This window comes from Drosophila nasuta, chromosome 2R (assembly GCF_023558535.2).
Source record: "Drosophila nasuta strain 15112-1781.00 chromosome 2R, ASM2355853v1, whole genome shotgun sequence".
Classification (NCBI taxonomy): Eukaryota; Metazoa; Arthropoda; class Insecta; order Diptera; family Drosophilidae; genus Drosophila; species Drosophila nasuta.
In genome coordinates this window covers 22075189-22210588 of record NC_083456.1, presented here as the reverse complement: position 1 = coordinate 22210588, position 135400 = coordinate 22075189, and the positions used below count along the sequence as shown (strand labels likewise).

General features: G+C 38.3%; 4 protein-coding genes and 1 long non-coding RNA gene across 5 annotated transcripts; 1 reads left to right on the top strand and 4 right to left on the bottom strand.

Moving 5' to 3' along the window:
* Positions 1 to 2171: 2171 nt before the first annotated feature.
* LOC132785152 (uncharacterized) lies at positions 2172 to 2678 on the bottom strand. The gene is made up of 3 exons (XM_060791145.1): positions 2594 to 2678; positions 2462 to 2519; positions 2172 to 2407 (listed from the first exon to the last, which is right to left on the bottom strand). The coding sequence occupies exons 1-3, from the start codon at positions 2675 to 2677 to the stop codon at positions 2172 to 2174; spliced, it is 378 nt and encodes a 125-aa protein (XP_060647128.1). The 5' UTR covers position 2678.
* Positions 2679 to 8935: 6257 nt separating this feature from the next.
* LOC132784792 (modular serine protease) lies at positions 8936 to 11906 on the bottom strand. Its single transcript, XM_060790647.1, has 5 exons — positions 11682 to 11906; positions 10845 to 11154; positions 10302 to 10789; positions 9686 to 10238; positions 8936 to 9620 (listed from the first exon to the last, which is right to left on the bottom strand). The coding sequence occupies exons 1-5, from the start codon at positions 11773 to 11775 to the stop codon at positions 9116 to 9118; spliced, it is 1950 nt and encodes a 649-aa protein (XP_060646630.1). The 5' UTR covers positions 11776 to 11906; the 3' UTR covers positions 8936 to 9115.
* A 3194-nt stretch (positions 11907 to 15100) lies between these two features.
* On the bottom strand, positions 15101 to 106509 carry LOC132784793 (homeotic protein ultrabithorax). Its single transcript, XM_060790648.1, is given in 5 exon segments — positions 15101 to 15464; positions 15466 to 15707; positions 76123 to 76173; positions 95070 to 95120; positions 104877 to 106509. Coding segments are annotated over 5 exon segments (1185 nt in total). The 5' UTR covers positions 105655 to 106509; the 3' UTR covers positions 15101 to 15401.
* On the top strand, positions 84703 to 85775 carry LOC132784794 (uncharacterized). Its single transcript, XR_009632284.1, has 2 exons — positions 84703 to 85185; positions 85238 to 85775. It is a non-coding gene; the product is annotated as an uncharacterized LOC132784794 (long non-coding RNA).
* Positions 106510 to 126733: 20224 nt separating the features above from the next.
* LOC132785619 (dynein light chain roadblock-type 1) lies at positions 126734 to 127236 on the bottom strand. The gene has a single exon (XM_060791793.1). It carries the CDS (start codon positions 127134 to 127136, stop codon positions 126831 to 126833), a length of 306 nt encoding a protein of 101 aa, XP_060647776.1. The 5' UTR covers positions 127137 to 127236; the 3' UTR covers positions 126734 to 126830.
* Positions 127237 to 135400: the final 8164 nt, after the last annotated feature.

Genomic DNA, 135400 nt, shown 5'->3' with positions numbered 1-135400 from the left:
GCATATTGTCCAAATTTGTTCTCTATAAATTTTATAAACAAAACACAAAAAACAACAACAACATCAGCAAACAACAAAAAATTGTACGTAAAATGAAATTTGCGCTGCTTGTTTACCGGAGAAATAGCATGGAAAAGCGGAAGCGTATCCTGGATATGCAGGATATGGACTTGAAAGTGGCAAGGTTTTTTCGGGAAACAGGACTCAATGCATGGGGTTTCGTTTTTTGGGTTTCGTATGGGTTTTCGGATGGGTATTTTTTGGATGTATGTTGGCGACTGTTGTTGGTGGTGTTTGCTGTTGCTGATGCGGTGGCTGTTGCTGTTGCTGCCACTGCTGCTGCTGCCGAGAGGCAAAAGAACTATGTTTGGCGAGAGATAAAGCAATAAATTGTGTCAGAAATTTAATTTGATAATAAATCTTTGGTTCTAGCGCTACGGAATTTATTTGGCTCGCACTCACGCACACTCTCACACACTCACAGACATACTGTTGTGTGTGTGCGTGTGTGTGTATATACATATATAGAGCATATATAGAAATTCGTGCACATAATAAAACAAAAAGGGCGCAAAAAACGTGCGTGCACGCCAAGGATGAATGAGGATACCGAACATGACACTTATGGATGTTCCAACTCACACACAAACTCACACCCATACAGACACCAACAAACGCACACACACACACACAATGTGTTAGATGGTGACGCTTGTCGGGTGTGTCGGACTTGTTGTCTCCTTATCCCATTTCAAAATATCACCTACACCTAAACAGGACAGTAATATGCGTATGTGTGTATGTGAGAGAGTGTGTGTTACAGACGGTACAGAAAATGGATTCTAATCCGTGAAAGGGCCAAAACCACTCACGCTTTCTACAGCCATTTGGCCTTATCACACAGCAATTGCCGCAAGCGTTGATAAGTTTTTTTTTAAGAAATATTATGCTCCATTTTTACATATATACTCAAATTTACATATGCACTCCGCATACATATAGCGAACTTTTATTTTGTTATAGCAAATTGTAAATTATTATTTACATATTTATTTTTTCGTACGTCTTCAAAACAATTACAAAAAAAACATTGCCTACTTCTCGGCATCTTTTAAAACATTTGGCTTCTCATAAAAGTATGCAACAAATTTTGGTTATGAGCTGATTTCATACAGAACTTGATATTTCCACACAAGACTAGTCATAAATCTTATATTAACAAAAGCATTAAAGTAAATCTGTATTTAATAAGAATTTCGTAAAATGTTCAAGTTTGATACTCCTTGCCTTATTGTAGTATATCTGCAAAATGTCTTGAATGACAATTGGCTTTGTGAATTCGAAAATTTCAAAGTCCAGGCTATAAGCAAATAAATAATTTAATTTTATTTAAACAGTTTTAAAATAGATACTCACGATTTTGGTATTAAATGAGTCAGCTTTGCTCTAGTTATCCATGTCCCATAATAAGGGCAAATCGCATATTTATTATAATCAAAGTTTGCATAAAATTTGAAATATTCCCTTAAGATGTATTCAGTATTTTTCGTGTTGGCTACAAATATTTTTATTTTCAGTTTATCTAAAGGAATAAATTTAACAAAAATTGTTAAACGATGTTAAAGAATATACTGGATAGCCTTGGAAATATATGAATGAAACTTACTTTCCACATTTATCCCATATTCTTCACCCAGTGCCACAACTTGCGGAAGGAGATTTTTGATTTGTAGAAAGTAGACAACCATCAAAGAGTGATGATGACTACGAAGATGCTTCTGAAGTTCAAGACTTTTTGTTCTGCGACGCAAATAGTGAATCATATAACGAGCTGTAACATATATATTTAGTTATTTATTTTTTAAAAACTTTCCAAATGCTTATCTTACCAATAGGCTGTAAGTCAAAGAAATAGTTGAGCAAATCATCATGCGGTGATGAGAATCGATCTGAGAAATTAACATCGACTTCAATGTTTGTGGGTTTGTGAATTAAGCATATAATTGGAATAAGTGTTTTAGTAATTGTGCCTACAGAGACCCAAGTTTCACTAAAATTTCTGTAAAGCACATCGGCTGCCTTATAAATATGTTCGACTGCTATATTGTTTGGTGTTCTCCATGGACTCTTATCTGTTTGAATATGAATTTTAATTATTAGAGAACTACCAGTTAATAATAGTTATTAATCTCACCAAGTTGCACATGAATATCTATATCAGAATTTTCATTCCCAACTCCAGTCATACGTGATCCAAATAAATCAATACCAATTGTGTTTTTTGGAAATGCCGATTTAAGAGCCAATAGCAGATCATTTTTAATTTCCTCCAAATCTGGAGACACTTTCAGCTGCTTGGATATCTCAACTTCTTTTACCAACTGTGGCCAATATTCATTTAATGCATCTAGTGAACACATTTAATATTATTACTGTATGTGCAGCGTTTGACAGTACAAACCTGAATCATTTTTCGAAATCAATTTTTCGGTGTTGTTCTTAAAATGTGAAGTGCAGATCTAGAATATTAAAAGAGTACTTAATAGTTTGTGTATGAAATAGTATTATATTTTGTTCAAATTATTTTATTTACCGCGGTATCTGCACATATAGTAATGGTTACAAATGCCGTTATTAGTATGAAACACCAAACAAACTTGTTATTAGTTAAGCACATTTTACAAAATGTCAAACACGCGCTTTGACTAGTCAACTCACTCTGAAAGTCAAAATCAAACTATGTATACTTTATACTTTGAATATGCCAATCTTATAAAATGAATATAAAACGAAACGAGTCTGACAGTAGGGCAGACAGATCTGGCCTTTGTGAATATATTAATTAAATTTGATCTTTGTATTTATTCTACTTCGAAGAGTTTCTTGAATAAGAACAAATAAAACTTCGTGCGTGTGCTACCTAAGTTGTAAAAGTGTCTATTTAAAAAGTCACTTTTAAATTGAAATTATAGATAACATGCGGCTCAAATTAACATAAAAATCATAAAACTCTAAGCAAAAAAAATTGTAAAATACTGGTCAAAGTCATAAAACTCCGATCTTCAAACTCTTATTTCAATATACAAAATAAGGGAATCAATTAAAATAGTCTTAAATGTGTATTTTAACTTACAAGTTCAAATTAAAACATTAATTGAATATTTTTCTCATTTCAGAAACCAAATTTGTTTTTAATTATTTTATAAGTTGAAAGAAAATTTATCGATCTATATCTACAATCTTCAATGTAGAAAATAGGTTCTTTGCCAAGAATTTGAAAAACAAGATGCTGTTTTTCTATTTTATTTTTAGTTTGGGTTTCTTTTTTGTTTCGCTGAATCAACAAACTCTGAGAGAGCGAAAGCTGAAAAACTATTGGCGTCATCGTGTTGTCGGTGGCACAACATTCATCTTCCTCGCGCCGGAAGCGCCATTGGAAAACTCAGCAGTGGCTCTGGAGTCTTCGACTCTGGTTGTGTTGGGTTCCTGACTCCGTGCTGCCCCTGAATTTAAATAAAAAGAGAATTTTTCATTTCGTTTGCTGCAGCTGCAGTTGGAGCTCGCACAGTCTGGAGTACCGAAGTCGAAGCAGAAGCTGAAGCTGTGTGTTGGAGCTGGAGGTGGAGTTAGTGACTGATGGTTGCTGCTTGTTCGTAGATTGAATGGAGTACTTCCGACATCCGGTTTGGGGTTCAAATGCGAGCGCTGCACTTTCGTCTGGAAAACTGCAATGCACCACAAAAACTTGACAACATTTGCTGTACACCACATGCCACCACAGCATCACAGCACCATAGAGAAGCACAGCATAACATTTCCCACCCACAACTCTCGTTGCAGCAAGTTGTAGGATTGACTTTGACTTAGCCAAGTTTCTCATCTCGGACGGCATCCTGGCAACTTTTTGCTGTTTCTCGCGCCAAAAACTTTCAACTTTACACACACACACACACACTTACACAGTAGTTGTGTGAAGCCTTAAGACTGACCGAACCGCAGACACTTTGTCTGCCATCCAGCCATAAATCTTAATACGCGCATCGTGCGTCCTGCATTTTAAAATAAATATAAAAAATAAATGAAATTCTTTGTCTTGATTAACTATCATCGAGAAGTTTTAAAGGTAAGGGATAGGGAAATGACATTTTTATACATTTTTTTTTAATAATATCAATAGTAATGTTCTTTATAAAATACAATCATTTAAATTGTTTGTTTTCTGCACTTCGGAATATATATAAAATATTTACAAAATTCCTTGTCTTCATTTACTGCCAACGAGAATTTTTGAAAGTAAGGGATAGAGGAATATTAATTTGAAAATATGTTTTAATAGCTAATACATTTTTTTTTGTAGTTATTTAAATTGTTTGTTTTATGCACTATAAAATAAATATAAAATATTTACGTAATTTCTTTATCTTGATTTACTATCATCGGAAAATCTTAAATAAAAGAGAAAGAGATATAATTTTAAAACAATTTTCAGATAATTTTAATACTTAATACAATAATTAATATTATTTGTTTCGTGCACATCAAATCAAATACAGTAGATTCCGGTTATAGCGACTTTCAAGGGACCGTCGTTATATCCGAAACACCTACAAACCAAAAGTTGAAAAATAAAATTTTCTTTATTTTATGGTTGCCATAGGTTCTTAAAATGCAACTAATTAATGTTTTAATCAATTTAATTTGTATGGGGACCCAAGAAGTCATAGAATTTTAGTCTCAAAAATCGTTATAACCGGATTCTACTGTATATAATATTTATGAAATTCTCTGTCTTGTTAAACTATCATCGATAACTTTAAAAGTAAGGCATAGGGGAAAACATTTTTAAAAATTTTAAAATAATATTAAATATGAACTATTAAATTGTTTGTCTTCTGAACTTTAACATAAATATAATATATATATGAAATTCCTTATATTAATTAACTATCAAATTAAGTTTGGTAAAGTAAGAGATAAAAGAATATAGTTTTATTAATATTTGTAATACTAAATACAATCATTTAAATTGCTTTAAAATCAGCTGACAACGGAAGCTAAACAGGATGTGTATTAGATGGCAACGCGGAAACGTATTTACTGATCGCATATCTCTCGTTTGCTGTCCCCAATCTCCTCTCTGTTTCCTCTCTCCAAAACGACTCGGACACGGAATACGGAATACGGAATACGGACAGCATGACAGCAGGCGCCAATGCAGCAGGAAACGCAGCATTGGCTGCCCGCCCGTCTGGGTCCGAAGGCTTGACGCAGGTCCGCAGATGGTAAACCTAAAGCTTCATTGCCATCGTATTTGCCATCTCTCCTGGCCTGGCAAGGATGCGCTTAATTTATGGCATTGAACTTTTATTGGGCGAATTTCTGTTCATTTCCATGCGTGTATTAAGAATAATGGCCGCAGCTGCCGGAAGTGCTTCATTTTAAAAGGCTAACATCTACAGCCCATTTCAACAAGACACATATGAACTGCCCTTAGCATGTACAATATAAATCTAGCTATCGATATTGTTTTATTTATTTACTAAGTAAAATTCTGACCGGTTTACAATGAGCTAAGTAAGTGGTAAAATTATTTTCTAATTAAATTAATATTTGAGTGCAAAGTTCATTATCAAAGTTAATTATTTAAATATGATATTGAAGTTCACTGGCTTTAGCAATTTTTATTATTAAAGTATATGCACATTTTAATTAATTACAAAATACTTTCGCCATATATTTTATCAATTCTGCGACTTCATTAAATTCGCGCATATATCATGAGTGCATTTTTCGAAGCCCAAACAAATGTGCAAACAATGCAATGCTGTGGTCAACAAGGGGTTAAAGCCATACCCAACCATTAAGACAATAGGCATTTATTGAAAAAACCAAAAAAAAAAATTTAATCGTACATAGATAGCAATTACAGCAAATTAGCGTTGACTTTCGGGACTTTAAGAAATTGTTGCACGACAATTAGATAATAATAAATTGTAGAGAATAGAAGTCAGAAAGCTACCATATAGTCGAGTGTGATCGACTGTCAGATACCCGCTACTCATTTTGAATAATAGAAAGACAGATGCGGTATTATTTAAAAAATACAATTATATACTGCAGAAATATATGCTAACCATTTTGAATAATAGTAAAATAGTGCGGCATTATTCTTAAGCACACCAAATTAATATACTAAAAATACTAAAATAAACCGATATACATGTGTGGTATTTTGATACAGTACTACATTTAAAACATGCAATATAATACGAAATATACCAGATTGTCAGCCAAAGCACCTAAGTCCCGTGGTAACTGGGAAACAAAACAATTTCATAAATAAATTCTACAATTTCTAAAAATGTAAAAGAGTCATAAATACTATAGTTGTCATTTTAAAAATCACGGTTCGATTTTATTCAATTTTCGGGTTACAAAAATTAAAAACAAACGATCTAAGAAAAATGAAATCGGTCTATCTTATAGTCTCTGAGATCTAGGTGTTCATACGGACGGACAGACAGACAGACAGATGGAAGATTCCGGATAGGATTAATAGATCTGAAGATCAGAATGAGTGTAAAAATATTATTAATATTATTATTTACATACATTGTTATTATTGTTGGATTATTACTATTTCTTTTCCATCTTCAATCGATCGCTCTTTTAAAGCTTGCCATTTTATGAACTTACCTGGGCGTCATATCAAGCAGTGTTGCCGCTGTCAATGCGAATGGAAATCCTTTAGGTAAATTGAATATACAAAAACATGAAACACAGTTCGGAATGGGAAAACTAAAGGCTGTAGGTCAGGGGAGTGAGCTGGAGTGCATTGCATTTGCAGAGTGACCATGTGACCGCTAGACGTTGCAAGTGCGTTTATGGTTTGATGATTTACAGTCGCAGCCATAAATATTCGCACGGCCAGTGCGCACATTATTCGCGATTTATGCTGCGCCGACCATAATTCATGCAACAGCACATGTAAAATTTATGCAATTATTAATTTAACACTCACGCGTTTTACACTCACTTTCCCTTCCCGTTTCCCGATTCCCGATTCCCCCTTTTTCCTCTTCGAAAGGCTTTTATCAATGAGGAGCAAAGCAGATCTAATCTGACCTAGCTAAGCGTTTTAACCAATTTCGCGCGACAATGCAACAAATGAACTCGCAGTATTTTACTTCCTCTTCCCTTTTCCCGTCTCTCTCTCTCTCTCTCTCTGTCACTCTTTCGAACCTTCTCTCACTCCCGCAACCCGAGTGCAACGCCATAATTTACCCGACGAGCAAAAACACTCACGAAAATAATAAATGTCCAATATGTTAGCCCGGCTGGCAACATGGCCAACTCGGCAAAAGAAAGCAACACCCACACACATACACACACACACACACACACACACACACACACACTCAGACACACAATCGACAGCAACAACAACAACAGCAACAGCAACAATAAAAAAAGCTCATTCATTTGGCATGTGTGAAACAAACAGCAGCAGTTTCAACCGAACCCAAATGGGCAGCTGAGGCAGCAGTTGGGGGGGGGACAGTTGAGGTTGGGATTTTGTTGCCTGGGATTGGCATTGCCCATGGTCCAGTGAAGATTCGAGCTGGGGGAGAACTGGAAGTAACTGTCGGACCTCGCTTAATGCTGGGCCACCTGCTAGGCTAGGCTAGGCTCGAGTGGATGTGGACATCGCATCGCATCGCGGACAGGACGAAGTTCGACTCGGAACATGGTCAGCATGTCGCTCCATTAATTTGCCATAAAACAGAAGTGGACTAAAATTTGCTTGTAGTTCCTCCTGTTGTTTTTCTTGTTGTCGATGTTCTTCGTTGTTGCTGGAGCACAAAAATTACAAATGACTGCAAAGATACTAGTTAGAGAAATGGTCGAGCAGCACAAGTTTCGGTTGGGGGATTTGCTCGAGGGTTTGCTTAATTTATTAACCTAACATTTTTGATGTTCTGTAAAATGTTCACAATGACATATTGAGAGCATCCTCGAAAGAGGTTGAGCAATGCCCAACAGATGGGGCACTTTATAATGCTCCTAACATTAGGATTATGTCAATTTCAATCCAATGAGTGTCTCAAGGTCTATCTGATGTATTCGATTATTGTTCAGTTTATGTGATATAAGAGACTTTACGGTATTAAAGTATATGAGAAAAATGAGCATGATATTATCAATCGACAATAGAGTGTGAACAATATTTTAAACAAGTAAGAAAGCTACAGTCGAGTGTGCTCGACTGTGAGATACCCGCTACCCATTTTGATTAAAAGCAAAATATTGCGGTATTATTTTCAAAATATACCGAAAATACTACAAAATACTTAACATTTCGATATAGTACCACATTCAAAATATACCATAGTCGGCACAATATACAAGATTGTCGGTCAAAGCAACTAAGACCCCTAATAAGTAGGCGTTTTTGTCCATACAAAAGTATTTCTTTAATAACTTCGACAATTTTTATCCTCCTTCTACCTGTTACATACATTTCTTGCTGGCACAAAGTTATAATACCCTTCTTCCCTAGGGGTAGCGGGTATGAAGAGAACAGTTTTGCATAGAAAGTTTTAGGCAAAAAATTATACTATAAGTCTTCATATCAATGCTTGCTTGTGTAGGGCAATTTTACACAACATTTTTAAATGTATACAATTATAAATATACCAAGAAATAAAAAATCTATCAAAATAAAAGGAACATGGGAAGATTTGGTAAAGTTAAATAAAGATTAATTTGAAATCTACAATATATGAAAGGCATTATTTTTGAATGCAATGTGTATTTTCTTAAGTTTACTACAAAATGGAATATGCCATGAAAGTTAACAAATTTTGTGGAGGAATAATGAGGCTTCATTTCAATTCTAGCTAACCTTCATTAATATTAAGAATTGTATAACACAAACTTTCTTGTCAATATGCTTATAAAATTTGTATTTAAATTTATTAAAAGATCTAGAAAATCATTAAATATGTCTTTTGAAAAGCACAGAGTTCTAAATTTATCATAAGTTGTACATTTTGTTTTGTTTTGAGTAGTTTGACTTGTTTAAAGCTAAAAATATGTAGATATATATTTTGGTTTAAGATCGAGTATAGACACTATGATTTATGGCTTTCGTGATGAGTCCCTCAAAGTGTTGAATATTCGTGAGTGTTGTCAAACTCTCGGCACATTGCCCAGCATTTGGTGCACTGCTTATGATGCCATACAAAAAATGCCTTAAAGGATCCCGGGAGAAGGCATCTGTACGCCGCTCCACAGTGAAACCTCCACCACTGTCGCCGTGACAGGCCAACGATTGACCCAAAGTGTACATGCAGAACTTATCGAGGCCAATATCCCTCAATTTGTCTTTACAAACGGAATTCATTTGCGATTGCGCTGGGACAAACTGCAGCTCACGTCGATCCTTGAAGTTCCATCCGGCAAATTTGCCGTGCACATTGTTATTGATGGTCTCCTTCTCAGCATAACCGTAAAAGTGCACACAAACGGGTCGTATAACAGCACTCAGGCGATAGGGCACATCCAGTATTATCATGGCCAAGTCATTGAAGAAATTATCCTCTCTGCCTTTGTAGTTACTGTAATGAGATGGAAAATAATTTAATCAAAACTTGACTTCAAGTACTTGTAAATTTCTTCTTACGATGCCACAACAATCTGATTTACGCGTCGCCTGTTGTCATACTCCGTTTCATCAGTGTAACCTCTGTACAACTTTGCGGCCACCACACGAAAGATCTCCTCGGAGTAAGGTTCCGAGGCCACCTCATTGAAGACGCAATGAGCAGCCGTGATGACAATGTCAGGCGTGAGCAGCGAACCGCCGCAAAGGAAGGTGAAACCACGCTCATTCAACTCGGAGTAGAGACCCACATGCCAGGGAACAACAGCAACGCCAATTGAATGTCCATTCGCTGAGAACTGCTTCACAGGCGTGGCAATCTGTCCACATTCCTGATCGCAGCGCTCACGATAACGATTCCAATAGCCACCACGCATGCACTTCATCTCCGGCAGCGAGGTCTTGAGCGTTTGGAAACCTGTGGCACAAATGAATTTGATCACAGTGCCTGGCGGATGATAGCGTTGATTGCAATCAGCGATTTCGCCGTGCACAGAGCAAGTGGCATTGGTGGAATAGCCATTGATGAGATCCTTGGCATTGCCATATTCATCCCGCTTGGAATCGCAGTATTCTGCAAACAAGATAAAGTAATAGAGAGGGAGTTCTGACAACTGTTTAAGCAATCGATACTTACTTACGCATTTGGGCACCACGGACAAACTCCACTTGCCATTGGCACAGTAACCGGTCTCCTCACCCTCCAGAAAGTAGCCACGATTGCATCTGAACTTCACCGTCTGCCTGATGATGGGCGGTGTCAACACCTGACCCTGACCATTGGTTAATATGGGACGCTCATCGCCATCGGGCAGCGGACATGCCAAGTGATGCGGTTGCGACGCTGGAATCGATGGCAGCTTGGGTGCCGTGGCTGCTGTGGTATTGCAAAGCAACGGCGCCTCATCGGAGCCATCGAAGCAATTAATTTTGCCATCGCAAACAAGCTGATTGGAAATGCAACTGCCCGAGGCGCATTTGAAGGAATAGCCAGGACACTCTTGATGGCCACACATGGTCACAGATTCATCAAAGCCAGTGCCATCGCCACAATCATCGTTGCCATCGCACAGATAGCGAAATTTGTCAATACAAATGCCAGAAGGACATTTTATTTCATCATGCCTGCAATTAAAATGTTTTAAATTCGATAATTTGTAATTTCTACCAAGTTACTTACTGGCAATTGCCTTGGAGCGTGCGATCAAACTCCCGCTTGTCATCCTCGGTGCCACATCGCAGCACTGTTTCATCTGAGCCATCGGCACACTCCTTGACTCCGTTGCAGGCTGCGGTGCCAATCACACATGCTCCATAGCTGCACTGGAAATACGGCTTAGAGCAATGTTGTCTCTGTGAGATGCAGTTCAATGCAGTTTCATCGGTGCCATCTGGACAGTTCTTGACTCCATTGCACACCTCAAATTGTGAGATGCAGCTGCCATTCTCGCATTCGAACTGAGTTTGTGTGCAGGCAGCATCTGCTGATTCTATAATGTGAAAAAATAAATCGAATTTGTGAAGTCATAATCTGCTTATTACATCTTATTTTTATTGGTATTTTTTTATTGTATTTTAATTCGAAATTTACCCAATAAATAACAAAATTACAAACAATAAACACTCTCAATATGCAAATGTTTCAGGTTTTTTTCTTACGCTTATCTGTTGAGGCAGCATCTTCCGAGAGCAAAAACCGCATGGGAAGTGAACTGATAATAACAACAAGAACAAAAACAATAACAGAGAGCCAGCAAGCAGTGTCATAGATAATAAATACTATATCAACACTCTCACTATTCGCTCTTTGCTCTCAAGCGTCAAGACCTTTCAATGCTGGCTCAAATCAAGTTTTTTTTTTCTTAGCGTCTCTTACGAATCGCCTGACTCAGATTGACATTAGCATACTTCGTATAAATTTATCTGTAACTGCACAAGTTTGCGTATACTTTGATACGTATCATTTTTTTTTTATATTTAGACCCAATAATATATTATCATTGTGAACTTTACTCACTCGTATGGATGCTAAATAAAACTAAGAAGATGCACAGAAATCGTGCTGCAAAGTATTTCGACTTCATACTTTTCGATCGTACTAGTTTAAACATCCATGAATATGCGCATCTGCACTTCCACTAGTATTATTTATATGTACGCATACATACATATATATTAACTCCCGATTAAATTGAAATGATTGTGCTATCAGGAAGCAACACGAACGATCCGATCCAGAGCACAAACCGTACTGACTGGGAATTATTCAAGCTTGAATACATTTTAGCATTAAACAGAAGTAATTGATTTCAAGTCGAATGCTTAATACACAGCTTTGTATATAAATTAATTTTGAGCATTCAAAAACCTTAATAAAATGAAGTAAACAATATTAGAATGTACCTAAAGTGATTTTTTTTTGTTATCAATTTTAATCTATCATCTCCACAGCATTTAAATAAAGTGATATACTCTGCGTAAGAGTATTAAAACCGGGCTCGCTAAAGGAAAACACAAAACAAGTTTTAAGAGTGCGAATACAAAGACCAGCATTGTCTTTAAGAGACTTCTAAATCTCTTAATATTTCATTTGGTTTGTTTATTTTATCGCGCGGTTGAAAATCAATTATTACATATCTAGCAAATTAAATGTTAATAATTTAGTAATGCAAAATTAATTTTTGAGTTCCATCAATGAAATTTAAGTTTGCATTTAATTCACTAAAATTTAAGCCCAGTTACTTTACTTAGTTTAAATATTGTCATTCATGTATTGTTTAAAAATATAAACAAACCTCATCCTCCAACGAAACTCAACTAATCCACTTATCGATAATCTCGATCAATGTGACCAGAGCTACCCGATGATTTCGATTTGTTAAATGCAGGCTGACCGTGGCGCTAAAACGTGTGCGTCACAAGTGGCGCGCTCTTGCGGATAAAAAGCAAACTACCACTGCGCATACTCATGGCAGTCAGCTTTCCAACAGCAGCACACAATGTGCACATAGCAAACGCTAGGTGGCGGTAGAGATTAGCGCCCCCTTTGGCTCAAGTATAAAAAAACAGTTTGATTTTTTCGAGTTTTTAGTTCAAATTTTTATTGTTTTTATTTGTTTACCACATTCTCACTGGTTTTTGTTTTTGTAGTTTGTGTTTTTTTTTTGTTTTTGTTGGTTTGTTTTGCTTTTGTAATTATAGTAGGTATATTTAATATTGATAATTTACAACTTACAGAACTAACATAGAATGGCATTAAATTAGAATTACATAGTAATACATACGCGTATAAACGATATCTTCTCTCTTGGCCCCATGTACATTGTATTTGTGTTTTTTTGGGGAGAAGGAGAGGGTTTTTTTTTTTTATCGAATGAAGCATTCGGATGCATCGTTTATACATGGTTGATTTAGGATTAGAGAGAAACATTAGTATTAATGTCAATTAGATGGTGGAGGCGGCTGGTGAGGGTAAAGTAAAAAGCCACAAGAATGTACAATACTCGCAATGCAGCGTTTTATTAATACATATACATATACAAATACATATGTATGATGTACATATTACAGATAAGTAAGTGTAAGTAGTAGGTAAGTTTGTAGAATGTAGAATAAATTCTAACGCTGGCGCGCTCCGTTTCATTTTACGTATATCCGTTGCTACGACAATTCACATTTAAATCGTTTAAGTATTGTATTTTTAGCTTCTTCATCTTCGTCTTCTATTTAAATATTAATTTACTTTTCCTTTTTTTTTGGGGGGGATTTGGGGCGGGGGAGGACTTTTCTCTATCGTTCTCTCTCTTTCTTTTAGCCACATTCTCCTTCCTCACTCTGCGTCATTTTGTAAATTTTACGTATATGTTTCATTTGTTTTCCATTAAAATCTATAACATTTAACTTATCTCATATCTCGCACTTTCTGTTCTTTTTTTTCATTTTGTTTTTATTTGCAATTATTCTCTTATTGTTTGTTGTTCATTTATACTCCGACTTTCATGTAAAATACATAAATATAAATATATATGTATGTATGTCTGTGTGTATATATATATTAATTTATTTTGTTGTTGAACCTTACGCACTAAATTACGTATACATCTTGTGAAGGTTTTTGTGGGTTAACCCTTTAGGTGAATCGAAACAGAAAGTGGATCTAAAGATACTAGTTGTGTGTATCTCAGAGTTTTTAGCGCAGTGAGCACAGCTCGTTGCTTAGCAGTGATACATTTATATATATATATATATCGCATTATCTCTTCTGATAACGTTTAGCATACATCTTACGAACAATTAACGAAACGAGATCAAAAGCAATTTTCCCGCAGTTTTCAAGAACTCTAAGCTCTCCTATATAGTGCTCCTATATAGAAATTAAAACAAATGAAAACCAACAATGTAGTAACTAAACTTGCAAAGAAACTAAAATAATAACACAATTATTTAATTCGTTTTTCTTTGATTTCTTCATTTTTTTTTTGTAGATTTTTTCAAAACCAATAATTTATTCGATTTGCCAAGTTGGCAAGTTTTTTGTTTTTTGCTTTTTGTTTCATATTTGTTTGTTTTTGTTTTATAGATAATCTCATAAACGCTTTTCATTAAACTAAACATAATAAAATTAAGATTTAATTTAGTTTAAAAAACTTTAAAAATTACTTAAAGAAAACAGCTTCACTTTTTGTTTGTTGTTGTTTTTGTTGTTGTGGTTGTTGCGGGCTTAGATGAAAACTAAACAATTTAATTTAAAATTAAACAGAGTTAACTAAAATTGCATTAACTTTAAGCACGAACTATACACATTTTTTTCATTTGAATTATTATTAATTATTATTATCATTATGCTTTTAATAATAATTATTATTATATTCTCTTGTTTGTTTTTTTTTTAGTTTTCTATAATGTTGTTCTTGTAATATACTTTTACTTTGCAAACAAATTCTATTTATATTTAAGTTAAATTTTCAATAGTTTTCATTCGCTTTTTTGTTGTTGTTGTAAATTTTTACGTAATTTTTGTTTAGTTTCAATTAGTTTAAAAACGCGCCTTACAAAAATTCATATCAACAGAATTTAAATATGTTTTTTCTTTTAACATTTTTTTGTATGAGTATTTTTTTTTTGTTGTTTTTATATTTTTCAAAAAATAATTTAGACATAGCAGTAAGCAACAAAGGGTTTCTAAGTGGGGGGTCGAAGAAAAGGAGCAACATTTTAAACAGGGATTTTTTTTGATTTTGGAAAAAAAGAATATACAATAGTTAAAATCTTACGCTGGCAAAACAAAATGTTCGAAATGAATTTTACTTCTATGTTGTTCTTGTTGTGGAATTAAGTTGAAAATGAAATTTGTATTCGTATTGTTATTTTGTATTTGTATTTTTTGTATTCGTATATAATAATGTATGTATGCATCTATATAGGTAAGTAGATCTGTTTTTGTTTTTGTTTTTTTGCTGTTCACTACTTTTTTTTAATCTGTCACTTACTTAGGTCTAGTAAATTTATTTGTAAGTTTTTGTTGCTGTTCGCATTTACGTATTTTCGGTTGCTTTTTCAAACACACACACACATTTTTTTGTTAAATTTAAATTATCATTTTTTGCTGGTATACTCGTATATTATACACGTACAATATTCATACCGTATTTTTTAATTATTACTCGTATGCAATTAAGTTAAGTAAATGTTTTTTTGTTACAATATATTGTTTGTTTTGTTTTTCATTTAATTCATTCTAATTCTGATCTAAATGGCCGCCTTGCACCGCCGCCGCCGCCGCAGCTGCCGCCGCCGCTTTTTTGCGCCTGCGCCTGTTTCTCCTGCTCGTTGAGCTCCTTGATCGCCTGGATTTCCTTTTTCAATTTCATTCGACGATTCTGGAACCAGATCTTGATCTGTCGCTCTGTCAAACACAGCGCATGCGCCATCTCGATTCTCCGTCTGCGGGTCAAATAATGATTCGTGTGGAACTCCTTCTCCAACTCCAGCGTCTGGTAGCGGGTGTATGTCTGTCGGCCGCGTCTCCTCAGACCATTTGTGCCTATGGAAAATAGAGAAGAAAATGTGAGTTAGAAAGATCTTTGATCTCTAGCTTTCAGCTAGTCTCATTGGTTTATCCCAATACATTTGACAAATAAAAAAAAGACAAAGGCAGCAGCGAATGAGTGTGTGTGGGTTCAATTGCCTCATTTGGATCGTTTATAAACATTTCAGCAAGCATATTAAATTGAAAAATCATTTCGCAAAATTTGCAACAACTGTTCATTTATTGTTGCTGTTGTTGTTGCGCATTGGTCGTTGTCAAAACATAAATATAAATTTTTCAACAACGATCAGCCAACATTTTGACGTAGGCAGGCAACAAGCAACAAGCACAAAAAAATAAGGAAAAGCAGCACAAGCAAAGCAAAGAAAAAAAAAACATTTCATTTTTATTGCCATTGGCTGTTGCTTGGATTGTGGCTTCAAGTTACTGGTTGCTGGTTGCTGTTGGCTGTTGGCTGTTTGCAGTTGTATCTTTGGCGAGATCGTTACTTTAAATTGAACATTTGCTGCTGTGCCGCATGTTGCACGTTGCACGCTGCAAGTTGCGAATGCTGAGCTGACTGTCAGAGAGAGATTTCAGTGATGTTGCCGTGTGCCACTTAAAGTGCAGTTATGCCATTGTAATGCAACTTTAATTGGCAACTCACAAACTCGACAACAACTGAGACAAGAACAGCAATTGCCTCTCTCTCTCTCTCTCTCTCTCTCTCTTTCTCTATCTCCTCAGTGTGTGTGCTCTGCTATTGCTGTTGTGTTAATCTCTGATTTTAAATATTTATGAAGTTTAATTTGCCTCAAGTGCAATAACTCAATTTTATGTGTGTGCACACACACACTTACACACTCACACACTCGCACTGCATTATGCACAATCACAAGAGAGCTGAGGAGAGATTTTATCAGCGTATGCAACTTTCCGCCTCTCGTCGAGCTCCAATGGACAATGTTAAGTAACTTTCTGCAATTTTATTGGGGCGGCTCTCGTTCGCCGTTGTCTGGCTCTGTCTCTGGCTCTCTGACTCTGGCCCTGGCAAAATGTTAAGTTAAATATTATGAGCATTTATTATGTTATAAATTTGGCCTAAAGGTATTAACAAATTTATGCCGACACGAAAGTCATAAAGTGAAAACGCATTTATCTTTCACATTTGCCGAGTACTACACAAAAGGGAGTACGAGTGCAACAAATACATATACATACGTACATGTGTGTATGTGTGTGTGTGTGTGCGAACACACGTTGAATAAATGGCGAGAAAATTTTATAGACTATAAAAACGATATGAAAATATAATTTTCACCACGCAACAAAGAAATTATCTACATAGTATACACATGTGTACATATGATTTTATTTGTTTATATTGCATTTATGAAATTGCAAACAAAGCTGAGAATATTTCATTTTTAATGTGCGAGAAAATTGCCAAATTTGTGTCATCTGACTTATCGCCTACTTTACAGCACTTAATCCATCGGATTGATGGCGAGCAGTGGCACATTTTACAACGTATTTGGGCTTTTGTTACAGTTGCTCTGAATTTATTTAGTATTTATTTGAGACTATTACAAGTTTCATGTATTTAGTATATATATAATATATATAGTATATATTTCGAATATGTTTAGTATTTATTTAGTATATAAATTTAGTATTTATTTTATATACTTTGTGTATATTCAGTATATATTTAGTATTTGTTCATTACATATTTTGTATTTATTTGAGATTCATAAGTTGCAGATTTTACAATGTATTTGGGCTTTTGTTAAGATGCTTTGAATTTATTTAGTATTTATTTGAGACTATTATAAATTTGATTTATATAGTGTATATTCAGTATATATTTAATATTTTTTCATTATATGTTTAGTATTTATTTGAGATTGATGGCTATAAGTTGCAGCTTTTCAATTGTTGTTGGCCTTTTTTTGAGTTTTTTGGCAATTATTTAGTATTTATTTGAGACTATTACAAGTTTCATGTACTTAGTATATATATAGTATATATATAATATATATTTCGTATATATATTAAGTATTTATTTGAGATTATTGGCCAGCTACAGTTACAGCTTTATATATTGTTGATTGGCTTTTGTTGAGTTTTTGTGATTTTATTTAGTATTTACTTGAGACTTTCACAAGATTAATATATTCAGTATATATTCAGTACATGTTCAGTATAAATTATGAATATATTTATTATACATTTAGTTATATTCGGCGCGAATTTAGTATTTTTAGAATACTATATTTAGTATTTATTTAAAATCAAATCAAATCAAAATCAAATTGCAGAGCAGAAAACCCTTCTGTTGGTTTTGCTCATTTTATTTGTCGACTCAACCACTAAAATTAGTTTCTTCTTTTCAATTTCAGTCAGTTCCCTACTTCTTAACTCCTTCCACACTTAAAATGCAAATAAAAGAAATAAAGTGAGCATCCGTAAAGGCATAAATAAATTTATTTAGCACTAAACCTGTTTGCTGATTAACTTAAATCTCAACGCGCGTCTTTCGCTCCAATGCTCCAATCCCCACTCACTCTCTCACTCACTCACTCACTTAGCTCCAGCTGAGGATGTCCTGGCGCATGTCCTGTGCCTGTGGAATACATCACGCTGAGGTTGGCAAAAGTTTCATTTTATTTAGGAGGCAAACCGAGCAAAGAAGGCAGCGAGCAGTAAGCAGCAAGTACGTGAGTTTGAGCTCAACAATTTTAAATGGAATTTGTCACGCGCCTTCGCCACGTCTGCCACGCCTCACACCCCTTTCGCCTATCATCCCCTACACTCATATATACTTATATATTCGTATAGTATATGCAAAAATGAACTTTTTACCAAAAGTTTGCTTCTATTTTTTTTCCAGCTTTGGGTTATTCTTTTCTTCCTCATTTTTGTTTTTTTTATACTTTCTGTTGGCTCTGGACAAGTTTTAAATTTATTATGCGAAAAAGTGCGAAATTCATTTTGCTGGCTCACTCTTCTTCTTCTTCTTCATCGTCTTCGTCTCCTGCTGCGTTGCGCCATTTTCTTTTTGTCGACTTTCGGAGCATTTTTGTGTATTTCTAAGTACATAATTTAAATGTTGGTATGCCAGCAAGGGAAAGAGGGAAAGTGGGGGAAGGGGAGACTTCAACTAGACAATAAAACTTTGTATGGCAAGGCGCGAAATTTCTTCTCTTTTTAGATTATTTAGACACAAGAGTGGAACAGTCGTATTTTCTATTTGCCGAGATACATTTTCAAGGTTTCATGTCTACGCCGCTGACGGGCTGATTTTCCTTTTTATTTAAGTGTGGAAATGTGTGTGGAGCGGGGAGTTGGAGTCACTTCTGGGTAGCAGCTGCGCCCGAGCGCAGAGTAGAAGTACGTGTTGTATTTTTTAACTTAAATTCCTGCGGGATTTAAAGTTTTGACAGTTTACGTGTTTGCCTTCTGCAGCGAACTTTGAACCGAGTCGAGGAGCCGTCGGCGGAGAAGTCACTCCCCACGTCCCCACGTCTTTGGCCAACTGCCACACACAGTAGCTCCATCTCTCTCACACTGTGGCTATCTGTCTTGCTTTCTCCATTTGTCTGACTCACCCCTCTTCTGGCCCAGGGCGTTGCCAATAAATCTTCAGGTGACGGTGACTCCATGTTGCATGCGGCGCAACGTGTGATCTATGCTTCTATTATAACTATTTATATACAGACAGAGATACACACAGATACACACACATACACACATGTGCGCATGTGTGTGCTGTGGCTACAACTTATATTTAATTCGATTTCGAGACAACTTCCCAAAATTCGAAACGCTCCCTCTCTCAGCTCTCTCTCTCCCTTTTGACCGTGCTCTAATTTATGTTTTGTTGTTGTCGTCGCCATCGTCATCGCCATACAAAAATTGTCACGCACGCGCTCGAAAGTGAGAAGAATCCATCGTGGAACACGTCGTCCAAAAACAAGAACACTTTTCTTAATCAGACAACAATTTCTCTTTTTTTTTAATTTTTAATTTAAATTCTTTGGAACAGCAAACAGCTTAGCTGGAAAAAGGGGTGTGTTCAGCAGAATGTGGCAAACTAATCGATAGAAATTAGCTGGAATTCAGTTTTGAGTTTTAGAAATTGATTAGAGATCTATATTAAGTAAAGAAATGGCAGTCAATTCTATGGTATTTAGCCAGCTTAATAAAAATTGTACATGCAAAAGTTCTTGCTCGAAATTATTTCAATTATGTGTCTGACAGAATACGCTCTTGAATTTAAGGTCTACAATATGGAATTTTCCATTCTATTCAAAAATTTAAATATTGAAAGACTTTGCTATTGAATTTTAGATCTACATTATAGAACTTTCCATCTATTCGAAAATTTCATATACTGAAGAGTTTAACCGAATTCGCTTTATTTATATTTGTATAACAAAATTTTAGTCAATTCTACAAACATAAAATACCTCAATAAAAATTTTGAAATGCTAAACTACTTGCTAATAAACCTTTTAATTAAAATCTGGAAGATTTCGCTCTTTAATTCCAGATATACATTAAAAACCAAAATATTATTATAAATTATATTATTATAGTTAATTCACTGACAACAAAAATACTTAAACAAAACTTCTTGTTCGGCATCAAACTTCATTCTAAAGATGTCTCTACAAAAAGTGTTGCTAGTAAAAACTTTCACATATTCAATATGGCCAAAGCTCGTAAATTTGTCGGCCATTAAAAATCGTATAAATTTCCAAGTTATTTATTTCAGTTGTGAGCAGACTGCTCAGCTCTTGGTTGTTTATCCTTTTTGTCTTGCTGCTCAGCTGGCAGTTTGACTCAAGGCCAAGTTAGAATGCTGGACGGAAGTCGTTCAACCGGAAATTGTCTTGACAGAAACCCTTTGGCCAAAAAGCCAAGCACACACACACATGCACAGATCAATAGAAAATCGATTAATTGAGTGTATGATATCTTCTTCTATGTTCCCCTTTTGCGTTGTTCAACAAGCTGGCTCGCAGTTTGTTCGCAATTTAATTAAATCTATTTTCGTGCGTGTTGCTCGTGGGCGTGTTTCACCTCACGATATCGAATATATATATATTTCGTGTATATACTTCAATGTTTTAGCTACTCTCGAGTGTGTGTGTGTGGCTATGTGTCGATAAAACAATTAAATGCGCCCGAGACGCACAAAAGCCGCAGAAAGTCAAAGTCGGAGGCTGATTGCGAGACGGAAAACTAATTTTCCGCACTGCCAATCGAGGCGCACTAAATCTGTCAATTAAATTGGCCGCAGGGAGTGCAAATCCCCAGTGCGTACACAGAGATAGTGATAGAGGGGGAGAAAGAGACGAAGCGACTGCCACAGTTTCCTCAGACGTGATTATGGTTTTTGGTCTATGCCTACAATGAGTCGATGCCTCCATTTCTGGTCATGTTGCATATTGATGCTTGCGGTGGCAAATGCGCAATTGAGTTGCAATTGCGAACACGAACGCAATCTTCGAGATACATCTGCAGCAAATGCATGTGTGTGTGTGTGTGGTTTTCGAATTTTGAGCTACACGTTTTGGGTGTGCACAGCTGCAGACAACACACACACACTCACACTAACACACGTGCACTTGCATCTCAGTCGGAATTTCAATTTTTCTTCTAACAGGCGCAGGCAATCAGCTCTTAATTGCACACACATACAAGTTGAGGGAGTTGTTGTTGTTGTTGTTGTCGTTGGCGACACTTTGGTAATTGACTTTGTTTGAATTTGTGATGCGACTGCAACGATTCTTAATTCCCATTCCCTTTCCCATTCCCATGATCGGAGCGTAAGCCAAAATGATGTGCCAAATATGATTAAGCTTCACTTCGTGGCGCGTTCAGCCTACAAAATTGTCTGAATACTTCTCATAATTGCACTCGACGTCGAATTCACTTTGTTCATTCCTCTGGTGAAATTTGGCTGACGCGATAAAAATCAGCTTATCTCAGCTTCTTTCTTTCTTTCAGCCTTTTTTTTGGGGCACGCATTTTATACTTTGTTGTTTTTTTTTTTTTAGGGCAATTTTAAGGTGCAAGCGCGCGGCTCAATGGCCGCCTCTTCAGCTGCAGGGGTTGGAGGCAAACCGGTTTTTGGTCAGTGACTGCGGCATGGCGGCAATTGCAGCTCACGCATGCGCAGGACATTCAACAGACGGACATATTGCTCGTCATTAAAGTAATTCATTGCTCCGCCAAACTGCGGACCTGCGAGCTGCGGTGGCAACAGGTAGCTGCCCATGTGGCTGCATCATAACAACAACTCTGATCACCGATCACTGACCATTGGTGAAGGGCATTTCATTTTGAATTATGCGTTTTCAGTGCTGCAATTAAGCTGATGTGGCAAACTTCAGGGTTGTGATGTAATGCGAGATAGTGAATAAGCAAATATGTGTTTAAAATGTTGGTTTTATTAAGTCCAGCCAGTGGCTATTTTTCAAGGAATATTCCCAAAAAATGTTTTTTAATTTCTGCTTGAATATTTATGTGGAACTCAAACGTCATAACCGTTTGAAACACGTTCTATGCTTTAATTAAGTAGTTAAAAGAACAATATGCCGATGATTTAGCTTTACACAATTCATGCTTGACTGCCTAGTAACATTTTTTTTTTTTTTTTTTTTGGTGGGTTTCACTTTCATGTTACGTTTGAAATGAATTGGCCGCCATGTCACGGCAATTAAAATAACATTTTCAAACAACGAAAACAAAATGAATATATCAGCAAATTTATTGTCTCTGCTTGAATACTTATGCTGCATAATAATTCCATCATTGACTCCGAGGGTCCGATGAATGAGTGACTGACGCCCCACTAGATGACTAGATTGACCCAGTGAAACATTTTGAAAAAAAAAAAACGCGACGAAGCCGAACAAAAAGCGCTGCGGGTTTATCTTAATAGCTCAATTAATGAGCGATGCCGATGCGAAGAACGCCCCAACAACAAAAATTCAACAATATTTTTTGAGCAAGAAACACGCAACACGCCATTTCCATATTCACAGATAGAGCTGAAGCTACAGATGAAGATAGAGAGATAGTGAAACATCAACATATATAGAAATAGATAGAGGGATATGTGTGTGTGTGTGTGAGTGTGTGGAACGCCTTCGTCGCTGTCGTGCCTTCATTTAAATAATCAACGACTCTATTTTGGCTCGATTTCATGTCGAAGCGACAGCTGGCGGAACGCACTGAGAGAGATACAAATACAGCTAGAGATACAGATGGAGATACTTATGCGGATGCGAGATACTGTTAGCAGCTCAAAAGGCAAAGCGAAAAGCATCAAATGAAGTTATTCAGTGGATTCTCAAACTCGATGTCGGACATTATAAATAAATAAATAAGTGGCATCGATGTCAAACTGTTTCCCATATCAAGGGGCAGCATCAGCATCAACAGAGAGCAACAGCAGAAGGAGTCTCATAATGATGCCGATGATGATGATGTTGTCCAGCAAACAGTTTTATATATACATACATATTTTCAATTTCAGAGTTCATTAGACAAAAACTAAAAATTTGCTTCGTCTGACATCATCGACAGCTTTTGATTTCTATCGTCATTTGGGAGTTATGGAGCATGCCTAGGCAAAACGGAAATGTGCAACATTTCCGCAGGCTCTTCTTTTTCCCCGATTGTTTGTTGCTGAGCAGTCGCAAGTGTCAAACATAAATTACGCTGTGCAACACAAAATGGCCGCCAATGGCTTCTGATAAGCGGCACAGATGTGATTATTTATTGTGGAGAGCGGCTCTGAGGGTGAACGCACGCAATCTTCCCAAGATACCAGATACATTTCGCTGTATCTGTATCTTTTAATTGCATTTGGTGAGCGCCCCTCAGATTTGACACGCCCACTCGTTTAACTGGCTGCCACTGCCACAGCAGCATCGTATCTTATCGCTTTGGGGCATCGCATCGAATGCGTTTTTAATTGCTTTTCGTATACAAGTTTTTTTTGTTCTTCTCTTGCTGCCATTTTGAGAACGTGGCAACCGTTTGTCTATCAAAGACTTTTGAGTGCCTCATAAGCCACATAATTAGTGGCAAGTATCAAGTTTAATATGCCAACACCTTTGGCAACTTCATTAAGGGCGCATAAAAGTAAACAAGCCAAAAGTGTCGGAATTTCACACATAATTGGCACTTGAAGTTTTATTTTTATTTCCACTCCCCTCACCCAACAAAAAAACCAAACTAAACGACAAACTTATGTTACTCACTGTGTGGGCGAGCCACTGAGGTGAAGTGAGTAGAGGGAGAGGTGGAGAGGGGGATGCGGTTTCGAGAGCAGCTGCTTTCGGGCATAAGCCAAAACATTTGAGCTTCCTTTTATTTTACTTTTTTTTTTTTGCCCTGTTGCCATTGTTTCTGCCATTTGCTGTGTGCAAAAGTGAAAGTTTAGTGCAACATTTCTTTTGGGTGTTTGTTTTTTTTTTCTTCCTTTTCTGTGCGACTTTTTTTCAGCTTCTCAACTGGATTTTTGCCCTTCTATTTTTGTTGCTGCTGTTGGCTGCTGGAACGTGTGAAACTAGCAGTTAATTTCCGAGTCTGCAGTCGGCGTTCATATTCCTATTGCTATTGCGATTCCACTTCCAATTCCTCTCTATTCCTATGCCTGTCTCGTCCATTTCGAAAGTTGCACTGTGTGTGTGAGTGTGTGTGTGCGTGTGTGTGCAGAGGAGAGTTTGTCGTTGGAAAGATTTATGAGCAAATTGCTTTTGCGCAAAATCAACAAAAACACCAGCAAGCATAGTGGGCATAACTGTTGGAAAACTTGGTTTGAAAATTCTGCAAAAATTCTCTATCAAATTTGGCCATTTGTTCCACTGTTCGAGTGCCATTTCGCACTTTTGTCAACGTGTTTCGCAATCAATAACATTTGCGCAAGTGAATTACTTGCTATTGTTTCTTTGCTCATCCCTTGCAACACACAACAATTTACAGTTGCAGTTTGGGAGAGTTAAAAGAAAGTAACAAAGAGCGGCGTCTCTTTCCCCCGTTGCCATGGGATCTGTTTTTATAGATTTATGATGGTTTATAATGAACTTGTAAAGTAATTATGCGACGGGTTCACTCGTGTGCACCACTGACACCACCTTCCACTCCACCACCGCTCCACCACTTTCTTGCTCACCTTTCGCTATAACTCAGTCGCAACCCTTTTCAAAAAATCCTTCTTCGCGTTTCGCTCTCGCGAGTATGTGAACATTTTTGTACTGACAGAAGGAGCAACCACTCAACCCACTCTCAACAACCACCCGAGCCACCCACCCACCTCTGCGTCTTTGGGCGCCGTTTACGCTTGTAATTACACGCTTCATTGTTGGCCTCTCATAGTGTGTGTGTGTGAGTCCAGGCAGCATCCTTGGAGCAGGAGCAGGAGAAGCTCCATTTTCATGTTGTTTCGTCGCCTCACTTTGGTGTCGTATATCTCCGTTCTAATTGGGTTTCGTTGTGCGCTGAGCACGCTAATGTCAACCTTGTTGTCTTGCCCAGACCCTAGTCACGAGTCCTGAGTCCTGAGTCCCAGTCCCAGTCGCAGGTCCTGTTCCTATTCCTGCTCCACTCTCAGTCTCAGCCTCAGTCTCTGTCTCAGTCTTGGTCCCAGTCCCAGTCTCGAGATTCACTTAGCTCATGCACATGCAAAACAAAACGTACTCCAAAAACTCTCACACACTTACTCCACCAAAGTGCCATTAAAAGGGGGCTGTGAGCGGGGAGGGGGAGTGGCAGTGTGTGGGAGTTCGTATGCTGCTTGAGCATAAAGGAAACGGAAACGTTAAGCTTCGTCGCTTCTTGGGCTGCTCTGTCGCCAGCCTCCGTCTTCGTCTCAGTCAAAGTCTCAGTGTATCTCTCTCTCTCTCTCTCTATCACTCTGACTGTCTCCGTCTCTCTCTCTTTGTGTTCAGTTGAGTGTGTGGAAGCTGCCTGCTGAATTATGTTGCATGCTTTTAGGTGATTTAGCACACGTTTGTATGCAGAAACGTCTGCAACGTTTTGCTTTATGCATTGTTTAACTAATATTTTCGAAAATCTTGCTGAGAATTATGAACTGTCTTTCCTCCCGCTACCAGCTTCTCTTTCTCCCCCTCTCTCCCTCGCTCTGTGTTTCTCTGCTCTGTGTGTTCGTCTAGCTGGCCACAAGACAAAGTTTCTTTATTTTGCTGCTTGCCAATTTCACACTCTGCCAAACGCTGCTGGGCCAGCAATAACTTTCAGCCAATAGCTGCTTCCTCCTCCCCCGCTCTTTAGCCCCCAACAAAAAGGGGTCAGCAGCGGGGGCAGCCAAAAGACTCTACTCTGCTGGCAAAGACAATGCTGACCCCACCCGCTGATGTTTTGCTAGCCACTGGGGGAAAAACAAAACAATATCGATTGGTCAGTTTTTGAGAAGATTTCATAAACAAATTTCTAGCTTTTTTGTGGCTTAAATTACGGTAAGAAAACATATGAGAAACATAACTAATTTCTGTTGGATAGAAGAATCTGGTTAAAAAGAAAACAATTTATCATAATCTTATGATATTTCTGTATAATATTTTGAATGCATTTTTAACAACTTCGAGTTATGGCAGATCGTCTTATTTATGTGTGCCTTAAATTGAGTTTGAAAATCTACAAATTTATAAAAGGAAATACAATTTTTTTTGTTGCATTGAACTATTTGCTTAGAATAAAAAGAGTTTTTTTCCGTAATATAATGATTGAATTATTATGGTTAATATTTATGCTTTATATAATCAATGTAACTTTGGAGTTGTTGCAGAACTTTCACAAACTTCAAGAGCCTACAATTTTTTATTTAAAATAACAAATAATTTATATTTCTTATACTATTTTTTTAAACTTATTTATTTGTACATTTAATAGACTAACTTTCTTTATATTATATCTATTTTTGGCGCTATTCAAAATGAATTTGCTTTCTTTTTCTTGCTGGCTATGACAACTCTTCAATTTATTTGTTGCTATGCTGGCTGTCTACCTCAGCTAAGCTCCCGCTGTTCTAGCAGATTTTGCACAGTTTTTTTTTTTTTTTTTTTAGAAATTATGGTTCAGCGCCTGCCACGCTTATTAACTAAAGCGAATGGCGGCTGTCACTTGTAAATCAAAGTCAAAGTCAAAGTCAGAGGCAGAGTCAGACTCAGAGTTGGGAGTCTGGGAGCAGCCCACAAGTTGCGACAGTTTGCGGCAGTTTCAAGACTCTTTTTCACATATTAAAAAATCCCTACAACGTTTTGCATAAAAAATAAAGCACACACACAGATATACAGATACAGATACATTGTGTGTGTTGGTGTGTGACATCATATCGTATATTGTCGCATGAATTTACGTGACCATATGTTGTCGCTGGAGCGCATAAATTCCAAGGGGCCACAGACTGGGCGACGTCGACGGCTTCAAGTGGAACTCTCAGAGTTGCCACCCCCCCGCGCCACTCCACCTCAGACAGAGCCGGTGGCAACCCTTGCAAGTGTTGATAACTCACCAAGTTTTTTTTTTACTGCATATGCAAAGCAACAACAACAAGAACTGGGAAAAATGGAATTGAATTTATTGAATTTAATTTGAAATCGCACAAGAGTCAACAACAGCTGGCACTTGGCTCTCGATAGTCAGATAGTCTGATATTCTCTCTTAGCTATAGTACTATATATATCATTAGATCCAAAGCCGAAGCAGCTTGCCAGCCATATGAATATTTAAACTCGCATTTTGGAGGGGGCGCATTGGACTAATGAAGCTGCGCGAAATTCGTTTTTAATTGCGAACTGAAAATCCCGAAGATGGCGGCCAGAAAAATTTGCTTTTAATTGCCGGCAAAACGGCGAACGAAACGAATCCTCCTCCGGCACAGACCTTGCCACTTGTGTTCTTTTTTTTTTTTTTGTATAGTCTTTTCGGCCGCCCCCAAACTCGATTTTGCAGCTAATGGATGGCGGCAAAGCTGTTGCCCAGAGGAGCAGGCGAAGGCATCGGTACAGCAGCCAATTAAAGGCATGACATAAATCCAGATGTGACTTGTATTGGGTGTTTCCGCCTGCGGCCCACATTCTCTCACTCGCTGCCACGCTGCCACGCTGCCTCGCTGCACAAAAAGACAGCGCCAAAAAATGTTCAAGATTGTTGCTTGAACAAAACAAAAAGTCGAGGAGGAAAACTTTGCAACAAACCGAACCCAAAACCAGGCCCAGACAACCCAAACAACCCAACTTCAAACCAACCAACCAAACACTCGCTCGCTTTTCATGCTCACGCCCGTCGTTTCATTTTATAATGTTTTTTTTTTCGTACTTTTTTACTTTTTTTTGTATTATTGCATTGTACGAGTATTTTTCTACTTGAGTTGGCAGCGAAACAATTGTTGTTGTTGTTCTGGCTGTTTCAACATGCACTTCACTTGCTGGCAAAAGAAACCGCAGCTTATGTTAGTATCTTTTGCCTTCTTCTGCACGATACGATACGCTCCTGATACCGTTTTGGATTCATTCCCCGAAAAAAAGCTGAACGATGCTTCCTTTGGGGAATACTGAGCAGCCCCGCCATGCTTCTTCTTCGTCTTCTTCCGCCCCTCTCATGCGTCGTCGTTGCTACATTAAAATTCTTCCCAGCCCGGAGTCCGAATACAACAAGAACGAGTACGAGTCCGATTCCGAGTCCAAAGTTAACTAATTTATGTCGGACGACTTGAAATTAATGAATAAATGGCGGGGGCGCTTAGACGAATGGCCAGGCCATGCTTGGAAATATGTAAATTACTTGGCAAAAAGAAAAAAAAAAACCAACAAACAAACAACAAGAAGAAGAATACGAAACATGCAAAGAAAAAATGCCACACGCAATCTTTGGAGGGCAATGTAAAGTTTTCTATGCCCCCCTCTCGTATTACCATTTATAAAGTGCAAATTACTTGGGGCAGCTGAGAATACCTCAAAGTCTATGAATAGTCGTTAAAAAAAAACAAAATTTTGTGCTTGAAGAGATTATTTGAATAAAAATAATAATGACAATTTTCATAATATTCAAAGAAGCTCTAGAGAAATGTACTCGTAATTCCATGGATTATATATTTATCTATCATTATTCAGAGTGCGTTGCAGTAAATTCAAAATGAAACCCTCCGAAAACTTATGTTCCCAAGAACAATTACAGCAGCAGCAGCAGATGAAAGCAATAAAATTAATAATCGCAATTAATATGATTTCTTCTTATCGAGTCGCGCAATTAAATTTGCTCAACATAAATCGAATATGCCTGAGAAACAGACGGAGGGAAAGAACGAAGAGCGGACATCCAATGGGGTTCCTGCTTCGGGTGCCATATTAAAAATGCCCGCATTTGGCTGTCGACTCCTGCTCCTCGGTTCGGCAAACAAAAGTTGGGCAATTAAATTTGGTCCGACACATGACGACAATGGGGTAAAATGCAAGTAGCAAATGAGAAGCCAGAATGTGGGTGGGCAAGGGAAGGAGCAGAGATGGGGGAGTGAGAGAAAGAACAAGATAAGTGGCTCGGAAGACGCAGCTTGGGCATTATCTTTGGGCAAACAGACATGACAACGCGCAGCACAAATAATAAATCGCATAAAATATAATTATGAAATTTGTAGCTTGTTTGCCCACAGAAGCAGAGGGGTGGCCCATGAGGCGGGGGGAGACTAGTGAAGGAGGAGGGGGAGGTGCAGTGCACTGAGTTAATACGCGGCTGTAATTAACTTGTGATTTATTGGTTCAAGTTTTTAGCGCTACGACGCTTCATTGGACCGCCTTCGTTTCTTTTCTTTGGCTTCTCTCTTTTCTTTATTTTGCTGCTGCTGCTGTTTCTTTCTTCTCCTGCTGCCCTTTCTTCTGGTAGTTCCTTTCTTTCTTTCTGTCGCGCTCTTGGTTCATTTTGTAAACTTTCTCCGGGTGCTGCTTTATTCGCAACAAAATGTCTTAAAAGTAAAGCTAATTTATAAGAAGCGAGCGACTCGCATTCGACTCGCCGCCCGAACGCCGAAAGGAATGCTTTCGCCCACCGCCCAACGCCCACCTTTAATATTAAATGTTACACCAGGGACACATTTCGATGAAATATTTCGTAAAAAAGTGTCTACGGTCGAAAAATGCGAGTCTGAGCCGCTCTCCTATTCTGAGCTGCTCAGCTTCTTCACCTTGTTTGGCCAATGTCTTGGCAGCCACTTCTACTTCTTCATGCTTTTTTTTTGGGCGCCAAAAACTTTCTCCTTGCGGCATTCATGAGCTCCAGCTTCAGCTACAGTGCCACGCCTTCGCCGGCAGCTCGCAGCTCACGCACGTGGCAGATGCGAAGATGCTGCTGGCTGCTGCCTTCCTTCATTGTTGTTGCCATTATTTTTCGCCCTCGCTTCCATTGTTCTTGTTGTTGTTGTTGTTTTGTCAAGACGTGCCAGAGTGGGGTAGTGGGTGGAGAGGAGGGGGAAGGTGGGGAGGTGGGCCTTGGCACAGCACAAGAATTATTACCGACCAAATAAGCGATATTTCTCGAGGGATGAATGTGCTTTGGTGCGTGTTTTATTTTATTTCGTTGAGTTACAACCCGCCAGCTAACGGTACACGCTCTTGGCTAGGGGTTGGGCAGGGGTGTTCTCTCTGTGTATATGTATATGTATTTGTATGTGTGTGTGTACTAGTTGTGTCTTGGTACGCATGGCTGCCGCACAGCTAAAGGAGGCGCCTCAGCTGAGGCAGCACCAACAACAAAAAAAAGGCAGGGGAAATGTCGAATGCGAAATTAAGAAAACATGGCAGTAAAATTGGGTAATAAATCATTGGGTGTCCTCAAAGTGTTGCCTATATGTACTATCCTATATACATATATATATATTCTCGTGTACTTCGGCACAGTTGGAATTTGTTTCGCTACAAATTATATAGATTTTGCGCCACAGACACAGCTGCAAGATGTTCAAACAAATTTGCTAGCTATGCAAAAGTGTGTATATTAAATTGTGTTTTCTATTGAGTGGATAATTATTTGGCAGTTCTTTTTAATTCTATTATAATTAACTGTTTTTACTTTAACTAACCACCAAATTTCATAACGCTATTTCAAGTACTTCTAGAGATTGTCTGCCGAACCCTTTAGTATATATTGATAGGTTGATTCCGAACCACCTGGCTTTGTTTCCCGTAATCCCGCCCCGCTCAGATACATGTGTGTGATTAAAATGACGATATGAATGCATAATAATATCAGAGTTATGAGTCTTAGGCTGCCGCCAAAAAAAAAGTCAAGCTCATATCCTCATCCCCATTGACGCATAAAACTACAGTGAACTAAGCGGTGGGCGCAAAGTGCAGTTCCCCTTCCCCATCTCCTCCCTTTTCCGCCCATCAACGCCGGGTGAGTAAGTGAGCTGAACTTTGATGCCGCCACATTCTATTCGCATTTGCGAGAACGAGTGCGAGTACCTATGGCCATATATCTCGAATGGTCCGACTAGAACAGGCCGACTGTTATTTTGTGCGAGTCCGAAGCCGAAAAGCCGTAAAGCCAATGGCGAGATGGAGCGAGGGACGAGAGAGAGACGAGGGAGCAGGACTGGCGCAAAGACTGCCGCCGTTGCCTCTGGAAGATTTATGCAGTTCATATTCACATTTTCCAAACGCCGCATACCAGGCGCAGCATTCGAAACGAACGCAGGAGGCACTCGGCATCGAGGCATGCAGGCACTGCCACACTGCCACATGGATATCAACATTGTAAACGTGCCTAAATGTGTGCGAGCGAGAAAGACGAATGGCCCAATGGAGAGAGTACGAAAGAGAAGGATATGAAAGGCTAGTCGCAGTTGTTGAAGCTTTTTTTGGGCGCTGAGCATTGCAGTTTGCCGCTGTTGTTGTTGCTGCTGTTGTTGTTGTTGTGGCTATTGTTGTTGCTTGCCTCCTAAAAAACGACGCCACATTACAGTGGAATCAAATGAAGTATAATACTTCGAAATAATATTGATGAATAATTGCAATAACTTTAGCGGCACTTTGTAGCTTTTAAAGTTATACTAAATTTCACATAATAATAAAAAAAATAAATATATTTATTTCATAAATTAATGACACTACAAGTTTTGGTATATTTGCATTTCATTGTGACCCTAAAATATTATTAAATCACTCGCTTATGCACTTAAGTTGAACACATTAAAAATATTGCGTATACGCAGTGTAAGAACTTTATTGAAGCCAAACTTAAAATTTCAATGGCAGCAAATAAAATATTTTCACACCTCTAAATTCTATGCTTAATTTAATTCACTGTAACCACTGTGCACTGTGCCTGTTGGCCTAGCCTAGCCTAACTGAGCCCTGTCCATGAGCAAGTGTTGTAAGAGGAGGCTAGAGACTGGCATCGGTTCTGAGGCTGGGATTGGGAGTGTAGCAGAGAGAGCTCTGGTATGGCTGCTGCTGCTGCTGCTGGATGACTGCAGGCTCGTGCAAGCGTTTGGAACACACTGCATATTAAGTTATTGTATATTAGGTGTTAAATCAGATAAATTTTCGCATAATACCGCATACAGCACTCGGATTTTCAAAGATTAACGTGGCGCACACAGTCGTTGGTCAGTTGTTGTTGCTCTTGTTGCAAGTGTGTGCAAGTATGTGTGTATGTATGTGTGTGTGAGTTGAGCTGTGCTATGCTTGGGCTGTGGCTGCAGCATTTTGGAGCTGTTTTAATCATTTGAATGCTGCACATTGTTTTCAAACCACCCCGTTCAATGCAGCCTCTAAACACTGTTGCACTTTATTTGCGACGCTTTGTTGCTGAGTGTGAGTATTTGTTCGACTGTGTGTGTGTGTCTGTATGTGTGTGAGTGCGCCGAGACTGATAAACATTATTGCAGTCGGTTTATTCGAGAGTATTCGATTTCGCTTTGATCATTTGCCACATGCAATCGAGCGAGCATGAAAATTGCAATCCAAATTGCATTGTTAACAGATTATTAAAATGAAAATAAATTGATGCAAATTTATAATTGCACAAAGATTGCAAAAAACGAAAAATAATACATAAATATGCATGTTTAAGCAGCATTTGCTCGAAGTGAAGTTACTCATTAAAAAAGTTAAAGAATATTAATTCAAGAAATGAGAATTGACTAACTCCAAGTTTTAGTAACAGTTAAATTTAGTTAAGTTAACATTATAAGTACTCTTCTTTTCTCCACATCTACCATATACCCTATACAGTTTCTTAAACTGTAGGGTATATAATCGAAGTGCATGAAATTTGTCTGCGGGCGCTTCATTAAGGCGAAATATAATTGATGTTGTTGTTGCTGCTGTTGCTGCGGCTGTTGTATATTTAAAAATAAATTTCACTGTTATTAAACAAAAGCTATTGTGTTTTATGAAAAGCGCATAAATAAAATGGCAAAAAGGCGACGCAGCGCTTACTTTAATTTATTATGACAAGTTGCTCTGGCACTTTTATCTCTCGGCACACAAATTTTGCAGCCAGCCAACAGCAGCAGCAGCAACACACACAAACACACACATAAATATCTACATATAGTATATATATTTATATATATGTATATTTGATATTTATGCTAGAATGTGTGTGTATTATACAATACTATATATATATATATATATATATATATGTGCGCAATAAAATAGCCACAAAACAAACTCTGACCAGAAGCTTTGCTCTCTGCGAAAACTAACTGTCAAAGCGGCAACACACACACATACACAAACACACACTGATAAGAAACAACAACAAATTCTGGCTAGCACCTAAATGGCATGACAAATAAGTTGGCAATACAATTTACAGGCCATGAATGGAACAGAGCAAAGTTCACTAAAACTTCTCTCTCTTTCTCTTTCTCTGTGCAATTAGTTATTTAAATGAATAATTTGATTTCAGATTTAACAGATTGAGAAGTCTATAAATAATAGAAATAGATGGCAGCGATAATTCTACATGAAATATTTGTGATTATTAAACAGACTTAAGTATATTTGATAGCTATTTGATTACTGAATTCATATGCTGATTTATTTTACTAGTTATTTTTACACTACTTTGATTATGAGATCAGAAATCAGTTGCTTTTTGATATTATTATGGTTACAAATTCTGACAAGTTCACGTTTGACTTCGAGTCGAGGCTTAGCTGCAGCATAATGTGCTGCAACGTTGCCGTAAGCTTTTTGGGGCACTTGCATCCTGCACAGCGGGGCATGCATGGCCAAGTGGCAAGTAGAGTTTGGGTGACTGCGAAATTGCGGCCATAACTCATGGCCAATGAGTATGTGTTAAGATGGAGCAGAGCAGAGCAGAGAGAGAGAGAGAGAGAAGCGTGGAAATAAATTTGCAGATTAAGCGCATAAATAAGAACGAAACGGAGTTGCAAGAGGACATTAAGAAGAGTTCTCTGCACAGAGTGCAGAAGAGTGAGCACAAAATGCAATTGCAATGTAATTGAGGCGCGCACATATTTAATTTAATTTAATTTAATTTATAAGCAAAGTCTACAAAACTCGTTTCTGTATTAATAATATTTGCAAATTCGAAGAACAAGGAATGGTGAAGAGAACTGCGAATTATGCGGCGCGACGAAAGGCGGCTGCCTCAAGTTGATTGCAATGATTTGGGCCCTGCAACCCGCAGCTGCAGCTGAACGCGTTGCATGCAGCAACAGCGGCAACAGCAGACAGACAGGAAGGGGCACATAGGATAGAGTCGGACAATCGGATAGTTGGGAAAGATTGCAGCCAGGCAACTGGTCAGCAGGTTGCTCTGCCTTCTTCTGCCTGTTGTCGTTGATTTGTTTTGGCCATCGTTGTTGTTGTTGCTGTTGTTGTTGCGCGCTTTTCAAATTGCCCGTTGAACGTTGGTCGGTGGTGAGTAAAACGATTACCCGCCGGCTAGGCCTGCTTTGGTTAGAGTGCACTCTCGTATGTGTTGGAACAACTATTATTAAGCGCGTTCAGTTGTTGCTCTGCACATAGCATACATACATATATTTATACACACAAGTAGTTGTTGGTGTTTGCGGCCATTGTTCTGCTTTGCCTGGAAATTATTATTCGCATGCCAAAATGAATTGAGCTTGGCCGTTGAGACGCTTGGCAAGAGGCGACTCGACGACTCTCTTGGCATGCAACATGTTTAGTTTATTCATAAACTCACACTCACACTCATACTCACTCACACTCACACTTTGATCGGGTGTGAGTGCGTCGGCATATTCAAAAGTAGCCACATTAAATGAGCGCTGCGGCGCACTCAAATTGCCCAGTTATTAAGTAAATTGATTTTAAGTATGTTTCCCAAATTATTTGCTTCTAAATGTTTTGCTGCATTTTTTTTCTCCTTCTCCATCTTCTTGTTTCGCTTTCTAACATTTTACTATATACATATGTATGTTGCTGTTGCACTTGTTAGAGCAACCGGAACTATGGAGTTTTAGAGTTTGTGTGACTCGCAGTAAAAATTGATTGTTAACATCGCCTGCAATTTGCTTGCGATTTCCATTTAGATATGGCACAGCTAAAGTGCGGCATAAAATGTTGCAAGCTCAAAACTGCAATTAAGATTATGCCACGTAAAAGCAACAATTAATTTTTAAACACTCTTAAAGACTTGTTTCTATTTTAATTTAAGCCACCATCAAATTGCGTTCAACAATATTGTGAACAACTTTTGTGTGATTTTCTCCAAAGCACTCAAATAATTATCCACAAATGTCAGAGGTAAGCAATTGACTTTTTAAATTATATTAATTAACTGAGAATTTGCAATAGCTTGATTGCAATTTTTTAATGATTTTTACATATTTTTATACAAGCTATTTAATGGCAATAAAACTAGTTTGTAATTTATCTAAGATTGATTGCAAACTGTTAATGATTTGTAAACATTTTTATAGAGCTTAAAGTCTAATTTGCGTAAGCACTTTTAAAAGAATTTAAAATATATTTATTTAATTTTATTAACAGGAATGATAGCCAACACTTTTCTATAATTTTATAAGTCTTGCTTTTAATAACTCAACTGCTTATTCTATTAATTTTTTAAAGACAAATTATTGCTGCTTCAGTTTCTCTTTACATTTATGTTGCTTCTTCTACAGTTTTCCGGCCCTACAGCAGTTTTAGTCGATTACACATATCAGGGAGCATTAATGAAGATTTCTATTAACTGACGTTAAATTTAATTTAATTAAAAACTAACAACACACACATAACATGGCCAAGATGAGCGCATTACATGCAAAGTGCAAAAACCAACAGCAACAAAATTGTTAAATGATAATCAGGGAGTCGTCTTAACTTGAGATGGGGAGCAGCAGCTGCAGCCACTTGTTGTTGAAGTTGTGTGTTGTGTTTTGTGTTGTGTTTTGCGTTGCGTTACATTGTGTTGGCAGCAGCAGTCAATGAAAATGCTTCATAAACAGTGCAATTAAACTAATGACTGTGCCAGGTACTGCGATCGCTGGCAGCGCATTGGATAGCGACCACACACGAAGACGAAGAAGAGACTTCAGCACCGGTTCTACTCGTTCATCAGCAGCGAAGGCTGCTTTTGGCACTTGTGCATATGATTAGCCATTCGCTGAGCTGTGTTGAGTTGAGTTGCGGCTACGTGAGTCGGTTGCTGCCACGTGCAGCGCGTTGCAAAGTGGTTGGCTGATGAAATGCCCGCGATTGTCTAATGGGTCGCCAAATGGGCAAAAGCGGCTTCCACTTGGTTGAGGAGGCACAACTGATGTATTGCTTCAAGTCCACTCAAGCCATTGCAAACTCCGGCTGCTGTTGCTCTTTGCCATGTTTATGGTTGCCATGGCAGCAACAGCAACATCATCGAGTAGCTAACCGGTTTTTTGGTTATCTTAAAAACCCGACTCGAGTCAGGTAAAGAGCAAGAGCAAGAGCAAGCAACAGCAGCCGGTTCCGAGTGGTCGCCTACTGTGCTACAGCCTCGTAGCTGGCTCGTCGCTCGCTTGCTCGCATGTTGGTGGTGGCTTTAATGGCTTCCGCCAGCGGATCATAGGAGTGAAATAAATGGCCAGACGGAACCAATAAACGTCGCGCGTTGTGCGTTCAACGCTCGTTCAGCCGAAATGAGTTAAGAACTGTGGACAGTTTCTGCAAGTCGTTGACTCATTGCGATTTATGTGCCGAACAGAGAAAGAGAACCGCAACACAAGAGACAGAGAGAGAGAGAGCGAAAGAAGAGGGAAGGCAAAGGAGATGCTTTTATGTAACGCCCACGGATAAAAAGTTGCTGAAATTCCTTTGGCTTCGCCATTTACTTGTAATAATACATTTTGCATTATAATAATAATATCAGACACAATATATATGTATATATATATATAAAATTGCCTAGACACTCATCAATCAGTCGGGGCTCAAAGGAATTGACCTGCACAGCATCGGAGTGAAGTGGCTGCTTCGGGGTGAATGTGAAGGTGAAGACCAAGAGACCAAGAGACCAAGAGAGAGACCACTCGACTTGTATAATAAAAGTAATTGCGTCTTTACCCTTTAGGGTTAGCGAGTGCAGCAAATTGCAAGTTGAATGCAATGCGCTTTTCTATAAGCATAAAAATTGCTATAATTTGCTGAAGATTGCGTTTTATCCATAACCATAACTGACCCCTCTCTCTCTCTCTCTCTCTCTCTTTCGCTCGGATAACCAAACTAAAACAACCAGCAATTTATTTTCCCTCAAGTGCATTCAATCAATATAGACAATATGGCCAAAACTCTACTAACTATTTATTATAAATGATGGATTGTTTTTTACTACAAAATATTTGCTCCTAGTGAAGGGCAGCTTGATATTTTTGATTGGAACTCCAGGAAAAATAACGCTAATACTTATAATTTGTTGTGGCATTTTTGAACAAAAAAGGAAAGAAATTTCATCGAAATTTGAGTTTTTCAAGTTTCAAATACTTTAATATTTTTTTTTGGGAAATAATAATTGCCCTTGAGTTCGATGAGTGCACGACGACAAATGGCAACTATTTCAACTATTTGCACTTTATAACGAAGTTGCCCAATGAAGCAAACATCGTCCAGTGTGGCGCCACATGGCTGCCTCATTGTTATTGCTGCCTCTGCCTCTGCTGCTGCTGTTTGTTGCTTGTTTGCTATTGGATTTTGGTTCTGCGGACAGCGAATGGTTGGCTTTGGCTTTGGCTGCCTGTCTGGTTGGCAGCCCCAAAAGCAGATAACAAATATTTGCAGGAAACCATGAGCCCCTTAATTAGTGTAAAGAAGCTCTCAGCTCAGTCCTCTCTCTCTCTCCCTGTCTCGTTGGGAGAGAGCTGAACTCATAAAATGCCAGCAAGGAAGCAATTTATCAAAGTTTTGTTGCTTAATTGTCGTCTGTGCGGTGTTGGCAGTGAAAGTTGTCCCTTTGCCTGCTGCCTTCGACAAACGAGGGCGTGTGCGGCTGTTCATTTGCCTGCTTTCCGACCCCCCCTCGAACCACACCCCCGCCTGCCGCAAATCCTAATGATAAATGCTGTACGACATTTTGAGCCACCTTCTCTTTCCACTTGCTGCTCCCCTCCATCAACATAATCATCGAATTTGCCTGAGCTGCAGTTTTCAAGATATTTTCCACATCATAAATATATAAGCAGAGGAGGGAGAGATGAGGAGCAGAGCAAACACACGGCTGTGGCTGCGACTGCGGCTTCTGTGTGCCGTCACATTTATAACAATTTAAAATTGCACGAAAAAATGGCAATAAAATCCCACAGACAAACGAAATTACGTGACCAATGTGTTTTATTACGATTTTATTGCGAAAATGCGAAGAAGTCAGCTCGACGCAGAATCGAGAAGAGAAGCAGAGAAGCAAAAAGGGAAGCAACCGCAAATATGACTGCGTCTGGGAAGCGCTTTATTATTTATCTTTCGGCTGAAATCGGCACAGAAGCCAACAAACAGAAAGCAGAGCAGACCAGAGGTGGGGCAACAGCTAGATTCGAGGATGGGGGAGGAGGTGAAGGGGCAGAAACAGGCGCTGGGCACGTGAGCGTCTCGAATGCGAGGGTTGCAACTAGAGTACTAGCATTTTTAATTTATTTGCTGTCTCACAGCCTTAACACTGCTTCTCACGTGTCAGGTTAATGCGATATTTATGTGGCCACTGTTCGCTCAGCTCGTCGATTGGCATAGGCAAGTGTAACTCGGTCCATCATTTCCTGTGTGTGTGTAGCTTCCACAAAAACTGTGTCATACAAGTGATTTAACCACCAACGCAACGGGGGCTGTTGTCCACAAGAGACAAGTACAGACAGAAGGGGTGACTACGCCGCCCTTAAAAAGCCATAAATGGCCAACCGACAAAAAAAAAACGCCCCTTCTTAGGCCAGAAGTTGACCGGGAAATGTTTATATTGGTCTATTGAAATTATATTTAGCTCATGCAGTTTGTTGTTGTCGACATTTTATTAAGTAATTTGCATAAATTTTCACAGGCAGCAGCATATGCCATTAAAGGGCTGGCAAGGTGTGGAAATTAAAAACCTGATTACAGGCATAATCGGAAAAGCCGAAAAAACCGGATTTGATTTGCTGACAAATTAGTAAGAAAATCATCTATGACTCATTGCTGTCCAATTTAAATAATTTAACTATAATATTTGGCTTTTACTACCAATCGTATTTGACCTTTGCCAACATGAATACATACTTATGTATGGCAGCCATATTTGGCAGCCAGATTTGTAAAGACCAAAATCTTGCGCCAATAAAAATGATAAAGATTTGCTCGGTCTTTTGCGGAAATATAAAATTGAATTATTGCTTGCAATTTAAAAAGAGAGAAAACCTACAAAGCAGAGCTAAAAGCCAAGCAACAACAACATTGGCATTGCCAAAAAATTTGTCAAAATAATGGCGTCATTCTGCAGTGGTCGCCAATCGAGGGCGGTGGCGAGCCGACAAAAGACGGCATAAGGCTGGCAAGGCAAGGATCCGCCAGGACCAAACACAAACATGCTGCTGCTGTTGGCGACGCTATGGTTTATCCTTTATCCTTTATCCTTATGCTTTTTTGCACATTATTTGCTTTGCAATTCAAAGCGATTAAGTGCGACGACGCCAACTCGAAGCTCGAAGCTCGAACTCGACTCGACTCGGGGGTCATTAAGGACGACATAAAACATGTTTTTGTTGCAATGGCAATAAGTATCTGTAGCTTGTATCTATGTATGAATGTATGTGTGAGTATAGAAATATTGCATGCCTAATGGCCAAGCCGAAAGTCATATAACTCAATGGAGGATGAACCCTAACCCTATTGCTCTAACCCTCTACAGTTCCCTCCTCCTTCTCCCGCTGTCTGTCTATGGCCATTAGCGCAAGCGGTTGCATTTACAATAATACAGCAAACGGGCAGCCAAAAAGCGAAAAGAGGAAGAATTTAAAAAGTAAGCCCCATTTAATAGAGCAATTATGACCAGTTGAAAGTCGACGGAAAAACTCTAACTGAGAGCCAACGCGACGCGCGGCCATATTTCAAAGTGTTTGCCCGTAACTAATTAAGCAATTAATTTTCGAGCAAGAGCAGCACACACACACACACATACTAACGTACAGAGGAGGCATGAGAACAAGTTCAACAAACTTTTCTCAAAAAATAATTTACTGCCTGTTGTTGATGCTGTTTTGGCAGAGAGGGGAGTGTTTCTCTCTTTTTTTTCCATAACCAATTGAGATTGCGTTTGGAGTCTCAATCCTTTTGGGCTCATGCGTGCGCCGAGAAGTATGCAACACTTTTTTCCCGCTGTTCTTTATAAAATATGTTAAATGCCCCGAATTGCCGGAGGGTGTGAAAACTTGAATCAAAAACCAAAACCATGCTGAATATTTATGATGCGATTAGCAGAACTTGCTGCTGTTGCTGCTGCTCTTCGCCTTGTGTGCAGGTTGCAAGCCAGTCCGAAATTTACGGGCAGGCAGGTTGCCAATTAAGCTGGGAGTGTGCCGCATGAATATGTAAATAAAAGCAGCTAATAAGTGGGTGTTTAATAACCGGATGGCCATGGCTAACCAGAAGCAGCAACAGCAGCAGCAGCCCAAGCAGAACCCAAAAAAAATGGTAAAAAGAGAAATTGCGAGCGTTGTGTCGTTTGTCAAGCGGCAAAGGTAAAAAATCATTTGCGGGCGGACAGGAGCGGGTGTCCTTGCCCCAATGGGGCAGGCAGCCGGCAAAAGGCAAAAAGGTAGCATGTTTAATTTGCGTGGCATTTGCAGCTGCCTGCGGCAAAAAGATAACGAAATAAAACGTTTGTCGGCACAGCATTTGGGGAAAACAGAAAAGAAACGCAAAAAAATACCAAAAACAGGCAACAGAGAAATACACACACAAAAATTTGTTTGTAGCGCAGTGTAAACTAATTAAACGGCTTGCATGTGTAGGACAAATACGTGCCTCGTTTCGTTTCGTTTCGTACTCTGCTTTTGGTATTTGTATAAAATAAATACTCGTATGTTGCCGCAGAATGGCAATTAAAGCGCGTCGAGCCATTAAAATTATGATTAAAATTTAATTTAGCGAAAATAATCAGGCGCTGCCTTTTGATTAACTCCAAATGAGCGAGCAATTAAATCAAACAAAAAAGTACTTCGAAAAAATGCAAAAATACAAAATTATGGCACGCCCCATGAATTGCATTAAAATTCAATTAAATATTGAAAATCCAGCGGTAATAAAAACTAATAATAATCGCGAGTTAAGCGGTTCAACTCGCAGCTCGCAACTCAACTGACAATTCTCTGGGAAATCCTTGATAAATTTGCAGAGTGTGTGTGTGTGTGTGGGCGAGAAAAACGCATTTATTCATTCATTAAACGCAGACAATTAAGTGCCAGGAATTTCGTAGCACCATAAATCGTAGTGCCCCAACAACCCCCTAGATTTCGCCCCCTTTTGGAAATTGTCAGGTCAGCTGAAAATCTACATATGCACTGACCAAACAACTATTAAACTATGTGTGTTCGTTCGCTCCGCTCATCAACCACGTTGTGGAAATTTTTGGAAAATTTTCAATTTGCCAGCCTGCTGACGGCCATTTTGCCATTGGTCGCGAACAGAACAGAACAGAACATGGCCTCTGCAAACCCGCCCCTAAAACACTGCAAAGGGTGTCCTGACAGTTAATTGAAAATTCTTCCTCGAATCATATTAAAAATGGATTGTCCAGCAGAAACTATCCTGCAATTAAATACACGAAATATCTTTTAGACTTTAATATATCAGAGTTTAGTTTTCAAGATATTAATTTAAAAGGCCTCCGCCGCTGTCTCTCTCTGTTTTTATCAGTGCTTATCAGCAGCTCGAGCAATGTTGCTTGTGACGTATCGTTATGGTGGCTTACTTTTGTGAGTAACTGTGTGAGAGTGAGAATGTGTGTGTGTGTGTGAGTGTTGCTCACAAGACATCAAATTACTTTCGTATGCAAATCAGCGGCTTTTCTGCCGACTTTTTTGGTGCTGAGGCTGCTTGCCACACGGCAACCGAGCGACGCTTGCCCCCGCCTCCCCGCCTACATTCCAACACCCCTCTCTCCACGCTGTGTTGCCACATGGGCAACATTGGCAGACACACAGTCAGTGCCACAGATAGCAGGCACGGCATTTGATCGGCACCAAATTTATCTCAATGATATGCAGATAAAACTAACAAGTACCAAGTTTCGTTATTTCTCTTTTCGTTTCGGAGCTGTTTCTATTTTTTTTTCTTTTCTGCTTTTTTTTTGCGCTGCACTTCTTCTACTTGAAGAGGGAGAGAGATGGCGAAAAACTACATTAGCAAATAAATTTATTTAGCATTACAAAAAATGAGGTAGCTGAGTGGCTGTTGCCGGTTGCAAAGAGTGGGGAAAACGAAGGCTCAACGGATGCATGTCTAAGAGGGTGTGTGTGTGTAAGAGTGTATGAGTGTGTGTGTGTGTGCGGGCGCCATGAATTTATTTAAGATGCTTATTGATTGGATTTGATTTTATGCGATGGGAAAGTAAATTTGCGCAAATAAATTTAAATGAGGGCGTTGAGTTGAGTTGAGTTTGCTGCCTCTGCCATTCTGCCTTAGCCCCGCCCACTTGTGGCAAGGCAAGCAAAAAAATTTTCCATTTTTTTTGTTCTCTCTTCTGTCTGTCTGTCTTTTGACAACGTAAACTAATCCCCTCATGTGTGTGTGTTGGAGTCGGGCTAGACTAAAGCCTTAGCAGAAAAAAATACGCATGAGTAATTTTCCAATTTTTGTTTCACATTTGCAGCTAATCTGGAAAATGGTTTTTCTTTTGCCTCGACTTGGAGTGGGAGTTGGAGCTGAGAGTCTTGGATGGTTTATTTATTCCATCGACAATGTGTAGAGACTCTGGGTGGTTGCTTTTAAAACGTTGTATATTTATTTATTTACTCACTTTAAGCTGCATTCGCTTACTTTGTCAATGTATTGAAGGAAGTTACTTTGAAGAAGTTGTTGTTGATAATACGACACTTACCTGAAAGGAAAAGAAAAAATGCAAGTTAGTATTGAATGAATTTCAAAAGACTGAACTTAAAAGTAAATACTAGTATTTATTATATATAATATTTATGTATTGCAAGTTCAAATATTGAATTTCCCAAATCGAAATTAAAATCAAGAAAAATCTCTTATTAAACAATCGAACAGCCAAAGAAAACTTCAACGCATTATTCTGCCTTTCGGCCTGGCAAATTAATCTGATGAGTTGCAACATTTAACGGGTTAATTTTAAATTTTTCCGCTGCCCAAGCAGCTCTTCATAATTTTTCTGCGGCGTAATTGAGTAAAATGAAATAATTAAAATGCGTCGCATAAAGTAACTTAAAAATGCTTTAACGACCTTTTTGTTAATAACGCAAAGTGCAAATGTTTCGCTCGCTGATTGTCCGTATGCTTGTCCATTCCGCATGCAACAACAGTAGGCCAAGCAAGTATGCAACTGCAACTGTGCAACTGCGGCAACTGTGCGCCACACGCAATTTTCATTTGCTGCTGTTATTAAGTGATAATTGAATTTTTTATGCCAGCGCCAACAGGCCAACAACAGTCATGAAATGGACTTCAGGACCTTTTTGCAATTACCAGAAAGGTCAGACACAAGCACAAAAGGTGACACAGTAAGCAAACGTGGGCTCAACTTAAAAATGATTCTGATGTACACACTTGACTTTAATTAAAGTTTGTAAATTTTAAGAAATATTTTTAAAGAATATACATTTGCTTATTTTTCTGTCTTTTAATTATTATCACCTAATCATTTTTATTATTATTTTATTTGCTTTTTATTTTCAGAAATCTATTTTGTAATTTTCTGATTTTCAAAATATTTTTGTGTCAGAATTTTGTATATACTTTTTCTGATTTTAGTTTCAATTACAAACACTTCTTTATAATTTCTGCCGATTATTCTATCCTTGTCTTATTTTCAGAAATCTACTTTATAATTTTCTGCTTTTCAAAATATTTGTGTCAGAATTCTGAGACATATTTTTTTCTCGCCTAAATTGTTAAACTCGTGCAGCGGCACTTGCAACATCCGTCAGACTGATCGCAGCAGCACTTTATGTTGGGCTCAATTTTTAGCCCGTAAATTGTGCTGGCAACTTTCTAAATGACCAAAATTGCAGTTGGCCCATAAATCAGACAACGTTCAACGCTGGATTAAAAATTTTCGGGCCATGTAACGCACTTTCTAAACAGAGCGACACACGATAAAACAAAAACATGGAATTGCTCTAAAAAAAAAACGAAACTAAAACAAAACACGCTGCCAACTGTTTTGTCGGTGCGACGCGCAATTGTTATGAAAATGTATCAAAGAGACAAAAAGTATCTGCAGCTGTTTTATGAGGGGTCATAGATAGAAACAAAACACTGCGACAACAATTTGCAGGCGGAAACCGCAAACGCTTGCAGAAATTATGAAAATTCATATTTCTGCACGCACTTGGCGGGAAATTCGTAAGGGAAAATTCGCACAGCAGTCAGAGGAGATAGAGGACACAGGTATCTGGTCGCTGCGGGTGGCAGGCGTGAAATTTGCATGCGTCAATGGAATATGAAATTTAGAGAAGCAGCAGTCGTTGTTGCAACTGTTGCAACTTGCCACATTCAGTTTAGCCCAGTTGATTTACAGCCGTGTTTTTGCGAGCCCAACCAAAAATGGGATGATCATAAATCACGTGTGCTACTTTTTTGCTTTGTGTGTGTGGCAAATATTTTGGTTGCAGCGATTTCATGCCACGCACAAGGGGGGCAATTGCATTGCACTTGGGCTCGTTTTAATTTCAAGCAAAAAAAAAAAAAAACACCGATGAGCAAAGCAAAAAAAAAAAAAAACACAAGAAGACAAGTCGCACACATTTCATGCGGCTTCCACAAAAGGTAACGCAGTCCAGTCGAGTTGAGTTGAGACGGCCCAAAAACCCGTCGCCGACTCCGTCCTGGGACGATGACGACGACAACGAAAAGCAATTTACGAAAAGCACGCAGCGTTTAGATCAAAAGCGAAGACGTCGCGACGTCGCAAGTCGACATTGGCAGGACACAGGACGGCAGAAAGAGAGAGGAGCAGCGATGCTATACAACGCAAAACACATCATTAAGTATAAAATTCTTAAAATGGAATTTTAAATCATTAAAAAACGCTGCAAAAAGTCAACAGCAGCAACGACAACGACGTCGACAACGAGGAATTTGCAATGCGTTTGCTTTATTTGGCAGTGGCTCGTTGGAAGCTGCAGCAGTCGCATGCAACCCAATGCCCAGTTGCTTTTGTCCAAAATGGTTGTGGCAGCAACAGCAACAGCAGCAGCAACAACAGCAGCAACAACAGCGTGCAGCAGTTTTTTTTTTTTATGTACACGCCAAGCCAAACAGCTTGAATGGAAGTAATGATGCTGCCCCAAACGTTGTCCAAGTCTTGAGAAAGGCGCGCAGTTGTTGCATTCGCAATGAGTTGCCGTTGTTGCCGTTGCTGTTGCCGCTGTTGTTGCTGCCGCAATCAGCAACATGGCCGCCTGGGCAGCAAACGAAGCTGAACTGCCATCGTTGCTTTTATCGGCGTTTTAGCTCTTTTTTTGCTGTTTTTTTTTCGTTTCGTTGTTGTATTTTTCCTATATGCATCGCTTTTCGGGTAACATGTTGCCGCTGCACGAATTCTATGTTGCACTCGGAATTTGAAGTAAATAATTCTTTTGCGCTGTGTTCGTTCGTTTCGTTTTGCTTGCAACATTTTTGCAAGTGCTTCGTGCTCGTTAAGCATTTTGCTCTGCGATTTCTTTTCTTTTCTTCATTTCGTTGCTTTTCATTTCTTTTCTTTTCTCCCAGTTGCTGCCGTTGCTGTTGTTGCTCATAATGCGCCATCCACCAAAAAATATACACAACAAAAAAACCTAAATAAAAAGGGCGCGCCAGCTGCGAAAAGTGGTTCCGTTTCGTTTATCTCATGTTTTTTTTTTTGGGTGCGTTCTGCAATATTTCCCCCCTTCCAAAAAATATACATAAAACGATGAGCAAAGTCGATTTATTCACGACTGGTGCTGGGATAATGACGTCAGTTGAGCGCACAAAACGTTGTGTTTAGCTAATGACGAATTAATGTTAGAGTTGGAGATTTATTTAACGCTTTCAAATACAATTTTCTCTCTTAAAAATGTTTAGATTTCATCACATGATTTCTCAATCTTTCAGTTCGAGTCTGCAGCTTGTCCAAAATTCCTCACATAGCTCTTGCAATCGCACAAACTGCTGTAAGCCATTAAGAAAAAAAGTCAACTCGTTCTGTATTCGCATTTTGCTCCATCTCCATCTCTTATGGCAATGCTTTGTGAGCAAATAAATTCAATTTGCTGGTAGTCGGTCGGCAAAACGGCGACAGGTTTTTGCCGCATTTATCATCGCATCAACATCGAAACAGACGACAAGTCTGTGTCTGGCAATGGAAAGACGCAAAGACACGAAACGGGACGGGAGGAAGAGGAAAAAGCAAAGAACACATGCAGCTCCAGCTCCAAATGAAACGCCATTTACCAATTTATTTATTTATATAAGGCGAATATATTTTATAACCCGCAGCAAATGCAGTCGAGCACAACGCAAAAGCAAAAAAAAAAAAGTTCGCAAACAACAGGAGGAGAAAAAAAGAAGAGAAAAATCTGAAGAAGAAAAAAAGATGTTGTATGAAGTGACCAAACTAGTTCGTTAAAATAAATTCGAGAGCCACTAACAATGTTGAGCTGGACGGAAAGGACAGACAGACAGACAGTGAGACAGACGGATGGACAACATGCAACAACTGCCGCTGCCAGAGGAGCGAACCAAGACTCCAGGTTTGAGGTTCCAGTTTGCCGTTGCTGTTGCCGATGCCAATGCGATGCCGATGCGATGCGATGCGATGTATGCGGCAGGGCGAAGATGTATTCCTTTTGGGATGTTTTTAATTTTTCTTTAAAGTCGTTAAGCGTCGTCGTTTTTTGCGCCTTCCTTCGGCCTTTGTGCCTCCGTTTCGTTTAGCTCCAACTCGATGGAGCAATGGAGTTCGAGAGCTTCGAGAGCTGGGAGCTGGGAGCGCGCCATTGCCATTTGCTTCCTGCGTGCCGCGGCGTTGCCTTTCTAATGGAGTTTCGCAGATAACAGGCAACAGAAAGAGCAACGACAAAGGCAACTCGACTCCATCTCCATCTCTCTACCTTCTATTTACTGCGTCTCGCCCCCAATTGCCTCGCTTGGGCAGCTGCTGAGCATAAACACACACTTACACGTACTTGGGGCAATGCCATGAAATGAAATTAAACCCTTTTCGGCGACGATGCTGACGAGGAATCGAGGAACCAAGGAAGGAGTCAGTCCACAAGCAACTGAAGACAGCGTTCAAATAGTTGCAGAAAAATTAACATTATTGCAATTTCGCAGCTAACAAGCGAAATGCCCCAAGGGACTCTTGTTGCTGTTGCTGTTGTTGCATCCTTACCTTAGCTGGCTAAGGCTAAAACCAAACTCGAGCATAATTGAAGAGCTTGAGACTGCATACACAGCCATAAATAGAAAATCGTTTAGAAAATTAAAGAATTGAGTCTGTGTATTTGTTGCCTGGGCCATGGCTCAACTTTCGCCTCGTATTTCTTTTGTTGTTTAGTTGCGCAAATGGAAACAGCCGACAGTTGCAAAGAAAATTGTTAAGAACTATTTTGCTGTTGCCGTCGACAGGCAGCATATGCAAATTTCCACAACCAAGAGCGGAAAGGATAGGGATAGGGAAAGAAATGTTTAAGAAATACACAGAGACAACAATTGTTGAGGGGCCGCTCCTTGAGGAAAATGTTTTTGCATTGTTGTTGCCACAGTTGGAAGAGAGTTGCAAGTTGCAAGAGTTTCCTTTCATTGTGGCTCGCGCAAATATAATTCACAACTCCAAGGTAGAACTTTTTTATGCAAGTCTGAAATCATTCGCATGCAACGCTTGACGCTGACAGCATTAAAGAAATTTCATTAGAGAAAATACTTTAAATGAAAAGTTGAAGCTCACTTTTCTCGCTACTTTAAATTTGCCTCAACAGATCTAAGAGTACAACATCATTGTCTATTTCGCTCAACATTCAATTGTAGTTTTGATTTCGATTCTGGCTGCTGCTGCGACTGCTGCTGTTGCTCAACAGTTTCCCCGCTGTGTTTGCAATGATAACAGCGAGTCCCAGAGCCATTTGCAATACCCCAACCTCCAACCCACATCGACATCCCCCACAACCAGATGAAGTACCAGTCGATTCGCTGGGCTCGCAGTTCTACGAGTAGAAAACGCAGTGGGCCGCCGCCTCGCTTGCATTTCTAATCTGTCTTCGCGTGCTGTTTGCTTGCATGCAATGCGATGCAAGAGAATTGCAAAACACGGCGAACATGCAACGTGCCCCCCCTTTGTGCCCTTGCCACACGGTGCGGCGCTCTTAACCCTGCTTAGCCCCAAGTCAAACAGAGGCAACATCAACAACAAGGCTGCCACATGCTGCGCGTTTTGCTGCCGCTGCTGCTGCTGCTGTTGTTGTCCCTGTTGCACAAACACAGACAGAGTGCGGCACACACATTTATGCAAATGTCGGGCGCACCATCATAAAATTGGATTTGGCAGCTGATTTGGCGGCTATTTTAAGCCGCATTTTTCGCGCACAATTTTTGAATTAAAATTTTCGGTGCCTGCAATATATAAATTAAATTTAATTTTAGCCAACATTTTCCACCATTGCGTCTATTTATTTTTAGTTTTTGCTCTGTTTTTTTTTTTGCTTTTGCGTCGTTTTTCGTTTTGTTTATTTATAGTCGCATTTTTGTCGCATTGCGAATCTCTGTTGAACTCTTGTTGTTGCCATTTGCTGTTGCTGTTGTCGCTGGGCCGACTAAATAAATTTCGTTTTAAGCGTTTTCGCCACACTCCATATACAAAAGGAGTTGCAGGAGCCGCAGCAGCAACAGCAGCAGCAGCAGCCAAATAGCCAACGATAATAAAATGAACAAAAGGTTTGCCGCCAGCTTTTTGGACCAAGCGCTAAAGAAAACGCAGTCGAGTAGCTGAGACATGGCTGAGGTAAAAGGGAAGAACCCCTTACCCCTCATTCCCCCCTTTAGCCTAAAGGTGAGACGTAGTTGCTGCAGGTTTCGCCAGTTTTATTTGTGTGTTTTATTGTGAGCATATCTCAAAAGCGAATCTTTCGCCAGAGTCGAACTGCAGATAAAAGAGGGCAGAAGACAAACAACAGAATGAAGCAACACATGAACAGTCAATACACACACACAATCAACAAAATACATAGTACACAGCGAAGAATAGCCGAAGAAGTGTATAATAAAATCAATAGAAATCCTCAAGGGAGGCTGAGAGTAAAGTGACTTGGAAAAATAAATAAAAATAAAAGTTGTAATATTCGAAATTGAAAATGATACATTTAACTATATTTTCTAATGCTTCTGCTTATTGGAAAAAATATAATTTTATTTAAAACTTATATTTTAAACAAGCAAACGCCTTGCAAGTCTAGCAGCTGTTTTAAACGCTTGCAAATCGCGTGCAAAAAGCGCGCGATTTTGAGTTGAATTTTGCTACATTTGCCTATTTCTCCCCCTTATTGTCACTGCCACTGCTCGCGACAGGATTGCGTTTTATGCTGGCGGCAACGAGGCGCTCTGCCACGCCCCCTTGGTCGCCTAGCACCTCCCTCACACATATGCAAATAAAGCAACATGCGGCGCAACATGCGACTTGAGGCAGCCATTGACTTTAGGTCCCAGCGCAGCAGCAGCAAACGGTGAGCGGGGGAAGGGGAAGTGGAAGGAGAAGGGGAGGACAGACAACGCATCCGCATCCTCAGCTGCCTTCTTCGTGTATCGAAGATGAATAAGGAGCTATTTTTACTTTTAAATCTTAAACAAGCATTGCTGTTGCACGTTCGTTGTTGGTGCCGCAGCGCTGCGGATGCGGGTCTTTTGTGGCACTTTAGCGGTGGCGGTGGCAAGTTTCTCAGGCTCTGCTGAGACTCGCAGCCTCAGACTCAGACTCGCAGCTTGATGATGTTATTCCCTGTCGTTGTTGTCGTTGTCGTAGTCATTGCTGTTGTCGTTGTCGTTGTCTCTGTTGCTGTACTTGTCTCATCTTGTTCTGTGGCAATGTCATCGAACTATCGGCAGCAAAACAATTTCGTGCCTTGCCACACAACAATTTTTGGCTACGTAACTCGGCTGTTCTAATCCACATAGGCTTTTGGACTCTCTCTAGTTTTTTGGCTCATTCGTTGGCCAGGTGTTGTTGCGGTTACTCAGCAAAAAGCCAAAAGATACATGCAACATCCACTAGATACTTTAGTGGCACATGTCTGAAGCATCTTCTTAGTTGTTTTGTGGCCAAGTGGACTTAGGGTCTTAGCCACAAGCCAAAAACTTGCAAAATATGTTGAGAGGAGAGAGAAAGAGAGGCGACGTAGCCAGACGACTGAAATCCTCATGTGATTTATGCAATTAGCACTCAACTAAGTCTAGTTAATGTACGACATGACGTTTGGCAACTCTTAAAGCGACGAACCGTGGCGCTTAGACATTCAAAAATCAAATTATAAATACAGATGCCGTTGCAAGTAGAAGTTGTGGCAGCTCCCTAAAAACACAACTCTGATCTCAGTCCCAGAGCATCATCTAATTTCCACGAAAAATTGTAATTCGACATGGCTGCGTATGTGTGTGTGTGTGTGTGTGATCGTGTTCTACTTTACGGCCTGCCAATTGGTAGGCAATTTTAATGCATATTTCATTGTAGTACAACATTACTTGGCCCATGGATAATGCCTGCTGCTGCTGCTGCTGTCCCATTGAATTCATGTTAAACTCTCCCCCAACTTCCACTTCTCTTATGCTCTCTCTCTCTCGCTCTCTCTTTGGGGGGAGTTGTACTCCATATTGAATTATGATTTATGATTGGAACATGTTGTAACTGGCGCAAGGGTACTTAGAGTATATCTACGTGTAACTGTGAGTGTGTATCGGAGTGTGTGTGTGTGTGTGTTTGTGAGGGAAATGTGCACATATGCGCTAGTTAGCGCAGCATTTGCTGCAGTTTCAGCAAAGTTACAAGAACTTCGAACTTGAAGTGGTTGAAGGCCAAAAATAGCGACATTTGTGCGCGACCACTTGAGAAACAACAGAAAAAATTGGAAAATGGGAGAAAAACGTACGCCATGTTTTACTGCTGGCATGACAAGGACACAAGATATTCCCATAGTTAGATATATTTATCATTTTCCATTTTTCTTTTCGTTGCATTGGCATATGTGTCGAACAATGTCAATGCTTGTAATTGGAGCTGCAATGCCTTCACAATGGCCTGACAATTAGCCCATTATGCCACTCAATGAAATGAAGAGGATGTGCACTACATCTCTAGAGATTAAGAGATCTTAAGATTGTGAAACTTAAAATAATCTCTAGAGATAATTTATTTAAAAGATGAAGACAGTGGATGAGACATGGCTTACTTCATGAGAAATTTGTGGGAAATATCGTTTGAAAAGTTAGATATGTAAAGAAATAATATAAAAAATAATCATATATAATCATATTTAATCATTTTATACAATTAAAACGCTTTTTTTGATATATGAATATAAGGGGGTTTCAAAATTATTTTAATTGTTTAAAATAAATATATTCCATCGAAGAATTTCATATACAAAATCTTTTTATAATTTGATTTACCAAAGATTTGTTTTAAAATAATTTTTTATATCATTTGAAAGACTTATTAGTTGAAAGACTTGTTTCACATTTCACAATATTAAAATCGTCTATGAATCCTATATTTTTTAAATATATTTTATATAAAGTGTAATACAATTTATAAATCATTTTTGAAATCTGAAAAATTGTTTTCAAATCTTTTTTTTTTAACCTTTTTAAACAATTTCTTACAATGAAAACTTGTACAATTTCTTTTCTATTATATCAGTTACTGAGACATTTTTAAATTATTTTCTTTATCCCAGACAGAGTTGTTCTGGCTGCCACCTAAAGTTGGAGCATCCCCGCTCTAATCATGTTGCATGTTGGCTGGTCCAAAGGGGCAAAAGAGAGACGAGTTGAACTTCTAATCACCACAGCTGTCAGCTGCACTCATCCGATGCGACAATGAGTGTGGCAAGTCATCCCATTCAAGTGTCGTTGTATTTTAACACGTGAGTGACTTTTATACGTGGCCATTGTGTCGAGAGATGACTCGTTTTTAAAATGCCAGACGAGGCACAGGGCACAAGGCGCAGGAATATTCACACATACCACAGAAGCAGCAGCAGCAGAGGTGGGAGGTTAGGTGGGGTGCGGTGGCTAGTCATACTCTTAGGACCGCATAAAAATGCCATATAAATGTGACACTTTAAATGCCAACGACCAAAATAGTTTTGAATGGCAGTCGGGCGAGACAACTCCGCCATGGGGATGAAGGCATGGAGGGGTGGAGGGATGGGAGCCTGGAGTGGTTACTTCACGTGACGAATTCGTGACAACGAAGTGGAAATGGAAATAAAAATGAAAATGGCCAACTTACATTTATTTGCATTTTCAAGTTTTTGGCCAGTGTGCGAAAAGTTTCCTCTTCATTTTTTTTTTTTTTTTTTGCTTAGCATTCGCGTTCTGTTGTCTTTCTTGTCATAGACATTTGCACTGTGTAAGTGTATGTGTTTTTTTTTTTGCACTGTGCAAAGCACATTCCTCATTTCATTTCAGTTCGCTTCGTTTTGTTCTGTTTTTGCTTTTGCTTTGCTTTGGGTATCGTTTCGCCCAGTTCCTTCCTTCCGTTCTGCGGGCTCTTCACACGACACATTTTCCACAAGAATGAGTCCAGCGAGTTGGCGACATATTTGCATATGTACAAGGAGAGTGTGTACAGAGACGGCTGTGTGTGTGTGTGAACTGTCAACGCGCCATAGAACTGTCAACTTGATGGTAATTCTCAACAAAGCCATGAAAACTGCCAACAGAATGAGCCACTGTGCATATGAAAGCGAAATGGAAGTGGACTGAGCGACAAACTTTTCTTCCCTTCATTTTCACTTGTCGCGTCGCTGTCTGGTTGGTTGTCCTCTTTTTTCATATCGAAGACAAAGACACTGCTGATGGATTCATACAAATTAAATGTATTTTTGGTGCCACAGACAAATTCTCATTGAAAATGCATGCAAACATGTCGTATTTATGAGTTTAACCACCAAACTCCGCCCACTTTTTCTGGGTGGTGGCAAGTGGCAAGTGGCAAGAGTGTGAGTGTGAGTGGCAATTAGTGCGATGTCGCACAGACACTTCCGCTGCATCTTGAGTGCCACATCCGCTGGCAACAAATCAAGTTGCTGGACAAATTAGGCACAGCTCACCGAATGTGCTTTCATCTATGATGTGAAACTAGAGCAATTCTTTTTATACAATTGTCATTACTTTATTAGCTCTTATCAATATCATTTTGATAATTTCCCCCAGCTGAACTTTGTCTATCAACGCACTTAATTACAGCCATTTTATTTTTGCAAAAAGAGAAAAAAATGAAAAACTAATTTATTTTATATACATTGCGTGTCATAAATCTTCAACGATTTATGCTTATTGCCAATTTATTGGCAGCAGCAGCAAAAAAAAAAGAGAGCGAAAAAGCGTAAGGGAAAAATTGCATCGCAGCGCCAGCAAAGTTCAAACAATCAACGCCATTGTTGCCAACACACAGTATGCTGTTCATTTTGTCTACATTTCACAGTTTTCATATAGCGATATTGTCAATTTACTATCAGCAACAGCCAGCAACAACGACAACAACAACAATTGCAAGAGCGTCCGTAGCAAAGCCTCTTTCATGGAAAACAAAAAAATATATAATGCTGAAAAACTGAAACTGAAAAATGTATTATTAAGTCCCAAAGCTGCACTTCAATTAAAATGCATTTTCGCAGTTTATGAGCTTAATCTCATAAACAATTTCTGCATTGTTGCCAGCGCTTTTTGTTGCACATTTTGACTGTCAGCAGAAGCTTTAAATATTGTTCGATAAATAGAGAACGATAGAATGCAAAAGAGATGCGCAAATATAATTAGATAGTTCTGCATAATCGGGACATATATACAATCAAGTTTATTATTGGCAAACTTCATTTGATAAATTTTCTTAATATTTTTCAAAATTTCTGTATAATTATACCCGCTACCCACAGGGTAGAAGGGTATTATAACTTTGTGCCGGCAGGAAATGTATGTAACAGGTAGAAGGAGGCATCTCCGACCCTATAAAGTATATATATTCTTGATCAGCGTCAACAGCCGAGACGATCTAGCCATGTCCGTCTGTCCGTCTGTGTGTCTGTCCGTCTGTGTGTCCGTCCGTCTGTCCGTATGAACACCTAGATCTCAGAGACTATAAGAGATAGAGCTATAATTTTGTTTCGACAGCATTTGTTATGTTTGCACGCAGATCAAGTTTGTTTCAAATTTTTGCCACGCCCACTTCCGCCCCCGCAAATCAAAAAAATCGAATAACAAGCGTAATTTTAAAGCTAGAGTTGCGAATTTTGGTATATATAATAATAACTATAGTAGTTATGATTTCTGAAAATTTTGTTGCGATCAGATAAAAATTGTCGAAGTTATTAAAGAAATACTTTTGTATGGGCAAAAACGCCTACTTACAAGGGGTCTTAGTTACTTTGGCTGACAATCTGGTATATTTTGAATGCGGTACTTTATCGATATACCACATATACCATTCGGTATATTTTTAGTATTTTTGCAGTATATTTGGTATATTTTGAGAATAATACCGCAAAATATATTGCTTTTATTCAAAATGGGTAGCGGGTATCTCACAGTCGAGTACACTCGACTGTAGCTTTCTTACTTGTTTTTAATTCTAATTAAATAGAAATCCTGTATATTCTCTTTAACTTAATACTACTTCTCAGTTCTTATAGTAAAAGCTATAAATATTTCCCGATAAATATAATATAAAAATCTGATCATGTGCAAGCTTTAATATATTACTTATTATTTGAATCATCATCATATTTTTACAAATTTATATAATCATTCATAACTTCAACTCTTAGTCTTGGAAATTTATTGCTCATTAACTATTTAACCTCTCTATCCTAAAGCCAGCTACTTCACAATTCTTTCACAGCAATTTCGATTAACTAAAGAGCTACTTTTTAATGCATTTGAAGCGCCTACAAAACTGTCTCATAACCATCTCAGCAGCAAACTCTACTCAATATTCTCGGGCCGCAATTTCCACAGACTCTCAACCTGTTTATACCCGCTACCCATAGGGTAGAAGGGTATTATAACTTTGTGCCGGCAGGAAATGTATGTAACAGGTAGAAGGAGGCATCTCCGACCCTATAAAGTATATATATTCTTGATCAGCGTCAACAGCCGAGACGATATAGCCATGTCCGTCTGTCCGTCTGTCCGTCTGTCCGTCTGTGTGTCTGTCCGTCCGTCCGTATGAACACCTAGATCTCAGAGACTATAAGAGATAGAGCTATAGTTTTTTTTCGACAACATTTGTTATGTTTGCACGCAGATCAAGTTTGTTTCAAATTTTTGCCACGCCCGCTTCCGCCCCCGCAAAACAAAAAAATCGAATAACAAGCGTAATTTTAAAGCTAGAGTTCCGAATTTTGGTATATATAATAACTACTATAGTAGTTATGATTTCTGAAAATTTGGTTGCGATCAGATAAAAATTGTCGAAGTTATAAAAGAAATATTTTTGTATGGGCAAAAACGCCTACTTACTAGGGGTCTTAGTTGCTTTGGCTGACAATCTGGTATATTGTGCCGTCTATGGTATATTTTGAATGCGGTACTATGTCGATATACCAAATATACCATTTGGTATATTTTTAGTATTTTTGCAGTATATTCGGTATATTTTGAGAAAATACCGCAAATTATATTTATTTTATTCAAAATGGGTAGCGGGTATCTCACAGTCGAGTACACTCGACTGTAGCTTTCTTACTTGTTTTGGTTTTTTGTTCGCCTTGTGTTTTTTTGACTTTTAATAACTTTATAATGGCGTGTTGTATCACGCGCTCAAGCTTCGTGGGGACACGCCCCTTAAAAAAAAACACAGAAGAGAAAAAAAAATTGCAGACAATATTTCCCTGGCAAGCCAAACAACAATTGCAAACTGCCGCGAGTTGTTGTTGTTGTTGTTGTTGGTGTTGCTGTTGCTGTTGTTTGTTGCTGCAGTTCGTGCGATTCTTTTTTCGGTTATCGACAATTTTCAATCTATGCGCATAACTCAAGTGTCGGTGGCGGCGCAGCAAGCAAAACCCGACACCCCAAACGACCCCAAAGCCCGCATAACAGTCCGCGACCCAAGCTTCCCTCCTCCTCCTCCTCCTCCTCCCCGCGTGCCTCGTGCCCCTTCTCAATTGAGGCATATGTGCAACTTCCGTGCAGAGCAGCGCTCTTAACTGATGCTGGGCCTCGATCCGGGGCCACGTTCTGCGGGCCCAGTTCTCTCGCATCAAACTTGGCAATAGGCAGCAAAGTAAAGCAAAAAAGAAGCAGCAATAGAACACACAACACAACACAACAGCGAAATAATATTGGCAACATTTTATTGCACTGTGACCTAGAGCATCTGTGGCATCAGCCACTGTGCTCCTGAACCTGCTTCGAAATTTGACTCCACTACAATACACTTTTTTCTGTGGAGGGGTTTGGGTAACTGGACAATCGCAGCCTCAGTTGCCAGTTCAGACCACCTCCTTATCGCCAGCGTCAATAACGACGACGACATTCATTCTCTGCCTCCGCCTCCGCCTCCCACTTCCACTCCAACTCCCACTCCCTATTTGCCACTTTTGCCCCACTCACATCCTTGTGCGTCTCGTTTGGCTGCAAAATTTACATCCTGTATGGCTGATGGTCGTTTTACTGTTTCCGTGCCGGACTCTGGACTCTGAGCTCCACTAAAGAGAGAGACAGAGAGAGAGAGAGAGAGAGAGAGAGTGGCAAGCCGTAGTAGATGGCTTCTCTGCAACGCAGCAGCAACGCATATGAATATTTTGCAGCAGGCAACAATAAAATCCATGACATCATAAATATCGATGCGTTGCCATTTGCGAACATTTTCGGTGCGGGCTTAGCACAGCACCACAGCGCCAGGGTCATACATTCTCTTCCATTCTGTGTGTAGTGTGTGTGTTTTTTGGGGGCATGCCACATGCCACACCCGCAGCAGCCAGTCGCCGCGCGATAACTCGATAATTATGTCCGCTTTTGTTTATTTCGCACATCGATTACAATTTCGACTGCTGTCCAGGGTACGAAGTGAAGGGGGGGGAGGGAAAGAGGATGGTGGTCAGTGGCAGTCCCATTAGATAGGCTGCTTTCTATGTGTGTTCTGAGTGTGTGCCTACATACGTCATAGTCTCAACACTGGCGCAATTTACAAACTTATCTCCTTCTCTCTCTCTCACCTGGGAGCGAGATACTGAGGTGCATCAGTTGCCCCCCAAAGGTAACTGCATAAAGTCGGGTTTAAGGGCAAGGGGGCAAATAGTGGTTGTGGCAGTGGCAGGGTGTGTTTGTCTGGCGTCGCCTGCTGCTCATAAGTAAAACGTTGTGAGCAAAGTTTTATAAATTATCCTTGTGAGAATCCTTATTTATGGCGCGTGTGCAATTTTCATTTTATCGCAGTAAAAGCAAAGTTAAGTTAAGCTGCTGCCATTGCTGCTGTCTCTCTCTCTCTCTCTCTCGCTCTCTCTCTCCACTCACGTTGCAACTTTGCTGGCAAATGGAGGCGTTGCAACAGCAGCAACGGCAACAATAACAACATCTATCTCTCTACATCTCTCGCTCTCTCTCTCTATCTCGCTCATTTTTTATATTTGCCCCGACGAACTTCAATTGTTCAGCAGCAAACACAAAACCCCAACACACAAACTCAACTCAACACGACTCAGACTGCGACTGCGACTCAAAAAAGAAACCAAAACCAAAACCCAACCCAAACTCAAACTCAAAACCGAACCAAGCCGAACTCGTATATTGCACAAATGTCTGTCTAAGAATCGACTTTGGCAATATGACACAATGGACAAAGATAAGATATGTTTGGGAATATCAAAATTCTTAAAGATTAAAGATAGAGACAAAGAGCTATTGTCACATACGAAATATGAACTAAATTATAAAAAGGAATATTACCTTTGAAAATTGTTTGAAGTCTTTGTTGAATAATAATAATAAAATAAAGTATAAGACTTTCAACTTTTATTTGTTTTTAATGAAAATGTTGTCCTTTGAAAATTGTTTGAAAACTCTGTTGAAATAATAACTTATAAAATAAAATTCAAAATTTATATTATAAAAAAATTTTGGAACTTTAGTTTAATGAATCTAGATTTTTAATCTCTTTTTTGTGTTTGAATAAAAAAATCTACAAAGAATTATTTAAGTATATTCGAATAGAATATTTTAATATTTATTCATTGATAAAAATAATAATAAAATTTATATTGAGCGAACTTTAAATATAATCTTTTCAATTTCGCAATAAATTTAACTTATTTTTTAAATGTATTCTTATGTTAATAGTTTCTATACTTATATAAAAATCGAAATTTTCCCATTGTAGCAATCGCTTGGCAAGAAGCATTGCGGTAGTTGCTTGGTTATGTATGGAGTATGAGCAGACAGATAGGACGAATAAGTTGAAGAAGCCGTTGAAGACGGTGGTGAATAGAGAGGGAGAGGAAGACAAAGAGGAATAGGAAGAGATCTCTCTCGTTGAGCTGCCAAAGTTTTTTATGGCCTGCATATGAATATTATGCGCTCGAGTATAAAATGTTGTTGGCCACACTTCCTACGTTTCACTTCCTGCACTCGACTCGAGAGCACATCTTAAACACACATGCATACATATCTCGCCATATACCATATCTTATATATATATATATTTCTATAGTTGCAACTAACACAATGCACAATAACAATAACAAGAGGAATACAACAAGCGAAATACTTTAAGAGTTGAGAGCTTGCCTTTAACTTGAGTTGCTCGCCCGAGGCTCTCAACTGAAAAACTTGATTCCCAAAAATCCTCTCGCACTTGTATTTGTCTGAAGTTTTCTTTGTTTTCCCCCTTTCCATTGTATGTTTGGGCAAAAAATATTTAGCTAGCAAAGTTTTATTGGCAAAATCTGTTTATGGCTTTTGAATTTTAATTAGTTTACATTATGTCGAAATGTTGCTGCTGCCACACACACAATGGAGAACCGAGAACCAGAAGAAGAAGAAGTAGTGTCCTGGGCTGGGCTGGGCTGGCAATGAGAAGAGTTTCATTACTATTTGTCTGCTGCCTTTCCGCACAGCAGCCGCAGCCGCATTTTATGCGCAGGATACAAATGTACATGAATAACTAAGCGGGGCAAGAAGTTCTTGTTGGAGTAGAGAGAGAGAAGGAGAGAGAAAGGAGTGTGGGGCAGCACTTGCTGCAGATTCTGTGTGTGTGCTTGCGGCCTGTGCTTGTGGCAGGATCAGCGGCAAACTTTGGCGGCAAACTACGAACGTGCCACGTTGCAAATTTTAATTCGACAAAAACATGCAACTGAAATTGTTATTGGATGTTTGCTCGCTGCTCGCTGCCTGCTGCTGACTGCCACTTGCAACTTGCCCCAAATTGTAAACTTTCGCATCTAGCTTTATTTTTGTATTTATTTTTTATATGCGTTGCACTTTTTTCTCCAACTTTGTTTCACATTTCAAAATGCATGTCTTTTTGATTAGAAAATTATGCAATTCTCTTTTAATATATGCAATTTGTGTAAGATAAATAAATATAATTCCACAAACATTAATTTACGCTGTCTGTTGCCTTTCACTTCAGTTCATGTTAACATGGATAAATATGTTAATTCGCGTTAAAGTTGCTTAGTCATTTAAATGTTTGTTTATTTCCAGCATAAATATTTATGCAAATTGTCAAGTTGTGTATTTATTTTAGCATCAAGTTCATATAGCAATGTTAAATGCATTTTATTAAATCTTAAATAAAGTGGAAACTCATCAAATTTAATCCACTTTTTTAACTTGGCCCACTTAAAGATTTTCACTCCATATTTAGCTTGTACTCAAGCTAATTCTCAACTCTTAAATTGACTAGCAATTAATTGTTAATAAGCGCGCATTTAATTGAGTAGCTTTTAGTCAATTGATCAGGCTATACTTGAGCTCAGCCGTAAATAGACAGCGAAAAAGCTGCAATTGAATTTAATGATTGACTGCAGTCAGTTCTCCTCTTATGCTCCCTCCCTCTTGCTCACATATATGGCAGCGGCTAATTAATGATGTTGCATGCAACGAAAAGCCAAAATGGCGACAATTGAGTCGACTGACGAATGTGGCAACCAAAAAAAAACAAACAAGACAGAAATATATAAAACAAAAAATGGCAACCTTTTGCTGCATTGCAGTTGCCTTGCTACCAAATTTGATGCAGTGCAGCGAAGCGGCGACAACAGCAACCAGCAGCAACCAGCAACCAGCAGCAGCAACCACAGATGAAACGAGTCAAGTTTTTGTGTGTGTTTTTGCTACTGTTTTCAGTTCATTTTCAAATCGTTTCGTTTGCTTTGTGTGTGCATTTTTATTTAATTCATTTTTCACGTTTTTGCTGTTGCTGTTGCTGCTGCTGCAGCGGCGACTGTTGCTGCTGCTGCTGCTGTTGCTGTTATTGTCGTTGTCGTTGTCGTTTGGGGGCTGCAAATGTGCAATTAAAGAAACAGGTTACACGCCCATAAATCTTGCAATCTTGTTGTTGTTTTTGCTGCAGTCTCAGCAGCAACTCCAGCAGCAGCAACTGTTGCTGCTGTTGCCACTGCGACTCGAACTGTTGTTGCAAATGTATTCGTGTATTCACATGTCTTAATGTTGACAGCATTTTTGTGATTGTCTGATTTATTGTCAGCCAATTGATGACAAATAAATTACCAGCATTTTTCTTGTTTGTTTTTTTCGTTCGTTTTTTTTTTCTTCTTTTCTGTTTCTTTGCTTGCATTTTAGCTGCCGTTTTTCCTTTTAGCCGCCTTTGACTTTTGCCCGTTTTTGGTATCGCCATTTCGAGGCCGTCTCAATGCAGTTTTTTTCAGTTTTTTTTCAGTTTTTTGCCATTTTTGCTGCTGCGTTAATGGCTGTGGTAATTACTTTTAATTGCCATTGTAAAGTTTTCGCATCGCGCCAAAAATGGCAGCGCCTTCAACGTCTTTGCAACTGGCCCTGACCACTTCCCCATTAAGTTGCGTCCAAGTCCTCGATGACACCGAACACAAAACTGGCGCCATTTGGATGCCCTCAATTATGGGACAAAAATAAACAGAAAACAATACGACACAATTGCATTATCTTTGCAATCATTTAAAAAAGCGAGTAGTTTGAGATCTTATAAATCAACAATTGATTATTAAACTGATTTATTGCGTAATAAGACTATTAGTTGTGGTTAATTAAGTAATTAAGTTGTTGATTGAATAAGACATCATGACTTTCAATTAACTAGAACTTAAGTAGTTGCATTAACTTGTAAACTGGTTCTGAAAAACAATATTTTCTAATGAATTGTTTTTAATAAGAGACAAACATTAATTTCAGACATTTATTGTATGATTGCGCGTAAATAAACGTATTAAATTTAATCAATACATTTGTTTATCACAAATTAACTTGTTATAAACTTAATTTATAAATACTTTAAAAGCCGCTCAAATTGCTTCTTTTCAATAATTTTGTATTTTTGTATACAACTCAATTGCCGCTGGTTTTTGAACTCCTCCCACCTCACGTTCAGGCTCCCTTTCCTCCCCTCTCCACCCCATCCATAACCCCTTTCGCACTCCCTTTGCTCTTTGCCATGAATTAAACATATAAATTTTAATTATGCGCCTCACGATTTTGTACACAATTTGAATTGGGTTGACAGCGCAGAGGTCCAGCAGAGGCAACAGCAACAACAACAATAAAGCACCGACATTGTTTGTTGTTGTTTTGTTTTGGAAGGTATCTTATTGAGTTGCTGGCCGCTCAGGTAAAACGTGAAACTCCCAAAATTTATATCTCTAAAAATATATTTATATAAAAGTAACCAAACTTGCAGTCGACATCTTTATAAATTGCGCCAAAAAAAGCCGCTCAACATAAATCAAATCAGATATTTGGATTTTAAATACCCTGCACACAAAGCAAGTGACTGCGAAGGCAGTTGAGACTAGCAAGAAAACAATTTTTTATATACTACAAAAAATATGAGCTTATAATTCCGATTCGAAATTTATTTCTATGCTTTATCCAGTTTGAACTTAAGTTTGCCAAACAGTTAGTTGGGCAGTTAGTTAAAAACAATGGTAAATATTTTATTACAATGTGAGCTCATTATTCTTTTTTAAACATTATTCTCTCTTTAATGTTTTACAGAGTATCATTTAGTTGAACCCATTTAAAGTCATATAACACAGCTCCAAGTTGAGTTTATTTTTTTGTGGAAATTCTGCGGGCGTGCTGTTGCGATTGAAATCAGTTTGAAAGCTGCCGATGACAAAAGTCTAGAGCAGAGGGGGAGTGAGAGCGAGAGAGACAGAGACTCCGAAAGAGAGATCGACTTAACTATGGCCTCTTTGGCCATCTTGGGGGGCAAGGTGTCCCGTTGAGTTTTTGGCCATTTGGGTCTTTCAGATTTGGTTTCGAATGAGCTCTCGTAGCTCACGAAATGTTTTATATCGCGCGCATATTTAAACAATTTGAGGCTCGTTAGTTAAGCAAAGCCAGGCCAAAAACATTTCAGACAATCATAGCGAAAATCACGAAGTGTCCTTAGCCCAGTCCACAGTCCACAGTTCACCATGCAATAACAGCAAACGCAAACGGGGCGCAGTCAAACTGCGGCAAAGGAAATGATTGCATTTAAAATTCAAACTCGACTCCGTTGGAAAAACAGCTGAAGTCGGCACAAAGCCATGTGCCATGTCCACAGCGTATTCTCAGGCACCCAACTCGCTGTTCAAGTCCCTGTCTCAGTCGCAGTCGCAGTCACAGTCCCAGGGCCTTGGTAAGAGGCACAGAGCCGCGTCAGCCATTTAGGCCGCGTCGGGCCAAACGAAAAACTTACAATACAAAAGCAGCAGGCAAAAAACAGTACAAAAAAAAAACGAGAAACGAGAGAAAAAAGTCAACAACTGAATAAAAAACATTTTCGAATACAAATGTTGGCATTGCATAACAAACGTTTTCTAAATGAGGCTAACTAAGCAGCCAGGCAGCGACGTCAGCTGAGGCAGAGGCAGAGACGGAGGCAGAGAAGGTCTGCATATGTTTGAATTGCCGATGACGATGACTTTTTTCCTTCTACGTCCGACCGTCGGTCTGTACACTAACCTCCCCCCTCACGTCCCCTCTTCTTCAGCTTGGCCTTTTTAACTGTTTCGTGTTTGGTTTTTGTGTCGTGGGCTCTTTGCTTGGCTGCTTGACTTGGCCCGCTGGTGGTCCGACTCTGACTGCCACTTTTTGCATAATAAGACCACAAAACTAACGGTTAAATGCTGGTCTACTACACCACCCCCCTCCCCACCCGTTTGTCCCGCCTACTGTCACCGTCCTGTGCCCAGCAGAGTCACAGTCACACACAGGCAAATATTTGATTTGGTCTAAAGGTTTTTCGTTTCCTTCTCTCGCTTTACCATTTTTACCATTTACCATTTGTGTTTGGCTTTTTTCTGCTGGCTCTCGACATTTCTATGACTGATTTAATCAGCAGACTTTGACAAGAGTCAGGAAGTCGCCTCGTCCACCACCTGCCTAACCCTAAAACCCATTCCCCATTCTCTATTCTTCGCCATTCCCCCTGATTCACATTCGCCATTCGCCATTCACATTCACTTCCCTGCTGCTTCCCTGCTCACATTTGTGTCGAGTCAGCGGGGGACGCTGCACGGCGCAAAATTAAATTAATTAGAAATCTGATAAGCTTCCACTCGAATTGCGCCTCAGTTAATTTGCAAAAACTGTCAAGTTCTGTTTTGTCAGTTGTTAAAGCGAGTTAAAGATTTTTCGCATTAATGCGACAGTCTCAACTAAATACCAATTTGTTAAGTATTTTATTTAAACGAAAGTTTTCTAAATAAAAATTCTGCTAAATTCAGTTTATGCAAAATGTAATCTTTAATATTTTTTAATTTGTATCTCAAACGATTTTTTCATTTGCATTTCAAAATGAAATTAATATCAAAACTTTATTTATTCACTTACCAAATTGTAATATCATATATCGATTTTGTTGATATTCATTTGAAGAAGCAATTTAAAATATTTTTCAAAGCACACACCTCTACCTCATCTCAACTCACATTTTAATTCATTTTTCTGCAGCTCTTAAATGTTTCCTCTATTTGCAGAATGTTACCTGCTAGTTTTTGCTGTTCCTGGCAAAACACTTTGTAAAAAACTGACAAATGCTGGGCACAATTTCGCGGGTCATCTACCTAAACGACAACAACGGCAGCAGTTTACTGTGTGTGTCCTGCGTCCTGTCTGGCAGCATCCTGTGAGCGAATTTTCAACGGAAGCGCAAATTAGCAGCGCTGTCTCCGTTTTGTTTATGACACTTGAAACTGCACTTTTTATGACAGATACTTTGAAAAAAAACGAGACAACTCAAGGATAAGTAAAAGACGACCTTGACTATGGCGGCATTAAAAAGTTAATTATCAATCATAAAAAATATGCTGCTGCGTCTCATGTGTTCGGGGTAAAAAAAAATGTGTGAAGTGCATAAAAAACCAAGGAAAGAAAAGAATTCTCTCAAGGATAACTCTAATGTTGTATCCGATTCCGACTGCGACTGCGACTTGGATATCGACTTGTGTTGACTTTATTTTTTTGTGGTCTGTTTGCAGTTCGTGCCGCTTGCAATTTACGACAATTTCCCGCCGAAATGCACAGAAATAACGTGGCATGAACAACATTTCTCATTCGCTTGGCGTTTGCGGCACGAAATTCTTGTCATGATTCGATCGACTCGACTCTCGACTCGAGTCGAGGACACGGACACGATGTGAACAACTGCTGCAGAAGAGGAACAGACAACGTTCACATGTTGCACTTCGGGGGTCAGCAAAGTTCAGGTTCAGTTTGAGAGTTCTCGTCGTGGCAGCGATAAAAGCACAAAACCAACTTGCAACACAATCCAAGCAATGAGAGAATTGTCAACGTTGCAACAAAACCAATTGATCGCCATTGCAATCCAATTAAATGTGAACTCAAGAAATTACAAGCTAGAGAAATTAAAAATATTTTAATTGGAAAGGAAAGAAATTTGTACCTTTTCTTAAATTCAAAATCAATCTTCAATTTACTGAAATCCCTCTGTATTTATTGTGTTCCCCCTATCATTAAATCATTTCAGTATTTTCTCAAATTTATTTGTTTGCCAAATAAATTATATTTAAATCTTTTCCGTCACCTTAAAATATCTTAAAATCGAAACGACGCCATTAAAAAATGTCATTCGTTAATTTTTTAATCTTCAGGTTAAATCTCAAGTAGCTAAGTACAGTATTTTCTCCCTGCCTATTTATCACTATCTACAGTTGCGTTGAGGCTGATCCACTTCATTGAAGTCTTTGGAAAAATGTCTGCCATAAATTAGGCAAAACTGACAGAAAATTTGATAAAAAAAACTGAAAAAAAAACGCAGGGCTGATAAAACGAATGAAAAAAAAGAGATGGAGCAAAAGCAGCAGCAGCTAAAGGGGGGAAGAAAACATACAACAAAGTCAACTCGTATAACATTTTAATAAAGACTCATAAATTTACAAAGCGACGACGACAAAAAGAGACAACAAACAGCACAAGAAGCAGAAGAAGGCGAGAAGAAGAACAACAAAAGCGACTTGCGACTTTGGAAGATGAGCGCTAAAAATAAATAAAACTATTAATCAGTGGAATGTTGCAGGCGAGGACGGGGCAAGAAATTTTCCCTTTGCTTGGCGGAAAATGAACAGCGCCAGCGTTTGTGGTCATAAACAATTTTTAAAACAACTCTTTTTGCCAAGTTTTGTGTGATGAGAGAACGCGAACGCGGAGCGGGGCCGGGCGGGAAAACAGTTGAAGATGAAGATGGAAGAAGAAGAAGAAAAAGGCAACGACGCTTTGCCAATTGTGGCGCGGTTTTTCAACTGATGCCAAGAAAAGCCAAGAGGAAAATTGCACTAGCAGCAATAACAACAAGAACAACAACAATAAGAGACATCAGCAGCAACAGGAAAACAGTCGAACAAAAACAAAGCTAACTAACTGAGAGCATAAGAATGCGACACTCTATGTGTATGTGTGTGTGCGTGTGTGTGTGTGCGTTTGAGTTTGAGTGAAAAAGGGGGCGGGCTTGGCCGACGGCATAAGAAATGCCACTTGCGAATATTGTGTGCCAACGATAAACACTTCACTTCGGCCATTAAAATCAGCCAAAGTGAGCGAGAGCGCAAGCGAGCGAGAGAGCAACAGTGAGAGAGCGCGCGCTCACACACTAACATAAGCACGCACGCAAGAGCGCAAAGATACTCACAGACACAAGCAAAGGCAGGCACACAGATAAACACATGCATGCTACCCAACCGTTTGCTAAGAGCGAATGAGTGCCCAGAGACGGCCGCAGAATGAACCATGAGCGCAAGTGAGTGAAAGAGCGAGCGAGAGAGCGAGCGAGCGCAAGACAACACAGCCCAAATGAATAATAGCGTTGCCGCAAGACAAATAACCCAGCCTTTTCTTCATGTTTGCTCGTCTCGCGCGCTCTCGCTCTAGCGCACACACAATGTTGCGCATAGCAAGCGAACATGTGCGCGCGCCTGCTTTGACTTATGGCAAATAAATCAGGCAGACATTGTATGCGCTTACTATTATGTGAGAGTGTTTGTGTCTGTGTGTGTGTGTGCGTGCGTGGAGGGGAAATGTTGGTGTTTGAAATTCCAGCACTTGCTCAGGCAGAATGAGTGACAAAAACATTGGTCTGCTCTCTTCACACTTACTTTGGAAGTTGGTTTGTTGTTACCAGCTTGTTTATTAATTAACAATATGTGCAATTTATTTCATATCTATAACATACAATATATTTCACACACTGTGCGGCGCGATTTACGACCGACAATCGCTTAAAATTTTTTTTTTGAGCACATAAATAATTTGGTTTGTTTTGAAATGGCGATAAATGCGCATAAAGCGAATTAAGCACGTCTTTCGACTGAACAATTTATGTGCGAACAGCAAGCACACAAAGAACTGTTGCTCGCATTTTAAATACAACAATTTTAAATACAATAAATAAATTTAATTTGCAACACACGCGACGACGTTGTACGTTTATTTATGCTGCTGCTGCTGCTTCTTGCGCTTCTGCTTCTTCTTGGGCTTCGACATTTTTGCGGCATTGCTTTATGCGCATGTTCCGTAAATGTTGCCGCAAAATAAACAGCAACAAAAATTACTCAACTGCAAGTCGCATGTTTTATGGCCGCAGGGCTGCAAAATTTATCGCACTTGCCGCGCTTTCTTATGCGCCGCAATAAATTCCACCCAGAGCGAATGAGCGAAAGAGCAACAGCAACAGCGAGAGCAAGTGCGAGAGCCAATGCGAATGAGATTGAGAGTGGGAGGGAGTGAGAAACAATCTGAGAGAGAGGGGGAGTAGTGTCTGTGTGCTTATAAATATTTTAACCAACACTCAATTGCATTTATTTATAGATTTTGGCGCTGCTTTGAGCAATTACTCACTAAACTTACTTCACTTGACACTTAATGAGCGCATAAACACTGCGATTTCAACCAACAACAACAACAACTACAATTATAGCAACAACAAAATCAATAATATATTGCAAAGCGACGCGACGCGACGTAGCTCGAGTGCTCATCGATTTATTTATGTGTGCGCGCCGAAAAAATACTGAAAGAGCTCAGACTCTGGGCAGAGTTAAAACCTCGAAGAGAGAGAGAGAGAGCGAGCGAACGAACTGCGTCTCAGCTGCGGCTGCTGCTTGAGCTTGAGCGCTTTTTGCATAAGCAGACGGCCCATAAAGCACTCATTTATTGCCTCGCTTCATCATTATCATCATCATCATCAGCAGCAGCAGCAGCTGGAAGAGCGAAGAGTATTCGATTGTTTGTTATATGGGTCAATTCCATTGGGAATTGAATGTGCTGCTTAGATGCCGACGGCGGTTGCATGTGGCACTCAATTATATAATCTACCCATTTCGATGATGCTTTAAAATGCAGTATTTTTGTTTGCTTTATTCAACGTTGTTAACGTTAACGTTGTCATTTAAATTACAGTCAACACCTCATCAAAACGAATGTTTTTCCACCATGCGTGGGTGCATGCAATGCATTTTAATTACACTCTGTGTGTGTGTGAGAGGATGTGCTGCCTTTGTATGGGTGTGGGCAATTTATGTGTGAGTCAATACAACTACAAAAAGAACATCGAAAAACGATCCCTAAAAGCTTGCGCTCAATTTAAAGCTTCGCTTGTGGTATATTGCCCTTCTTAGTTGTCGCTACTGCCCAACAGATGGCAGTGCGTGTTGCTTGACTCATTTATCGTTCTCCTTTGCGTCTAACTCTTCTTCGCTTGCTGCTGCTATTGTTGTTATTGGCGAAAAGTGAATGAGCAACGGCCAAGCCTTTAAGTTATTTTTGGGGCTAAGCAACAACACGCACAATGTTGTGTGAATGGTGGAAGGGGGAAATGAAGGGAGGGTGCGAAATCCATATGCGTGGCGTAAAACTCAAAACGGGGCGCAATTTCGAACACCGAACACAGCTCGCGCCGGCGCTGAGAAGTTTATGAGTTCGCCAAGGTGAAAACACACAAAACGTGAGCCCAACGAAAATATATTTATAAACAAATTTGTGGACTTCATAATGTGACGATCAATTTGCGGATCGTGTGAATTGAAGCTAACACAATCTAATTATTATATAATGCTTTATAAAAATAGTATTCTCGAAAACAATTGCAAATAACTTAATCAATTTTCAGCTGATTATTATGAAATTTTCAGAATAGTAAACTAATATGATTAGCTCTATTGAGACTAAATTTATAGTCCATAAAATTTCAATTTGTTGATAATAATTGCTTCCGAATTCGAAAAATTTGAACATTGCAACTGTAATAATTTCTATAGAATTTAAAATTGCCGATAAATATTTGATATTTATTACGCGACTTATTTATTTGAATTTAATTTCGATTTTTGACCTCCCCAAGGTCAGCATCTGCCACATTTTAATTTCAACACTGATAACACTGTTGATTTATGAGCAAACCAAGCGATACGAATGCCAGGTCTATAGGGAATTGACTAGGCACCACAACAGTTCCAATCAGCCAAAAATACGCAATGAAAAAATAAGCGAAAAATTCACAACAAATGAAAGAAATAAAGCAAAATAAAAACGCTTTTAGTTGTGTCTAAATAATACAAGTTGAATGTTGTGCTACACTCGTGCTTTTAACTGATTAATTTCTGCGAGTGTAGAACTTGGTGGGTGTAACTGTTGTCTGTTTGACTCTCCGAGTGCGTGTGTGTGTGTGTGTGTTTAAGTGTGCGTTTGTGTGTGTGCAGCTGAAGGCACAATGATAAATGTGGTAAGCAAAAACGACAGAAAAAAAAAAGAAATTGGGTGAATAAATAGCCCAGATTCCGTTGGGCAGGCTACAAAAAAAAAAAATGAAGAGAAGGAAAAATGAAAAGGAAAAAAAAACAGAATAGAACGAGAATGCGAATGCGAAAGAGAGAAAAGCAAAAGCAAGGCAAGTGGAAACAGAAACAGAAACTGAAGCAGAAACAGAAACAAACAAAACTTTGCTTTTGCTTTTTTTGGCTGACTGCGAAAGGACAAACGACTAAAACGCTGTGCGAAAAGCACAAAGCAAACACAACGTCGAATCGAGGAGAGAATAAGAGAGAGGTACAACTTGAAGGAGTGGATGAGGAAGAAACGACTACAAACAATGCGCAAAATGCCATTTATCAATGGCAAAGGAATTTGGAATTTTGGTGCGGAAAGCTACAAAATGTTGTCGACCAACAATTGCCAGTGAAAGACTAAAACAGAAAGAGAGAGAGAGAGCGAAAGACAAAGAGATAAAGCGGGAGACAAAGTGGAAATCGGTTACGGAAAACGGGTCGAATGAACTCTAATGTAGTTGACAATTGCAGAGCTATGAAATTAGTGATATTAGATGAACATAAAATAGATGGATGTATTACTAACAGCTATTTAGGGTTGTATCTTAGATAGAGATGGCAATAGTCTCGCTTAACTTATATGAAACATCCCTCATACGTTCATCTAAAGGGTTGTTATTGTATTCATCTGGAACTAATAAGATAGATATAGGTTATTTTTGTAGGAAATACACTAGATTATAATCTTTTTTTTTTTCGCTCTTTTGAACAGTCATATATCAAAACATTTATAAGCGAAATCTTTCTTTATCCTATACAACTCTTCTATAATCTCAATTTGCTCTTTATATAAACGATTTCAGATTACAAATAAATCTTCTTATATTGCAAAAATTGGTTACGGAATAAACATTTTGTAACTTTCGGATCTAATTTGAAATATATTCTTCTTTAGTTGTAACATTCAAATCTTCAACTATATATTAGTTAATATTCTTAAATAAAGAACAATAATAAAAAAGATTTTCTGTTTATATTTTCAATGCCTATTCTTGAGTTTCCTTTTAACTGCTCAATTTCTATCTATTTGTTGACCGATTTTAAAACTCAGAACACAAACACAACCTTCAATAATGTAAATATGAAAAAAAAAAGATATCAAAGCTAAAGCCTGCCACATAAATAAATAATTTTTATATGACCCACTGTTTGCCTGTGTGTGTGTGTGTGTGTGTGTGCAACAAGGATAACATGACTGATTATGTAAGCAAATGCGGTGGCGAGGACTTTCACGAGCCACGAACAAAGCACAGCACATTTGTGTGCTCCCCTCTCTTCTCCTTCCCCTGTCAGCAACACCCCCAACAAATGCTCCCTTCCCCCTTTTGGACCCCTCTTTACGTGCGCCTAAACATCCTGAGGCCTTGTTTTTCTGCTTGGCCTGCCCTTTTTTCTTCTTTTTTTTTCTCGGTTTGTGGCAGTTTGCCGCAGCAGGTTGATTTCCACGATGTCATACACGAACACACACACACACACAATTGTATATGTGTGTGTATTGTTGTGCGTGTTTTTGAGAAAGTGGCACAATTTTTATTTTACGAACGCCTAATGTAATAAAGCCCGCCCTGAGAAAGCTAAAGGCTGCCAGCTAAATGTATTGCCTGCGTTTAGCATTTCCAGCGATAAAAGGACGACCAGCAGCAGCATCAGGATTCACACACAAACACATACACACACATAGCAACTCCCGTAACAAATCTGATGTTGCCAACCTTGCGGGAAGGAGGCGTGTGTGTGTGTGTGCGTTGGCCATGTGTGCGTGGTGGGTGGATGCGAATGTGAATGTGAATGTGGCCTGGAGCGGGGTCAGCGGGCATAAATCAAACCGAAAATTACACGCATTCATCTGCTGAGCTGGCAAAAGAAAAATATCTGCCACATTGCCCCCGAGCCAGTCGAGGGGGAGTTGAGCGGGGGCGCATCCGAGAATTGGGGGTAAGTCGCATCGCATCGCCCTGGCAAATGGCGGAAAATATGGGTAACTGTGCAAAATTTAATGGCGTACAAAAATCAATAAAAAGGACGCAGTTAACGCTGTTGGCGGCTTCTTCAAATGCTGCTGGCAAAGTCAACGCACAGGTAGACACACTTTTTATTTTATTTTTTGTATTCTATTCTTTTATTGCTGCTGAAGATAGTAAAGAGAAATAGGTAAAGGAAGAGTAATAAATGATTCTAGTTGCCAAGAGAAAATTTCTTTGCATGAAGTAAAATGTATTTTTTAGCTATTTTGTATTTTAAAAACTGTTTTCATTATTGTACTTAAAACTCTACTGTAGAGTATCTCCAATTCGTTGAATCTTCTGCCACTCTATTTTGCATAATTTATTTGTATTTTGTACATTGTTAATGCTAAATGGTTTGCCTATTTATGCAGCATTTAAATTCAATGTCGTTAATCAAAGTGTAAAGTTCAATAACAAGCTGAAGAAATACGAATGGAAAATATATCGAAAGACAGCAGAAATATTATAATCAAAACGCATATTCAATGAGCAGCAGATAAATAGATCTTTTCTACACTTTCTTAAATAGTTCTCTTTAGTAATGCATTCCTCTAAATGCCCTGAAACTCTACTCTTGAACAACTAGAACTATATACTTGAAGATAGCACACACATATGTATATGTACGTAGAGATAAACATACGCATTAGTATGTGTGTAGATGCTTGTGTGTAGATTGTCTTTTAGGGAAGTACTACGAGTACTTGCCACTTACTGCGACCACCATAAACTGGCCGCCAATTAACTAATTTGCCGAGCTACTCCGAGGGGCAATTAAATGGACACGGCCAGCGACATGCATGAGATACGAGATACAATTCTCAAGCACTCACAGATACACACACAGAAGTGAATATTTAGATTACACACGACGGTAGCAAAGTCAAATGTCAAGTGAACTGATAATTTCGAAACAGGTAAAAACAGTTTGCCACAAAACCGGAAATTGCCGCAAAAGCTGTTCAAAGTGCTTTTCCGCACACACACACTCACACACACACAGTTCGATTAGTTCAAAGTAATAAAACGAGAAACTAAACTAAAAAAAAAAATTATTGAAAACAATATTTTGCCACCGCGCTCCACTTCAAAGAAATTGTGGAGTGGGCGACTTTCCAATTGCTTTGTTTCATTTTCGATTTCGGTTTTGTTTCCCACAAAGTGGCGCCAAAGTTTATCAACAATTCAACAAATTTAGATAGTTTATTGCACATTATTATGCTCTCTCTCTTATTGTGAATTGCGTGCCATTTGTGTTCATGTTCCCCTTGCCGACGGGTTGAAGATACGAGACATTTGCTTCGTCTTTATAAATAGACACATTGTTATAATAATGAGTACAAGTCTCAGTCCCCCAAGTGAGTGTGTGTGTGTTTGTGTGTGCCAACATATGGCCACGAGACCACGAATTCGATCACGTGAAACGAATCGTATTCAAAAAAACTACACGAGTACCCGCATTGTTCAATTGAGAAAAGTATTGTTCTCGGATATTTATAAATAGTATTACGATGATTCAGTCATATATAGAGATTGACTAAACAAGTTTTAGCTGCCGTGTTTTCCAACATGTAAACCATAATTAGCAAATCTTATAATTAATAATTGGATTAATTTCACAATTTCAGATTTAATTACCAGTTATTACAAACACTTTTACATCGTCATCGATATAATTGATTTCCTTGAACTTTGAGTATTTAGAATAAATATATGTATTTGCTTTAAATTTTTGTTTATATATTTTTTGAATATAAAAGCGTAAACATGCTAAGATAATTGCATAGCATTCTGAATATTTGTTGTTCATAGATTTTATGTACATAGTTTTTTCTTTTGTATAAATTGTGAAATATTTTTAGCATGCATAGAAAAATGTTTTTTTTTTTTATATACACTTCTTCTCAAGATGTTTTTCTTTGTACACACAAATAACTGACATTGCTAACATTATCCAGACGGAACATTTTAATCAATTTAATTTCATTCTATTAGCTTCTCCCTCTCATCTCAGTATCGTTTATATAGGGTGAGCTATGAGTAAACCGCATTTATGTATATATTTTTTGGTATCTGTAAGTCAAAGTATGTTTCGGGCTGCTCTTTATTAATTTTCTAATGGATTTTACGTTTTCTGCATTTGAAGATTTCAACAAATAAATATTTATGCGTTTGCTGTCGAGTTCTCTTTCACTCTGGGGTTGCAGATACGGGCAAATGAGGAAGAGTATAACTTAAAGATACGGACACGGATGCGGATGCTGACACTGACATTGTGTCTGCGACAGAGTCTCACTTGGGTTTGGGTCCCTTTTTTTTATAGACAGACAAACAGACACACACATACTCGTATATGAGAATTGATTACGATTGGCAAGTGGCATTGCCACTGCCTGCGGCTCATTGTCGATGTGTGTGTTGTTGTTGGTAATTTATGCTTTTGTATAAATTGCCAATAAACAAAACTATATAGAGTATAGCGTAAAACTGCAAAGCTTGCACATTCATAGCGGAAAATGGGCCTAGAACTGAGTCTGACAAACACTCTCTGAGTGTCTGGTTAACACAACTAAAAACAGACATTAACAACAATTAACCAGAGTACTCTGTAAATCATGTTTTGTGACAAACTGCGAAACTGCATTTAAAATGCAAATGATATTATCGTATTTACTGCGAATAGAATTATCTTTTAGATAGTATCTTTTTTGTTTGCTATTACAGGGTATCTTTTGATCAGCATATAGCATTTGTTTTTGCGCTCGAGTGTTGTTATCTCAATTGAGGCAGGCAAAGTGTGTTTAATTGGGTTCCCAATAGTTACATATGGTTACGAGTACTACTATATGTATGACTGTGTGTGTGTGTGTGTGTGTGCATAGGTAGTTACATGCGAAAGGAGAACGGAGAGAAGAGCGGAAGAGAGAAGCTAGCTGCGTGCTGCAAAGCGATTCCTGTAAAGTGCAGCATGCTGAAAAATTGCTAACAAAATGATACGCTTTGTAAATTGTAGTTGGCTCTGCAATTTTCTCACTCGTTTTCTTTGCGTGCCAAGTGATACTTTTCCAAGTGCCACAGAAAACCACACACACACTAAAAAAAAAACATAAAATAGAAAAAAATCAGGAAAAACAATGAAAGAAACAAAACCAACAACACATATCGAGAAAATGCGCCCAACATTCAGAGCTTGGGGCGGCTTTAATTGTGCAGCAAAGAAAACCTTTGAGCAATCATCTGTAAATGTGTGAGTGTATATGTAGATGTGATGTATGATTGTGTGTGTGTGAGCGAGTTGACAAACTGAATAATTGCCAATTATTTGGCAAACTTTATGAGCTGATAATTTCACATATTACGAGTATATTGTTAATTTTCCAGATTGCAACAGCTTTGCAGTAAATTTTCTCGCTCTCTCATGCACATGCTAACGTTGGTAAATTTTTGTGTTGTTGTATATATACAATATTTATTTATATATGTATATACATAGAATAGATTTCAAAGTTTGGGCAAATGCACACAACATTTACGATTTATTGGTATTTGAGTATTTTGTTGGCTTTACCTCTGTACTTTGGGGGGACTGTGGGGCACGCTCCTTTTGACTGACACACTGGACACACGAAATCAAGAGGATGCAACAACGACACAAAACACACAAGAAGGAACAAACAACAAAATACAAAATCATTATATTTAAGAAGCTTTTTGAGATAGGTTCAACAATTTTGTTGGGGACTGGAGTGGAATATGTTTTTTTGGGGAAAAGCTATCAATAGATTTGGTTCATCAGCATATCTAGGAATTGGTTTTGGGTTTGGGCACTTTCAAAAAATAACAAAATTCAAATATTTGATGACGCCGCTGTTGGAGTGCAACTCATAAGAAATTTCATAAAAAAATAAATACAAATTATAATATGATTTGACAAAAATCAAAATAAAATTATATACGTAAACTAGAAGCTAAAAGTATACGGAAAAAATATAAAGAAAATTGCACTTACCTAGCCAGTCTGGTAGAAGAGAGCCCGCAAGAGATTCTGTGTATCTCTTACCTGAAAAAGATGGATAATCATTTATTTAATATGGTATGTTTATGGGAATAAATGCCTGACGAATTAGTGTGTTAATGGAAAATTAAGAAAATTGTTAATAAGGAAAAATACAACAAGAAATGTTAGCTCGAAATAAAGTATATAAATAAAATAGTAAATAAACACAAGAATATTTATATAAACTTAAAAAAAAACATTCTAATAAGAAATATTAAAATATGACATACATTAAATGTTTAATAATATTTATTAAATATAAAAATAAATACAAGAGTATTTAACTCAAGAAAAAGTAAATTATAAACATATAAAGCTTTGTAATATAAAATATTTCTGAAATTTTCAGATCGTCTAAGCAAAAATATAATTGAGAAAAGCACAAATTAAAATCCAAGGAACAACACATAATTAGTGAACTCAAAACATTAACAACATTTATAAATTGTGTGTTTGAAGCATTGTATTTTGAAAATTTCCACATTTTGGTTTAAGGAAATAAAAAATGATAAAATACATACTCGTATGCAAAAGGAGTCCTAACACTTTCTAAACAAGCAGCTGGTGCCGTCAACCAACAAAATATATTATAAAGATCCACCTGGTTTTCGGGGGGGGGCACATTAATTCGGCAGCATTTCGATGGCATGTGGCATGTGGCAGGGGCACTATAAAAAGCACATGACTCCACAAAAGACGCGGCAACTTTTTCATAAATTTTGCGGCGCAAGTTCGCGCTGTTTGCCGTATTTCCTTTATAAGCATGTAAATATCGCAGCTAAATCATAATTTCAAGCTTAGCGAACACAGCCTGTGGAGTAGCAGCAGCTCCTCCAAAAGTTCTCATCCTTCGTTCCCTAATGCTAATCTAATAACTTTAGCCGTCTACAATTTATTTGTTCTAACAGCAGCAGCGCACACAAAATTATGCACACAGCACATCCTCAGTCTCAGTTTGAGTCTCAGTTTCAGCTTTAGCTTCATCTTCATGCCTTCGTCTCGTGTTTCGCAGTCCTAATCCAGCTCCTAGGACCTTTGGCAGTAAGACATTGAAGCGCGTCAGGTGTGCGCATTAAAAGGACTCTCCTCCTCCCTTGGCGAGAGCTCTACTAAATTTCGTCGTAAAGTTTTAAATAATCGAAAACGACTCGACGCACTTGGCGAAAAGTTGAAACATGCAAAATTTGCATAAATAACAACTAAATGCAACTTGACGCTACGCAAAATGGCGCCAAATGATGAATTGCGATTGGTCCAAGGGGAAAGGTGAATAAGAAGTTGCCTTTTCTGCTAAGGGATGCCAAGTGGCAATTTAGCTACAACTTTAGATTAATTTAAAATACGCAATTTTGAATATTTTATCTACTTTCAGTCTCTCAATTTAAACAGATTTTTTTCTGCCACCTTTATTCGCAATTGGATTTCCGATTTTTGATTTAAAATGTATTTTTCATTGACTCTCAAAAATGTCGCATCCTGTGTGTCCATCCCCAACCCCAACCCGGCTTTGGCTCTTCATTTGGCAACTGCCGGAAGGCCAATCGATTGCCCCCCTTTTGGAAATGCCATCGGAACTGGCGTCAAAAGGGGGCGTAGCGACTGCACATTCATTGTTGTTGTTGTTGGTTCTTATTGTTTACTTTTCTCTCTGTACTCGCTTTTTTTTTTAGCATTTTTTTTATTTTTTATGCACGTCTGCGCTTTTGTATGCAAATAAATCAGCGGCGCCGCGTCACATGTCGCACTCGAAGGCAGAGGGCTTGATGAGAAGAGAGAGTGAGGGGGGAGTAATGGGCGTAACTAAAGGCTGGAGGTTTTGGCTGCAGTGCGCAAAAACATATCTCACACTATTTGTCACACTAGATACTTTTCATACCCTCGATGGCAAAGCGAGAGTGAAGAGCGTTTGAGTTATTGAGGAAGAATTTTAATATAAATTAAAAAATATTATTAAGTCAACAAGTATATATTATTCTTTCGAAGCACATATTCATTAACTTAATTTTTTATTAAATTATTTTTGGGTTCACATTTAAATTTATTTTTAAAATTCTTGTTGAAAAATGATTTACTACGAACTCCTAAATATATTGTTGTTGAAAAAGCTTTAATTAATAACTCTGAAATATTTTATATTTTTATTAGTCATTTTATGAATGCGAATTCTCTTATTGATTTTCGCATTAAATTTGTATTAATTTACAGGGTATTTTAAAGTTCCCCAAATTAGCTTTAGATACTTTGCTTTATTTTAAAATAAATTGCCAACTCTTTTGCGACTTTGTTTGGTTTAACTGCATTTCCATATTTGGGGCCGCATACCAGGCGATATTTTATAATGAAAATCCTCGTTTGACATACGATGTGTGTATGTAGTTGTACCATATACATATATACCTTACACATATTCATCTGTTTTTGTGTGTGTGTGTAAACTGCATGCGCCAAAATGCACACACAATTTTCACATTTGACTAAATTTATCGCGGAGGATTCGGGATTTGCGCCAATGAAACGCCAGCCAATAAATAAATTAAATTAATGGCACTGTGTAGCACATATAATTTTTTGTTACACCCTTCGCCTCCCCCCGCATTTGACCAACAATGGCAGAAAAAAAATAGATAGAACCCTAGTCAAGGGTTAAATGCTTGAAATTTGCCTGTCGCTTTGACTGTTCATAAAATTAGCTAAATTTACGTAACTCTTGGACATTGGGCCATTAGCTAACAATAGTCATGAAGCCTTCGTTCTTCCCCCACCCCTCCCCTTCCACTGTACCCTGACTTTATTTAGGACTGTGCTGCCAAGCGTGCGAGTAAAGTCCCTCTGCCTGGATTTATTATTTTTACAAGATAAATGCAACATTTTACATTGGAATTTACGAGGCGTGTGGTGAAAAAAAGCAGCATCAACAGTACAAAAGTCAAATGTCGCTGCACAGTGGTTAAAATTTATAAAATAAAATGTTAATAAAAAATATATTCAGAAAATAATGGTATAATTTCTTAATAAGTAAAATATTATAGCTAAAATAAAAAGTTGTTCACGAAAATTATTTCCTCTGCTCCACTGTGCGGCGGTTAGCAGCCATTTGGCCATTTTCGATAAAACACATTTAAACAAATGAAAATCCTTTAAACAAGGATAACTCAGCTGAGAGTGTGTGTGTGTGTGTGTGTGGTAGAAAGGGTGCGATTGCGACCTGCCCCGATTTAACCCCACAAATTCAACTCGTTCGCTTCCCTCGCTCGAAACTCACTTGAGTGTGTAATTGTGTATTTATTTGCGTTATTTGACAAAATATCAACAAGCACAATCAATCCTCCAGCAGTTGCAGGAGTCGCCAGTCGAGAGTCGACATCGGGAGTCAACCACTCACACTGCTCCTTTTGGGGGGTTGGGAAAAGGATACGTACTCCCAATGGAAATTGCGAATGCTGCCATATGTCTGCCAGAGAAATCCATTTAAATTAAAGCTGAGCTGCATTCGAAAAGGCATAAATATCGAGCTGGCCTGGCCAGCGGGGTAAAGTTTGTGGCATTGTAACTCTCTCTCTCTCTCTCTCTCTCTGTGTACTGTGAGATTCCGAATACACAGAGTAGTATTCTGAATTGGTGTTGGTGACTTTGCTAACTTTCAATTTGAACTGAATTCAAATTTTTAGACCAGGCAACAACATCCCAGGCCAATGGCAATAAACTCTGCTCCTCGTTTTTTTTTTCATCTCTATATATTTCTTTTTTCTGCTCTTTGCCAAACTTTTGTGCTCAATTTTCGCACAAATTTAGAGAGTGCAGAATGCAGGCAGGCTGGCTGGAGTTGCAATTGTATCTTATGCAAATTTACGTAAATTAAACAAAATCTTTGCAAAACAGAAAAATAAGTTTCAGGATTTACAATGCAAAACTTGTGTATCGAACTTAAATTATTAAGCGGCCACCGGACAGTGTTGCTGCTGTTGCATTCCGAAGACTCTGTCTATGGTTCAAGTGGGAGGAGAGAGATAGCAACCGAATTGCTAATAGCCCAGTGGGAACGATTGGCTTGAAAAAGGCTAAACTTTAATTTTGGTGTGATACATTTTACAAACTTTTTTGATGTCTTTAGAAATAGTCAAATTATTATTAAATTTTGAAACTTTATTAATGTATTTAAGTCTTGATTAGTTTAGTGCTGAATTGGGAAAAATGTGTCTTAAATAAGTTAAGACTATTCTCATACATATAAGAAATTTGTAAGCTTTATAGTTCTTTTTAGGATTAATAATAATATTGTATTTGTAATAATTTCTGATTCATGTATAAATTCAGATATATAAGAAATTTGTAAACTATATTGATTTTTTTTTTTTAGAATTTATAATAATATTATATTTGTTATCATTTCTGAGTCATTCATAAATTTAGTTCTTTATTAGTTTTTTGTTTCCAAGTGCGGAATTCTTGCCTGCCTGACACCTGAATCGGTAACTACCTTCAATGAAAGAAGCTCCACTAAATTTGCAACTGGGTTGCATGTTGTATATGCATGTGGAGAGTGCATGTATGGGATTGAGTATGTGAGTGTGTATGTGTGAGTGTGTACAATGCGACAAAGACTTATGGTTTCAGTGCCGGAATTAGAAGCTTTCTGCCTGCATTTGCGCTGAGCTGCACTTGTTGTTGTTGCTGCTGTTGTTGTTGTTGTTGCTGCTGCTGTTGTCGTTGGAACATTTGTCGTCCTTGTTGCTGCTGTTCACCTCCCCTCTCACCCCTTTGCTTCGCTTGGTACACCAAATATATTGCAAATAATTCTCAATATATCGTAAAATGTCTGTTGCTAGTACAGTAAATATGCAAAGCTCGTTTAGCGGTGTAAATAAAGGCTTTGCGAAGGCAACCCGCTCTTGCTCTACGTTGAGGGGGGAGGAGGAGGCTTGAAGGGGTTGTTCTGGCTGGTCAATGTGGCTTAAAGGGGTGATTCCCCGATTTCGAGCTGAATCGAAGGAGCTGCATAAACTGAAATATTCGATATTGGATGGCGAGCACATATTGTTTAAAGACAACTCAGGTCAACTAATTAAGAACACATGTGTTTGCGTCTAATACACACACACACACATAGTCACATATACACACATAGATGTAACATATGGCGTTGAACTAAATTGGCGATGGGTCGCACACACTTTGACAGTTAATTTTGCAATTGTATTTCAATAACAATAAATTTAGCACACACATACACACCACATGAGATATATATGAGTGTGTTGGTGTGTGTGTGTTCACACGCAATGCAGTTAGAGGGTTAGCCACACCCTCGAAACTGACTAAAACGCATTTGCCGCATACAAATACAGATATTGCATCTAATTAAATTTTAGCTGCAGCAGACACACACACTCACACACACACACTCACTGTGTTGTGTGTGTGTGTGCACTCTCTGCATACACATTGATCAATTAACAGACAATATTTTCATTTGTCAATGGGTTAATTTATAAGCAAATCAATGGCGCTGCATTAACCCGCCAACACCCCTAAGGGTAGTAAGGGAGTAGTATGGGAGGGGGTAGGAGTAGGGGGTGGGGAGGGGTGCACAGTGTGCACGTTGCTTGTATTTGTGGCTCATTTCCTCAATAAGGCGAGCGTGCCGAACCGCAGCGGAGCGAAGCAAGCGAACCATATTGTTAATGGTGCAAAATCCGGAGGACAAACACACCCAGAACTCACACACACACACACACACACAAACAAATACACACACACTCATACACTCACACAATCAGAAGCATGTTGCATGGCCGACAGGTGCTGCAATGGCCGACTGTCTGAGCTCTGCATGTGTGAGTGTTTGTGTGTATTTTCGTATTTGTGTGTGGGTCAACCCTCCACCCCTCGTTGCAGCTGTTTGCCGAGGGTTGCTGCAGACGCATATGCGCTCTCGCTCACACTCATTGCGCTTGGTCTGGCAACTGTTTCATTCTCATTGGAATCCCTTTTACCAGTTGTTGTTGTTGTTGTTGCTGTGGTGTGTCCTGGCATTCCATGGCAGACAGTCGAGGAATGCCAAAAGTGCATTGTGTGTGTGTGTGTGTATGTGTTTGTTTGCGAGTCTCTGTGTGTGTGTGTGTGGCCTGCAATTGTTTTCAAAGAAGTCCCCGAACCGTGTGCTAAATGTCAAGTTCAAATGCCAAAGTTCTTCAAATGAAATGATGCTTCTCTCCCAGTTTCAGTTCTCAGTTGTTGTTGTTGTTGCTATTGTTGTTGCTGCTTGGCTTGTTGCAAACGGCAACTTTATGATCTGCGAATTTGTTGCCAATTTGCAGTTGTTGCTTTAACCGTTTAGTTAATTTGGCGCACAACTTTTACTTGGCCAACATTTTTGGGGTGGCTTCAGTTTGAGGTAACTTCTTGAGCTCTTTGGCTCTTTGTGGGTAGCTCTGCTCAAGCTCATATGTTGTGTAGAGAAGCTTACTCAATAATGTGAGAGATTTACAAAATATTTCTATGCAATTTACAACTTCATAAAAATGTTTTGTAAAGCTCTGTACATATTATTCTGTAAATTTTTTCATAAATTTTCAGATTGAGTACTTAAAATAAAATTTTACTAATTTCGAAATTATTAGTTTAAGTGTTTTTTTTTCTAAAATATCAGCTAATTCAGCTAATTTCATATAATAGTCAAATCAATAACTTTCTTTAGTATTATATATCTTTGTAGTAATTACCCTTAAAATATCTGAAGCTGACTACTTAAAGTATAAAAGTAAGTGTGAAGCGTCGCAAATTTATATCAAATGCCCGCTAATATTGAATTCCATAAAATGTTTATATCAATAGCTTTATTTATTATATTTCTTCATAGTAAATACCCTTAAAAAATATCTGCAGCTGACATCTCAAAGTAGATCCCATTAGGTTGCCCAACTGAGTAGCATAAGAAGACTCTTTTGAGTCCTACAAGCTGCAAATAAATGTTTTCTATGCCAAGCTCGCAAATATCTTTTCCCCACACACATATATACATATATATTCGTGTGTGTGTGTGTGTGTGTGCTTGTATTTGTGTCTCTTCTAGTTGGGCGCGTGTGTTAAGCTTCACTTGAATGTGATTTATGTGATCCGTTTCAAATTTATTGCCACAACTTTTGTTTGTACACACGTACACATACATATACTTGTATATATATGTGTGTGTGCGTGTGTGCGAAACGCTTTCATTGTAGAATTACCGCGTGGTTCGTTGCGCTCCCCATGTTACAACATACTAATGTTATTGTTGTTGTTGTTTTTGTTACTGTCGCTGTCGCTGCAATTCCTCCTCTCCTTGTTGCTGTTGTTGTTGTCACTGCGCCCAGCAACTGTCAAGTGACACAAACAAATGAAAGTACAACAAAATATACAAGGAAAACCCATGGCAACAATGCAAAAAGGGAAAAAGTGGGAGCGAGAATTCTCTGACTACCCCAAAGCACTTCCATTTCTACTTCTATTTCAACTTCTACTTCCAATTGCAATCGCAATTGCAATTGCGCCTTATGTGGGCCATGGCATTAAATGATTGAATTGTCAACTCTATATCAGTTGGCTTCCTATCACTACTGGCGCTACTTGAGTCCAACTCAACTAGGTTGCCCCTTCTTCACACTCATTCCACACTCGCGTTGACTCTTGCAGTCATGGCTTTGCTGTTTGTAGCCACTTTTTGCTGGCGTTTAGATGCCGAAACGTGCCAAGAATTGGCAAATGAGCATTCTCATTGCCTCAGCTGTCAGGTGGAACACACGCCTTCCACTCACTCTCTCCTCTTCTCTCCTCTGCCTTGCCTCTCACCATTCATGCTTAATAAAGTTATGAAATTGCAATGCGTGCGTTGAGTTTTGCAACTTTAAGTGACATTTGTGTGACAGACATGCGCGTGCATCCGTGAGTCCGTTTTCATGCCACACTCTGCGCCCTCCCTCTCTGCACTGTGGTGGCAAGGAACAAGGACGCGACCACAATGGGCACATATGAAATAAAGGTGTCTATTTAAATTTCTAAAATTTGTTATAAATTCATATTAATAATAATCAACATTAATTATTTTCTTTGAACACTAAAAAGTTTACTTGTTAAGACATTTCCTTTCAAATAAATAATAAAATTCAAATATTATTTAAGATACTCTATAATATCTTCTATATAATTTAAATTTCGTTCATTTTCCCACCTTTAATCTATTATAATATTTTGTATTTGCCTCGAAATTGCTCTTCGCATTTGAATAATGTAATTTTGAATACCTTTTACTTTTATTTATATGAATTCCCATGCTTCTAATTATTCCTTACTTTTAATAGAATTATTTAAAGACCTTCACTCTTTCTAATTGTCTCTCTATTTTTTTATACAACGTATTTTCATTTTATATTTTAATTATGTTATAATTTTTCTATTTACTTAATCCCTTAATCATTAAAGATTTGAATGTACTCTCTTTCTTCATATAAAAAATAATTCATTTAACATCTTATTAATTGCCTTAAAAGTTACTTCTTAAATACCTTCATTGTTTTTAAAGTCATTCTATATATTATTTGCTTATTTCGTAGTCTATTCTCATGACATTCCACTGTGCTTTGTTTGCTACTTTCTTATTTATTCCCACATCGAACTGGCCGAGTTTTCTTCTCAGCGCTTTACGCAAATGTTTTCAATGCGAAGGTCAAGTGATTTGTTTATGAGCACGGGACGCTCAACGGTTAGCAATTTGTTGTGACATGTGTAAGCGGCACGCCAGCAGCAGCAACAACAACAACAACATGGATAACAACAACAAGAACAACAACAACAGTGACAACAACAACTCATTAACCCATGCTGAACTCTGAAGCTCGAACTGAATTAAGCAAGCAAGCCAAAGCAACCGGGCAACATCTGTAAGCAGAGAGAGTGGAGAGCAGAGAGCAGAGAGCAGGAGCCAAAAGCCGGATGAGGCAATGGCGGGAAGAGGAAACAAAGAGGGGGTCTCAAGAGGGGGTAAACCAACTGACAGCTACAAAATTGAGTTAGTTAACAGTTTTATACGCAGGCGCGCAGATTTTGCGTGTTGTGCAAAAGAGAGGAATGCAACCGACAGAAACTGAAGACGGTCGACGGGACAGATAACACCCAAGTTCCAGCTCTGACTCTGACTCTGACTCTGTCTCTGAGTCCGTGTCTTGGTCTGCAGTCAACAAAGCAGCCAAGTGACACTCACAAAATCTGACAGAGGCAACGGCTTTAGACGCTTCTTATTGTTGTTGCTGGTGCGCATGCGCAGCCGTTTTGCTTTATTACAAGGCGAAGGACCAGGAGAAAGAGAAGGAGTTGGAGTTGAAGTTGCAGTTAAAGTTGGAGCTGAAGTTGGGTCTCTGGGCACTGGGCACTGGGCAGGCGTGCGCAGGCGCGCCAAGTGACACATGAAAACGAAATGAAAATGACAGCGGCAAGTGACAGCGTCGCCATCAGAGGCAAAACATGGCCAAAAGCTATCAATGACACTAGCTTAAATATATTTAAATTAAATGTGAAGAACAAGCTCAAGAAGCAATGAAGCAAGAACGAATAAAATATATATTTAAAATGTTTTCAAAGTTGTTGATAATTAAAGGTTTCATATTAAGCTTGACTAATATTGAAATGACGCTAACACTAGACCTAATGAATTTAAATTAAATTTATAGAATACGCACTCAATGCAATGTTCAATTTATGTATAATTTCCACAATTCCTATACAAAATTAAAAGTGCTTTAAAAGCTGCTGATTATCGAAAGTTTCTTAAAAGGCTTTACAATTATTTGATGTAAATGTAACAAAGAAAACAATTGGATTTGTGTATAAATTTTGTCAAAATAGTTGAAAATTTAAAAATGAAATTAATATACTAAATTCATTTATAAAATTTCAAAATTTCATTATTATTTTATCATATTTTCAAGCTGTATTAAATGATGAACCACATTTCGGTAACTAAAAGTTTCGTACAACACTCTTAACACTTTCAGCTCGTGTCATTTTGTGTATTAAAGCCGACAACTGGGACTTGAGCATTGTAATTTCATTTGTAATTAGCTGAATGCGGCATGAGTCGCTTCTCAAATGGCACAGTGGGTCGCATAGGCCCAAAAAAGTGTTGCCAAGTGCCAAAAATAAAGCGCTGCTAAAGCTGATGCTGCTGTTGTTAGGTGCTGTTCTTATTGCTGTTGTTGTTGTTGTTATTTCTGTTTGCTGCGGCAATTTTTGGTGCGACATTTTGGTGCGCCGTATGCCATATTTTATTTCCATTGCCAAAAGTGTCATGTTACAGAGATTTATGTGCGCTGTCACCACGGACGACGACGACGACGACGACGACGACGATGCTCTGCTGCTGCTGCCTTTTGAGCCATGTTTCGTTGATGCTGTTTGCTGTTTGTTGTAGTTGTTGTTGCTATTCTTGTGTACGTGTGTGTGTGTATTTGAGTGTGTTCACGCCCAAAATGTTGTCATGTTCTGTGACGTAGAGAGAAAGAGAGTGAGCAAGAGAGAGCGGGAGAGAATTTTATATATACTAAATAAATAAAAATGCCTTGTCTACCAATTCAAATGCACGATAAGCTCCAAAACGCTTGACTTTGTCAGTTATCAGCACACACACAACACACACACATACAGAGAACATACACTTAGTTAGCCATCGAATCAGTGATTTATGACTGACCGATTTCATTGGAAAGTGTAGCTGGACAGAGGAGTTCTAACCATTCGATTCTATTCTCGCCTTTGTTACCTGCTTCTCTCTCGCTCACTCTGCTCACACTTTCTTTTTCTTTCACTTCATTTACAGCAGCAAGAGCAATTGGCGCCAGAGACATCAGCTTCAGCGTCAGCTTCAGGTTGAGTTTCAGTTTCTGTTTCTGTTTGGGTTTGGTCTGGGCTCAGGTGTCAATACACTCGCATTTGGTAGCCGCAGAGGCGGCCATTGGACATGCCTCTGCCTCTGCCCCCTTCCTCTTTCCGCTGCCCCTATCCCAGTGTCGATCTCAATACCAAACCCAGTCCCATCCATACCCAAGTCAAAGCCAAAACACTGACAATGACATATTTGCCTGGCACTTTCATCGCACGTCCATGTTAATATGCTCAGGATTTATTGCCCTGAGTCTCTGCTGACAAAGGAAATGGCATTGCATGTCAGCTGTTGTTGTTGTCGTAGTTGCTGCTGCTGTTGTTGTTGTTGTTGTAATAGTTGTAGTTGCCCATGTGGGCACCATTTTGTAGTTTGCCGTTCGAAAGTTGCATAATTTTTATGTGCGCTCGTTAATAGATCATCAATTGAGATTGGAAACCATTTCGTTTACGAGCTCAGCACTCAGCAGTAGCTCTATGTGGTAGGTCTGTCTGTCTGTCTGTCTGCTTGTCTCCCCATCGAATTCATTTGAACTTGTCAAACGTTTTGGAATGTGGTTTCCACACAACATTTTTAGTATTCAACTGTGTGATTGTGGTAATTGAAGAAAGGTGGCAACGCCAAACACAAATCAGATGCGGGCACAAGAAAATTGAAATCAGTGCTAATGTAAAGATCAGACTTAAAGCGAGGAGAAGAACGATTTTGATAAGAACACAAATACATAATTATAAATATTGTTGTAAAACATCATGATAATTCAATTAAAATAAAATTGATTATTCTTTCATATTTATATTTTAATATCTGCCAAAGATTTTATTATGCATAATTTGCTTTTAATGAATTAGCACAGTAAAAATTAAATTTTATTTTTAATCAAACCAAATTGAACCATTAAAAAAGACGTCAATATTCGAGATTGCTATTTTAAATTTTATAATCTTTTTTTAATGTTCTTTCTACGAATTAATTTCATCAAAAGTGCCAGTCATGAACGCAAGCTGATTGCCACAAAAATTCATGCGCTAATCTAAATAACTAATCAGACGAGCTGCGAGATTCAAATGAGAATTTGAGCTCAAAAATTTACACAGGTGTGATCTGTCCTGTATAACACTTTTTGCTGGTTGTCTTCTAACATCAAACGCAACTCCAAGCAGACTCAGCGAATATCGTTTACGATAAACGCGCGAATAATCCAACTAGCCAGGTAGAAGACAACAACAACAAAATGTTCCAATTCGAATAAAGGTGAGATTCATTCAGTTGAAACGCAGAGCGCAACACACATAAATTAAATGAAAACCGGCTGTGGCTGAGCAAAAAGATGATCAATCATCACGCAGAGAGCGAGCGAGAGCGTAAGCAAGAGAGAGCACGCAACTGAGAGCGAACTGTGCAGCTGAGAGAGCAGTCTACGCTCTCTTCCTGCGTGCTAAACGAACGTCATCACCTGAGCACAGGTCGAATGTAGATGCGTATGTGTGTGTGTGTGTGTGTTTCATTCTATTTCTGTTTCTGTTTCTGTAATTCAAAATGGGCTCACACACAAATACAATTACAACTAGAGTATATGAGTTTGACTTTGGCTTTGACTGATGACGATGACGGGCTGCACACACTTGGCTGGCGGACATGGCGGTGACATGACTTGTCTCTCCCTCAACAACTGCGTGGCGATCAGCTGATTGCCATGATGGCCGTCGCAGGCTAACGAAAAAAAAGCAGGTTTCAGTCTTAACGTTATTAATCATTAACACGCACAACGAGAGCAGCGAGTGAGAGAGCGACAAAAAAGAGAGAGAGAGACAGGCGCAAACACGTGAATCATTTGAAAATTTGGAAAACAACATTTTTGATTTTTGAGCTATAAATTTATGTGGCGATGGGCAGAAGCCGACGGTTGCCAGTTCGCGACATGCACAAAAGTCATTTATTTATTTGTTTTGTTTTCTGCAGCAGCAGAATATGACCTAGAAAGTGTGTGTAAGTCGAGTAGCTGCGATTCGTATCTGCAAGATACAATACTTATTCATAAACCGCCAAATAAAAAAAAAAAAAACAACGGCCGCACGCACTTCCGCTGCCAAAAGGGGCCGAACCGCATGCTGAACCTTTAAGACTGAACCCATAAATTATCTGCACTACGTTCTACTTCTACTCCTTTTGTGTGTGGAGCGAAGATATAGAATCAAGTATTCGAGTGTGTTTGTGTTTTGGCGAGAACGATGTTTGCCTGCAAAAGTCATAAGCAAAATATGCCCAGTAACCCGAAAAGTTTACAATCTCAATCTCTCTTTATAGAATTCCTTCATTTGCCATCCGAACGTGAACGTGAACCGATCCTATGGCTATCGCAATCGCCATCGCCATCGCCATCGCCATCAAACGGAGTCCAGATATCAGCTTTTTTTCAACTTCGCTTTACCGGCGGCATTTCGCGATTCGCGCGTGGTGTGTATAAATATTTTGATGTGCAGCAAATTGCTTTTTGGCGGTTAATAAATTTGCAAATTAATTGACTAATTGCACGGCCAGAGATGAGAGCGCGCAACACAAAAGATACAAAAAGTATCTCGAACATACCGTCGCTGATTTCTCAGCTAAGATATCGAGTGTTTCTCACAAAATGGATTATCGCTCGTAATTACTGGAGTTAAGCCATGCAATATTACGGCTCTAATGACACAATTGCCATGTTGCACAGATACAAAACAAATGGCTGCGGGCTTCGCTAGCATTTATAGTAAATGCTAAAGGGAGGTGTGTCCCCAAGATACTGAACACACAAGTGCAGCAACCTTTCATTAGCCGCCGTTAACAAATGCAGCGAGTGAAGCTAAGTAAAATAAATGTGCACTCGACGGCACAACAGCAACAACAATTACAAAATTATCAATGATTTAAAGGTATTAATACACTTAATGGACACACTCAATTCCCTGCTCCATTATGCAATGAATGCAACTGATAGAACGCGCTATAAAAGAAGATATGCATTTCAATTCCCGCTTGGCAAGTTTCGCTGCTAAAGTATTGAATACAGTTTTTCGTATGAAACATTAAAGTTTATTTGAGATTGAGAATTTAATACGAGGTAGATTTATTGTAGTTATAAAATTGATAATAACAAAGTTGCAAATTATTTAATTCATTTCGTGAAACAACAATTTATAAAGTAACTTTACCGTAACGTTTTATTCGCATTGAGTTAAAGCTTGACTCAAATTCCTTGTTGTATCTGTCACCTGTAACTATCTTGACTCTGACCACCTGTATCATTAGATCATTAACAGCAAATTTTAGACACATCCACCCACTGAACACTAGACTATGCCAAGTGTTCATTATGGCAATGAAGCCGAAATTACTAATTCATTAATTGAAGCCCAATGGTCAGCTCTGCAGCTGCCAGTTTGCCACCACATGTGGCATCCTTCTATTGCCATTCCCCATCCCCCAATCTTCACTTCACTCGATGTCCATCCACGTGCTGCAGATGCCATTGGTAAAAACGAAAGTGCCGTGTGCCATTTTATGAAGTGTCGTTGTTAGTGTGCTGCTGAGTTTCAGTTACAGCTCCTGTTGAACACAGAGAGCAAGGACAACACAGTTACACGTTGCCCAACTACAAAATGCTCCCCAGTTAATAATTTCGAAGTGTGTAAAATCAAATGTGGCACTTTATGTGCTTGTGTGCGTGTTTGTATCTTTGAGATACTTCACTTGCTGTTTGATCTCTTACTCTCTCTGACTGTTGATGGACATGCGTGTATCTTTCAGATAGAATGTTGATGTTAATCATTTGCTGTTGATTTTATTACAATCTATATCTGTTTCTGCAACTGGCTTGGGGCATAAATTACTCGTCATTCAAAGCTCAATCAAATTAGGGGCCAAGCGTATTTGAGTTCTCTTTAACCAGACTTGTTAAGGTCGTAAGCTATAATTTATGTATAAGCGTGCCGCAACTGTCTCTGGCCTTGTTGCCTCTTTGTTGCTACCACTTTTGCGTCTGGCTGGAATCATTTTATGTAAGATACATTTCAAAAGGTTTTGCTCCCTTTCGGCTGACTCGCCCCAAAAAAAGCATATGTGCAATTTTTGCACTTTTGCCCGCATTTACACTTTGCAGATTTTTCTCTTCTCTTCTCTTTTTTTTTCTACGAATATTTTGCTGTTGTTGTTTCGGCCACGTTAGGACAGACATTTGTCCGTATTGCAGGTGCACAAGCAACATCGTGTCGCGTTCGCTTCGCTTCGTTATGTTCGTTTGTTGGTTTGTTTGTTTGTCTGGACGGTTTGTAATGTCTATGAATATGAATTATGGAAATTACACAACAGCAGCAAAGGACAACGACAGCAGCCGACTCGCAGTTACAGTCGCTGTTCATCGATGCAACATTTTTTTATTGCCAGAGCATTTTTGACTGTATGAAGGTCATTGGTACAGTAACCAAAATACAGCTTGACACACAATTGAAAATTGGCAAAGAGGCCAACACTTAATATGCTAAACAGTTTTCCCATTTTCGCAAAGTACCACCCACCGAAAAAAATCAGTTACCGGTATGTGTTAAAATCGCATAAATTCAATTAAAAAACTTGGCAGTAAGTAAACAGAAAATTTATTATTGCGAAAAACGAAAAAAAGTAAACAGGAATTTACACGGGTTGCGGTTACGCCCCCGCCACATTTGCCCAGCCAGCCGACATTTACATTTAATGCTTGCAAATTTAACAAATAATATTCAATTAACAATTTGAATATGAATTTATTACAGGGGCCAGTCGGAGTCGAACGGAGGCCGGGCCACTTTCAAAGTGGTAACAAGTTCGACATCGACATGTGTGCGAAGAATGGCAGAGAGAGGGATGGAGGGGTTAAGGCACAAGGATGTGTGGAGGAAGGGGTAACGAGTTGGTGGTCGACTTGTTTACCCTGCCACTGGCAACGAGCTGCAGCAGTGGCAACAACGGTTGTGTTGCAGTGGCAGTGGCAGGCGAAGACGAAACAGAAAACGAAAACAACAAACTGAAAAGTTATATGAAAAAGGTGGGAAAATGTAAGCATTGTTAGTCTTTTGCTCAGCAGCAGCAGCAGCAGCGGCTACTCGAGCAGAGAGCTTAAAGGTAACGATGCATGCAACACTGCCACACTGCCACACACACATAGTTGACGGAAGCCGCGCAGGAAGCACAAGGAGCACGAGCACAATTCCTGGCGGCCGCACATTTCAATAATTATTAACTGCAACATGCAACATGGAACACCACACACAATATCAACAACAATACTAGCAACAGCAGCGGCAGCGGCAGCATGGCTACGTGCAACATGCAGCACAGTAGCTGTTGCCACCACCAACCATTGCCAATAAAACCAAATGTGCAACTCTCTGGACCCTGCATCGTGCCTGCAATTATCAAAACTTGTCCAAATTGACATTTTTTTCTCTCCTTTATTTTTGCTGGTTGTTTTTTTTTCGTTTCGTTTGTGTTGTTTGCTGTTCCTCTGCACTTGTGCACTGACCAACCAGGCGAACCGCGAGGGAGGGAGGCGGTGGCATGCAACTGGGGCACGTTTTGGATTTTGAAATGCAAACACGGCATTTAATTCTATTAAGCCCGCAATTTAATTATCTCTTTGGGGGAAAATGTCATGTTCAATGTCAGCAGCATTGCAATGGCTAAAAACCCCGCCCTCTCCCCTCACCCTTTCCTTGTGTGTGTGTGTGTGTGTTGTTGTTGCGCCGAGAGGTGAAATGAGTGAGAAATGACAGCGAAATTATGTGATTTTAACTGTTTTGCACGAAATGGCATGAACGATTCTAATTGCCGGGTTTGCTGTATTTATTAGTTAAAAGCCAGTCAAAACTGTCATTACTCTCTGGCAAAAAGGTTTCGACAGTGACTAACACACACAACTATACTTAATGCACATATCATGTGTGCATGTGAAGAAGCACAACATAAAATGATTCTAGTTTTTACTCTGTTCTGTTTTTTTTGTTAACCGGTTTTGCTCTTTTTGGCTACGCAGGTAATGCTGAGTAATTATCTTTCGGAAACATTTTGAACTGGTTTTCGCTGCTTCACAGCAAATTGGGGAATTTTAAAAATAGCACACAGTTACGTAGTTAGCTAATGAAATTGCTAAAAATGTTACTACATTCTTTAGAATTTGTTGTATTACTTTCTAAAAATGCATTCCAAATAACTAATCAAGTTGTGCTGATTTCATTTATCTATATTAAAATAATTTTGTTATTATATTGTTAAGAATTTTCTGTGTTAGTTTGTAAATAATCTTGTTATCAAGTATTTTAATCATGTAGTTCTTCCTACAATCAAATATTGGCTTCTTAAAAGCACATTGAGAAATTTTAAAAATAGCCGAAGTAGCGTTTAAATATTTTAGCATGATCAATAACTTATTACATTAATTTGAATTTATTTTTTAATTGTATTACCATTGAAAATTTAATTATAAATGATTAATCAAATTAAGCCTTTTGCATTTGTCTACATAAAAATGTATTTAAGAATATTTGGTGAATAACTTCTTGTGTCAGCTTTCAAAGAATCTCCTCATAATATTAAAATATTTCGAACAACAAACTGTTTGTATTTTAGAAGCCATTCTATTGACACCTAAAAGTTGCCTTGCATATTAGAAAGTACCATTTTTTTTAAGAGTTTCTAGTGATAGTTTTCATAGAAGATATTTCAGTAGTTCCTGTGATAGTTTTTAGAGTATCATTGGAAGATATGTCAGATTTATAAAAATATTTTAGACAATAAAATGTTTGTTTTTTATATTATAATCCCTTGGCCAAAACATTTTGTGCAATATGTATATCTTTAATGCAACCTTGCATACCTATCTCATTTCAATATTCAAAAGAGTATGATTAACTATGTTTTCGTAGAGTGATCGATCCGTTAAGGCAACCTTGCAACTATATCCCACTCACTTCACAGCTGCAAAGTGGTAGCTCTCTGCGGTGGCACCTACTCGCCAAGTTTAATCTAAATCTTTGCATCTTATCTACGGCCACTTAATTGCCAAGTGCCAAAAGTGCTGCCCACCGTATTTAGGATGATGATGATGATGATGATGATGACGAGGAGGAGAAGAAGCCTTGGAATCCTTCGGCAAGCTAACGAACTAACCGCTCACGCTCAAGTCTGAAGAGTTGAGCTGCCCACTTGTTGCGCCAACTGTGCCAATATTTAGCTACCGATTTGCACGAGATAATCAATTGAATATAGTAAATAATAAGCTGCAGTAGAGGAGGCTGCAACCCGAGTGCCTGGGTGGCTTCGTCTCGGTAATTTCGAGGCCCAATTCATGCCTTGTGCCTTGTGCCAGGCGATTCATGTAATTTGATCGCTGAGCAAAAGCGTGCTGATCAGTCTGGCAATCGTTCAGTCTGTCAGTTTTGCAGTCTCTCAGTTTTGCAGTCTTTGCGTGTAATTGGATTTTAAGAAGTAGCTGATTGATAACCTTGCTTCGGCTTCAAAAAAAAAAAGTCTTCGAGCAACGCCTCCAGTGCAACTGAAGCTGCCGCAGAAACTTTGTTGCAAGCACATTAATTGCAACGCAGCAACGCAACGTTGCGTTGCGTGTGCTTCAAAACATTTTGGACTAATCAGGTGGCAGGCACATAGAGCTGCCTCTAATCAATCATACGAACACGTCGAGGCTGGCGCATTTGTGCAACCATCTTGACGCCCAGCACTTGCCCCATTCATATGGATGAGATTGTGGGCGTCGGTGTGGGGCGTGTTTTAGATATTAGATTTTAGACTTAGACTTGAGAACCAACACCTTGACTAATAACTAAGCTAATACTCTCTTTAAGTGCTTATAAGTACGCAAACAATCTACGTTAGTCTAGACGAGAGTTTCTCAAGAGACTTAAGAAAGGAAAAAGAGTAAAAAAAAGTAAATAAATAAAAAATAATGTGGAAATTTTCTTACCCATGTCTGTTGATATGCCGCCGTATTGTGTTAAATCAGATCTTATCTTACCTGAAAATGCAGAAGACCAGAGAGAAGAGAAACGTTTAAAAAATGCTAAAAAATTGTTAACTCTCCGCATCTCTCAAGCTCTCTACGATACATCGCAACTCCACTTGGTCGTCAACTCAGACGCTTCAAGTGGAAGTGAGTGAGAGAAAATGTGAGAAAAAGAGAGAGAGAACAGCTAGTTGTTGTTGTTGTGGAATTAAGGTTAAGCAGCCGCACGTGGTGGGGCAACTTGGGTAAATTGAAACTAAAGTTTGTTGTTGCTCATACAATTGCTGTTATTGTGGTTGCTCTTTGCTGTGGTTGCTGTTGTTGTTACTGTACTGCTTTTAATGCAGCAAATTGATAGTCGTGCTAGTTGCGAGAAGGGGGGAGCAAGGGGAAATTGCAGTGGAGACCAGCATACTGCACACAGTAGCCAATTAAAGACACGTTCCTTTGATCTTCAACCTATGTTATGCTACTGCTTGTTCTCCAGCACAAGCGTAAGCTAATACTTTTGAGATTAACGAGGTTTTTAATTTCAAATTTGATTTGAAATTGGAAAGGAATTCAATTTATACAATGTGCAGTTTTAAATTTAAAGTATCATTTGAAATTTTAAAGAATTTATAATTGTAGGTAGCATTCAATTTTAAACTAAGATAATTGTTTGAAAATATAATAAAATCTAGAAATGAATTTAAAATATTTTTAGAAAATTTATTGAAATTACCTAAAATTCAGTTTTGAATTTAAAATGTCTTTTGAAATGTCAAGATACATAATTTATTGACAAGAAATATAAATTGCAGTTTTCAACTTTTGGAATTTTAAGACAGAATAAAAAACTATTTAGTTCAACTTAGTTTTGAATTTTGAATTTATTTTTTTTATTCACAATTAATGGAAATAAAAGTTTTACATTCAAATACAATATCATTTTATTTAAATTTGTTAAATTATGATATCTTTAATATCAACTAGAGACAATCTTATTAAATTCTTATTATTACTATAAATGTTGAATATCGTTAACTTATTCATTGTAAATCGTTTTTGCCAATTTATCTTCCCGTTTATATTAAATTCTTATTTATTTATTTTGAATTTTGATATTCTAATGACAACTAATTTGCAGATTTAATTTCCACTTCAGCTTGCGATATAAATTCTATCTTTTATCTGTTGCTTGCATCTGATTCGTCAGCCGCTTAAGTTTTCCTAATCGAACATCTGCCACTTGACATTTCGTCTGGCACATCAAGAGCGCTTAAATTGGCCATAAGCATCGCAACCCTATCCTCATTTTCTTTCCGCCACCCCCTCAAAAAATGAAATGCTCCCACTCATGCGCCAAGTGTTTTTCGCTGTGTCTTTTCACTGTCTCGTATTTCTTTCTCATTTTTTTTTTGTGTTGTTGTATTTCTTTCTTTTTTCACAATATTTAGCGCCGTTTTTTGTTTGTTTATGCTGTGAAAGTGCAAAATGTAAACAATCAAAATGCCAACGCGCTCAACTGTGGGCGGGCAGGTGGCTAGATGGAAGTTGCCGGGGGTATTGCGAGTAGGGGCAAGGGGGTAGTGTAGAGTCGTTGAAGGTGGCATAGCAAAAAGGTAAAGTATAAAAATATGATTTAATGGCAGCGATAAAACACGTGTGTATTTAAATATGCGCGCCTGGCGCCTGAGTAAACGTAATTTCCCACTAAAGAGAGACGAGTAGAGGGGAAAGAGAGTGAATGAGAGAGAGAGAGAGAGAGAGAGAGAGAGAGAGAGAGAGAGCAGCAGACGGACACCCAGCCAGTTGCAGATGCAGACAGCAGACGGCAGACACAGCGCCCAAAAAGAAACAACAAAGAAAAATATTAAATTAAAAAGAAAAGCGAACACACAACTATGTGGCAAAAGGGGCGCCAACTAAAAGTAAACGGAAAAATTTGACAAACGTTGTTTTTTTGCAGGAGCAGCAATGAAAATTATGAAAATTGTACAAATAACTAGAGAGAAAGACGGAGGCAACAACAGAAAAGGGGGAAAAAAAGGGCAGCCACTTTAGACAAATTCAAACAAATGGTTGGCGGGTCGCCGCAGCGTCGGCAGCCAGTCAGCCAGTCAGCTGGCCCAACAGTCTGGCACCGGGAGTCTGCAACACAACTTGCCCCAAAGAGGGGCAAGAGCAAGAGATAGTGTTTACATGCGACGTGCGCGTCGGAAAAAATTAAACATTTAGTTTGTGGTCTGCTAACCAGTTCGTCAAGTGCAGACCACCGAGAGACTTCATTCCCTTCCCTCTTCCCTCTCTACACTTCCCACTTCCATTTCCCGCCCTGTTTCTGGTCACATCCCCTAGATGGTGTATTCACACCTTTTAGCTGATTTTTATGACTCTTTAAAGCGCCGCACGCTCCAGACAGAAAACCCAGTCGCATAAATGAGCTGCATAACAACAGACAAGGAGAGCGAGAGAGCGTCTAGAAAGAGATGGCAGATAGCTAGTAGAACTGATTCGCTTCATTTGTTTGCACTTTGGCTGCAGCTTGCGTTCAGGGCGTTTTATAGCCCCATCAAAGGCGATGATATAAATCTTAATTGCCGACCCAAATAAATAGACGAACACCGAACACCAAACGACGAACGTTGAAGTCAAGTTGAGTTGAGCACATGTCGAGACCTCATAGTAAATATACGTATACTATATCAAGTCATAGGCAGTGGCTACTCTTTTACTTAAGAAATAGACGAAACTATTTTGGTAGATTTCCAGAGTCAAAGTCGTCTTCACTTTCGTGGAGGGAAAACTCGTTAGCTATTTAGCATAAACACTTTCCAGCCAAGCGACAAGTTTGACCAGCAAACTGATAAGAACTACAGCAACAACAATAGCAAACAAGTTGCAACGAAAGAAGTCATTAAGGAAACATTAAATTGACATTAATGTGCAAAAGGCGCAGGCGGAGACGCAAACGAAGGCGGAGGCGAAGACAGAGGCCCCAAGTGGTCAGGCCCCCGGATACGGAATCCGACTCCGAGTCGGGCTCCAAGTTGCTGTTGTTGTTAGTGTTGTTGTTGCTGTTGTGTGAGGCGCCAGTGTGGCTTCTGTTAGGGCTTCGGTTAGAGAGTTCAATGCACGGCTCTAAATCATAATAGTTAGTCTATAATTCATGCATGGAGCACATCGATTCGCTTTTTCCCAAATATTTAAACTGGTATAACAGTTACCCACTTTTGCATGCGGCACTCGTAAATCACACTTGCTGCCTGAGGCGAAAGTGAAAAGCCCTCGAAAATATTGTACATTTTTAAAAGGGGAATAAATGTGGAAGAAATTTAATTAAAGTTGCTAAAAATGTTGGAATTATCAAACAATATTTGAACATGAATGAAGAACTATTGCAATCATTTTTGAACAATAATAGCTTAAAGCTAAAATAGTTAGACGAAATTTAATTTAATTTAATAAAAATATAGGAATTATAAAATGATATTTCCAAATATTCTTTAAATTAAATATAATAGTTTCATTATGTGTTTTTTTTTTATCATTTTAGTTACTTTTAACAATTCTTTAAATTAAATGTTTCAACTAGTTTACTTTGGTTACACGTTACACTTGGCTGCTAGTTCTACGAAAATAGTAAATTTATTAACCTAAACATGATCTGCAACCCTTTTACGCCACAGTAGCTAAACGTTCTCGAAATAGTTTCAAGATCCATGTGATTGTATTAGTTAGTTGAGTGGCAGCTAATCGCAAGAGCTTGTTGTTGTTGGTCTAGTGCCTCAAGGTGGTCATTGAATAATTGTGAACCTATAAATCTTTGTCTCTTTTGTTTTCAAGATTTCTATCTTAATTGAAGCTCATTATAATATGCGTTTCCTACCAACATAACGCAACTTGTGTTACCAAACCGATCGTCGCTCAGCTTCGCGGCTGCCCATTCATGGACTCATGGAACTCAAAAACTCCATAATACGAAACTCTGAACAGATACTCGTATTCAAATGGCAACCTAGCTGGAGATCGAGTAGCATTTGCACTTGGTTAACTTTTGATCGCAATCAGCGCGGAAAAAAAAAATCAAATCGTATCGAATCGAATCGAATGCGATCGAAGCGCGGGGCCCACCACCAATGAATTATTAATAATAAATAAATCATTATTAAAATCAAAATAATACGCAAATATGCATATTATACGACAGTAATACACAAACACACACACACACACTCGTATACAGCTGCAGATACTTTTAAGACTGAGAGATACAGATACATAGATGGCCGTATCCAAAATAAAAAAAAAACTTCATGGCGTTGGCAACTTGTGTTTCTTTTCATGTTTACGCCACTTTCTCATATGTATGATGTATTGGTGTATGTGTGTGTGTGTGTGTGAGTGTGTCTGTACACACAAGTGGTTATAATGAATGATTTGTTGTTTTATAATAAACACGCCGTACGACGTCGCAGTCGGCGTTGTGGCTATGACGTATGATGGGGGACCTGAGCCCCAAAATGTTTTTATTCTTCGTTTTTTTTTTTTAGGAGTGTTGTGTCTCTCATGTGTGTGTGTGTGTATTGGCCACTGCGGCGCTCAGAGCCCTTGCTGCCTGGTAAAGTTCTTCGTTCTCCTGCACTTCCAGCTCTTCACTTGACCCTTTGGCATGGCGCGTTTTCGTTGCATTTCTGCCCGAGTCGTGTTGTTGTTTTTATTAGGTATCAAAAACACCTTAAAACATGATTTTGCAACTGCCAAGAAACGGCCAATGAACACTGACACAAAAACAAGCAAACCGCTTGCCAAAAATTATTCAAAATATATTTTATGTGAATGCATTATCAATCATGCGACTCATCACATTTTATATTTTATCAAGCAAAACTCATCTATGAGATCATTCATTATATATTATAAACGTTTAAGCAAACCTGTCTAGACAAATCTTGACATTCTTGCACAAGTATTGTTTATATTTTTGTTAAATTTTGCTGCTTGTTCGACTGAATTATTTAGAGTGAATATTTGTGTATTCATATGAGTAAATAAATTTGGCAAGCAATATAAAATAAATATGTATTCTTCTTGGAATTTTACATTAATCAAATAATTTACAAATTTCAAAATTAGTAAATTTGAATTTTCACCCACTGTTTTTGGGCTATAACCAAAAATTGTTTCTCGCCCTGCAGTCTTATATTTTTTTCAATATATATTTTTTTTTATTTTCTTCTTTTTTTTTTGGGCCATGTGTCTGGGCCACTTTGTGTTGTCGTCGTCGTCGTCGTTGGTCCGCCAAGTTGTGCGAGACGTTCGAGTCGTTGTCCGACGGCCGCCAAGGTGCTTATTAAATTCCTTATTTAAAAATACATTAAAAAATGCAAGAAGCTGCCGAGGAGAGAACCACGCAGACCAAAAGCCAGGCCACTGGGACTCATCATCGCCATCACCATCAGCTGAACCAATTTCGAAAACGGATTTGATTTGCTTTTTGATTTTTCCATTTTTGAATTCTGGATTTTGCATTTCGTTCGCATTTGTAACAAATATGATTAAAAGCGTGCGTTGAAAATGTTTTCCTGTTTGCAACCACATCAATTGAATTCTTTTTTTTTTTTTGTGGCGGGGATTTTGTTGTTTGTGGTGGAGGTTGGGGTTGGAGTTGGGGTTGCGTGCCACTTGTGGCCTATTAATTGCATGTTACATGCATTTCGCAGTTCCACTTCCATTGCACTTTTGCACGACAGTGCATTGGCATTTGAACCTCTCCTAACTGCAGTTTTCAATGCACTCTCTATGAGTTATGCGTTATTAGTTATGAGGGCAGTAAGCACATTAACCTTGACAGCATCAGAACCGAACTGAAGAGAACTCAACGTGCCTTCGTCCTTTGTACGTGTGAACCACAATTGCATTGCATTGCACACAGTGCAACTAATTGACAGAGCCATCTCTCTCTCTCTCTTACTCTGGCAGAGATAAAAGGTTTTGTGGGTCAGTCTCAGTTTGGTACCTGATAATCGAGAACATTTAGAGGCTCAGCAAGGAGGCTGCCTCACAAATATGAATTATGATTGCCGCAGGACGTGTCAATTGCAGGATCAACGCAAAGATTCTCAAGGTCATTGTGTGACAAAAAAAAGAGCAATAATAAGAAAAACATGTGCAAGATATCGATTTGAAATTAGCCAAACAAATTTTGTAGCCCCAAAACACAACACACACTCGTACACACACACACACACTTAACTTGAAGTTGTGCGTGGGGTCCAGGCAAATAAAGCAAATTTACGAATTTACGAATTTATGTTGAAATTTATCGATAATGACTTAAAAGCCTTCAGGACAATGATTTAATGGCTCCGCGCTCAACGTGTTCACACATAACACACACACTCACGCACACACACTGGCACACACACTTGCACACACACTCGGACAATGCTGGAGAGTAGGTTCTCAAATCTTAAACCATGTTTAGATACGATAAAAACGGAATTTTTCATTATTTCTCTCGATTTTTGTTTGGCTTTGGAGGCCGCTGCCTCTGTTGCTGCTGCTGCCAAATGATCGATGATCGCTGGAAGTGTGCGCCGATTTATTTATGGCTTGATTTGCTCTTTTCCTGCCTTGTGCGAATATTTGTGCGATGGAATCAGTGCAAGCTCAGAGATAGCCAAATAAAATGCTTCATATTGAATTATTTGCGCATTGCAAATTATTTCGAGTGTTAAATAAATCACAAAGTGCCAACAAATTGCAATGGATATTGATTTTAATCGAGATTTCAGCTCTTGATTTCGACGGAAAATTAAGTGCATTATTTACTCATACAATTTATAAATCGAATAAGAATTTTTTTTTTGTATTACACCATTTTTTATATTTATTTTATTTAGCAAAATGTTTTTAATCATTTATGAAAACTTTTTCAGATGAGAATTTATAATTTAAAGAAGATTTTCTTTATTGTATCTGCAAAATTATTTGTATAACTGCATTTTTTCTATTTTTTTGTTTAGAAAAATGTTTTTGATCATTTATGAAAACTTTTTCAGAACATAATTTATGTTTCGAAGAAGATTTTCCTTATTGTATCTACAAGTTTTTTTGTATTTGTTTTAAAAGTATCTATTAAAAGTTTTCAAGCTTTAATGAAAACTATATTTTCATAATAGAACAGTATTTATTTTTTAAGAAAATTTATTGTATTTACAACATTAAAAATGCTTTGAATAAGATTTTTTCAAAAGAAGATTTTCTTTGTTATTTTTTCTATTTATTTTAATTGGTAAAATATTAAATTTAATTTATAAACATTCTTCATACTTTTAGTTCACTGAGTTCATTGACTATTCACCTCACACAAATTCACCTCAAATGAAGTTTGTGGTGAAATCGAAGCATATATCGTATTCTTATTGGGATCACCTGGAATTGAATTCTAGATGAAACTCAGGTAAAATGTGTCGAATGAGAACTTCAGTCTTACTCGACTTTTGCCGGTTATACGAAATATCTGTAATTTAAACATAGCAGCCAGAGTTTAAGTGTCAAGCGAGTCAACTCATCAATGAGCACCCTGTATTGCCGACTGCAATTCATCATCGGCATTTCAGTTTTGCTCTCGCTGTGGAACGCATAAATTTCATTACGATCATCTCGGTGTTATATCAGAACCGATTGATTGAGATTGAGCCACACGTTGGGACCAGAGCACCAAGAGGAGCCTGGGATCCCAATCGAGAGACTTCGATCGAACCAGTCTTCAAAAAGAAAAAAAAAACCTGTCGCTTTTTGCAAGTTCCTTGCGCTCATATTTAGTTCAACTTTAATTGTTTTTTAACCAGCTGCGTCGCCTTCTTTTTTCTGCCTTTTGTAATTATCGATAGCCCAAGTGAAATTTGATTGATTTTTGTTCGCGGAGCTCCACATTTCACTGGGCTACACAACACAATTGTTTTTGCCCCACGGCCATCAAAAAGTAACAAAAATTTTAACACGAAGTGAAATTTATGTTTGCTCGCTGACCACCTACATGAGAGCGCTCATAAATTGTTGGCAGAGGATTTTGAATTTAATTTATTCGCATTGTTCATTGTAATTGATTGTGAAATGCAATTTTCCAAATGATTGGCTGAAAGTGTTATGGCTACGCTTTCGAGAGAGCTTATCAACGGCGACTTGAACCTAAACTTGAACCCGAAAGGCAACTGATAAGTCTATCACTAAAAAAGAGAGAGAGGGAGAGAGAGGAGAGTGGCAAGCAGGTGGCAACAGGAACTCGGCTGGTGGCCAACTTGAAAGGGCTGCTCAGTTGAGAGTCCTGCGACGTGCTGTACATAATTACATAATGGCGTTGTTAACTGTAATAAGCGCAACTTCTGCGCTCAGTGTGTGTCCTAGCAAAAAAGGATTTCTTAACGCTGCTGCGTTGCTGCTTCGTAGCTTCGTTGCTCTGTCATGGCCATAATTTACAGTTGCCACTGTTGGCAGTTAACTCGCACTGCGCTGCGTCGCGTCGGTTGCCTCTTGTTGCACAAATTGCAGCTCACTTTTGTTGCCACTTTGCCGACGTCGTAGCGCAACAATTACTGACAACGTTTCGTGGAGCATCATTAAAACCAAAGGTGACAAAAATTAGTAAACAAAGTGTTGAAAATTATGAGACAGCACAGCAGCTGCTGCTGCTGCAAGGCGTGTGGCAACCGTAACAGACGCAAGTGGCTTGCACCTCAATTGCTTGCCCCGTGTCCAGTTCGAGTGGTTGATTTTGTTTATGAGTCTGTGGCAGACAGACTTCAAGCGAAAATTTGCGCTAAGCGAACCTGTGATTAGACCTATCAACTTGATAGACATCGCTCTTAATGTGCCAAGCATTCCATTTAAATTACGCAATAAACATTTATATAAATTTGCATAATTTTTGTATTATATTTTTAGATGCATATTTTTTAAAGGTACAAAGAATATTTGTTTTTCATTCAACTTCAAATTCAACTTTTTTTATATATTTATTTTAAATAAATTATTCGACAGTCATTTCGTTTGTTTATTTCACAAATTTTTTAACGCAATTATTATAAAAATTGTGTTTAATTTGAATAAAAACATTAAATGTCATTTATGAAAATTTATTTAACATATTTTTTAACACAATTACCTTAAATTTTTTTTTAACTTTTTCTTGGTTATTATAAATAAAATAAAATATAAATATTGCTATTGATTTTTTGCAAAGTATTTATATTTTCAATTTAAAAAAAGCTATTTTTGAGAAAACAATATGAGTTAATTGATACAAAATAAAATAATAGAATTTGATATATTTTGTATATGTTGAAATATTTGTATTTTATAATTCAAACTTTTGCTTTACAGATTTATAAACTGAAATAATTTTTCTGGTTTGTTTTTTTTTTAAATTCCCTATTTTTGTATTCAATTATAAACAGTTTGCAAACTGTTTGGCTCAATTTATAATTGCTTATGTTTTCACAGCAATTAAAAATATTACACATTTGCTTGAAGACCTATTAATGACGCTTATTCACTTGACAATTGGTTGTCTCATGGTTGGCTCATCACTTGGCCAGCGAAACAACTAAAACAACAGATAGAACAGTAACAACAACTATAGAGCAACAACAAACAAACAAACTGACACTTGAGGGTGACAACAAATGAAAAGCAAACAAAACTGAGAAATTTCGAAACGAAAAAACTTAGCTTATGTTAGATTGGAAGTAGAGTAAAGCCACTTTTGGGCTGGACACTCACTTTTGATTGGATCTGCTGTGGACTCACCTGCGATTGCCATCCAGGGGTAGAAGGTGTGATTGCCGGGCTGGTGTAAACTGCTGGCGGCCGCTGTTTGTGCCGCTGCAGCGCCCGATATGGTGCAATTGGCATTCCAGGCTGTGGCCGCGCCCACACCGCCGCCGCCCACGCCGCTGGCCGAATTCTGTGCCACACCGCCACCGCCGGCTCCATTGCCACCGCCCCCAGCGCTGCCGCCACCACGATGACTGACCGGACTGCCGCCCGATGTGTCCAAGTAGCCGCCGACGCGGGAGTCGGGCGTGCAGGCGGATGGGCGGACGGGCATGCCACCACCGCCGCCGGGGTTATTCTGTCCATTGGCCGTGTTGGGTGCATTGGAGCCATTTGAGGTGTTGCCAGCGCTGCCGGTGTTGCCACCGCCTCCACCACCGCCGCCGCCGCCATTGGTGCCGCCCGTGTTCCAGATGTCCTTGTAGCCATTGACGGCATCGGCCTTGATGTTGAGACAGTCCTGTTTGTAGGCGCTGCCAGCCTCGCCGTAGATCTTGTTGCAGGCAGCGGTGAGGCTCGCATCGTACGGCGAATCCTGTGTGGTGCGCTGCAGATGATGATTGGCATACGGCGACATGCCCAGCGACAGCGGGAAGCCTCTGTAGGCGGCCGCTGCGGCGCTGGCCGTCGTCTGATCGTGATGGCCGCTTGTGCCCATTGTCATGCCCGATGCCTGATGCGGATGGCCATAGAAGCCGGAGGCCTGTTCAAAGTACGAATTCATATCGTTGCTGCTGTTGTTGTTATTACTGTTGTTGTAGTTGTGGTTGGCGGTGAGAATTTTGGCGGTTTTGTTGCACGACTACAGCAGCTACCAAAAGTAACTGCACGCGACGCACTCAACACTCGTATACGAATAAACTTTCAGTTATGTGTGTTTGTGTGCTCACTGTGCACTGGACAAAATTCAGTTAATTAACAAATATTAAATTTTGTAAATTTTTTGTTATTTTAGTTTTCAGTTAATTTCGATAAATTATTGCACTTTGTAAAAATACGTAAAATTAATTTAGTTTAAATATTTAAAAAATTTATTGTAACAAAGTTTCGTGTGGCGTATACTTGATTTTGGTTTCGTAATAATTTTTATTTTTAATTTAAATTGCACTCGTATTTAATTCACTTGCACCATACTCTGTGTGTGTGTGTGTGTGTTAATTAGTAAATATTGATTTGAAGAAGATTCGAAGTGGTGGCGCCTATTCAATCATTTCGAATTCAATGACTTGTTTAACATTCATAGTGTTATCATTATTGTTATTACAAACTATTATTATTATTATTGTTGCTGTCGCTGTAGCTGTTGCTGTTGCCACTGATGTTGTTGTTATTATTATTGTTATTATAATTATTATTGTTATTAGCGTTGACCGAAACGACCGACGACGGCGACGCGCGCTTCACGCAACACTCACACACGTTCAACTGACACTTCTGGTTCAGTTTTTTTGTGATTTGAGATTCAGTTTCAGTTTTGAGATACGACAAATTTCGATTGTAATTCAAATTCACTGGCTGGTGGCCGCCACTAGCTGACGCAGCTGACGTAGATACGAATGCGATTGCGATTGCGAATACGAGAACAGAGCGCGATGGACATTCAACATTAAAATTGAGCGTACAATACCAATAACAATAATGCCGCTGATAATGTGGGATAATAAAACAAAGCGCGCGCCTGTTATCCAAACCGTTGCCATCGAACGAATGTGCCACCAAATCGCAGTTGGTTGTGTTTTGACTGAGACTCAACTAAACTGAACTCAACTGAATGGCAAACGGGCCACAAGCAGCGGCGAACACAGTGAACAACGACAACGACAACGACGTCGGCAGAGTCGTTTGCCTGTAGAGCTCCCCCGATACGCAGCAGCAGCAGCGCAGCGACAGCGACAGCAGCAGGGAAGAAGAAGAAGCCAAAACAGAGAGGCGAAACGACAAAATGAATGAGCAAAACTGAAACAGAATGAGCCAACGACGCTCTGGCCAAGTGATAAGGGCAACTCAAACCACTTTTTTTCGTCGCTCTCTCACACTCACGCTCATTGTGTTCATTCGACATGTTCGAGCGCATTTCGTTCGAACATGTTTGAGCGAACTTACGTTTCGTATTAGGTATTCATCATTTGTTCGCATGGAAAATTTACTCGGCACTCTCTGCGCTGTGCTGAGCCGTGGAAATTCATCATGGAGGAGGGCTGATTTTTCTTATAGGCTACACACACAGTCCCATGCATGCATTCATTTGCACTCAAACGATTTTCGCCACTTTGCACTCAATTCACTCGCCAGTTGCCAGTCGCAAGTCACAAGTCGAGCCGTCGACAGTTGGCCGTCGCCAGTTGGCGAATGCACGCGATGCGCGTTGCAGATACAACAAAAATTGAGTATTTAGATACTTTCCACTCTCATGAAATTGCGCGCTGCATTTTTTGTACGTCTTTCATGCTTGTTTTTATGAACTGCATAGAATAGGAAATCACAAAATCATTTTGTTATTTTTGGCGCAAATGCTTTTAGTCATTTTTTGAATTTTATTGGCTGCTATAAATATTTCCTAGAATAGAGAAAAATTTATAAAAATAGAATAAATATTGTAAAAGAAAATGTTGTTATAGTTTGGAGAATAAATGTTAAAAAATTAATTTTATTTATTAATTATAGTGAATAGTTATTCAGAATTTTATAGAGCTTCCATTTCCTCATAATGTGGAGACACTTTATAAGTTCTAAGAAATTGTAAGGCTTAAATTTCTTCGTAATTTAGAATTTATTTATTAATCGCTTTTTTGTTTTCTGAATATTAATTTCGATTGACGCAACAATATTTGCATGGTAAGGATTTTTAATTGCAAATCACATCATTTTACAGATGATAATGATTTCAAATGCATTTCATTGATGCGACATTTTATTGCCGATTGTAGAACTTTAAGTGTTTAGCATTCAATAATTCGAATAATGCATTTCGATATGCATATTTGCTTGGAGATTTGCGTTATTAATGCGAACGCAAATGTGTCTCGAAATTGATGCTAATAAATTCATATGCATAATGCGCTATTCCCCCCTCCCAATAAAAAAAAAAAATGAAACCAAATCCGCAACTTTTGCAAATATTTGTCAAAGTTTGCACATTCGCACAAAACGGCTCGTAGATTAGAGGCCAAAACCGAGGACGAGAACAAACAAAAGTTGCTTGCCACAAGTGTTTGCAAAATAAACTTATTATAAGAAGAAATTTACTTATTCCGCTCAGCCCCTGACCTCCCATTGGATGACTGAGTCGCAGTCGCAGTCCCTGAGTCGGAGTCGCATTTGTTGCCAAGTCTCTAAAATCAACAACATGCGAAAGATACAAAAAAACTTGCACACAGCGCACGGATGTCGCACACAAACACACACAGATACACACACACACATGCACAGACAGACGGCGACATTTTCCCCAAATATGCGAGGACCAAACAAACTGCCAAGTAACATGAGCGGAAAGCCGAGCAAAAAGTACAAGCCAAGCCAAAGCAAAGCAAACGCAAACGAAACGTAAAGAAGAGCAAAAGTAAAAATCGCAGTCGCAACTGCAAACTAAATATCATGAGGACAACGACAACAGAGAGGAGAAGGAGGAGAAAGACGCGCTGAAGCAGGACGCCGCCGTCAACTGGATGCTGGGACGCGGTGACAGACAAAATAGCCTCATAACCATTTGAAGCCATTCGAAGGCGCATAAAAGGATCACAACAATCGCCGAAATGAGCCATAATGAGCTCGTAAAAATTTTGCTACCTAATATACTCAGGAATCTTACGAGTATATTCAAACTTGGTTCGTTATGTGGCTGCTGCCACTGCCACTGCTGCTGCTGCTGCTGTTTGCCACATTTCTTTGGTTGTTGTTGTTGACGTTGTAACTGTTGTCGGGATGCGAATGCTGCTCCCTCTTTGTGTGTGTGTGCGAGCTTTAGTTGTGTGGATGCTTCTCCAAATCGATGATTACTCTCCGCTTGTTCCCCCCGATTTTGGGCGCCAGCTTGGAATGTTTTGCAATGTTAGTGTTATCGGCTCATGATTGTTTTATAAATTCATCAGAGGAAGATGCGTCAATTGCTGATGGGCAATGACTTTAAATAATAAACAGTACACTCTTCAAAAATAAATTTGCGGACGTGTGTATGAAATAAAAATTTATTTAGGAGTTATTAATAATATAATTTATCATACGAATCTCTGATGAGCAAGTTTACGACATAAAGAACATAATTTATTTAGAAGGTTTTAATAATAGAATAAATCTCAGGAAGATGCGTCAATTGGCAATTCTTTACGACTCTAAATTACAAGTCGAGAATTCTAGAAATATAATTTTGAAGAAATAATTTGATTTATAGATACTTCATTATTTATTAGTGCAAACTTTATTTCAGTGTTATTAATATATTTTTATAGAGTTAAACAAAGAATTGTTTTGTCATGACTTCAACAAAAAACTCTTTATAAATAACATTTGTGAAATATTTTATTATCTTCACAAATTGTTACTAATATGCTTGTACTTTCTAAAAAAAATTATCCTAAGAATTGCATTTCATATACACTGTTGTATAAAAAATACAACAATTGAATATTTTAATATTGAAATATTTGAATTTTAAATATTTTAAATTCTTCAAAAATTGTTGTCAATATGCATGTATGTGCATTTACACTTCTGAAACTGATATAATATTTGTTCGACATTACTAACAAATTTTTAAATTAAATTTCATTTACAAATTATTTACTTATTATATACAAAGGATAAATTTATCTTTAAATTATAACATTACTTAATAACTAGAGAGTTTAAGAGTTAAGAATATTAAATTAATTAATATTCTAATAAAGCACTTTAATATATTTTTGTACAAGTTTAAAAATACTGCCGAACAATGTTACTTGGTTTAAATAACTTTAAAACAAAACATTTTAAGATAATTTCATTGATATATTTTAGACTTTTGATATTTTTTTTCATTTTATTAAGTGAAGAATCTGTACAGCAAATTTAAAGTACCTTAACATCACAGGAGTAACAAATATAATATTAAAAAATAAAACAAACCTCAACACAAATATGAGGATTACATAGACTTTTGATGACTTTGAAACAAAACATTTTAAGATAGTTTCTTTGATATATTTACGATTGTTCAACCAACATAAAACAGTATAATTAACAGGAGATAATAATTTTAAATTGAATTTTAGACAAATTCTTTGCTATTGCAATACTCATTTTATTCACGAAATCTAGAATTGAACATAACAAATTTAATGGCATCCTCTTCTCATTGCTTCAGCTGCTTCAGCTGCCACCGGAACTTGAACTAATCAATGTGAAGTGTGTTTGACTAGCCATTTATTTTCGACTTGGGTGCACTTGAGGTAAGATTGCTGCCCATTTCATTGGGCGATGCATCAAATTTGCTCATTTGTCGGGTCATAAAAATGTCTGCGGCGGCCGCTTCAAAAGCTCAAACGCAACGTTAAAAGTATTGACTTTGAAAATCTGAACGATTGTTCGAATAAATCTGGGATGTAGGCGATAACAGGCGCCCTTCAAAACATCCAACAGGTGCCGAAGCCAGCCAGCCAGCATCTACTGTAGATCCCCAAAATTCCAAATATCTTTATAGACAAGACAGACGACGCACACACATAAACAAGGGGCAAGTGATCGAGCAGCAGCGATCGAGTGTTTTGTACTTGCAACGAGTTGTTTTTCTTATAGTTTCTTTTTCGATTTCGATTTTGTTGTTGTTGTTGTTGTTTTTTTGTAAATAAACCTCAGCACAGTTGGCGTTTGATCTCGATGTTGGAGGTGGCGGGGGAGTTACAGTGGGGTGCATTGCTTCGTGTTGTGCCTTTTGATGTTTTGTTTGCGTTGGCAGCGGCGTCAGCTGCCAAATTGCTGCTTTATTAGCTGCGTAAGTGGCAGCCACAGCACATGAAAAGCCCAAAGCATAGTCTGCAGATACATTTAGATACAGAATACTTTTCGAAATGGGCGTCTCTCGGCATCCGAGTATCGAATGCTTGGCAATCAGCGCCGGCGCTCGTTTTGAGCGATTATGGCCAATTAAACAGTAGGTGGGAGTGGTAATTAAATTAGCCGTGTAATTGCCGTCAGCTATACACTTTGAAAGTGAAATGAGCTTGTGAATTAAAATGCCATCCATCACATCAGCTGAGAGGCGCCCTCAGTCACATCACGAGCTGATCTCAAGGTGCTCGTCACTTTAATTTCCATTGTGCTTGCAATTCACATTCGCATGACTCTCTCTCTCTTTCTCCTCTGCATTCTCTCCCTCTCTTTTCTTGACCCTCTCTTTACCAAAACATATCTCGTTATGCATCTGACCAGTAGCACTCGTAAATTTAATACTCGACTACCGTTGACAGTCGTGGCAGGAAGGTGGAACATATGATAATAAGTTAGCTTTGTATGCAAATTGAAATCGCAGCTTAATATCAGTAGAAATGCAAAAACAGGCAAAAAGAACCTTTTGATTCTATATTTTCACAGACAAAAATGGAAATGGTTAAATAATTGTTTACTTTAGAGATATTTTGTATATTGTAAATATTAAGTATCTTTTTAAAATGTTTGAAATGCTTTCGCAGAGCAATATTTGTTTATATTTGCAATGTTTTTCATATAGTAAATGTTTAGAAACATCATTGAAATAGTGTACTTTTTAAATATTTAATATTAAATATTGTCTTTTGCTACTCTAATTTAAATTGAATATTAAAGAATATATTTTATATAATATTTATCAAATTGTTACCAAAAATATTAAGTTTGACATGTTTCAACATTTTTTAAATTAAATGCTTCAATATTATAGCACAGTATTTTAATGCATCTATGAATTACTTTAAGAAATAAACAATGTTGTTATTCTAGTACATTTATATGGGGAAATCAGTTGCTGCTGATAATTAAATTAAAAAGAATATACAATAATAAATTTCATACTTCTTAAAATAATTTCAAAACACTCGGCAATTTTAAAGTATGTTTTACTAAAAATCGTCTACAATTCTACCGTTTTCATTCAATTCACATGTTTGTTACAAACACAAAAAAAAAAAAATTGTAGGCGAACACAATGAAACAATTCGCAGCAAGCTCCATTTGCAGTTGGCTTGATGTCCTGGTAACAGGACTCGTAATGTACGCATGGATTAACCAATTACATTGCAATTTTAATTTGCAGGCTGGCGAAATTTTATTGCGAAATTGCACCGGGTGCAAGTGCAAAAATGAAATCAGAGTGCGTCGCGAATATGGAATGGCATTGATAAGGAAATCCTGAGCGTAAAGCCCCAGTGCCAAAATGCAGAGTTGCGGAGTACAAAGCACAGAGATACGCAAAAAAGGAGAATACGAAATGCAATCCAATGGATTTAAGTTCTTTATTAACACTTAATAAATCATAGAGCAGCGAGCAGACGACAGACGACAAAAATGGAACTGAGACTGAGAGTGCAGTGGCAACTTCGCTTCGTTCCCGCTTCGATGGGAAGTGAAGGCCATAAAACTAGCGCCAATGGCAGGCGAGGAGGAGGAGAAGAGCGAGCCAGGCATCCACTACAGTGAGTGCTGTAAATGTTTGTCCATTCATCCATTCACTGCAACTGTCCGACGTGTGTCTGTCCGACGCTATCTGCCACACTGCGACAGTGTCAAGCATAAATCCTCATCATAATTCAAAGCATTGATCATCGCTGAAGTCCAACTTCCAACTCCAACTCCAACTCCACCTCCACATTGGTCGACGAGCAAAAAATGACAAATTGTTTGGCGCTCGATTGGCGCAGGAATTGAACGCCACATCCATGTCGCCGGAATGGAGTTGCTTCATGCTGCATGTGGCAACGGCAACGGCGGCGCCTGCATTTTGCACGTGCGTTGCCTACTTGCAACGCTCGAAATAATGTTGGCAACCTGCGCGCTTCGCGTTGCACGTTGCACGCTGCACGTTGCATTCAGTCACAATAAAATTGTCGTAAAATTCAGCAGCAGCAGGGCCAACAAAACGGTAGGCGCAAACATTTTCCTCTTTCATTTGGAAATGAAAGTTTATTATTGTTTTTGTGTGACAAGATAAGGTAAAAGCCGTAAAATTTTATTATGTATTTATGCATTAAACATTCTACATTATGAATTTAATACGGAATTATAAATATTTACGGATTTAAGCTTAACGCCGATTTGTGTGCGAATTTCCACACACATCAGAACACCAGAAAAACCCATCACAGCTTAAAAACAACATCAGTAAATGTTTGTTGACTTAAAGTTTCATTTGGCGACTTAGTTGGCAAATTGAATTGTGCTGAAATTAAATAAAAGAAAAATATCAAGAAAAAACTGTAGTATTTTATTAAGATCAATAAATGTTTTTAAGCAATTTTTTGTCGATTTAGCCGGCAATTAATTGTGTTTGAAATTAAACAAAAAAAAATCATTTTAAAATGCAGCCCTTAATTCAAAAGGCTTTAGAATATATATTTTTTGTTTTTTGTCCTTTTTTATTAAATATTGTACATGTTTAAATTCTTAGAAAACTTTTAATATTTTTACATATTCAGAGTGTATTAAATTTCCTTCCTGTAATTTCATTTCCTATTTTTTTTCAATGACAATGATTTGTGCTGAAATTAAATAAAAGAAGAAAATCAATATATATATTACAGTATTTATAAGTATTTCTTATGATTAATTAAGTATTTAGATTTAAAGCTAAAATAACTTGAATTTAATAATACCTTTTTAGTTTTATTATTTAAATTCATATCTAAAAAGGTAGGGAACAAAACCCTTTATTCATGCCAATATGACTTAATTTTAAATTGATGAAGAACAATAAAATCATTTTAAATTTCTCTAATGATTCAATATAACTTTAACTTAATTTAATAATTGTAATATTTTTCAACACATTTAGAAAATCTTAAATTTCCGTGTTGACTTTTCATTTTATTGACTTCATCAAACATTGTAAATAAAATGCTTCTTTGAATGAATCACTGAAATCTTTTCTTGTTTGATAGTTTGCCAAATCAATGGCACAAATAATTGCAAATTCTAAAGGTGCTGTTAGTTTAATGGAGCTGTTCGCAAGCTGACCAAAACATTCTTCTTCATTAAAACTGCGGAAAATCAATAAACTGAACGGCCAACAAAGCACATCAGTCCAAGACCAAGTCCAAGACGAACACGAAGACAAGGAATAGAAAGAAATGGAAGAGAGTTCGAAAGAAAAGAAAAGAGATGGAGAGAGATGGAAAAGACGCAGTCGAAGACAGACAAGACATACAAATTTTCCAATTAAGCCAAACACGTTTTCTAACGATTATTTTATGCAATCGAAACGAAGAAACGAAGCCAATTAAGACTATCAACGATTCAACAGCGAATGCGACTCTGCATTGCAAATAAATCGTCAGTACACTGAGGGGAGCAAAGAGAGCTGCAATGTGAGCGTTCATTTTGATGAATTAATGAATAAGTTGACATGCCACTGACTGCAAAGCGATCGACTGTCAATGTGCAACAATTGGGCGTGCATTCGTTAGGCGACGTTGCAACGTTGGTGGCAACCACATTCGAGGAACTGTAATTGCCAAGTGGCATGAATCAGCGTGGGCGTGGGCGAAAACGGGCGTGTTGCAGGAGCAACACAGTGATTCCCTGTTGCCCTCAAGGTAAGTGCCACGCGCTCTTGCTGTTGCTGCCCCCAAGTTGTGCCACATCACTATTTTGCTGCCGCTCGACGGCTCACTGATTTCTTGCGTCGTTTAAAATATTTGCGAGATTGCCTGCGAGAGATAACCGCCAGAGTCAGAGTAGTACTCAGTTTTTGGATGGATTCAACAAAACAATTGTGTTGAGAGCTATTTTCATTTTTATGCCCAGCATTTCCACAATTCAAATTTGCACACAAAGTGGCAATTTGGCCCCAAAAAAACCGTTGCGAGCGCCTTTTATGGCCACCAAGTTGCAGCTGCCTGTTGTTTGTTGTTCGCTTGCTTGCACTGTGAAGTGGCAAAGGGAGGAAGGGGGCAGGGGCAACGCATAATTGAATTGAAGCGTTCGCTGCGCGTTTTCTTCAAATGAACGTCAATTAAAAATGCATCATAAACGCCCCCCAGCGCCATTTCATAAACGCTGCCATAATTTATGCTCTCAACTGGTGTTCCACAGCTCCATCAGCGCGTCTTGGCCATCATAAAGCAAACCAGAAACAGAACGAGAACTAAAACGAGAACCAGAAACACAACTGTGCAACAAGAAGACTGAGTAGAAGAACTGGTACCAGGCAAAGAGTCAATCGAAAAGCAGCTAATTGGTGCGTGTTAGACTCTTAGTAACATTCGCTTAGTACTCGTAGTTGCAGTCTTATTCTTGTGGCATTCACCACTTGCCTCGTATTTTTTTCAATTCAGTTGTTGCACATACGAGATGATTGCCAGTTGGATTGATGGATCGATTAGTCAGCAGCGCTTAAGACTTGATTGAATATGGCAAATTAAATGGCATTTGATATTGACAATAGTTGAGAACATGTCTACTACAAATTGTGTGAGTTTTGTATTGAATTAATTATTGGATTGTATTTAATTTGTTACAAGATATAATTTACATTCATAGTTAAGCTTAAGTTTAATTTAAATCTAGAAATATCATACAAAATAAATAATATAACTTATCTAAACATGGTTTAATGTTATAACTTCAACAAGCAATCAAGAAATAATAACTCAATGTGTATATGGTATTTTATTTATTAATAAATAATACGCCTAGTCTAAAAACATAGTGCATATTATATTTATTAAATAAATATACAGTATATCTTAATTATATTTTTACAATCAACTTATATTATTCACAAATATATATTGTATTTCTTTATTAACTTGTAACATAATTATTTCTACATTTTATTAGCTCTTTCTCTGTTGTCTTTGTTATTCCCACTCATCTCTCTCTGCCTTGGACATTTCCAAATTTGATTGCTTCACTTGAATCGATGATGCTTAAAATGCAAATACAGTTTGAATGCCTCAACCTTTGACGCGGCACACAAAAGCGGTTTCTCGGCTGCTCTCGTCGAAAACCCGCCGCCGTGATGATGACTTAATTTCAGAAAACCACAAAAGTAGTTTGAGTTAGCTCTGCTCAGCGCAGAGCATCGCAGCCGCAAACGGCTCATTACGAGGTCAAGAATCAATTGCAGTCCAAACACCAAAAACCAACCGCCTCCTTATGCAAAATTTGTGATGGCCAAACAAAAGGGCCGCCTCAGAATAGGGCAAGGGATAGGGAACGGTAGCGGTAGCGGTAACTGCACAGCCGGACACGATGGCAGGGTACAATGAAGACATTCGTTTCGGTTAAAAGACTTTACCTACATAATCCTAGAGGCGCAGGCATTGAACCCTTGACTTCATTCATCAAACAATTGGCAGCATTTGCATTTCGAACGCCTTTTGTGGCTCATCAAATTTCCAGCCAAATGGCAGCGAGTCCTTTAGCCGAGTCCACAGCTAATTGAGCATTTTTGTTGACTGCTTTACCTCACGGTTTTGCCTACTTGTTAGCGGATTTACTTGGCTAGCAGTCTACTATATAAACGCCTACTGGTAAACTGAGTTACCTGGTCGTCGTTGCTTCGCTTCTTGAGCGAATGGGAAAATCCTTTTTCACTTTCCACGGACGCTTTGCTTGCGAAAACGTGCAAAGTGGGTGTAAACGGATCGCAATGATGATTGTTTATTGTAATTTTTATGACTGCTTTGCACACAAACACGCCAAGGCGGCAATGATGACTGCAGCCCAGAACCGACCTCTCTCTCTCTCTCTCTCTCTTTACCCTGCAACCAAGACCAGGGAAGTGTACAGAGGGTTGATGACGCCCACCAGGGTAATTCAGTGTCTCAGCATTTGCCATCAGAGGTTTTGGCGAGGCACTTGAAAACTTTCTAATTAAGTCATTTAAATGATAAAGCGAAGACAAGGCAAATATTACGTCAAAAATATAAATGTAATATTTCTCAATAATGCCGAAGTCAAATAATGAACAATAATAAGAATCTTCTATTCAATGGCTGCATTCAAAATTCAATAAATATGTATTAAAAAAGGTAGAAATTATATTCGAAAAAAACATATCATAATATATGAAATTAAATAAATACATATTAAAAATGTAGAATTTAAATTGTCGTTTGTTTTTAATTATAATTTCTATTCTTTCTCACAGAAAATATAAATCAAAATATAATTTTTATTTCTAAAATTTGGCATTCTAAAACTTATCATAAATTATGAATTATCTTTTTTTTACGTATTTTAAAGTCTTTATTTTATTCATAGCCAAATGCTGAATTATTTATTTTGTCATGTTTCTATAATTTTTTTCTTTAATAATATAAATGTCGAAAGATACAATTGTCATTCTAAGATTTATTTGATATATTATATTCAAATATTTGTCTTTATTAACACACAAATTCATAGAAAAGTCTTCATTTATTTATTTTATTACTTTGTTATATTCTTACAAAATTTCTCTTTAAGAAAAGCAAACGTCAAAAGATTATTTCTGATTTCTAATTGAATCTCTGATGTTTGCTCATAAATCATTTGGAATTATGCAACATTTGTTTATGGCCATCTAACATCTCATTTGGCATTAATCCCAGATATCTAATTTATCTAATCCGCAACCTGTTGTTGTCTTGTGCCACAGCCGCATTGTGAGGCATTGTCGTACTCGAAATGAAACCATTTAAATTGTCGTAAAAATAAATTTTATTAGATTTGCCCACTTTGTGTGTGCTCGTAAAAAGAAGAGAACCGTAGTCAAATACCGGCAGCCGACAATTAAATGCCAAGCAGAGGAATGAACAAGCTAAAATGGCATTTTAACAACTAAATAAACAAATTGCGGTTAATACCAAACATCAGCCCAAAAATTTTATAGCATTTTTACGACTTGACGCCACTTGAGCAAACGCACAACGAGACATCATCATCGCAATCCACTCGCAACACGCAACTTGCAACACATCCGTCTCAACGTTTTCTCAATCATTTCACTCCGTGATCCCTAGCATGCTGTGTCCTTTGAGAGTGTCCTGAGCCTGATCCTGGCATTTGAGTGCATTCATTTGCGCTTGCTTTGCACTCAAGTGAGTGCCGAGTCCATGGATTTTACGACATTTTTACGATCTGTTAGTGTGACATGATGACAATCAATATAAAAGACATAAAACCCAAGTTCCGTGACGTATGCCATAATTATTGTTGGTTGTTGATACCCCTCAACAGCAGCAGCATCTCAACGGAGGCTGCCATCGTATCCATCAGATACATTTTCATAGACATCGTTACTTTTATGAGGTGACTCGGATGTTGCCGCCGTTAGTTTCATGTTGATGATGTTTGAGGAAACGGTGGTAAAATTTTATTCGAATGCATTTGCCTTCCTCCAGTTTTTTTCTTTCTCACTCCCTCCTCCATACTTCTGGACTGCATATGGACTATGTTTTTTATAGCATTTTAACGATTTGTTTTGTCTGCGGATTTGGCCAATCGCTTGTTGATGAGCAATGCTCTGAGATGCCACAGCTCGTTGCCACACTGATTTACAGCCTGAGAAAAAGCAATGCGAGCTGTAATAAAATGAACAAAATACGTTAGAGATTAACTCGATTAATCTACAGAAGTAAGTGCGTATTTAACATATTTGTGGCCCTCAAATATTTGATATATCAGCCAAGTAAAGTTTCGTTTAGAATAGTTATTTAAGAATCCAACAAATTTAAGGAAGAAAAATTTGATATTATCTCTTGCTTCTCCCAAATAATATTTGAAATAATTATTTAGAATATAAAGATAATAAATTAATAAAAATAGGCTTAAGATTAACTCTTGCTTCTCTCAAATATTTCATCAAAAAATAGAAATTTAAATAGTTATTTAGAACATCTCAAAAACTCTACCTTTTCTCAAGTATATTTTAAAATAGTTAATAAGAATATCAATGTAATAAATTAATGAAAATAGGCCTAAGATTAACTCTTACTTCTCTCAAATATTTCATCAACAAAGTGCATTTTTGTAGAATAATTATTCAGAAAAGAATTCTCAATACTTAAAGAGCTCAATTTTCAAGATGGTCGCCAGTCTAGCGCGACTTTTCTCTTCTCTTCGTTGAATGCTTGAATTGAAACATATGTGGAACGCCTGTACTTGGGACCGTTATGAGCTCAGATTCGGATTCAGATTCGGGTTCGAGAAGAAGTCTGCTGCTGCTGCTGCATCTTAAGTGCCTGCGCAATATGCGGTCACATTAAATCATCTGCTTGTAGTATATCATGTCCGCATTTGAAATGGAGAAAGAGTAGGAGGTGGCACTGTGTCACAAGTACAGGCCTGACAAATACATATATTCTCGACTACATACATTTAAGTACACAAATATATGCACATATGCACAGAATTTCATATGTGTCTGCTACTTGAAAATGAAGTCATCGTCATTGCCATCAGCATCCAATGAGAACCATAAATGAGCTGCGCATTTGTCTCTCGATGAACTCAACCAAACATATTTTAATTTAGATTTGTGCAGCTTGAACTTTTCCATTATTGCACAGATAAATTGAGCAGAATTAATATAGTAAAAAGATCTTCAAGAATTTAATGGAAAGAAGAAAAGAAAATTCAAGAATTTAATGCAGTTTAATGGAAATTATTTTTATTATAAAGAAGCATTTGTTCATTGAGTTTCAATGAGATTTTTATTAATAACATATTTTCTAAATACATTTTAGGCTTACTAATATTACAAATTAATTTGATAAGTCAATGATTTGATGATATTGATATATATATTTATTATGCATTTTAATTCAACTAGAAATTGACAAAATAAAGCGGAACTTCAAGAATGTTTTTATAATTTAATTGAGCTATATTTTTATATGTAAAAATTATAATAAGATCATATTAAATTAGATTTGTAGATCCGTAAAAGATATTAATAATAAATAAGAATTTTAACATTATATTAAAATAATTCAATGTTCTTTTTTTTCCAATGTTAATATTCCAATCCAAATATTACAAAATTATCCACTTCAAAATTCTTGTTTAACAAAAGTTACACAATGAATGAGAGAAGAGACAATCGCAAACAAATTCAGGCGCCTTTTGCTGACAGCGACACAAAAACCAAAAACTCTCAAACACAAATCCCAAAAATTTTTGCGAAAATAAATCAAAATTTCTTCATATTTGGCAATGCAAAAACCAGAGAGTTTCAGCCGAGAAATCAGGCGGCAAAAAAGAGAAAGTTTTGGCTGGGCCTTTTGTTTTTGTTTTTGGGCATTTGCCAGTGGTTTTTGTTATCAGATGGACGAGGGCGCGATCACCACAGCAGCTCTGCTCCGCTCAGCTTCGATCCGGCCAACAGAGCCAATCCCAATAACAGGATCAGAGTCCCAATTATGTTACCTAGAGAGAAACACCACCACAAGCCAACTCGGCAGCAATTTTACAGGCATTTAGAATTCCACCGTGTAACGAGGCGACCGTCGGTCGGATTTTGGGTAACTGCAACATATTTTTATGATTTATTACCACGCCGGCAATAATCGAACAGGCGGTAAGGACAATGCATTTATGTATGTGTGTGTCCTTTATGCTAAAGATATGTGTGTGTGTATGTGCCTTAGCCTTAGATAACAAGCCTCCGCTACGAGTCAAAACAAATCGACAAACAGTGGAAAAGTAAAAAATCGTTCGCCTTGAGCATTTCTTTTTATTTCGAGGACATGTTGAAAGGTTGCTTCATACTGCAGCGCGTTGTTAATGTTGTTTCCATTTTGCTTTTTTACTTTATGACATATTTTTATGATTTATGAATTAGTTTGGTTTTCTAGTTCGAGACACTTTAACGCCGATCGTCCCGATTATTAACATTGTCTTTTCATTTTTTTTTATTGGGAATGCGACCTTCAGTGATGCTGGGAGGGCCTCTGATCTTAGCACCGTTTAACCATTATGAACATCATAAAAAATTATTGTTTCTTCTGGGCGTTCTGCTGTGACTTTTGAGAAAATTGTAATTAGGCAACGATGGCAAAAAAAAAACTATGATTATAGGTAACAGTTGAATTTAGTTGGCTGGCAAAACTTGAACTTTTATCTAATTATTGTGTGGAGATTGTCGACATGGCAGCGCTGTGTTTTTTGTGGAAAATCTCTAGTGTTTACATAGCGAGAACAATTGAAATCATAACAATAAAATCAAATTCGAAATTTGCGAGTAAGGCGAGAGGCGAATCGGCCACCGCAAAACTGGCAAACTGGCAACTTGGCAAACTGGCAATGGGCAATCGACAACCAGTTGCGTCAGAGCAGCAGCAGCAGCAGCCCAAAAAGCAGGCGAAAGGAGAATGAACCATGGAATCAGCTCACAGATAGAGAAAGAGAGAGAGACAGAGCAAGAGCGAGAAAGAGTAGGCAATGTGAGAAAATGTGTTGCACAAGGCAAGAGCAAAGTATAAAGGTAAATGGGTGAAATGCTTAAGAAAATCAACTCAACGAGCAACAACAGCAATTCGAGTGCGGCAACCGCTGCAAAGACAGTGCAAACGAAATGGCCATAAACTTAAGCCAAATGGCTGCTGTGGCAAGAGGCGAAGGCAAGAGGCGAAGGCAAGAGGCGAGCTGGCTGGCTGACTGGAGGCAGACCCAACCAACCAGTTCGACAACGCGAACTCCGAACTTAATCGAAACATCAAAGGAAGAAAGCCAAGCAACAACAACAACGGCCAAGCATAAACTTATTAAAAACAACAAGTGCAGCTCTGCTTTGAGCTTGCAGCTCTTTTTCTGAGCGTGAGGAGAGGGGAGGGAGAACAAGTGAAGGAACAGTGCTTAGCGGGATACAAGCTGTTTGTGCAGTGGCAGCACGTCTCAGTCTCAGTCTCAGTCGCAGTGCAACGAGAATATCAGTTAATGCCAGCTGAGAATCAGGCAACGACCAACGACAACAACTGGCAACTGGCAACTGGCAACCGCCAACAGCAGCAGCACCACTCAAAATGGGCACTTTCGGTCGCAATAACCACGACATTTACGATTATTTTACGGCCACTAAAAATCAAAAGTGTAATTTACGGAACAAAACCAAAACGAACTGAGACACGGAACTGACACACAAACAGAGACAACAAATAATATAGTATATATAACAGAGAAGTGAGACAGAGCGAGAGAGAGAGAGATAGATACATAGCACTTAGCTATACTAAAGGGAGCAGCTCTAGAAACTGTATCTGCATCTTTCTTTTTTGTATCGATGATAGTTATGCTGTTGCTCCCTTGTTGAGCTGCCGGCTGTAGGTGTTAGTTTCAAGCGAAATGCGCTTCGAAATTAAGGACCTCGAGAACAGCTAATCAAATGCAAAAGCAGTAGAGCTAAAAGGTCAACGAAATTTTGCTATATTTCATATCCCAATATTCTAACTATAGAACTTTTAAGTGATTAGTTCTATATTACATTTGTTATATTAATATGTGGAAATATCTTCTTTATTCCTATGATCTTAAGAACTTTAAAACACTTGTAAAAATATGCAAGAATTTTCTAATAGTTTATAACAAAGTTGAAGACATAAACTCAATGTGCATTTCAATTTTGCTTTCTTGATAAATTCCGCACAACACAAAAAAACAGAAAAACAAGAATAAATAAATACTTAAATATTTATACTATATTTGGTATTATAAGCTGCCAGCCATGCTGTCCGATGAAAGGGCCAGAGAAAGACAGGCAGAGGGAGCAGCAAGAGCAAGAGCAAGAGCGAGAGGGCGTCACATTGTCCAGAAAACCAGTTGGCTTTTGCATTGGATTTTGGTTGCATCGCCATCTCGTGCTTCTTGTGCAGCGACGCGTCGCGTGCAGCGCATTTTGTGGACAGCGCCGCCGGCAGCAAAATGAAAAGCTGAAATGCAACTCGAAGAGGTCTTAGTGCCAACCTCAGACCCAATCTCAGTGCCACTTCCACATTCAGTTCCCCACCCAGTTACAGACTCCATCTCCATCTCAGTTTTAGTTAAAGTTTTCGGTTTGCCTTTTTGCACTTGTTGGCAGCACATGTGCATTGAACATTCCCCCTCTCTACCCCTCTGTTGCCACAGTGCCCAGCTTTATTGGCCCTCCATCGCCCACTTCACCTGGTTGTGAGTCCCTCCTCTCGCTTTCCCTTCACATCACAACTCGCATCAAAGCAACTGCAAAGCGCAACGCGTTGAAAGATGATTTTCATGTTTTTCCTCAGCAACTGCCCTCGACCCATGCTCCATCTCCATCTCCATGCCAATGCTCATTGCGCTGGCCCGTTTTGCCAGGAATGGAGTCATGGTCCTAACGATGCCCGTTGCTTGACGCTCGATGCAATCTTGTTGTCTTAACCGCGTTTACTGACATCTTGATGCCTCGATTGCTCCGATTTTGAATCAAATGGTTAGCGTTGCATCACCCGCTCTTCAGTTTTATGCCCCCATTCCGAATATTGTGACAAGCGGTCGAAATTGAATTGAAATCTTTGATTGGCAATATGCTCTGGACGCTTAACAAGCAGCTTGGATTAACTGTGCTTCGTTTTATGAACCCATCGACCATCAAATCAATTTGAAATTTAAGTACATTTTGTTTCTCGTGGCTTTGCTTTTGATCGGAATGACTCATGCGGAAGTATTAAATGAGAAATTTGAAAATGTATTCGTTGTTACAACTTTTGGTGAACGAATATATAAATATAATTATGGAACATAGGAAACTTTTTCCAAATTCATAAAATTTATTCCTCTGTTACTGGGCAAATTTTCACTTCAATACTCTCTGCGAAGTATTTATGTACATTTTGACCATATTTTACACCAAAGAAGATTCCCACAATCATCTTGCTTTTAAGCTAAAAATATAAATAAATTTAGCCACAAAGTACAGTTTAAATTCTGAGCTATCAACTGCCTTCGAAAATTTTACATGCAAATAATTTCAACAGTTTGTAGAAATGCTGTTAGTTAACAGCACAACTTCAAAGGAGTCACAATGGCTTTCAAACCACATGCACAGTAATTCTCAAACCAGTATTGACTTCAGTTCATATCGACCAATAGATGGCGCATGCAATATGCTGCTGCCATCTAGTGCATAACTGCTGCAACTGCTGAGTGTAAGCAAAATGGTGGCAGACAGAGCAGCGGAAGGCCAAGAAGAAGCACAGACAATGAAAATTATTTATAATTTTTCCAATTGTAATAAATGTTGCATAAGAATGAGTTTTACTTGTTGTGTTAAGAGTGTTGTTTAAATTGCGTGGCTCATTAATTATTTATTTGTTGCATAATTTATTGCATGTATTTAGTTAGCTTGTCATGTTTTTCTGTTTTCAATGTTAATTTTTTTTTTGATTCACTTTGTTTAAAAAAATGTACTTGATTTTACTTTTTGTTAGTCGTTGACTATATTTTTTCTTTGTATTATTCAGTTTTCATTTAGGTGCTTCTTCTGTTTTACCTCCTCTGCCTCGTCCGTCCGTCTGTCCGCTGAGCAACAAAATGTCCGGACGGTCTCCACTGTAGCTCGGAGTCGACGTCTGCGCCGCAGCGAGTCTCAACTGAAAATGCTTGGTGGTTGAACAAGTCAGAAAAAATTCAGCATTTCATCAAAACGGGTTCGTGCAGCGCTGCACTGCAAGAAATTGGATGAACAAAAAAGGGGTGTATAAATATTTTTTTTCGAAAATGAATAAATTATTAATTTAAAATAATATTTCATTATTCCTTCTATATACTTAGTTGCTTTAAAGTGTAAATTATTTGTATGTGTATTTATTTTATTCACACATTTTCTCACAGTGTAGAGATGTAGAGGGCTGAGCCAGCACCAAGCAAAATGGGCTTGGCCTGCGCGTTTGAGTGAGAGGATTTCTACTGCTCATTTAGTTCCGTTTCAGTTGCTATGTCTATCTCTGTTGCTCTCATTTTGTATGTGCTTTGCTTTTTTCCTTATTCTTTCTTCTATATTTAGAAGTTGTTTTTGCTTCTTGTGGCACTCACTTAAATCGTTGTGCTATAGCTTTTCGACGTTTGAATTAACTTAAGTGATTTCTTGCAGCCTGCTGAATGTGCCAAAGATTTGCTTAATGCTTCATTATCCAAATTTATTTAGATCTAAATCAATAATTGAGATTGTATTCATAAACAAAAGTCAATCGAAATGAAGTCGAAGTAAAATTATATTATTAGAATCAAATAAATAAGATAATAATTTTGATTTTATTTAATTTCTCATTTTTTTTCTCTCATTCTCTCATTTTTATTTTGAAATACCAATAACTGTCAATCTTTAATGTATTTTGAACCATACAATTTAAATATAGCAGCTGTTATATAGATTAAAACCAACCCGTCTACAAACAGAAATAATTATGCATATGAATGTGAGTACTCACAATCATATATGATTCATGTTTGTTTGTTATTGTTTCGTGTTGCAATGCCACTTTTGGGTTTGTCGCACAACTTAATTAAATTCATAGAGCAACTCGTGCGTTCGCTATGAACAGAATGGACACGCCCCGGGGGACATCAGAAGAGCTATCATAAAGGACATGTGACAATTTTCGCTACTATTTTAATTTAGAAGCAAAGGAAAACGTTTTATTTGAATATGATTCAAAGAGTGTTGCTAATTTCCAGATGAGTTATAAAAACCATTTTGGGGAGAAGAGAAAAGACGAGTTCTTGAAATGAAGTCATCAGCAATGGTCCATGGATTAATTTGATTTCACGCTACATCAAAATGAAGTGGCAAAATGAACCCGACCTTGGTGCACACAATAGTGTGAAGAGAGTAAGAGAAGCGAGACGAAAATCGAGTTCTGCTTATTCAAGGAATTTTTAGCAATGGATGAATTAAAATTTTTGTACAAATTTTTATTTATTTCTATATCTTGTATGTACCACAAAACGATGCAAGACAATGGCCAACTGCTTAGAGATAGCAAATGAAAGAATAGAAAGGGAATAGAAAAAGGAATGCGAATGAGAATGAGATCGAGATTGAGACTGAGAGTGGGAATACGATAGAGTACAAAGCGCACCCCAGGAGCGTCTTGCGTCGTGGTGATTATGGCGTTGTCGAGGCCGAGGGGTAAAAAAATAAAAGGGCATATAAGTTATTGTAACGAGCGAGCAACCCCTGCAAGGGCCTAGGCCTGTAAAAATAGGACAAGTTCACGCACACACACAAACACAGCGGACACATACACACACACGCTCGAGGGTGCGCCGTTAAAATGAGTTACGAGTTCTGCCATTTTAAATTAAAATAGCAGGCAGCATCCAAGATGGAAAAAAAAGGTCAAAGGCCATTTCCACCCCGAGTTTGTCTAACAAAATGGTCATGTTGACAGAAGTAAATCTTTTGAATTATCGCATTAGACTCTGCCGCATTCTCATGGATAAGTTTCCACCGTAAGTCCGATGCCCAATGAAGCCATGTCGTAAATATTGCCCAATGTCACTTGGGTATTATAAAAGGATTTTCGGTCTGCCATTTATTGTAGTCGCATTGTTGATTCAAGCATTACTTCCTCTCACTCACACGATTCGTCTTACCCTTAACACACACATAACTGAACAAATAAGAAGTCGGAAAGTTACTCGCAATCCATTCATTGTATATTTGATTTACTCAACGCCCACACACATTCCTAGTACTCTATTAACTTGTTTAAAACTCGAGAAACTAAAACATTATTGTAGTACGGTTATGGTGAACATATCTTCCGGGGCCACAAGATATTCAAATTTGCGCGAGGCCACACGCAAGTAACACAACTTATTGGTCGGATCGAGATCCCGAACAGCACTCTGCACCAGACCAACTAGAAGACCATTCATGTGCTTCACAATGCCCTGGGCTGTGGTATTATCAAAAGATGTTGCTGCCACACTTCCGCTGGTATTATCAGAGACCACATAGCCCACGGTATTCTCAGCTGTAATGCGCTCCGTGTTTGCGACATTCTTATGGATCACATCCTCAAGCACACGATTCATTTTCGATTTGTATTTGAATTTGGATAGTGTTAAATAAACAGAAAAATATTTTAAATATCTAGAATGTAACTTGTTAAGTGTTCTATGTGAAATTCTAGGTAGAATAAAGTTCAACTGAATACTGAATAGCTAAAGTATGATGTGATTTGCAAAGGTTACTTAGATGACAGATGTTTTAATAGAAGTATTTTTGAAAATTCCATTTATCTACACTTTTATTATGCAGTAGTGCCATTGAACTTGTCTGCTCTGCTCTCTGAGGTCAGTTCAAATGACTCCACACGAATTGATATGAACGGCTCAAGTGGTCGCGTGGCTACTGCGGCATTTAGAGACCGCCTTTCTGTTGCTCAGCTCCCCCGCCAATCTTTGTCCATAGTCTGCCTCATCATCGAGCGATTCTCATTTCATTTTCATGCGCGTTTAATGGCGTCTGTTATTGACTTTTAACGAGATTTCCACTTTCAGCCCGCCCGTCGACTCCATTGCGCTTTTCCATGTTTATTTTTAGACATTGCCCACGGTCAGAGCTGCTTCGACCTCTTCTCAAGCCCTCGGCCCCCAATACCTCATCAAGTAGCTAATTGAGTTTTTGACTTTGAACCGTTTCAGTGTCTGCGTATGAGTCTTTGGTCTTTGCTGATTGAACCAGGTCATTGACATGGCAACAACGACAGCGACGGCGACTGTCCTTAATTGCGATTAGCTTAAAGCAACCTCAAGCCACATAAATCACACAATTCTCAGTTGCAAATAGCCGCATCGAGTTAGTTGGCGCAACTAAGCTGGGCACGGCTCATCTGTATTCAGGGCTCTACACATATTGCTCCGTGAAGTGCTTGTCCTACAAGATGGGCGAGTGCATATATGCAGCTTGTTCCCCTATTTCCCTCCCTCTCTCTCTCTCTCTCTCTCTCGACTTCGAGTCCAGCCCAAAATGGCCACTTGAGCACCCACAACGACCATAAAACACTTTTGGACATGTTGTTGTGCCAACAACATCCATATACAACAACTCAACTGTGTTTTTCTCAGTGTTGGTCAATAAAATGTGCATAAATTTTCGTTGCCATTCAACGGCTAACCGAAACCGGGAAGTTCGCTTGTGTTGCTCATGGTGGATCCATGGACTCATTTAACGGCTGGCAGCCAGGATTAAAAACCGTTCTACGCTTACACACTGTGAAATACGATGGTTTAAATTCAAATAGTTGTATTTAAAATTGTTAAATGAAAGCAGTTAATTGCAGAAATGAGCTTTGAAGACGTAAATCTAATATTTGATTTTTAAATTTTTAAATCATTTCACTTTTTTTGGAATTTTTATTAGTACACAAATATTATAATTCAATTACAACTAAGTTTTAATATTTATAAACTCTGAGTTTTCTTGGCTTAACTCCTAGCAGATAATGAGTTAAAGATGGAGTTCAACAACAAATAAGATTCTAACATATGACGTATGTATGCGTAATTTTACCAATTTGAACTGTATTTATCTTAAACATTAATTTGTAAAACTAACAAATATATTATTTCTCCAAAAACGTAAACAAAGTAAATAATAATTAAGAATATAGAGAAAATTAATTTAAAAAGTATATTCTTTAAAAATTATATTATATTTTCGACAAAAAAAAATTAAATTAAATATTATATTTGGTCAAATAATTTTATTCAATTTCTAGCGAAGTCAAGAATATAATATAAGATATTGAACCTAAATTTTACAACTATTTGTTACGTTAAGCTTAACTTATTACAATCCCATTGTACCACGGGTCGCCTCTTCTGGTATTTTGGGGAAGTCCAATGTTGACCCGGTCTGGAATGAAATACGGCCGCCAAATGCAAAACGGACGATTTGTATGCCGTTGGGCGACGCTTTGGTTGGTTAGTTGAGCTGGGGCCAAAATGAATTGTGTTTTGGGCTTGAATTTGCGATGTCCGACGAGTAGAACAACAACATTTGAAACTATGCAAAATGCGAGCTCATAAATCAGCTCAGAAATGCAGCTAGAGCAGCGCATATCTATCTTGCACAGCTTATCTTTCATTCATGTTGGATATAGTGCCCAGTAGGCAGAGGGGAGATGGCGGGCGGTTGGTCGGGGATTATGCAGCGTCGCTTATTTCGGACTAAAATAGTTCAGAATTATCCCCGAAAACATAAATCATTTAATTAGATTGCCATCGAGGCGAGTGAATATAATTCATGCGCCAGCAGAAGCTCTCTCTCTCTTTCTCTCGCTCTCTCTTTCTCTATATCGCTCTCTGGCAATGGCGATAGGTCAAAAGGTCGTGAAATGGCGGCTGTAAATAAGCAAATGTGAATGTGAATACAACAGAACGCATGGCACGAAATTCTTTTGTTAATTACGACAAAAACCAACAACAGCCTCAGAAATTGAAAATGAAGCTCACACCAAATGAATTTCTCAGCCAACAAACACTCGAGCCACACTTTCCCTGTTACAGTTTACCGTTTGCCACACAATATGCAAATGAGTCTTTGAGTATTTTATGCCGCCCGCTTTGACTCGGAGATTCGTATTCGTTTTTTGGTCTTGGTTTGGGCCAAAGGCACAACGACGAGACCCGGTCAACGCCCAGCGGTCAACGAGCTTCGTCCAGAGTCCGCACTTCACCTACATTTTGTATCTGTATCTTGTTTTTTTTCTTTTTGTTCAAGCTTTGTTCTGTGTTTTTTTTTTTCTGTTCTGTTCCTGTTTTTTGGGCTCAACGAATATGAGCCACATGCCACATGCCACACATGGCGCAAATTGGATCGCACGTCCGTTTCCTACCCGTCTGTGTCCCAAACATCCTTTTCGCTTACTCCACAGGCACACTGACACACATCCAAGCACTTACAATGTCCTCCACATATCATCAACACACTCGACAACACGAAGTTCTCTTTCATTATAAACACACACGCACACACGCTCGCATTTAAGGACTCATAAATATGGAGAATACATTCACATTTATTCATATGTGAGTGGACAAACACTCACCAAAAATGCGTTTGGAATTTTTAATGTTCAAAATGTTGTAAAGTCCCTTTTTGTGTCAATGGTCAACAATTTTTTGCCACCCAAGGGTGGAAAATCTAACTGCATCTGTTAGTTAGTTGTGTAATTGTTTGCTCTTCTCTAATTGGAAAATGAAAAAGTGTTGATATCTCATGTTGTCAAGGGTTCCAAATTGATATTAAAATTACATTACAAAAGCAAATATATTCAATTTCAAAAATAAATGCTGAATAAACAAATTTAAAATATGTTTTCACATAAGAAACTAAAGTTGAATGAATTTAAAATATGCATTTGCTTATGGTAGTTATTAGAAACTATTAAACTAAATTCTATAATCGCCATTATTACAAACTATGACATTTAAAAATAATATTCATTTTTTATTCATTTTCATCTTGAAACAAATGTATTCTCTTCCTAAAAATTCAACTCAAATTTAATTTGCTCTCGTACACCATCATTGAAATATGCCCGAACAATACCCTCATAAAATAATTAATAGAAAATAAATGCCCTCATATAATTAGCACTCTCGAAATGTGAAATATTAAATGATTATTGCCAGATGTTTGAAACATCAATAACTATAAGTGTCACATTTGAATTGCTATCAAATTGGATTACCAAATCATAATATTATTTCCTATAAAATGTGAAAACAACAACACGTGTATTGTTGGTTTAAGCCGATGTTTTGGCTTTTGTAAGTTTAAAGTTTCATCGTCTTTAAACTTCTCACGAATTTATTCACACAATAAAAACGAATTATTTATTCAGTTGGTGACTCGCTGCGAATATTCAAGACAATTCCAAATGGCATGTGAATGAATCGAGTAAGTTGAGAAATAGATATCGATAAATGCTAAATGCTAAATGCGTGTTTCCAAATTGTTATGGCCGAGCTGGAGCTAGCCTAAGTGATTTGCCATTAGCACATAATTTGGCAATTTTATTGACAAAATTTAGCATAAAGCGAACATAAAGCCAATTGAGGGCAATAAAAACTGTGAAAATATTGCAGAACCGCATCAGAGAATCCATTGACAAATGACATTATTTACTCTCCAGATTTATTTTATCGCATTCTAAATATTAACTAATTTAAGGCAATTATCTTCAAGATTTGTAATTTCGTATGCTAATCGGAGTTCAGGCTCAAAATTTATGTAGTTTCATTTCCACTCTGGTTCAAAGTCTCTCTCATAAATATTGAAGATCAAACAGATCCAAAAGGTGCAAAAATCTACGTATAAATAAATCTTTGAAATTAAATTAAGCGACTCGTTGAATCAACTCGTTTCGCGCATGCCAAATAAACAGGGTCTAAGATTTGAATTTATTTAACCACATTTCGTTGATTAAATCTTAAAAAATATTTATCGTGTAAATCATGAGATTGCTGTAGCCGAATAAAATTTATCCAAAATCTTTGTTCTACACAGACTACAAAATACGCTAACAAAAATTGAGAATTTGGCAGTTATTTTACAGTACAAACATTTCACTCAAGTTATATTTTAAAATTTAACAGTACCGAATGTTAGGGCATCAACCACCAAAAATAATCAAACGTATTTCAATTGTATTGTCATAAGGTGAGCGATTTTTTTATATTGTATCTTTTTTCTTTTCTTCTTTTTTTTGTGTAAACACAAAGACAACTTACAAAACAAAGGCACAGCCACAAAGGGAACACGAAATGGAAAAAAGGCGCATTCAAAAGATAAATTTCTTAATTTAAATTCAGACCCCAACGTTGACTTTGCCAGCGAGTCGAGTTTTTGGGGTTTTTGCCGACGCAGCTCCAAAAGCCGAATAACAACGTAAATGCAGAGGGTCCGAGGGAGACAGATAGTGAAGGATGGGAGCGGGGAAGAGAGACAGAGAGGGAGAGAAAAATGGTTTTCATTTCCGTTACAAATGTTTTCAATTTGGTGGAGCACAAGAGAAAAAAAAAACTCGAAATTCAATTTTCAAACGTTTTATTTCGACAACATTTTGATTTAGTCGCACATTTTTGTAGTGACTGTGTGAGTGTGAGTGTTTGTATGTGTGTGTGTGTGTGAGTTTCGCTTTGAATATTTTACGCATTTGCCTTTCGATTTTCTCGCTTTTCGTTTTTTGGTTTTTCGTGCCGCATTGTTGTAACTATGAAATATTTATTATTTAAATTTGAATCTGGCATGGCACCTAAATCATGCGACAGGCTCATTCAAGCGCTACAACACTCCTACAAGATACAGATACAAATACAGATACAGATACGGATACAGCCGCAGATTCAGATATGTTTTGGATGCATATGTAGTTGTTGTTGTTATTCCATCTTTTATCATCTGCTTCTTCTTCTCGTTTTTTATTCGTCGCATGATTTAGCTGCAGTCATAAATTTAATTTTAAGCTTTTTTGGTATTTCATTTCGTTTCATTTGAGTTCTCTCTCGCTTCAAACTGGCTGCGTGTCTCGGTCTCGGTCTGGGTCTGGGTCTGGGTCTGGGTCTGGGTCTCGGTCCGGGCCAAGATAAACACTTGACAACGTGCTAAGGCCAACAACTGGCAACGCGATAAGCCCATAAATAATGCCACAGTAATAAATTCAGCGTCACAACTCTGACGCAGGCAACGACGCCATTGCAAAGCACAAAAACTAACACTCCACATGACATTTGACCACTCGACTGTCAACTCGATCAGCAAACAAGGGCTCTAAATGCATGAACTGCAGGGCTTTTAAACTCTAGAGAAATATGATTTATTATTTCAAATTTTTAAAACAAAAGTCAGAATTTCTACTTAGTGTAAATTATTTATTCTATTCTTTTATTCTCTTCTCTTTTTCCTAGAACTTACAACACTTTCGCCTGCACAATTTTCATATTGATAACATTACATTTTTTAAATGAATCATATTTTCAAATTTTTAAATAATAGACACAATTTGTTCTTAGTGCAAATTTCATAATCTATTCTTTATTTTTTTTACCTTTTCTAAACTAGAATTCTTATACGATATTTTGAAATTTTTAAATAAAAGTATATCTTTTCATTCTCTTCCCTTTTTCTAAAACTACAATCCTCGAATTTACAACGCTTTCGCCATTGAAAATATTACATTTTATATTCATCTAATGACCGCAAAGAATCTGTCAGCTGGCTCAACTGTTCACAACAATTCAACTGGTCATCTGCTGTGCTGCAGCTTCCACCAGCCTCACGGACAATGTCCCGTAATTGCCAGGACGATGGCAGGACACTAAAAATTATGACGTGCCTGTGACGACCGACGGCAACAAAAGAGGGGCAACGAAAACTGGCGGAAAAAGGATGAAAATCATGCGGCAGCAATTCACGGCAATCAAACGGCGTGGAACACGAGTGCAACCTCTAAAAGGTTTGTAAAAGGATGCGATGCGACTCGACTCGACTGCGACGGCGATGCGCAGTGTGAGTGTGTAAAGTCCATTAAAAGGACATTCCACGTAACCGATCCGTGTGGCACTTGGTGTGGCAAATGGACTCGCGCTGCAAGCAACAACAGTCAGCGCCACATGCGGCCAGGACGAGTTCGAGAATGGGAACGAGAACGAGAACGAGAACGGGATTGAGGACGTGTCGTCCTGGCTGCATTGTTTGTTTTTCTTTACTATTTTTTTCCATTTTTTTGTCGTTGTATTTTTCATTTTGCGCTCTGCTGTTTTCATAATTTTTAAAAATTGAAACTTGTGTGACCGGGCACCGACTCTCTCGACTCTCGACCCTTTCAGGTCGGCGACTCCTCGCTGGCTGCAACAGCAGTGGCAACAACGACGGCATTGCGTGCAATTACATGAGCCTGTTGTGCCTGTCATAAATTGCATCCTTTGCAGCCTTTCACGCGCGGCATGCCAAAGGAGTTAACACTGCCCGGGCCAGGGGGTCCTAGAGTGCGAGTTCCAAGCTTGAGCCATGTGGCATGTTGATTGCAGCATGTGCTGCTTGCTGCTGCTGCTGCACACGCAAATTCCTGTTGCAGTCGTGTAAGTAGCTGGCAATGGCAGCATTTCATGTCGTGTTTACACTCACTTCCCGTCCATCCCAAGTCCGTTTTGTCCGCTTGGGCGTTGGCTACTCTCCTCTGCAAAGAGGGCAACCCTATTAAAAATAATAAATGAAAAAAAAAGGAAAATGAAACTTCAATTAATGCGACCCGGTTTGCTACCTCAGTGCCTGGTGCGACAAGTTGCAGTTGTTGATTATTTATATTATTAAGTTTTCTTCGTTTCACTTTATTTCATAATTTAATAATTTACCTTTTCCTGCATTTAACTACAGCTAATTATTCGTGGCCATAAACTGAGCGCTCTAAGCGCAATTACAGCACTTTGCCATGAACATCTCAACACTGCAGGGCAAATTATTCAGGCGCTGAATTAATGCTCATTTCGCAAGGAAATTTATTATTATTATTGCGATTTATTAATGATCACGTATCATCAGCTAGCATACAATATTTTTATCGCTTTGCCATTAAAAACTTTGCAACAAAGTTGCTTATCATACATTAATAAATCATTTGTATGCAATTCAATAATAAATTATATATAAATTTATTCTAATTTTACATGTATTACAAAAACGTTTATTGATGCTTAATGATTGTTCATTTCATAAATTTTGAATTTCTTAATTCACTTTTTTAATATTCATTGTTTCCTTTTCTCCACAATATGCAAATCTCTATAAGAAATCAGTGAAGATGCCTCTGAGTTCCTTCAGTTCTTTGACCCAATTAAAGTGCATATGGCGGTTTCTCAATTTTTTTGAATTTGCCAATTAAATGTTTATCTGCCTAATTACCGTTGCGGGCGGGCGTCGACGCCAACGCCCCAGACAACGGCTAACAACCACAACATCAACAACAACAATAACAAAACCGAAAAGCCGACGCCGCCGGCCGCTTGGGCATTATTCAATTAAAAGTTGTTTGGCTTTTTTTTTTGTGTTCTCTCTCCCGTTTTTGGCACGCACTAAACCCCATAAAAGTCATAAAGACCCGCATAAAAAGCATAAAATGAAAATGAAAATGAAAAGAATCTTAAAAACCAACGAGAATTAATGAATAGTAAAATGGAAGCGGGAGTGAATGAGCGACGCCAGGGGAGAGAGTGTTATTAAGGTAAGAATAAAAAAAACACAGACGTAATTCTGATAAAGAATAAACTTACATAGAGTCTAGAGACTAGAA

Excerpts from the sequence above, each read along its gene's own strand:
- LOC132784792 (XM_060790647.1), bottom strand. The coding sequence starts at position 11,775 with ATGTTTAAACTAGTACGATCGAAAAGTATGAAGTCGAAATACTTTGCA. Across the intron at positions 11,155-11,681 it reads TTTATTTAGCATCCATACGA|AATCAGCAGATGCTGCCTGC; the intron begins GTGAGTAAAGTT and ends TTCACATTATAG. Across the intron at positions 9,621-9,685 it reads AATCAGATTGTTGTGGCATC|TAACTACAAAGGCAGAGAGG; the intron begins GTAAGAAGAAAT and ends ATCTCATTACAG.
- LOC132785152 (XM_060791145.1), bottom strand. The coding sequence starts at position 2,677 with ATGTGCTTAACTAATAACAAGTTTGTTTGGTGTTTCATACTAATAACG. Across the intron at positions 2,520-2,593 it reads CTATATGTGCAGATACCGCG|ATCTGCACTTCACATTTTAA; the intron begins GTAAATAAAATA and ends TTAATATTCTAG. Across the intron at positions 2,408-2,461 it reads GATTTCGAAAAATGATTCAG|ATGCATTAAATGAATATTGG; the intron begins GTTTGTACTGTC and ends TGTGTTCACTAG.
- LOC132785619 (XM_060791793.1), bottom strand. The coding sequence starts at position 127,136 with ATGAATCGTGTGCTTGAGGATGTGATCCATAAGAATGTCGCAAACACG.